The 144,179-nt window shown below is 40.2% G+C and overlaps 2 protein-coding genes and 1 long non-coding RNA gene across 3 annotated transcripts; all 3 read right to left on the minus strand.

The window, feature by feature from the left end:
- Positions 1-19,985: 19,985 nt before the first annotated feature.
- Positions 19,986-111,027, minus strand: LOC121685485 (rab11 family-interacting protein 2). The gene is made up of 5 exons (XM_042066051.1): positions 110,162-111,027; positions 86,511-86,899; positions 58,497-58,845; positions 27,348-27,435; positions 19,986-21,465 (listed from the first exon to the last, which is right to left on the minus strand). The coding sequence occupies exons 1-5, from the start codon at positions 110,509-110,511 to the stop codon at positions 21,238-21,240; spliced, it is 1,404 nt and encodes a 467-aa protein (XP_041921985.1). The 5' UTR covers positions 110,512-111,027; the 3' UTR covers positions 19,986-21,237.
- Positions 111,028-113,492: 2,465 nt separating this feature from the next.
- On the minus strand, positions 113,493-119,604 carry LOC121685522. The gene is made up of 3 exons (XR_006023381.1): positions 119,593-119,604; positions 115,337-115,339; positions 113,493-113,579 (listed from the first exon to the last, which is right to left on the minus strand). It is a non-coding gene; the product is annotated as an uncharacterized LOC121685522 (long non-coding RNA).
- A 6,041-nt stretch (positions 119,605-125,645) lies between these two features.
- LOC121684874 lies at positions 125,646-131,610 on the minus strand. The gene is made up of 6 exons (XM_042064995.1): positions 131,303-131,610; positions 130,880-131,188; positions 130,537-130,676; positions 129,743-129,963; positions 128,849-128,956; positions 125,646-126,996 (listed from the first exon to the last, which is right to left on the minus strand). The coding sequence occupies exons 1-6, from the start codon at positions 131,608-131,610 to the stop codon at positions 126,736-126,738; spliced, it is 1,347 nt and encodes a 448-aa protein (XP_041920929.1). The 3' UTR covers positions 125,646-126,735.
- Between the last annotated feature and the right edge of the window lie 12,569 nt (positions 131,611-144,179).

A 144,179-nucleotide genomic window follows, 5' to 3' on the forward strand; every position in this document is an offset into this window, starting at 1 on the left:
TTACTTTTTACAGTGCATTAAGGCATAGTTTAACAGTGATCCAGACCAATCTTATGACCATATCACAACACAGTTCAGTTTGTTGTACTTTCTTTGGTCTTCACAATGATAATTGTGGGCAGTTAGCTGATTTACAGTTGATTCCATTGTTACTAGGCCTGATTCCTATTTCAACTGTTGTTTGTTATAGTTTCCATTCAAAAGAGCATTGATATGGACTTAATAGCCACCCTACCAGACAATCAGAAAACAGTATTGGTTGTCTGCGGGGGGGGGGGGGCGGGTAGCTAATGTTTCAGGGAACATGTCATAACGTTGAGGTAAAGGGCTTAAGGTATAACATGGCATTAAGAAAGTTTCAGGAAGCTCAGACCAATCTTATGAACATCATTCTTAGAAGGTGTACTTAGCTAACACAGTTTCTAGAAAACATTAAGGTAGAGTTTAAAGGTTCAACTTACAAATGATGAAAAGTTAAGGTTTCAGAAAATGCAGCCCATATATGAGGCATCATTGAACATAATTATGAATAAACTGTAAAAAAAAGAAAGCTATTTACAACATGGACAATCCAACTATACTGACATATTTATTTACAGCATATTTGCTGTTAATTCCTCAAACAAAAGGGTGAAGTTTTTGTTTTTTATTATTTAACTGAATTGACTCTGAGTAGTAGTAAGGAGTTTTCAGTACAGGGTTGGCTGAAACACCTATCATTCATCCACTTACTTTTTTTTAACAGGATCCTTCAGCACTCAAAACTTATCAATGAAGTTTTATTTATTTTTGCATGTAATCAGTTAAGTTTCTAGAAGAGTTATACATATTTAGTTATCCAATCCAGCAACTGAAATAATGAAAACCCACAAGACAAAAAAAAAAAAAAAACAGATCAAGTGGGTTGGAATCCGATAACATAATCTAACCTATCCCTGAGTTAAAATTCAATACAGGTATTGAATTGATAGCAATAAAAAGATGTCAGGGAATACAAAACAACATTTGTTTGCAGATTATTGCCTTGAAAGACAATCTGTTTGGCTCAGTGGTATCAATGGTTTCATGTAATGCCATTTTCTTGAGCAAATGGCTAAAGATTAATTTCAGCTCTTCTCCTATCTCCAGTCTCTCAGACTTTTAATATGTCTTCAGCTCATATCTTTGGGTTGCACTCTGTGCTAAGAAAAGCACTATATAAATACTTTACTACTTTACTTTACATATCACCAAGTGGCAAATAGTAGACAAAACACTCATACAGTCACACTAGAACAACATTAATCCAAATGAACAGAGCCATCATACAAAGTTTTGTAAATATCTATTTTGTCTTTTATGTATAAAGATTCTCCAGTAATCATGTCAGACTGACAATAGAAATGATACTTAATAATATGAAATAGCCAGTATTCATATAGATGAAGTGTCAGAAACATTTCTTGAATCATTCACAAATGAATGCAATATATACAGAATGTCTATAAATATTTGATACATTTTAATCAGGTTTAAAGTCTGCCAGTTAATGCAAATTAAAATAATTAGCATAATCACATTTCACAACATCCACATGAACCAAAGAGAAGATTATGGTAAGTTTTTTTGTGTATTTTGTGGCCTGAGATTTCATATATTTGCATATTGCATAGGTTTTTCCTGTGAAGTAGACATCAATTCCTTTCAAGTTCAGCTCATGCATACATTCACAGGAGGGTAAAGAATCCTCCAGAAGGTTTAACATATGGTCAGACAATGCCAATAGTTAAGAGTCTGTAAACATATCTTTCTTTGTCCATTTCTTATTTGTCCTCCACTGGGATCACTACCAACCTTTGTTGGGTAGTGATAGAAACCTTAGGGCTAACATTTGAAACTGATGAATGTATCTGTTAGTAAATGACCAAGAGAGAACATAATATCCAAACACTTTAAGTGGATATAGGTCCTGTAAAAGCTGTGGTGAGATATCAGCAATGGATAAAAGCATAACAAAGGACCATTATGTGGGGATGACTCCATCCTGCTCTCTCCTTCACTATTGCCCCTCTCTGTGTCTACTTTGAATGTCAGAGGTTCTGTGGGGCCCTGTCCATAGGCTTGACAGGGCCTTGGAATGTGAGAGCAGGACCACTCAAGCCAATCTGACCTGCCAATGCTCCATTACAGCTGTGTAATTTACCTCTACCTGCAAAATGGGCCTCAAGTTTTATCTACACCCGTAACACAACATTAACTACCAAAGAGCTGGAAATGAATTATCTGTCTGCCCCAAAGCCTGGAGAGCCTCCCTCACAAATAAGATCATTATACGAGTAGTAATCCCATTAAATGGATCATTTTGCAAATATCTAAATCCAATTAATAATGTTTGCAGTGGGGGAAGCAAAATTATGCTCCCTTTAGAAGACTGACATGCTCTGACTTAAAAGTCCTTTGTTGTTCCTGATACATTATTATTTAGAAACAAAATCTGCCTTGAGCAGCACATAGAGGAAAAAAGTAAAAACGCCTACAAAGACACTGTATATGGTCACCAGAAGCTTTTAAAATCGATGCACATCGCACAGTGCAGACATCAAGCATTTACAACTATTTGGCTGTACAGTTGCCTCTAGAATTACACAACTTAATCTACCTGTCTCTTTGATGATACATTAAATGGCTGAATGAAATGTGAACCAATGCTAGCCTAACCACTACCCTAACACCAATCAATCATTCAACACATTAATGGGGATCTTTGTTTTTAGAAACAGAAATGTGATTTGACTTTCTTCTTGAGATTGAGTATTGCATTTTTTAAATAGACATTAAATGTCAAACAAAACAGCCTACACACATCATCACCAATCATTTGTTTCAGTTAAATACACACATACCTGAAATTATTACAACTGTTAAAATGTTTCTTTTAATTTTCAAGTGTGAAGTGAATAATCTATGATCTGAGTGAAAATTATACAAGCTCAAGGATCTTACCTATTCACTAATAACTGTTACACTTCAAAAGGAAAATTATATGGATATTTTACAACAACAAAAGATGCTCAAGAATTCCCCTGGGACACACAGATTTTTGTTCTTAGACAGAATTCGGATTATCCATGAAATTTATGTCAGTGTTTGTTTTGATCAACTAATGAGTGTGCCACTTAGATAATTATCGTTACTCATTCCCTATAACTTACCTGCCTCTAGGGTTGATGTTTTTTCCTCTTCATGCATGCCTTGTGAAGGTAACATTTTATATTTAAGGCTTGGTTACAATTCTGCCCCTCTAACCCGCTTCCCATTTAAATTATGAGTGCTCTCATAAAAGCAAAAATGCATGTTTGGATGTAGTGAGTGCACGGGCTGCTCAAGGATTTCGGAGTGGGAGCAGCTCAAATACCTTCTACTCTATAGGTATTTTCCTGGATTTTGTTAAATGTTTACAACCTTCCATTTGTTCTTCATCAAACAGAATCAAAAAACAAAACAGAAACATCCCTGACTTTGTCAAAGCTGTCTTTCAGAACATAATCCTTCCTCTCTTAAGATAGTAAACCCTTGGGCCATAGCCTTTCCTCTCTCCCAAGAATGCCCTGAGGCCATGATTCAATCTCTTGAATGTCTCAGAATCATGGATGCAGTTAAAATGCAAGTCTCCTTGTTTCAAGAAAACAGAGGCAGAGGGAGGGGGTGGGGTATACATTGTAGGTGTGTAGGTTTAAGTTGAGTTACTGTCACTTTAAGATTGTCTTGGTGTGTGTGTTCCAGAAGTCCCACCCCCTTTAATTACTGATGCTATGCCTGTCAAACTTTCGCACCCTGCACGTCTGCAGACTTTTTAATTAAATGTAATTTACAAAGACATCGTACCACACTGAAAGCTAATATTTTGTCAACCTACATCTGTCCTCTGTCAAATACATTTGCATTTTCAACAAAACCGTTCTGAGTTATTTAAGCAGAAGTCGAATGTGCGTGTTGTTTCATTTGTCCCTCCTGGCCAGGACGAATGAAACAGGCATGGGGGACGAAAGTTTAAGCTGTGTACTTCCCCCTTCTTTAATATTTGACAACATATCATGAATGGTACTTCAAATAGGTGTTATTTTAGGATAGATTGCTATCCGTCTTGGTGAATGTCTGTTAACAACTTTTTGCCGTCATCGTGAAGCGCGTATCTCACGGTTGTGGAAATATCATGCAATATGCAATTTTTTATAGTTAGAACAAAACGTGTTCCCAATTATATCATGTTTCTATAGTGCAACATGTTATTTCACTGTTTTTACGTGGGTTAGGGCACCACACATCCAAATAGTGCCCTTAATGACCCACAGGCTGTCAGTCTCCATAGGTTAACATGGCAAAACTCAAAAGCTTGCTAGACCTCTTGTGCCTACAGTAGTTACGGGTTGCTAAGCCACGATTGCCCTGTGGCGGTTTTCGGGCGTGGCTTTGGAAGGGTCAATTGAGTGCCTGTCACGTTCGTGAGGGAGGAACCCTTGCAGTTTTAACACAGTTAAAAGGCTACTGATGTGTGGATGCAAATCATAATGTTTTCTATGTAGTTAGTTAAAATAAAGGTTCACACTTTTGAGTCTTGGAAAACACTTTTCCATTTATATCGGGATTTTGCAAACATTCAGAGTGTCAGAGTCAATAAAATGAATAGAGCCCTGCACGAGTAGCCTAGTCGAAATTGACAAGCAGCTGTAAGTAAGCATGCTAATCTCGACATCTAAACATTATTCTAACATCAGCTTAAGAGATACTGCTTGATTGCATAACTTAACTTAGTTAAGTCTCCTCAATTTGCCATGTTGTGACAAGATCTTAGTAGAGTTAACTTGAATGCAGCAGTTTTGAACAAATTTGTGCAGCATGGACGCTAAGCGGATTTAATAGCAATTTAGCCCGTCATCTTCTATGCCATGCTTCTATGTGTCAACAACAACAATTGTTAATGTTTTGTTAAATGTGCAGGAGTGGCGGCAGGTCCGTTACGAGAGAGAGCGGGCGAGGCAAGGAAAGGCTGCGTGCGTAAAAAGTACAGCTCAATGAAAGGATTTTATCTAATTTAAATAGTACAACTTAGAACATTATTGTGTGGTGGCCAGCCATGATCTTGTGGCGGCCCGCCGCAGATTAGTCAACGTATGGGAAACGTATGGGTTAGATAACCATGCTACTGGAACAAACCATTCAACACCATTTGAAATACATAGTAACCTGTGTTTTGTGGGGTGCTGCTTGGTCATGTAAGTGTATCATGTTGCGATAACACCACAGTTAATTTAATTTATAAACAACTTGCCTGTGTAACCTTATCATGTGAGTAATAAATCAAATTACTAGGGCTGTCAAAATAACTGATTCATTTTTGATTAATTAATTTGAGAAAAAATAACTGATTAAAAAAATAACGCAGATTAATTGATTCTGTATGACCTTGACCCCAAGCCGTTCTAGTCAGTAACCATTAGACTGTAAAATGAAGAAGAGAGAAGAAAATGTGCTGCCTAGATCATTGATTGGAACATTTACTTTTAAAATAAAGTGTTCTGCAATGTCTGCAGCAAGGAATTTGCATATCACCCATATATGCATATATACATATGCAGTTACTGTACACATCAATGCAAAAAAATAGTGTTGACATTGAGGGGAGTGTTAATTTATTTTCATTGTGTCCCCTAGGTTTTATCTGTGGCCTGAAATGCCTTGTATGTGAAAAAAAATTCCTCAGAATATTAGGTCATATCATAGATTCCATTATTTGAACAGTGAAAATAATAATACAAGAGTTTTTGAACTTTAATGTCACTAATGCTGATTATTCAATGACTCATTTGAATTTAAATATTTAAAATACTTTCACAGCAAAAATTATATATGCGATTTAGATTAGATTAATTTAGATTAATTAATCACAGAGTATGTAATTAATTTGATTTTTTTTTTTTTATCGAGGCCTACAAATTACCCTAGCACTAGGTTAATAAGACATTTAACCTACCACTTGCAATTTCATTTTCATGTGTATTCTTAAGGCAAATGACAATCAACTGCAATGACAGAGTCTGTCAGACTTGCTACTATATTAATTCATACTTTCAAATCCTTCTGTAGCAAAGGGATATAAGAACAAGTAATGAAACAGGAATGTTACAGTCTGACAGTTTGACAGCCTTCTCGGAGCTCCACCAGGACGGGGACCTACCATCTAATCAGTAGTAAGTGCTTGTATGCCTAGGAGGCAAGCGAATTCCTGGAAGTGGAAGTTCCCATAGAGGCTGAAACTATCAACCCTTTGCTAACTCCATAGAACGCCCATTCATTTAGGATTTTTTTGAAATCCCATAACTTAACATAATATATATTCTCTGGCTTCTGTAGTTTCTGTATTATCTACATAAACAATACAAGGCAAAACAGGCTCAACTACCTTGTACGTAACGTTGGGTTCCCGTAAGAATAATACTTAGCATGTCCGGTTGTAGAGAAGCTAACTTTAATTATGTCCGTGTCTTTCTGTGGCACTGTAGGGAGATAATTGTATTGTTTAGATTAGAAGCTCAGTCCAGCCTGAAGTCCAGCCAGCACGGAAACTCATGAGCAAAACCAATGGAATAGCTATGTAGCCTACAAGACCATTGTATGTTAAGGTATGGTTATAGTTATGGGATTTGACAGACGCCTTTGTCCAAAGCGACACACAATTACAAAACAATATAATACTTACATTTATCAGGGAACAATTTAAAATGTTGGTCAGACTACATTAAGGAGAATAGCAATAATAAACAACAATATCAATTCAATCAATAGCCTAATGAAATAAACAATGAAAATGAAGGAAAATAGCAATAATAAACAATAATGTCCATTCAATAAATAATATAATAACAATAGCATGGTAAGACTAGTAAAAGAAAAGTGGAAAGAAGATTATAACTTTTTTTGTTTTACCATTGACTGTTGTCAAATTACAAGGTTCAGTTTGATGGCTAATGTCACAAAGTTAAGTTTGAGTCTGCGCAGTACGATGGGAGGACAACTAAATAACTGTTCGAATTTGTGTCGAACATTTCTTTTACTGTCTATGATATATGCACACAGACACACACACACACAAACACTAGTGCGGCAGGTTAAGTCCATATCCCAGGACAATCGTTCACTTTGTGATACAAGCACCAAAATTGGCATGAATAGTCACTAGAACCTACTTTTTGAAGCACATTAGCCACCTGAAAATCCAACATGGCGGCCATTTTTCAAGATGGCCGACACATCAAATGTAAGAAAAACGTTTTTTTGCTGTAGAACTTTAATGGCTGGGCGTATTTACATGATCTAGGAATCAATTTGTATGTATTTTAACATGGCAAAATAAATGGTGCAAAGAAATAAATCTATTTCAAGGCTAGTTTCCAAGATGGCGGCCAGAAATAGTTGGATTGCACTCAAAAATTGTTAATCGAAGCTCACTATCGTTGATCCTCTTTCTCTCTCGAATATCATTTATTCTCTCTCGAATATCGATCAAGGCCATACTTCTTTAAGTTAGGAAGACTGGTGTGAGAAGAGGCAGATGAAGAGTCCACAGTTTCAATTCTGGGAGCTTGTGATGTCAATGCAATTGGTGATGTTCTCTTTGATCAGGTCTTTCAGGGAAGCAAACTTCACTTTGTATTGTCAATCATTGTTTGCACTCATCCACTTCTTCTTTGCAAACAATAATGTAAACTATACTAGACCACCTTAGAGACAGTCTCTTTACAACAAACACATCCTCAGTTGGCCAATGAATTTCAGCAAGGGAACTACAGGGTCTACAACACCCACAAAGAGTTTTCCGGATTGGCTTTTGACCAAGCCCATGAACAGGCTAATGCAATTGTCAAAGGTGATGGTGGTGCCATTGGAATAATTGAAACCCATCAGCCCTAATGCGATGGATGGTATCTAGACCAGAGTTTAGTTATTTGGTTTCTCAGTATTAATTTCTTTGCCATATGCATGATCAATATGAGAAGATTTTTAAAGACGTTTTTGGACGCAGCTTAATGTTTCATGGTTTGGCATAAAACTGCTAATGAGAACTATAGCCCACTTAAGAAAGTGAAAAAAACGTATAGCTTACTTATTTCATAATAAAAACACCAAGACCTACGATAGAATGATTGAAACATTCTTACAGGTGATCTAGTATATTTAGTGTTCTCACCAATCTAATATTGACCATAAAATGTCCAATTGCCCTTGTTTAGGAGAGGAAAAGTACATATTCGTGCCATTGATGTAGTGGTAAAATAAGAGGTGGGTGAACTATGAATTCTGCAATCTCGGTGAGGTGGATTGCGCCATGCGGTATCGGATTTTTAAAAAAGGCATTCGAACATGTTTGATAATGGTGGAGGTTATTGTGCAGTATTGGGAATATAGGATAGTATTGGATAACAGTTTTGAATGTTAAAAGTGAATAAACTCTTTTGAGAGGTGGATAAACTCTAATCCACTCTAATTCTATTTCTGAAATGTCAGAGGTGGATAAACTGTGTTTACTCGCGTTTGGCCTCTACTACATCCTAATTTGCGCTCATAGGCCTATTCCCAGCTTCGTAACAGAAAGGTAATATTTGAATGTAAGCTATACAATGTAGGCTATAGATATTTTATATCATATATAGCCTACACAACCAAGGGACAGATAGATAGATAGATAGATAGATAGATACTTTATTGATCCCCAGGAGAAATTCAAGTGACGGAAGTTATCCTCTGAAAGCAGGGCATCTTCATATTTAGTGTTGCGTCGGAGTTGCGTAAATAGGTGCAGGGCGCGCACCTGTTTGCTTTTTTTGACTGGCAGTGCCCAAGATCAGATGACAATATGTGAGTTGAATAATGTAGGCTAAAATATAAAGCGATAGCAAAGATATGCAGAATGAATGAATAATGCCCGGCGAACTAGGCTACTTTTTCAGCAAAAACATAGCCTATCCTAAAAGAAACGTTAAGCCTACATGACATATCACGCTTATAATTTAATCCTCTGTTTTGTAGGTTAAATCAGCATATTACCCTGGGTCATATTGGAAACGTACAGTAGCCTACTGTACCATAACGTACATGATTATGCTGTAGGCCTAGAGGTCTTTCCTTCATAAGCTAGGCCTACCCATTTTTTTTTCTACAAAGTAGGCCTAAACATACTAAATGTTGATTATTCACATTACTGCAAGCAAAATGAATGAAAGCGAGCAGAGGACAATGAACATGGATGCATACGATCTCTTTTCAGAAAGCTTTGCTGGAAAAAACATAAGTTAAGCTATTCAAATTAATGCATAGGCTAGTTAACATCAGATGGCATAGGCTACAATGTTTTCAATATATCATTTTACATAGGCTACAGCTTTTAGGCCATTGATTTCATTAAAACATGCTAATGATATTGATGAGGGGGTGTTTACAAGGCGGAGACCTAAAACCATCCGGCTGCGCACAAGTTAACGTTCATTCGTGATTTATAATGGGCACATCTGGAAGGGTGGCGTACGCACGTTTTTTTGTGCGTATGTTCGTTTTCTCTGAATCACACATACGATCATTTCAGAAATTATCTAAGATCAAATGAAGGATGGTTTCTACGCAACCCTTTTATAAATGAGGCCCCAGAAGTTGTTTGGTGTGATGAAGGACCTGGGGCCTCATTTGAAGGAGGCAGCTTGCGAGACCGTATGAAATAGTTATTCTTAAACCATGCATTACTAAAACCTAGCATAGCCTTCACGCATTTGCACTCGTCTATTATTTGAACTCATTGGCAAAGTGAAACTAACTTCACCAAGGTGTCAGTCAACGAAGACAGTTATGCAGTTACTTTCACTATTGACTGACAATGGGTTACCATCGAAAACATAGGCTGGAAAAAGCAACACTTACCCTAATATTGCTCAAATGACTGAATAAAACAACATTTATCCTGCAGAGGAGTTGCTTATATCTCGTGACAGTGCGTCTTCAGCTGTGCTCCATACGTGTCTCTCGCCTCTCCCCTAATCACTTTTAACCGTCATTACCAATTTGCAAATGATGGTGAATAACTACTCATCATATGATGTACAGTATTTCGTAATATCTTTATTCTAATTATGTTTCCCATTGTAATCGTGCAATTTGTAATGCTTTGCATGGACGTGTGCTGGTGTGCGTTCATGAATGATAGAAGGATGGTATGTGCACCTGCCAATATGACTGTTGACATGCGCTCTTAAAAAAACGAACTTTACGCCATGCGCTGGTGCCCAAAATACAGCCCTAAGCATCTTTTTCACCGCTGCCGGCGTCCATTTTACATTATAATCCTATGGAATAGACTGTGTTTTCGAAAAAGTCGAATTTTTCGTTTTAATTCATCATATTTTTTGCATTTTCATGCACTGTATTTCCTTCAGGAAATGTTTTTACTAGTTATTATTATTATTATTATTATTATTATTATTATTATAATATGTTATTGTATTTTATATATAAAAGTTGGGTGTACGTCACATAGGTCAACAAAAAATGGCTAACGTTGGGCATACGTTGTATGGGTCAGCCAAAAATAGCCAACTGTATCAACATTGGCCCAACGTTGGGCACACGTTGTATAGGTCAGCCAGACAAATCCAACTCCACCAACGTTGGCCCATCGTTGGGCATACGATGTATAGGTCAGCCAAACACAGCCAACTCCACCAACGTTGGCCCAACGTTGAGCATACGTTGCATAGGTCAGCCAAACACAGCCAACTCCACCAACGTTGGCCCAACATTGGGCATACGTTGCATAGGTCAGCCCAACCTAGCCAACCAAATTTAACGTTGGGCCAACGTCAGAATGCTACCTGGGTCGTTTTAGTGTCTGAGCATAGGGAATTGTTTGACATGACTCCACAACTTTACCATAACATACCAAAAGCAATAGCCAACCCCAATTTTTTCTTCTGCAATATTTTGTATCCACACGTAAAAAAACGCTTCCGTTTTTGGAAGATGAACACTGGCAGATGTCTGTTCAAACTGAAAAAGCGGTCTGCATAACTTCTTTTGTCAGAAAAAGATGCTAAGACCCCGTTTACACGAGCATGTGTATTTTTATAAACAAAGACATTTCCCTACGTTTGAGCCTTTCATTTAGACGCAAACGGAGAATTCGCCCGGTAAAACGGTTATCCCAAAAAAACTCCGGCCAAAGTGATTTTTTTGGAAAACTTCGTTTATGCGTTTGGTTGTAAACTGTGGTAAACGGAGTTTGGGGCAGCCAACGTCACAGTATGCGACAGAAGTACACCAAATGTGCGACCAATGTTTACATTTACATGTTCTCACGTGCGACTTTTCAGGGTTCTGATTGGTTAATGTGAGCTTGAACTTATCGTTAGACTGCCACTGTGGTTTGGCGTGCTCATGACAGCATGTATGTACACGGGTTCGTGTAAACACATTTTAAAAAAAAAAACGGTCTCGTGTAAATGCAGTTTTATTTGCAAACGTAGATGGCCAGATATTCGTTTAGGAAAATACCCTGCTTCGTGTAAACGTAGTCTAAGTCTGAACGTACCCAAATATGGGTTTATGAGTTTTGCAGATTATCACATTCAGATTTTATTTGCATTTTTCACAACATACCAACTTATCTGATTTAGGGTTGCATTTATATAGGCCTATCATAAATAACATATCATGTTAATCTCAAAAACAGGTATAGAGACTGAATATTGCTGATTCACTGGCACCTCAGTATACAAGCATTGCCCATGGAATCATCAGTCCACTGTTGCACATTGTTGCCTTGAATCAATATTGCTATTTTATCTATCTACAAAGTCATTTGAGGGACACATTAAAAATGGCAAAGAATAAAATCAGAACTTATGACAGAAAATATGGCTGCCACAAATGTCAGTTGATGAAAAGAGTTAAAATATAAGCACACTATTGGTTTCCAATTTGAAATGGTGTCTGTTTTTGTGTGTCTGAGAAACAAAAGGGAAAAGGGTATCTTACCCTAAGGTCTAGTAATGCTATGCAATAGAGCGTTAACAACTATGTTGCTTTTGAATTGCATTAAATTCCATATCAATTTATGAGAAAGTGTTGCTGTGAAGTTAAGTGAGCTAGCAAGTTATGATGGCATGTGATTGCAGTATGTATCAATATATATTAATATTAAACTTAATATTTATTTATTAAGTTTATTGGCTCAGTCACTTTCAAATGAGTCAAAATGAGTAGTGTTACCTCAACTCAGAGCACCTTCATTGTGTCAATTAGAGTCTAAAAATGCTCTATACACTGTAAATAAACTTGACTTGACTAACGTAGTAGCAATTACCTTGCTATCATGAGGTATAGCTAACAGGGACGGCTGGTATAAATTGGCTAGGAGTAAGCCTTTATCGTGTATATTAACCAGAGCACATGCTTTCAATAAAGAAAACGTAGGCCTACAAAAGAACAATACTTGACAGTCAGAAACATTTAATTCCAATCTTTGAGGGACTGATTCTTCTTCAGTAGTTGATCCCTTCTCCAATTCTGTCTCAGTTGTGCATGCGTCCATGTGTAGGCTAAACTGGCTTTGGAGCATAATGTAAGCAGATCTTGAAGTGAGTAGTCTTCTACAGTAACTGGGCTTGTGAAATAACATCTGAGCATTTGTTGGACTGACTTAAGTTGCATACCTTCTGTGTTAACATCAGAGGTGTAGTGGTAAAATAAGAGGTGGGTAAACTGAATTCTGTGATCACGGTAAGGTAGATTGTGACGTATTGGATTTTTAAAAATGCATTCAGAACATGTTTGATGATGGTGGAGGTTATTATCCAATGTTTATAACCAATGGTATAAATGATTCCTAGAGTGTTGATGAGTGTACATCGGAGGTGGCTCCTTCAGTGAGGAAAGGGAGGAACACCCTCCCTAAAATTTCAGAGAAAAATAAAAAATATTACTATTTGAACACTTTGAATGAACAAAATCGTTCCCCGAGGTCAAAATGCCAACAGCACCCCCAATCGCAATTGAAAATTACTGTATGGAGGAGCTGGATAGAGTCATTTTCAACTGTGATAGGGGGTGCTGTTTTTAGCAGCAACGGTGAACCAATGAGCAGCTAGCTGCTCTGCAAGAACGTTATCTGCAGTCAAACAGCAAAGAATCTTGTGTTGAACGGAAAGCTTGTTTTATTGCTCGTGAAATAAAGAGTACAATGGAATCAGAGGACAATGTCCATCTTTTATACATTCAAATACAGTGTGAAGGTTATGATCAAAGCAGTAGGATGACCAGTTCCAAAAATTCATATTCCAAAAAAAAGATGGTAAGGCTAGTGCAGGCAACTGAATGCTACATAGTATGACAAATACTCATAGCTAAGTGGTAGCACAGAAAACAATCGGCTATAGCCTACTACTGGCCTGTCACAAAGGTGGACAATTCAGGGATTTGCTGATACAAAATTTTTGAATATTTATGTGCTGTAGTACATACTGCTGCTTTAAATGTGTCTGGGTAGGTGGCCTACATACTCTATTGTTCACATATGCCACCAACACCAATCAAGCGCACCTTTCCTTCCTCCGTTATTTTTATAACTACCAGCCGCCACTGTACATACTGTGAATATGGAAAATACAGTGTGAACGTTAAAAGTTGCAATAGGTGAATAAACTCTTTTGAGAGGTGGATAAACTCTAATAAGCGGTGGATGAACTCTATTTCTGAAATTTCAGAGGTGGATAAACTACGTTTACTTGCGTTTAACCTCCACTACATCCCTGGTTATCATCACAGAACAAGTTAAATTGCTCTGGTCATCCATTCTATCACCCCTTTAAAGTTTGCCACACAAAATTTGGACAAGCCTACAGTATGAAATACTGAGAAAATGAAGTCTGGTCAGACGAGTGCAAAATGTAATTGTTTGGATACTACACACCATGTTTGGAGGAGAAATGGCACTGTACATCACCCTAAAAATACCATAACAGTTAAATTTGGAGGTGGAAGCATCATGGTGTGGGGCTGTTTTTTATCTCATGGTACTGGCAGACTTCATATAGTTACAGGAAGGAAGAATGGAGACATTTTTTTTGGATAATCTTCCATCCACCAGAATGGTGAGGATGAGATGTGGGTGGACCTTCCAGCAGGACAAGGATCCAAAGCATACATCAAAGGAAACTCTCAATTGGTTTCAGAGAAAGGAAATGAAGGCCCTGACTTAAATCTAATTGAAGATTTCTGGGAGGAACTAAAAATCAAGATTCACAAGAGGGACGCCTGGAATCCTCAAGATTTATAGACAATCTGTTTAGAGGAATGGGCCAAAATCACGTCTGAATACTGTGACTGATTAGTTTCGTCATACAGGAAATGTCAATGCAAACAAAGGCTTTTCCACAAAGTGTCAGTAGGCGTGTTCAATACTTTTTTCCTGTGTCATTCCAGTTTATTACACATAACTTTATTAATTGACTTAAATGTTTGGATTGTTTTATATGTGTGGATAACATAGATCATTTTAAACGTAATACTTCATATAGGCCTAATTTACGATGTGCATCTATTGTCCAGTATGCAACACAGCAATTCAAAGTTAATACATTAGGGTACTTTACATTTTGCATACGTTCAGTTGTAGGCTATCTAAACCAACTAAAGCTTGACTGAAATATTGTAAAACCACTACTTCTTTTAAAAATGTATGGAAGAGTGAAATCCCCGATTAGTTTAGATGGGTCCTGTTTTTCTGCTGAAAAACTGCTAGTTTCATCCCGAGTTGCAGATGCGGTTATTTTTTTTCATAAATGTCGCCCACATTCAAAAAACGGAATATGCGATTATATTTCACAACTTTGCTTGCAAAGCACTGTGACTGTGAAAGGCTGGCAAGCAAAGTGTAGGCAGATCAGGGAATTCAATCACTGCCCTGTAAGGTAGGCCTGGGCTAGGACAGAGATATAGCCTACTGTAACCTATGTTAAGATAAAAAAAACGCAGCAACACGCGCTGGAGAGATATAGCCTACTGTAACCTATGTTGAGATGAAACCGCAGCAACACCCGCTGGAGAGATATAGCCTACTGTAACCTATGTTGAGATCAAAACGAGGAACATGCGCTGGAGAGATATAGCCTACTGTAACCTATGTTGAGATCAAACCAAGGAATGAACACAAGTTTACTCGACTGTTGTTCCCGCTGTTGTTCATACTCGTAAAGTTTCTTCTTCCGTTTCTCATGCCCTGAATTAGCCTGGTGAGCCAGAGCCACATTAAAATGTAGGGTCTGGGCACTCACCGTTGACAGTGCTCAGTCCGCGGGGCGGGATAATCAGTTGTCTTTCAAATTCCCTCTGCATGCAATAGGACGCAATAGGATATTTGTTTTCAAGTAGCAGGGAATTCAAGCCAAACCGTTGCAACTCTGCCATCAATCATTACGTTAAGCCCACCAAACGACTCTATACACGATTTCAATGACCTGATTAAGTTTCGATTTCTGGAGCTCACAAGCCAAAGGAGAGTTGCTAGACTAGCCCTGGCAGCAAATGTAATTTGCTGCCGCTAGGGGCGCGTCTAGATTTCTAGGCTAGCCCTGAATGGTAATTCTGTTTCATGTTCATCTTCTTAATGTATGAGACACTGTCGCTATAACTGTATAGGCCTACCTGTCAATCATTAGCTTGACTCAAAGGGAGACAGGGGAGGGGGCCTTCATTAACTTGCGGGGCCCTACGCAACTTGTCTACTGTGCGTATAGAGAGAACTGGACCTGATTGATATTAATGCCTTTGGTGTTGACCTAGCCTACTTAAGAGAGAAGGCATTTTCTGCCTCTGTCTCCAATGCAATCTTGCAACTTTTTCAAAAGTGAAACCAATTTTTCGTCGGATGCAAAGAAGGGGGTCGCGAATCGCTAGACTTGGCCAATGCTTTTTGGGTGGTTGCCAGATAAAAGTTAAAGAACCACTGCTCTATTAGACAGTGACATTGCCATACTGTATCAAAACATGAACAGTTTATGTTATAACTTGCTTGTACATCTGTAAAATGTGTTGCTGCTGCTGCTCCAGTTTCCTCAATCGTGATCATCACAAATTTGAGAATGCTCCCTCCCCTTCCACTATGTAGCCAAGATGTCGTTCGTTGCAAAAAGCATCTGCCATTCTAACTTTTTGACCATTTTTGACCACTTTGTGTTGTCAGAATTTTCTGTGGAACACAGTCATGCACTCAAATTATTTATTGTACTTACAAAAGTACACCATATGAGACGCAGTGCAAGAAAGAGATTATTAAAGTAGGCAAACTCAGGCATTTGAATTTGCTCTGCAGGTCCATCTGGTAATTCTCCCATTCTAGCCGTCTTACGAGTCACCAAATACCCAAGAACCAATCATAACCTTTTATCTGGTATAGAGCAGGCTTTGACAGATGACAGACAGGAGGACAGCCGGGCTGTAGTAGGCTGACTGAAGTCCAGACTCGAGGCGTATTTTAATGGTCTCTGACTTGTATTAGTCTTGGCCATTGATCTTGCCAAATATTCTAGTTGGTCTTGACCGAGTCCAGCAGGCTTTAAAAAAGTGTATATTATTTCTAAAATATAAATCTAAAGCAAAATCATTCATTAAGTGACCATGTTGAAATGTTCAATGTTTAATTTGTTCAAAATCCAAAATCCATATAATGACTGGACATTGACATTGGTGTATTAGCAAATGCCTTCCAAAACTGCTGAGAAAATGCTATAACAGTATGACCTAAGTGTAAAAAAAAGTAGATACACAGTGACACACAGAAAACTTGTACATAGGTAAGTGGTGCAGATAACTTTGTTTCTCTCGACTCGTCTCGTCTCTCTCATTTTGGACTCGGCCTGGACTTGGACTGAAGCAACTTTGGACTTGGTCTTGTCTTGAACTCAAACCTCATTTGATTCGGTCTTGACTTGGTCTTGACAAGTACTTGTCTTGAACTCAACAAAGGTGATTTTGACTACAGCTCTGGAGGATGGTTGACACTACCAGACCAGTTCCAATTGTTTGACCATACAAAGCTCGCTGAGCCACGCGGTCAAAAACAACGTAGGTTACATTGGTTACGTAACCCGGATTGGGAGTAAAGTTTAGGGGGGTGAGTGTAAAGGTAGCCAGCTAGTACGTTGCTGTGCATTATGTATGTTAGGAAAACCTCCTTGCCAACGCTGTCTAAACCTCATTCCCAATCCAGACCATGTAACCAATGTAACCTACGTTGTGTTTGACCGTGTGGCTCAACCCTGCACTCCCCTTGACCCAAGCCCATTATTCGCAGCACCTCGGATAGGGGGTGGAACGTGTTAGGAGTCAAGCTAAACACCCTTGGTGCTAAGTCTCTTACTAGCACGTCTCTTAAGATGTCAGGAGGGAGGTTTACCTAATGTACATATTGCACAGCTACGCACCAGCTGGCTACTGTTACATTAACTATGCTAGATTAAACCATACTATTTTCTAGGGCTGTCAATCGATTAATTACATACTCTGTGATTAATTAATCTAAATTAATCGCATATATATTTTTTGCTGTGAAAGTATTTTAAATATTTAAATTCAAAAGAATCATTGAATAATCAGCATTAGTGACATTAAAGTTCAAAAACTCTTTTATTATTATTTTCACTGTTCAAATAATGAAGTTATTTTCACATACAAGGCATTTCAGGCCACAGATATAACCTACAAGGATACAAGGATACAAGGAAGTTTATTGTCACATGCATATAGTTACTGGAAGTAAGAAATGCAGTGAAATTATGTCTGGTGTCAGCCTATTTGTGCAAAGTGGGGGGGGGGGGGGGGTAAAAAGTGCAGTAGAAGAGGGGTTTAGTAGATTAAGTGGCAAGGGCTGCATAAGAAAGGTGGGGGAGGATTGGAATGGGGGGGGGGGGGGGGGCACCAACAAGGAGCACCCAAGAGCAACAGGGGCAAGGAAAAACTCCCTTACCAAGGAAGAAACCTTGGGCAGATCCACGGCTCAAGGGGCTAACCCAACTTCCAGGGGTCTTGGTGTGTGTGTTGGGGGGATGACAGGGGAGATGGGATAGTGTGCTGTGTATGTGGGGAGAGGGCAGTGTGCAATATGTGAGTTGGAGAAGCTTCCTCATGAGACAATGTGCTGTGTATTGGGGGGGGGGGGGGGACAGTGTGCTGTAAGTATGTTGGGGATGTGTGTTGGAGAAGCTTCCTGATGAAATAATAGAGGTAGATGGAGGAGAAATCAAAAATAATAAATAAAAAGTTCTATGGAGATGTGCAAAAGTTGGAGAAAGTCAGATATGTGTGTGTGTGTGTGTGTGTGTTTTGACGTGTGATGAAATAAGAAAATAAATAAAAGGACTATAGCATAGGGTGAGGGATGTAAAAGTGCTAAAAGTCTTGTGTGTGGGGGGGGGTCATGAGTGCTGAGGAGTGAATGAGTGCAAAGTCAGTATAGTGTGAGTTCAGAGTTGGGAAATGTTTGAGAGTGCTGAAGAGGGAATGTGTGCAAAGTCAGTATAGTGTGAGTTCAGAGTTCAGATGGCCTGGGGATAAAAACTTCTCCTGAGTCTCTCAGTTCTGGCTTTGTGACTACATAGGCGTCTTCTTGATTTCAGCGGTAGGAATAATCCATTGTTAGGATGAGAAGAGTCCTTCAGAATCTTTTGGGCTCTTAGGAGTACTCTTCTGGAATAGATAACTTGTAGAGCAGGGAGTTGAGTTCTTATAGTACGTTCAGCTGAGCGCACTACTCTCTGCAGAGTACTACAATCTCTAACTGTGGAGTTCCCATACCAGGTGATGATGCTACCAGTTAGAACACTCTCAACCGCTGAAGTGTAGAAGGCCTTCATGATGGATGTAGAAACTTTGAATTTCCTTAGCTGACGAAGGAAGTAGAGTCGTTGTCTGGACTTCTTCAGAACATATTGAGTGTTAACAGTCCATGTTAGGTCTTCAGTAATGTGGACACCAAGGTATTTAAAACTTGTGACTCTCTCTACAGGTTGCCCGCTGATCATTAGTGGGGTGTAACTGTAGTTCTGCTGCTGCCTTCTGTAATCCACTACCATTTCCTTGGTTTTATTGATATTCAGTGTCAAGCTGTTAGATTGACACCACTGTGCCACCTCATCAACCTGATCCAAGTAGAGCTGTTCATTGTTGTTACTAATCAGGCCCAAGATCACTGTGTCATCTGCAAACTTGATGATGGAGGTATGACTACTGTTGGCTTTGCAGTCATGTGTGTAGATGTTGTACAGCAGAGACTCAAAACACAGCCTTGGGGAGCACCAGTGCTGATGGTTAATGAGTCAGATGTCAGACCCCCCACTCTAACCACTTTTGAACGGTTGGTGAGGAAGTCAAATATCCAGTGACACAGGGTGGTGTTTAGTCCTAAGGCCTTCATCTTTGTGACCAAGGTGAGAGGTACTATCGTGTTGAATGCTGAACTAAAGTCAATGAACAGCATCCTCACATAATTCCCATTCTAGGGACCTAGGGGACACAATGAAAATAAATTAACACTCCCCTGAATGTCAACACTATTTCTTTGCATTGATGTGCGACTTTAGAGTTGACGAACTCTGGTGATATGCAAATTCCTTGCTGCAGACATTGCAGAGGGCTTTATTTTAAACAACACTTTATTTTTTATCAACATCAGGCCGTTTTTTAAAAGTAAATGTTCCAATCAATGATCTAGGCAGCACATTTTCTTCTCTCTCCTTTATTTTACAGTCTAATGGTTACTGACTAGAATGGCTCGGGTTCAAAGGTCACATGGAATCAATTAGTCTGCGTCATTTTTTTTAATCAGTTATTTTTTCTCAAATTAATTAATCGAAATGAATCAGTTATTTTTGACAGCCCTACTATTTTCACAAATATTAGCATTGCAGACAGAAGAAAATGATTGTAAAAAAGTTGTTGTGAAAGTATTTTTACCTTGAAAATAGCCCAGTTACAGAAACATTAAGAAGGAACATGGATAACTCAGAAATACTGGCCGGCTCAAAAGGCACATTTTAATCGGTTACTGTTGTATTGCTTTTTTATTTTCCAGTACACAAATACATCATACATCATTATTACTTTGGCACCAAAAGTGTACATATTTCAAGTAGAAAGAAATAAGCCATGTGCTCAGTATATTTCACAAGCCATACCTAGACAGATCCTTCAAATAGATTAATGGAGACCTGGAAAGGATGAAATTGAATATTTGAGTTTCGCAGGCCTAGCTTTATCTGTCAAGTAGCAATAGGCCTTCATTTGAGAAGGATAAAGGCCAGTCCAAAAAGGCAAAGATAGACAAGAGACAAGGAGATTGAGAGGCTAACCCAAAGACATAAAATACTCTAAATCCTTGTAAAAGTATTGCAAATGGCCTCACCTACACTGATGGATAATCAGCAAAATTATGTCTAAATTAAGTCTATATTTATAGCTGAATTACACATTAATAACAGTAAGTGATTAGAAGTTATTACAGTTGAGTGGCTAACTATTGTGGAAGAAATTGCTTAACATAGGCCACACAGATGTGTTTTGAGATGAATGCAATATGAAATATATCATATATTCTTTTTTTCAGCCTGTGTACAATTAATTTTTACCGCCCACTGTAGGTTTTCTTTTCCTTTAGCAAATTGACTATATGCCCCAGAAGGCTGTCAGCCAGCACATACAGTATATTTCCGGTGGAACGTCATCTGGGTTGTAAAAGCATCTTTTGTTATATTCTGCTCCTTTTGATGTTTATTCAGACACTGAACAACTTGTTTATGCCCAACAGCCAACTCTTTATTCATCATTGACACGCGCATAAATCCTTCAACATCTTATCATGCTCATTCACTAGGTGCAACACCCAACCGGATCTGTGTAAACAGGTAGGCTACAGTAAAGGTGTTTTTATATAGAGATAGCTATTCAGAAAGGCTGTTCACAGGGAGAAGAGATGTCTTTATGCTTGTCTAAAAGAGTCGATCGATTAAAACAATAGCCACTACAACACAGTTGGCTGAGAGTGATTCAGTGGCATATAGTCTATTGTCTTTGGTACACAGTGTTTGAATGTTTGTTAACATCGTGCATACAATATAGGGCTGACCCTCAATGTAAGTGAAGTACTATTTCTCTCTGAGCTTCTGTGCCTCATTTGTAGATCCTCTCAGCTTTTTTCTTTCGTTCATATGGTGTTCTAAGAATGCTAGGTGTCTCCTCCATGACCCTAACCAGCAAGTCATCAATGTAGTCTTCAAGCTCACGAATATGTGCATCCTTCTTTTTCACAACTTCTTTCTGCTTCAGCAGTTCCTGCACAACTTCATCAAATGACAGGTTGCTGTAAGATGCAGCTGAGGCTGGGCATTGACCCGATTCCTGTGGAAAGAAGTACAATCCTTTCACAAACAATAACAAAGAGACATCTTAGGGTTCCCAAAGGTCCTTTAAATCCTTGAAAGTTTGTGGATTTGAGAAAAATTAACAAAGGCCTTTGAAAGTTTGAAAGTTAAATATATACATAAACAGTTATGGGACATTGAAAGTGCCAGAAACGCAGCGCATAACGTATTATCACAACACAGTTTATTCCTATCTTACACACAAATTTTTCGCCATGCCCCTCTCTTTTATTACACAATGCGCCCAAAGGTGTGGCAATTAACGACATAAGGTGTGGTCTGGCATGTGATCTAGAAATCGCTATCTTACACCATCTAAAAAGCATTACGCCACTGACCAAGAAAAACCTGGTCTATAGCGAAAGGCGCATATGAAGCACAGTTGAAGATGCACTGTCACGAGATGTAAGCAGCAACTCCTCTGCAGGATAAATGTCCTTAGGTTTTTTATTCAGTGAGTTGAACATTATTGGGGTAAGTGTTACTTTTTTGATGGTAACCCATTGTCAGTCAATAGTGAAAGTAATTAACTGTGTACAACTGTTTTGTCATTGACTATGACACCACGGTGAAGGTTGTTTAGAGGAATATCTGTTCCATACGGTCTCGCGTGCAAGTAGATTACTTCGAATGTGCTGGTGACCATCAAAATACTGATGCGCTGTTTGAAGTCGCGCTGCTTGCTGTTAAAGGGAATGATAGATGTCACTCTCATTAGTTTAAAGGATGTTACGCCCAAAACACACCCATGACTGATTAAAAAACATAAGAACTGCCTTTTTGCGCTAGGCACCCGATGTTTCATAACAAAACTACCCCCAATGTGGACTGGACAAACCCCTAAATGTATTTAAGCTATTCGCCAGTGACCATGCGTTTAAGATCGCCAAGATAGGGCCCTAAATTGTCTGCCAGTGTGCAACATCCTTAAGGCACCTTGAGAACATTTCAGTTGTTATTGTTGATATATGTATATAATATTTATTTTCCTCACTGAGATATCAGTCTGGAAATGCACTCAGACACAAGGATGGAGAACTAATCAGCAACCAGAGGTAATGACTTTTGAAGTTTCAAAAGGCAGTGGTAAAGAAAAGGAAAATGCACATCAATCCTAAATAAACTACTGTATTTTCTCAAAAGTATGGCATGATACACTAGTGAAAGAAGGAAATGCTGCCACATTATTCCCAGACCCCATGAACGCATCATAAATTACAATTGGAAACATTCTCCAGTGGGGTGTTCCCAGACCCTCTTCACAAAGTAAATAGTTTGGTAAAACCAGGCTAGCTAAATAACATTGAATTGAACTGAGCAAAGAAGTTTAAGGGCTATGCAAATAATTGCAGAAATAACAAGGAGAAACTAATAGCACTGATTGATGGCTTTTGGCTTTGGTAGGTTCATGCATGTGTGTATCACACTCCAGGGTTCCCACGGTCATGGAAAACCTGGAAAAGTCATGGTCAAAAGTCATGTAAAAAAAAAAGTCATGGTCAAAAGTCATGTAAAATCCCATTTTTCCAGGCCTAGAGAAATTCTTGAATTCAGTAAATTCATTGAAAGTTTTGGAAGTCATGAAATTTAATTTTGTCATACCAGAGACAGAGGTAACATGCATCAAGTCACAGAATTTGATCACTTCGTTCCTAGATATAGAATGGAGGGGGACATGGGTTTTATGTTTTAAGCATATTAAGTGTTTGTGTGTTTAAGTTGGACTATTGAGTCGTCAGAATAATGGGGTGTGGGAACAGCCCCCATTGAGATGACTGCCTCATCTAGGCCCACAAAACACCTGGCTCTTCCCCAAACACATCAGTGTGTGTGATGGCACAGTTTGAGAACCACTGCCTCCAGTCGCTGAAGGCTAATGCCCCCAGCTGAAAATATTGTTAGATACATCTCATTATGAGTGATATGGCCATGTCCCCTTTAGATTAGATTAGATTTAACTTTATTGACAACAAAATGCAGTTAGCATCTAACCGGATGTGCAAAAGAGCAGAAAAGTGCAATGTGAACCGTATAGACAGATAGTACAGTGTAAACAGTATATGACATATAGTGCAGTGTAAACAGTATATGACATATAGTGCGGTGTGGATAGTAGTATACAATTAAGCAAGTGCCATGGTTCATAGTAGGGATATGTGCAGTGTACTAACAATAACATTATATGAGCAGAATAAATAAATATGGATATACAGTATGGACAATATAGACAGATGTACAGAATGTAGAGGTACTGTATGTGCAGTGTATTAACAGTAACCTTATCAGAGTAGTAAAAAAAGTGTATGTGCAGTATTAACAGTATAGACAAATATGTACCGTTGACTATGAATTATAGTTTACAGAATGATGGCATTAACATAAGCAGAGGAATATTGGTATGAATAAGAGTAGTTACAATATGTATATTTTGTAAATAGAATGCTATGGGTGGAATAGAGTAGTGCACCTCATTGTTGTCCATGTGGGGTTGGTTGTCACCAAGGTGCAGAGTTAGTGTTCAGTAGGGTGACAACCACAGGGAAGAAGTATTCTCTGAACCTGCTGGTCTGGGTGCGGCGAGACCTGTAACACCTCCTGGAGGGGACTGCCTTACGCAAGCATCGCTTGCCCAGGATGACCCCGATGGAGGGGAGTGAGGAACCGGTGATGCGTTGGGCAGTTTTCACCACCCTTGGCAGTGCTTTCCAGTCAGAGGCAGAGCAGTTGGAGACAGGTTGACCTTCTTTAGTCTCCTCAGGAAGAAGAGATGCTGATGAGCCTTCTTGATCAGGGTAGAGGTGTTGAGGGTCCACGAGAGGTCCACAAAGATATGAACACCCAGAAACTTGAAGACCCAGAAGCTGGGGACACGCTCCACCTCAGTACCACTGATGAAGATGGGGGTGTGTGTGTGCCAGCTTTTGACTTCCTGAAGTCCACAATGAGCTCTTCGGTCTTCTTGGTGTTGAGAGCCAGGTTGTTGTCGGTGCACTGCATTGTTAGGTGCTGGACCTCCTCCTTGTAGGCCGTCTCATCATTGTTGCTGATGAGACCAATCACCGTTGTGTTGTCTGCAAACTTGACAATGATGTTAGAGCCATCTACAGGTGTGCAGTTGTAGGTGAAGAGGGAGTAGAGGAGAGGGCTCAGCACACATCCCTGTGGTACACCGGTGTTCAGGGAGGTGTGGTCATCTAACCTAACAGACTGCGGTCTGTTGGTTAGGAAGTCAGAATCCAGTTACAGAGGAAGGTATTGATGCCCAGTTCACTGAGTTTTGTGATCAGTTTGGAGGAGATGATGGTGTTGAATGCTGAACTGAAGTTGATGAACAGCATTCTCACATAGACGTTGCTATTGTCAAGGTGGGACAGAGCGGAGTGAAGTGTCGTACAGATGGCATCCTCCGTACTCATGCTCTCCCGGTAAGCAAATTTGAAGGGGTCCAGTGAAGGTAGTAAGCAGGTGAGCCAGGACCAGCCTCGTGAAGCACTTCACGATGATGGGGGTGAGTGCAACTGGACAGAAGTCATTAAGGCTTGTTGCAGTGAAATGTTTTGGCACCAGCACGATGGAGGTGGTTTTAAAGCATGCAGGGACAACTGCTTGGGCTAGTGACAGGTTGAATATACCGGTCCAAACCAGTCAACTGCACAGCACAGGCCCTGAGGATGTGTCCAGGGATGCCATCAGGACCAGCAGCCTTTCATGCATTAGTTCTGCTCAGTGCCGAACACAAGTCGGTGAGGGAGAGTGTGAGGAGCTGATGCTCTGCAGAGACCACAGCCTTGATGGCCACCTTTTTGTTATCCCTGTCAAAGCAGCCATAGAAGTAGTTCAGCATATCAGGCAAGGAGGCGTCGGTGGTGAGGAGGGTTTGTTAGTAGGTTTGTCTGTGATGGCCTGGATGCCTTGCCACCTGTGTCGGGGGTTGGATTTATTCTTAAAGTGATCCTCAATCCTTAGCTTGTGGTTGTTCTTGGCCTCTGTGATGCCCCTCTTCAGGTTAGCCCTGGATGAGCTATTGGCCTGACCATCACCTGATTTGCTTCTGATTAGGGAAAGTGGTGATCAGTTTGAGGGTGGTGACACACTTGATGTTGGAGTTGATATAGTCCGGAATGGAGGAGGTGTATACTGTAAGTCAATGTCTGTGTTTTCAAAACGCTGCTGAAGTGCCAAATCTGCTCCCTCTGGCCACACTTTGACTGTCCTTACTGTGGCTTTCACACCTTTGATGAGTGCTGAGTACTTGGGCAGTACAAACAATGAGAGGTGGTCAGATTGTTCTACGTGGGGGAGGGGAATGGCTTTGTATATTAGCCATGCTAGTATATACATGGGCCAATGTTTTGACTCCTCTTGTGGGGCAAGACACATGTCGATGAAGATGTTAGGATGGCAGGAACCGATGTCAAAAAGTTCCCGTTGGCTGTACGATATGTATGCTAAACTATGTTTAGCGGAAATACTTAAACAGATTACCACTAATTGGCAAAATCCGGAGAGACACAGGGCTTCGCAATGTGTCCGCACCGCCACTTCCATTTTCATGCAGATGGTGGAAAATAGCTAGGGTGATATTCAGGGGTCACACGGTGGATAATGCATGGGTGTTCAAGGCATAGGACATAGGCCCTACTTTGTTTGAAAGTGCACTGAAATTGTGCATTTACTTAACAGTATTTTAACATTTTTCCAATTAAATTAAATTAAGCAATTTTTTTAAGTATTGGTGCTGCGCCTGGTGGGGGGAGAAAGCATGTTTTATTCAATCTTGTTAAGTCACATTTCATAATTAGCCGCTGTGACATAAAGTAAGCATTTATGTAGTTCTAGGCGGTGAAAAGTGATAGAAATTTCATTCAGTTGAATAATCATGGAAATATTTTGAAATCTTGTCAGTGAAACCTAACACCCTGACACTCACACCCAGGTTTACACCAAGTTATGTCATGCTCCATATAAATATAAAGTTATTGCATTGTTATTGTTAAAAAATATCAAGTAAATGTTAGTGATTAAGAACCATTACCTCTTAAGGTACTACCTCTACTAAATACTTAAATAAATTAAATACTAAATTGTTCACATTTCACACAGAGGACAATAAACAATGTGTTGTGTTGGGACTTGTGCTGAAGATCGCCAAAGAGTAGAGATCAGGTAACCGTTCAGTATTCTCCAGCTGTCTCATTAGTTTCTCTAATGAGGGTAATTCTTATGTAGAATATAAGGCTGACCATTTCAAATGTTGACTGAATCCTTACAGGCTTGAATTTCTTTATAATTTGGTCAAATATATTTGTGATTTAAACATTAATACATTCATTATGAGAGAACATTTTTATGTTATTATGATGATTGATTATTACACACTAAAATTTTGGAGGTTGGTGTTCCTGATTCCTGAAGCATTTGTACTCTGACCTCTGACTCCTCGTCTGCATTGCAATTACTGTGGCAGAACAATAATACGGTCCCTTTTCCTAAGCTAATGGAAACTCACTAATAATTTCACACCATCTCAAATTACAGGCAGATCAAAGACAATGAACAACTATTTCTGTGGTTAATTTGGTAAATGGCACACAATCTGACGTTTAAGATGGGAATCTCTGACTGCAACTTCTAATAAAATGCCTACAAAGAGCCAATTAAAAGTTTCTGATGCTTCAAAAACTTAAACTCTAATTTCACTACTTTTAAGGCAACAACAACAAAAAAACCTGTGAAGAGGAATAAAACACAACAAAGAAAGAAATGACAAAAATGATATGGTGCACTGTAATCAAGCTGTGGCTGTGGATTACATGGTTACAACATAAAACATTCAAAACAACACATTGTATTACTTACTTTTTTCTGCTTAATACCTGTCTTTCCTGGCGACGTCCTCTGCTTGGCACTGAGGTCAGTGCCACTGACAGGTATTCTCATATTATCACTGCATAAAGAAACCGTAATTAAACACATAAACAGAGTTGTCTATAATAAAAGCTTACGGTTTAATAAAAATGGTCTTGTTTAATTTAGGTTTTGGGAACAGGTTTAAATCCCTTTAATCTTAGTGACACAAATATTCTCACCACTCCTTACTGCTATACTCTGCAGAATATAAGCAGTGTCAGTGGTTCTTCTTTGTATTTACACAAAGTGTTGTTAATTGTACCTTGTACTACTTTGGATAAAGTGTCTAAATGACTAATGTAAAATAATTCTGTCGTTGCCTGCATTGTTATACTATAAATATATTTATAGTGTAAAAACTAAGAAGACATGACTCATCATATCTCCTTCCTGGGAAGATCTGATAACAACTTGGTTCAACTCCTGTCTCTGTACAAACCTTTCATACATAGGTTGCCAGCTGTAAAGACTATCTCAGCTTCTGTATAAAGAATGTCAAACCCACCAAGACTGTACAGTGTATTTTCAACAACCAGCCGCTTTACTTCTGACATGAGGTCAGGCAAACGTCTCTGGTGCTACAAGACCAGAACAGAGAGACTGAGGAGGAGCTTCTATCCTCAAGCACATGGGCGGATTATGAACTTTCGGGCCCCTGGGCCCAGATGTATTAAGGGCCCCCCACTAATTGTCGTATATGTGGGAGGGGGGGTTTGGGGGTCCTCCCCCAGAATTTTTTAAAATTTGTTTGATATGATTTCCTGTATTCTGGTGCATTTTGGGGATGGCCAATACTAAATTCAATCAGATTCATAGCCTACAGTACATCCTGATTTGTTGATATTGAGGCAATGATTCCATGCAAAGGCTTGGGCTTCAGGGCCCCCTGACCCCTTGGGCCCCTGGGCCTGGGCCCGGTAGGCCCGTGCAGTAATCCATCCCTGCTCAAGCAGTCCGTATCCTGAACACACACAAGACTATATAAACTTTTTTTGTTTTGTTTTCTTACACACTTGCACATGGACTGTACACACACTGCATTTTTTATTCTCTCTTGCTATTTATTAAAATATTTCTTGATCTTTCCTTTCTTCACACTTGCACAGAAAAAGCTGAACACCAAACGAAATTTTACTACATGCTTTACATTGGTATTGCTATGTATGTGACAAATAAATCTCCTTGTATCCTTGTATAAATGCTGGTCTTAAGGAAAAAAAGGCCATTCGATTTCAAAATAGAGAGGAGGTGGAGAATGTGCAGAGAGAGCTGAGGAGGAGGGTCAAGGAGGGAAAACAGATACAGGACTAAGATAAGTTGCAGCCCAACAACAGTGGAATCTGGAGGGGCCTTAAAAACAACTGGTTAAAATGAACTTACACTGGGCCAAAATGCTGTTTTTGTGGATATTAGGACTACTTCCTGGAAAGTTTTACTTTCTAGCAGTTACAGTACATTTTCCTCATCAGATGCTTCTGGTGGCGGATTCTCATATGGACAATATGGGCAACATCCTGTGGGTGGGTGGCATGAGCGCTCGCAAAAAAGTCGGAATATTTGTTGGCTTTCATTTGCGCCAACCGGTTTTTCTATCGCTCATTTGCACGTCAAGTCAATCATATCTTACAGTGTAGGAGGTGGTCTCCCTATATTCTGTGCAGGCTAATGTGCTAGCTGCTGAGAAGGTCTCACACACAGAGGTTGAGAAGGGCAAGGAGGAGGGGGTGGGGATAGGTTCACTTCTGGACCTCAGGTTTCCCTACTGGAGTGGGGGAGTGGGGAATAGCACACAACTAACACAATTAGTAGGCTAAAGTCAATCACACCACAATTATCATAGAGGGGGTGTAGGATGTAGATATTCACTAATATGTCCTATTTTTAAACATATACATATGTTTTAAATATTGATTTTAAATGTTTTCACATCTACGGTGGCGCATTGCATTCACATCACCAAAAAATTATGAGATAGTATCTCATAATTATGACATATTATCTCATAATTACAAGATAATTATCTCGTAATTACGAGATAATTATGATGACACATTTCCCATTCTGCCCCCACTTGTGTGTGGCAATGACATGGTCTAGCTAGCTACATTAGAGAAGATAGACCTAAGCTTCCCAAGAGAAAGTCTGAAGCTGAAGTTCCTTTCAAACCTTTACATAGGATTCACTGTAAAACTAAGCAGACCAACAGAGTACATTTCAGTTATTTCCTTCGATGTTTTGTTTAAGAGCAATCATGTAGACTAGCATTTCAAGTTACAGAATAGAAACTAATGTGATAGCTTATGGCTAATGTATATGAGAAATCCCATAGAGATGCTAACGGTTAGCATAATCGATAAAAGTAGATATTTAGAGCCAACTTCAGTCCATTTACGAAAGGGTTACATAAGAAGAGTTCTTTGTTTACAACTGACTATTTTCTCTCAATATAATTAATACCTGTAGGAAAAAAATGTGACTGTTTAACTCATCAATGCCACTTGAGTAGCCTAGCTGCACAAAATAAACAATAGGCGTGCGTGTGACAACGTGGATAGAGGTATGCGTAGTAGTAGGCCTACCTCCACCTACTGGTTAGGACTGTCAACGTGCAACATTGTATTGCCTTTGGGGTTGTTGGCGATTTGACAGGCTTATTTTTCATGGCACTTTGTTCAGATCCTCAGCACGGATCCTATCCTTAACTCATAATTACGAGATATGTAGCGGCGAAATGACATGCCCTGGTCACTTCCAGGCTAACAAGTTTTGACTAAAAACTGTAAAATCGAACTTTCTCAAAACACATCCGAATGACATGATTTTGATGTCAACTCAACGTATGTACTCCCAATCATCCGTAAATTGATCTAAAGTGCATTTTACTCCGGATAATTCCTTTATGTATATGTCTTGTACTAGGGTTTCATCAACTAGTCGATAATTAAAATCACTAATCAGTGCTGTAGGCAGGAGTCAACTAGTTGTGGACAAAATGGCCAAAGGCTAAACGGGCTAGACATTCCTATCTATGAAAGTTCTTCACCGAAAATGACTCCTGTTCCATGTAAGTTGTGTGCAGTTCTATTAAAGTACAATAAGAACACGTCTGCTATGGATGACACTCATGACAAGACACCTATTGCCAACAGTACTAGCATTAATTTTAAAACCAAACTATACTAGTCTTCTAAAGTAGTTGACAACTATTATGAACTAGTATTTCTTTAAAGTGAGGTGCCTGCAGATGTAACCATGATGCATGCCTAGTTCTCATTTCTCATTTGGATATTGACTTGTGAAATTTGATGAATGAATAAAGCCGATTAAAATGAACACCCTACTCCCGTCACCAATCTGGCTGTATCTTGTATAGACTCAAGTAGACCTATTCTGTCCCGGCTTGAATTAGCCTTTGATGAAGGTATACCTACATTAAAAGAAGATAACTTTCTGAATTATGGTGTTTTACAACCTTTTATGTTGGCATGTAAATATCCAGTCCAAAACTAACATTAGCAGAATGATTAATCCTGGCTTTGAACCAACAATCCTTGGGGTCAAATCTCGCTCCTCTAACCACTGCGCTACCACATTTCTTGTACATAACGAGATTGCAATAAGTTTTAACACTTAAAGCCTCGGTTGCTAGGTGATGATAAACAAACTCAAAGATCGTAATTCTTGATTTCGCTTACAAACTGACGGTTTTATGCGTTCACTAAACAAAGATTATGGAAGTTAAAACACCACTTTTCCATCAAAAAGCTTGTTGTAAATAGCATAACTTGTTAGATTTAAGATCTAGGTTCGTCAGCTCTGTGTGTACCGGTATATCTATGTCTGTGCCTGCCTGTGCGCGCTATGGTGCTCGCTGACCCTCGCCGACGAGAACCCGCATGAGAGATGTGACGCAGGACGTAACCCCGCCCCCCGAGTGAGATGCCCCAAATTTCCCGATTTTGACATATATTCCCATGTTTTATATATTCAGGGTGATATTCTCAGGCTTTGATATATATATATATATATTCAGGGTTTTGATCTATATATTCAGATTTTGATATATATTCTCAGGTTTTGATATATATATATATATTCAGACTTTCATTCCATATATATTTCCTAAACGGCATGCCATAATATATATATATATATATTACATTGCACATATATATTATATTAGGGCTGTCAATCGATTAAAACATTTAATCGAATTAATTACATACTCTGTGATTAATTAATCTAAATTAATCGCTTATAGAATTTTTGCTGTGAAAGTATTTTAAATATTTAAATTCAAATGAATCATTGAATAATCAGCATTAGTGACATTAAAGTTCAAAAACTCTTTTATTATTATTTTCACTGTTCAAATAATGGCATTAACAATCTATGATATGACCTAATATGCTGAGGAAATAAAGTCAAAAGTGCTTCGTGATGAAGGCATACAAGGCATTTCAGGCCACAGATATAACCTAGGGGATTAATTAGGGGATAAATTAACACTCCCCTCAATGTCAACACTATTTCTTTGCATTGATGTGCGACTTTAGAGTTGACGAACTTCGGTGATATGCAAATTCATTGCTGCAGACATTGCAGAGGAATTTATGTTAATCAACACTTTATTTTTATCAACAACATCAGGCCGTTTTTTAAAAGTAAATGTTCCAATCAATGATCTAGGCAGCACATTTTCTTCTCTCTCCTTCATTTTACAGTCTAATGATTACTGACTAGAATGGCTCTGGGTCAAAGGTCATACGGAATCGATTAATCTGCACTATTTCTTTTAATCAGTTATTTTTTCTCAAATTAATTAATCGAAATTAATCAGTTATTTTGACAGCCCTAATATATATATATATATATATATATATATATATATATATATATATATACGGCCACAGCAACGAAGAGGAATGACTGATTATTTTCTATTATTGTGTTACATGTTCTTTTCTATATTTCTGACATGTAGCTGATTGGATCATGAACGGCCACAGCAACGAAGAGGAATGACTGATTCTTTTCTATTATTGCGTTACTTGTTCCAAATGTACAGCACTTTGAGCTGTGTATGAAAGGTGCTATACAAATACAGCTTATTATTGGGGGCCAAGCAGCGAAGCTGCGAAGGCACCCATTGTGATTCTATGATTTCTTATTATTAGGGGTCCGAGCAGCGTAGCTGCAGGACCCCTATTGTTTCTGTACCGTTCATTTTTGGCCAAAATTCTGTAAAAGTCATACTGCTGCCTAAACCGTAACTCCAAAACTCTTCAAATTTTCAGGTATGGTTACCAGTACCCCCCTCTGCCCATAACCCAAAATTTGGGGTACTGCACCCAAAGGTGGCGCTGTTGGAAAAAAAAGTTAATTATGCTAATTTCTCCTTACCAGATTGACCTAGACTCAAAATTCTTTCATAATATTAATCTCTAAACTCAGATGCATCTTTTTGGCCCTGGTCTTATGGTCTAAAAATGTTTATTTTTGACACAATTTCATGGAAAAGCCAAACATTATAAAAAGTTTCACACTCTTCAAAAATAATCAAATCTTCACCAAAATTCTCACAGACAATGTTTAGACCAAGCCTCACAAAAGTTATGGATCAGAATTTTGATATTTTGTTCCATTTCAGAGATATAGGCTAATAAAGTTAGACCACTTAGGCCATTTTTCCTAGATCACCTATATTCCTATAAACCGTAAGTCCTAGAAACTAAACATTTTCAAGTATTGTTACCAGTACCCCCCACTACCCATAACCCAAAATTTGGGGTACTGCACCCAAAGGTGGCGCTCTTGTCAAAAATGCTTATTTCTCCTTACCACATTGACCTAGACTCAAAATTCTTTCATGATATTAATCTCTACATTCAGATGCATCTTTTTCACCCTGGTCTTATGCTCTAAAAATGTTTACTTTTGCCACAATTTCAGAGAAAAGCCAAACATCATAAAAAGTTTCACATACTTCAAAAATTATCAAATCTTCACCAAAATTCTCACAGACAATGTTTAGACAAAGCCTCACAAAAGTTATCAAAATAATTTGGATATGTTTTTCCATTTCAGAGATATAGACCAATAAAGTTCGACCACTCAGCCCATTTCTCCTATATCACCTATATTCCTATATGAGTAATTTTTTTTCCTTGGTGAACAACCATACAACCATCATTATGTGGATACCATTAACAGTGCACATTTTCAGATCTGTACTCTTTTTTATAAAGCCCTTAATTCTATTGTCAAATGTATGCTAGGAATTTTCTTGATGTTGTGTGTTTGCCAACACACCTTTTCACCATGTGAATGTGACTGCCAAATATGTAGGATTGTCAGTGGCTCAGTGGGATAATGCCTAGTGCTGATGTTTGTTAGGTTGAGAGTTCGAATCCCTGGTAGTGCTTTAGGCTCTAGCTCGAATACTATTGGTTATTGAAGATTCACACCATTGAACAGCACCTGAATGAAATCAGGCAATCAACATACACAGTCATTAGTTGCCAAGAATCAGAACGCCGAGACACTCTGACATTTAGGGGAACTTCTTTGTTCATTATTTTTCCTTCATCATTAAGTCTATCATATTTATATTTCATCCATTAGTGTTCTTCTCTACAAATGTCTAATTGCCCCAGAATTTCAAAAAGATTTCAGGTGTACTCTTTTAGGAAAGCCCTTCATTTTATTGTCAAATGTATGCTTGGAGTTTTTCTTGTGTGTTTACCAACACACATTTTCACCATTTGAATGTGACTGCCCAATGTGTATGATTGTTAGTGGCTCAGTGGGATAATGCCTTGTACTGGTGTTTCTTAGGTTGAGTGTTCGAATCCCCATTAGAACTTCAGGATCAAGCTGCACATGCTATTGGTTACTGAAGATTGAACAGCACCTGAATGACATCAGGCAATCAACATACACAGTCATTAGTTGCCAAGAATCAGAACGCAGAGACATTCTGACATTTAGGGGAACTTCTTTGTTCATTATTTTTCCTTCATCATTAAGTCTATCATATTTATATTTCATCCATTAGTGTTCTTCTCTACAAATGTCTAATTGCCCCAGAATTTCAAAAAGATTTCAGGTGTACTCTTTTAGGAAAGCCCTTCATTTTATTGTCAAATGTATGCTTGGAGTTTTTCTTGTGTGTTTACCAACACACATTTTCACCATTTGAATGTGACTGCCCAATGTGTATGATTGTTAGTGGCTCAGTGGGATAATGCCTTATACTGGTGTTTCTTAGGTTGAGTGTTCGAATCCCCATTAGAACTTCAGGATCAAGCTGCACATGCTATTGGTTATTGAAGATTCACACCATTGAACAGCACCTGAATGACATCAGGCAATCAACATACACAGTCATTAGTTGCCAAGAATCAGAACGCCGAGACACTCTGACATTTAGGGCAACTTCTTTGTTCATTATTTTTCCTTCATCGTTAAGTCTATCATATTTATATTTCATCCATTAGTGTTCTTCTCTACAAATGTCTAATTGCCCCAGAATTTCAAAAAGATTTCAGGTGTACTCTTTTAGGAAAGCCCTTCATTTTATTGTCAAATGTATGCTTGGAGTTTTTCTTGTGTGTTTACCAACACACATTTTCACCATTTGAATGTGACTGCCCAATGTGTATGATTGTTAGTGGCTCAGTGGGATAATGCCTTGTACTGGTGTTTCTTAGGTTGAGTGTTCGAATCCCCATTAGAACTTCAGGATCAAGCTGCACATGCTATTGGTTACTGAAGATTGAACAGCACCTGAATGACATCAGGCAATCAACATACACAGTCATTAGTTGCCAAGAATCAGAACGCAGAGACATTCTGACATTTAGGGGAACTTCTTTGTTCATTATTTTTCCTTCATCATTAAGTCTATCATATTTATATTTCATCCATTAGTGTTCTTCTCTACAAATGTCTAATTGCCCCAGAATTTCAAAAAGATTTCAGGTGTACTCTTTTAGGAAAGCCCTTCATTTTATTGTCAAATGTATGCTTGGAGTTTTTCTTGTGTGTTTACCAACACACATTTTCACATGTGAATGTGACTGCCCAATGTGTATGATTGTTAGTGGCTCAGTGGGATAATGCCTTGTACTGGTGTTTCTTAGGTTGAGTGTTCGAATCCCCATTAGAACTTCAGGATCAAGCTGCACATGCTATTGGTTACTGAAGATTCACACCATTGAACAGCACCTGAATGACATCAGGCAATCAACATACACAGTCATTAGTTGCCAAGAATCAGAACGCCGAGACACTCTGACATTTAGGGGAACTTCTTTGTTCATTATTTTTCCTTCATCATTAAGTCTATCATATTTATATTTCATCCATTAGTGTTCTTCTCTACAAATGTCTAATTGCCCCAGAATTTCAAAAAGATTTCAGGTGTACTCTTTTAGGAAAGCCCTTCATTTTATTGTCAAATGTATGCTTGGAGTTTTTCTTGTGTGTTTACCAACACACATTTTCACCATTTGAATGTGACTGCCCAATGTGTATGATTGTTAGTGGCTCAGTGGGATAATGCCTTATACTGGTGTTTCTTAGGTTGAGTGTTCGAATCCCCATTAGAACTTCAGGATCAAGCTGCACATGCTATTGGTTATTGAAGATTCACACCATTGAACAGCACCTGAATGACATCAGGCAATCAACATACACAGTCATTAGTTGCCAAGAATCAGAACGCCGAGACACTCTGACATTTAGGGCAACTTCTTTGTTCATTATTTTTCCTTCATCGTTAAGTCTATCATATTTATATTTCATCCATTAGTGTTCTTCTCTACAAATGTCTAATTGCCCCAGAATTTCAAAAAGGTTTCAGGTGTACTCTTTTAGGAAAGCCCTTCATTTTATTGTCAAATGTATGCTTGGAGTTTTTCTTGTGTGTTTACCAACACACATTTTCACCATTTGAATGTGACTGCCCAATGTGTATGATTGTTAGTGGCTCAGTGGGATAATGCCTTGTACTGGTGTTTCTTAGGTTGAGTGTTCGAATCCCCATTAGAACTTCAGGATCAAGCTGCACATGCTATTGGTTACTGAAGATTGAACAGCACCTGAATGACATCAGGCAATCAACATACACAGTCATTAGTTGCCAAGAATCAGAACGCAGAGACATTCTGACATTTAGGGGAACTTCTTTGTTCATTATTTTTCCTTCATCATTAAGTCTATCATATTTATATTTCATCCATTAGTGTTCTTCTCTACAAATGTCTAATTGCCCCAGAATTTCAAAAAGATTTCAGGTGTACTCTTTTAGGAAAGCCCTTCATTTTATTGTCAAATGTATGCTTGGAGTTTTTCTTGTGTGTTTACCAACACACATTTTCACATGTGAATGTGACTGCCCAATGTGTATGATTGTTAGTGGCTCAGTGGGATAATGCCTTGTACTGGTGTTTCTTAGGTTGAGTGTTCGAATCCCCATTAGAACTTCAGGATCAAGCTGCACATGCTATTGGTTACTGAAGATTCACACCATTGAACAGCACCTGAATGACATCAGTCAATCAACATACACAGTCATTAGTTGCCAAGAATCAGAACGCCGAGACACTCTGACATTTAGGGGAACTTCTTTGTTCATTATTTTTCCTTCATCATTAAGTCTATCATATTTATATTTCATCCATTAGTGTTCTTCTCTACAAATGTCTAATTGCCCCAGAATTTCAAAAAGATTTCAGGTGTACTCTTTTAGGAAAGCCCTTCATTTTATTGTCAAATGTATGCTTGGAGTTTTTCTTGTGTGTTTACCAACACACATTTTCACCATTTGAATGTGACTGCCCAATGTGTATGATTGTTAGTGGCTCAGTGGGATAATGCCTTATACTGGTGTTTCTTAGGTTGAGTGTTCGAATCCCCATTAGAACTTCAGGATCAAGCTGCACATGCTATTGGTTATTGAAGATTCACACCATTGAACAGCACCTGAATGACATCAGCCAATCAACATTCACACTCATCAGTTGTCAAGAATCACAATGCCGAGACACTCTATGACATTCAGGGGAACTTCTTTGTTTACTATTTTTCCTTCATCATAAAGTCTATCATATTTATATTTCATCCATTAGTATTCTTCTCTACAAATGTCTTATTGCCCTAGAATTTCAAAAAGTTTTCAGGTGTACTCTTTTAGGAAAGCCCTTCATTTTATTGTCAAATGTATGCTTAGAGTTTTTCTTGTTGTGTGTTTACCAATACACATTTTCACGATGTGAATGTGACTGGCCGACATGTAGGCTTGACAGTGGCTCAGTGAGATAATGCCTTGTACTGGTGATCCTTAGGTTGAGAGTTCAAATCCCACTTGAAGCATTAGTGTTAGAATACTGTTGGGTTGTGGATGTTAGCATACTACAATAGAATGCTGTTGGGTTGTGGAGGTTAACACACTATTACATTACAGCTACTTGTCAATATGGACTTGTAGTGTAACTGTATAATTATAGGCTGTTTTTCTTATTGACTCCGACACAGCTGTAGCCTATAATTATTTGTTATTCTTATAATATTTGTCATTTCTTATACATATTTAGTCGGCTCTTCCACTTGACAGAACAACTCTGTATCGGTTAAGGATGTCACGCATGAAACAATGCTGCAGAAACACGAAAATACGACTTTGAGTTTAGTAGGCTATCATTTTCAGTTCCTGTTTATCTATTGCACGATGGGTAATAATTTAAAGGAATCGTGTTGCAGTCTTGTAAATAGTGACCCTGCAAGATCCCTAGTCATTGCAAAATCATAGTCTGTGACTTAAAACTCTACTACTTGTCTTTAGATGTGAGAGGGTCTGAGACTGTAGTCTTTCAAAAATCTTTTCCAAATCTTTGCAAATCTTTCCAAAGTCTGTCAGCGTAAGGAGGGCTTGTGGTGAAAGTGCTGTGGAGAAATTGCAGGATCTAACCTAACCACACCCAGTTTACCTGCTGGGAAACCCTGTAGCTCCGGAGCAGGGGCTCAGACCAGGATAAATTGTTTGCTCGCCCTCAGTTCACTCTTTTGTTCATCTCAACCCAGCACTCCAGTGTGTCCTGCTTTGTGTGCGTCTTTGAGTTCACGTAAGTCATCACTTTAATGACCCTCACTATGACTTTTGTGATGTTTATCAGTTTGTAGAGTAGCTCTGCCATCATGTGTAAAGTTAAGGTCTTTGTTTGTGGGTTTGGTGTGTTGGAGTCCCATGTGAGATGATTAGGTGATGTTGGTTGACTTGGGATGTCAAGTATTGTTTAGTTGTACCTTATATAGCCATATGATTTCAGTTTATTGTTCAAATGTCAATTGGTTTGTTTGTGAGTTGGGATCTGTACTGATTTACCCCATTTCACTGATTACTCCATTTTTTGTTTGTTTCCTCTTTGATGCAGCACACATACAAGTAAAGAACAAAAGAACAGATGAATTGAAACTCAAATAAAGTTCACTTGTGTTGCACCGAAACCTGCCATCTCCGTGTCATCACTTCATACCATTGAGCCTTCTGACCGAGGCTCTGCCTGCTCGCCACACACTCACTCTACCTCGACCCACATCGCCCCCTACAGTTCCTTCAGCTGGGTTGTGGAGGTTAGCATACTAGAATAGAATACTGTTAAGAATACTGTTGGGTTGTGGAGGTTAGCACACTATAACGTTACAGCTACTTGACAGGACTTGTCGTGCAAGGCAAGTATAACTGCATAATTATAGGTTGTTCATCTTATTGACTCCAACACAGAACCCACCCCCACCCCCCTTCACCTACCACCACAAATACAATTAAATTCTGTGGGAAACACTGCCTTCCATTAACAGACGCTTCATCTTATCCATGACAAATGCATAGTCCTGTAGAATAGAGTATTGTTAGAATACTATTGAGTTGTGGAGATTAGCGCACTAGAATACTACTGTTAGAATACTGTTGGGTTGTGGAGGTTAGCACACTAGAATAGGGTATTGTTAGAATACTATTAGGTTGTGGAGGTTAGCACACTGTAACGTTACAGCACAGGGTAATCCTAATTTTATGCATCAAATTTATTCCAATCCAACTCAAAAGTTTTGAACAACACAAAGTGAAGGTTTTATCCAGATCAAAACCAAGAATAGATTATGTGATCTAATCCAATTTCAGGATCCTTGTTTCCCTTTGAACAAGCCATTTTCAAGATTTGATCCAATCCGATAGCCGAAATCCGATAACCGAAATCCGATCACGTTTCTTTTGAACAATTGGGCCCAAACAATCAAAGCATATGTAAAACTAAAAAGCTATGCTACCTCATGTTCGTTTTGCTCGGACCCCGTAAATCACCGCTTGCGGTTATATTTATACTTTCTTCCGCCATGGGAGTCTATGGCAGCCCATAGAACCGTCTGGTAAAAAGTTGTGAAATTTGGCACATAGATTGGGGACAGGCCAAAAATTAATTGCACCAAGTTTCATGCCGGCACCTCCAGCGCTCTAGCGCCACCAACAGGCCAAAGTTGGACGTGCGTTCACGCACGTAACTTTTGACCTGTTGATCCGATTTTGAAAAATGAGGTAGCGTTGGAATCCTTGGACCAAGCCGAGTTCAACGCACTCTATGACGTCATTTTCCGCCATGATGGATTTTCCGCCATTTTGGATTTTATCGAAAGTGAAACTAAAGTTTCACGCCTCACATAGTTTGTCCGATTTTAACGAAACTTAATACATATGATCTTCAGACCAATCCGCACAAAAGTTATCGATTTTTGTCTTCGGAACTAAAACCGTTCGCCCGTAACAACCAATCAAAATATGCGGCGAAGCCGCCAAACAGGAAGTGAGCTCATATCTCAGCAACCCTTTCATCTGTCATAACCAAACTTAGTACTTGGACTTATATCCCCATCTGTAGAGCACTCAAAAAATCTGGTGACCTTTGACCTCTAGGGGGCGCTGTAATTAGCGAAAATGCATTTTGGCCTGTAGCTGTTGATGTGTTTGGAATTAAAACATACTAGTGGTGTCTGGTAGTACTTTTGGATATCCTTAGGCTGACCCAGGACAACTTGTGATGTCAACATAATTGATTCGGCCGCCATATTGAATTTAATCAAAAACACTAAAAAGTTTTCACTGGTCACAAACTTCATCTGACTTTAACCAAAATTTGTTCAGACCATCTTCAGACCATGCCTTATCAGTGTTTAATTTTCTGGAACGATTGACAAAAGCGTTCGCCCGTAACAGCCAATCGAAATTGGTGGCGAAGCCGCCAAACAGGAAGTGATTTCATATCTCAGCAACGCTTTCATGTATCAAAACCAAATTTAGTACATGTACCTCAGACCCCATCGGGAGGACGCTCAAGAAATTTGGTGACATTTGACCTCTAGGGGGCACCGTAATTGACAAAAATGCATTTTAGCCAGTAGTTGCTGATGCGCATTATTTTGCAATGGAAGTCAATGGCAGCCCATAGAACCGTCTGGTAAAAAGTTATAACATTTTGCACACTAATTGGGGACAGTCCAATAATTCATTTCACCAAGTTTCATGCCGGCACCTCAAGCGCTCTAGCGCCACCAACAGGCCAAAGTTGGACTTGTATTCACGGACGTAAATTTTGACCTGTTGACCCGAATGGCAAAATGAGGTATCATTGGAATCCTTGGGCCAAGCCGAGTTCAACACACCCTATGACGTCAATTGTTGACTTCTATGTTTAAATCACAGCAAGTGTGATCATATCTCAGTCAATCTTTTATTTTTGATGTGAAACTGATGACAGCGAGTTCCATCCAGTTAATTCTAATGCGTGCGTGCAAGGGTGGGGCGGGGTGGGACGGGCAGGGGCGGTTGCGGCGGTGGGCTGGCTGGGTGAGGGGGCGGCGACACTCAGCCCTGGTTCAGCCACACAAAATCAGTTATGTTTTGATGTGAAACTTGACCTTGTAACTCAGCCAATCTTGGGTTGTTTGACATGAAACTTGTTGTGACTGCTTAATGCTATATGCCTGATGCCACGGCATTGAGTTGCATGGCAAATCTGGACTTCTGGACTGCTGAACTGCCTGCTTGGCCCCCTCATTGCTGCTTGCAGCTATATTTATTATTATTATTATTATTATTAGTGCTGTCAAACGATTACAATTTTTAATCACGATTAATTGCTGAATTCCTATAGTTAATCACGATTAATCACATATTTTATCATTAAAATTCTATTATTTTGCATTTCTGAACTTTCCAGGAGTCCATATTAACAATAAAGCAATTATTGTTTATCTTGATTGGGATTCAAATGAAAGCAAAGCAAGTTACTTTATTAACTGAACTTTAAGACATAGGTCTATTTGATTATTTCAAATCAAATTTCAAAAGATGTGCAGCAGACCTGAGGCAAAACAATATATTCTTCAGAAATATAGCTGATATAAACTGAAATAAATGCTACTGTAGAAGTGCATGCACAAAATGTAGGCCTACACACATTATAAAGGGCATAACAAACAGAAAATATTATATTCATACTATATTTGAGTTCAGTTGAAAATAAGGAACTTTTCAACATGAGTGCATTGCCATTTTATAGGCCTACAGTCTATGGTGCACTGTCACTTGCCACACTCATCAACGCCGAAGTTTTTAACAGGCAAACACTGGATGAACAATGGATTTTATGGAGCAGCGACCAAATATAACTGAATTTACACGGCTGCAAAGTGCGATGCTGGTGTGCGGAGTTGTATGGAAAATAATGGAATCTAATGTAAATGAATGTCGAAAGCAGAGTGCATCGCAAATAGTAGCAGCCAAAGAGGAATGTTGATAACAGAACAAGTCACGGTGAAAAAATCTTTGGCGGCACACAACTAATGCGTCAGCCTAGGCTACTACTCTTTGGCCGGCTCGTTAGCCCAACCAAGTGTGTGCAGCATGCCTTTACGTAGCCTACTAACGGCGCATCATCATAAAGATACATTTGATCTGCATCATGCCCCATTTTAGCGGAAAACATGTTAACATTATATCATTGAAAGACAGCTAGTAATCACACGTTGACGTTACATCTAGTTATTAATTCACAGGACATTCAATCATTTTACTAACACGGCAGTTATGAAGAATTGTGTTTATGTAACTTACTCATGTCGAAACGATGTACATTACCAACCTTATTCGTTTGCAATACCCCATGTATTATACAAATTTAGCATGTACACTTACCATAATATCCCATGCAAAATGGTTAGCTTGCTAGCTAGCTAACTGTGGAACTTCAGTATAACATAGCCAATTATCTCACCTAGTTGTAGGAAATAGGCTACGTTCATATTACAAGTGATATAATGAATGTGTGACTTATGTTTAGTTGATGTTATGACATGTAAAGTTAAGCTTGCTGAACTTAATTAGTCAGCCACGGGCAGTTTAACTGTGCCTATCGATACATTCGTGACACTCCTGTTAGTAAACTGGAGAGAGCAAAACATAGGAACATGGTCACATTAATCCCATAAACACACAGATAACTCTTACACCAACCTTATTTTGTGCCTTTTATTCATGTTTGTTTCAAGATTTAGTAAGTTTACTATAAGCACGTTTCGCTCTCCACTTTGATGCAGCATAGATTTCCATTATATCAGTCATCTTCCCCCTAAAAGGGGGCGTGTATGCAGCACATACAACATTCTGTTCCATTCCATTCGTCAGTGCGTATTGTTTAGTTTCCGGTCTGGCTAGATCGGTGTGGTGTTGTAGTTGTTCTAACGTTACTAGTTGTTGCAACAGCATGTGAAAAAACTACAAAGTTTGTTACACCAAAATGAACGTTAATCTCGCGATAAAAAAATTGACGCCGTTAAAATAGGTTTCCGTTAACGCCGTTAATAACGCGTTTAACTGACAGCACTAATTATTATTATTATTATTATTATTATTATTATAATGAATAAATCAGTTGGTCGATCCATAATATATCTTTATTGTATTTAGACATGCTAACTTATACAGATTTTCCCTAAATCTTTTAGACTCTCCCCAATTTCACTTGCTTACGGACATAAACAAAGAACAAAAACAGTTTCTGGATGTCAGCCATCACAAGTAGCATATCTGCAATTGCAATTTGCAATTCATTGTTAGCTCGCCTACCTGCTTGTGTAGTGAAACTATTACAGATTATTCAGAATGCAGCAGCATGTCTGGTCTTTAAACAGCCAAAGCCTAAACTATATAACTATAACATATAGCCATAGCTCCTCTGTTAGTTACTCTTCACTGGCTTGCTAGCAGCCAGAATTTAATTCAAATCCCTCATTCTGGCCTATAGGACACTTACTGGATCTGCACCTTGCTATTGATCCAGCTCTACTTCCCCTCTCGTCCACTGTGGTACTCAGCGTCTGCTATTTCAACCATCACAGTACTGTACAGTCAAGACTATTTTCCTTAGTGATTCCTCCTTGGTTGAATGAGAAGGACATGCACACAATATTAACTGGAATGCCCACTATTTGTGTATGGCATTTGTACATATTAAATACGTTATAGCCTATTTGTAAATCAGTGTTACACGATGCACCGATACTAGAAAGTTATCACGATCCCCTGAAATTTAACATTTTAAAACACCCTATTTTATTAGTACCGACTTAAAGAATGCACCATTTCTCCTAAAGTGCAATACCTTATTTTGCAGCTAACCTTGAAATACTGGCCTTCATTTATCAATAAAACATACAAACCAGCGCTGATCTAAGTGCAGGAATCATCTTATGAGAGGGCTCATGTGTAATTTATGAAACGTTCGTATCACTCCAATTCCAGTGTAAGAATGAGCGGGTGTTGGTAAATGTGGCAGCTGAAAACAAGCGTAATTTGTATATCCCACTTCTATATATTCTAATGTTAGAGGCCTCACCCCTAGAATTTATGACATGGAGGTGCATATGTCCAAAACAGGAAAATGTCTGACCTCGATACAGCCATGTTGACGTTCAGTCCAACTGAACCAGGTAATTTTGGAAGTTATTAGTTAGTAGTTAGTTAGTAAGTGACATCAAAGGAAATCAGGAATGTATAACCATCTAAAGCAGCACTAAAGAAGGTTTGCTCTCGGGGTCCTCCTACAGTTGAGAAGCGCAATAATAAACAACTAAATATGCGTCTTTTGCAACAAAGTATAAACATAAATCCAATATAACAGGGAATGCACTGACAGCAGTCTGTAGAAAGGGGGGGAGGGGGAGCAGTGTTCCTACCCAAACGTCATGTTATGTGGAAACGTTATGTTAAAGCTACATTGTGTATTTTTTTGGGTTAACTCTTAGCAAAAACCCATTGTGCTCATTCATGTGTAATTACTTCCAGGAAATCTTCACAAAGGAAAAAAGTGGAACCTTGAGAACATCAAAGGAGGAATTGGAGGAGCACCTGGGAAAGGCCTACCACGACAATAACAGGCATGAGCAGATAGTCATTCCACCTGACATCCCACCAGTTCAACTGCCTGATGTCCTCCTCGACACTAGTCCTCCAAAATGAGCACATGGTCCGGCGAGCAAGAACAGCATCGGCACCGGGGCCCAAAGGAGTACCCTATAAGCTTTACAAGAACACACCGGATGTGCTACGCTTCCTGTGGAGGCTCATGAGGATAGTGTGGCAGAAGCAAAGAATACCCAAGGCCTGGCGTATGGCTGGCGGAGTGCTTATACCAAAAAAGAAGGACGCATCGGACATCAACCAATTCCGACCAATCTGCCTTCTTAACGTCGAAGGTAAAATCTTTTTCAGCATTGTGGCACAAAGGCTGTGTACTTACTTGGAGAAGAACAAGTATGTTGATACATCCATACAGAAAGCAGGAATTCCAGGATTCTCAAGGTGTCTAGAGCACACCAGTATGATATGGCATCAGATCCAAGCAGCCAAGAAGGATAAAAGAGACTTACATGTCATCTTCCTTGACCTGGCTAACGCGTTTGGGTCAGTTCCCCATGAGCTCCTCTGGGAATCCTTCAAATTTTTCCATGTACCAGAACTCATCACCACACTAGTCAAGACCTATTTCCAGGACCTGCAACTGTGTTTCACAACAGCCAACTTCAGTACAACATGCCAGCGATTGGATGTAGGCATCATGGCGGGCTGCACAGGCTCACCCTTGGCTTTCACAATGGCCATGGAAGTAATCATCAGGGCCTCCAAATGGGTGGTGGGCGGTGAGCGAAGCAGGGATGGGCTCCGTATTCCACCTATTAGGGCGTACATGGATGATATAACAACCCTGACCACCACTGCAGCATGTACCAAGCGACTGCTGGGAAAGCTGGAGGAAAACATCGGCTGGGCCCGAATGAAAGTAAAGTCAAGCAAATCTCGCAGCATCTCCATTGTCAAGGGGGTGCTGAGAGACACAAGGTTCTACATCAGGGAGGACCCAATACCAACGATTAGTGAGCAGCCTGTCAAAAGCTTGGGCAGGTGGTACAGTGCAAGCCTCAACGACAAAGAGCAGGTGCAACAACTAAGGCAAGAAGTCATCAGTGGCCTTGAAACCATCGACAAGACTCTATTGCCTGGGAAACTGAAGCTGTGGTGCCTACAGTTTGGTTTCCTCCCTCGGTCAATGTGGCCACTCACTGTCCACTATGGCCTCTGGTGAGTGGCCACTATGAGGTCCCATTGTCTGCTGTGGAGAAGATGGAGCGAACCATCACTTCCTATGCAAAGAAATGGCTGGGTGTCTCACGGTGTCTTAGTAACATCAGATGCAAAGGCATTCTGAAACTACCTCTCACCAGCCTAACAGAGGAATACAAATGTTCCAAAGTAAGACTCCAGATGACGTTGAGGGACTTCAGAGATGAGATCATCAGGACGACTGCAGTGCCCCTAGCAACTGGGCGGAAGTGGACACCATCCAACGCAGTGCAGCAGGCTACATCAGCTCTGAGGCACAAAGACATTGTGGGACAAGTCCAGCATGGAAGAGAAGGTTTTGGCCTCAAAGCAAGCAACCCATCTTGGCAAAAGGCTACAACGTCAGAACGGAGGGCACTGGTGGTCGAAGAGGTACGCCGACAGGAGGAGGCTGTGAGAGGTGCAAAGGCAGTCTCTCTTGCCAAGCAGGGTCAATGGATGCAGTGGGAAGGTGTGCAGAGGAGAAAGATCAGTTGGAGGGATATCTGGGGAATCCTACAGTAATATCAAGTCTCAAGTTAGTGCTCACCACCTAATTGCACAATGGACAGTGATAACATCTCGTCCTGTGTTTGCGAATACACTAACAAATCAAAGCATTCTCGTAAACATAGAATCTGCCATTCAGTATACATACACAATAACTGGCCCCAGCCGTGGCGCAACTGGCTGGGGCACCTGCACCGTACGCCGGCGACCCGGGTTCGATTCCCGCCCCGTGGTCCTTTCCGGATCCCACCCCGACTCTCTCTCCCACTCGCTTCCTGTCATTCTCCACTGTCCTGTCACATAAAAAAAAAACAAAGACCCCCCCCCCCCCCCCCCCAAAAAAAAAAGAATACATAAAACCGAGTCACTCGTATGGCGGAAGCCATTTTTCGGCCTCTGTCTTTAAAATACATTAGCCAAGGAGGGACATACCTGAAATTCTAGCTCTGCCTTTCGCGTTTGTCAGTCAGTTACCAAAAGACAGAGTTGTGCTTGCGGCTGCCGGGAAAACCCTAACCATGGTTCGAATTACGGGGGGTATTGGGGGGGTCCGTACCCCCTAAATCAAACTTGGACCCTCCCAAAAGGGATGAAAATAATAGTTTGGGGGGTACTGAAAAAAATTAATACAATTTCCAAGTTGCATGTAATTAAATGCAGTATTACAATCACATACCAACAATTCAGGATATAATCTAATGAAATACGATTTTCAAACCCTCACCCCCATCGGGCTGTACCATTTCTCTGGTACGTTCAGACTGTGTTATTTGCTATGATATAATACTGACGAATGAAAACAAATGGACAGTGTTGGCTGCAAACGCCTGATATGGGTTAACAAGCGGTGGCCAACTGACCATACATTTGTCTAATATTTCACTGCCTTTGTAACATAGTGATAGCCAACCTTAGAAAAATATTGAGTAGCAAGATCGCTATGGTTTAACTGGAGGTCTCCCTTCCACTCATCTGGAATATTCAGGGATTGCATGTAGATGGTTCTCAACCTTTTTTAAGCAAATGCCCATAATTGCAACTTCACCTGCAGTTTGTTTAAAACGCTACGTGAACATATAAGTCTTAATAATCAATTGGGCCTGAAATGTCTTTCCTCGTTGTCATTATTAAAGATCAGCCTTTCTTAAAAGCGTATTGCTGCACAAACGTTTTGTGATATAACACCAGGCGCACAATGCACTAGGCTACATTACATGAAATGCCTAGGCTAAACAACGTGAAGATATTTTCTTTCCAACCGTGAACAAGTCATTTTTTATTTGCTTGATGTTTGGTAAGCTTAGGCTATGCAAGAAAAACTAATCAAATGAACCAAAGGCAGGCATTGTATTAGGCTGGGTGAACTTGGCCATTAAACAGGAGACTTTCTGTGGCCCATCTGTAAACAATTCTGGTTCTTAAATTTAAGTAGTATGTTTGCCATTTCCGTGCTATTGGTCTGCATTTCCAGGTTTGCATTGCACTGCTATACCAAAAAATATTTTTTGACTGTGGCAAGCAATTTTACGCACGGGGCGCACCTTGAAACAGTATTTACCCAAATTCAACCCTTTCCATAACGTGTAAGGTATATTGTGCTTGCCAGTATGATTACAGTAGTTTCTTTTAACTTGTCGGCCAGACAGCCACGGTCATATGACCTATATTTCGAAGGAAAATTGACTGTGAACCACAAGTGTGAAATCATGTGTGTAAGCCTATATAAAATGGAGAGTGACGTCACCAGTCGAAATAGCTGTACCCCCCGAAGCTCACGGTATAATTCGAACACTGCCCCTAACGTTGAATCACCTGATGATCTATTACTCTTCGTACAGAGATAAAAGACCTCAGTAGCGTTATCTTAAACTACATATCTTGTACAGTATAGCCTATTATCGAATAATGGATGGGAGAATTTCCCCCAAGAATTAACCCATGAAATTTCACAATGTTAGCCTGGAGATTCCAGATCCTGGTAATCTAGAAAGATTAAGGGCTCTATCTTAAAGGAGAATTCCGGTGTGATATTGACCTAAAGTGTATTGAAACATGATACCGAGTGTGAACGTATGTCTCATAGCCCATCTCGACTTGTCCCCTGCACTCCAAAATCTGGCGCTAGTTAGCCGATGCTACCAACAACTTTTTCAGTAGTGGTGCTTCGGCATCGGGCTAGCCATGCAAATAAATCACTGTTTTACACCCATTTACGAGGCTCAATGTATCTCCACACTTCATTGGTAGACTTCCTAGGGCCCTGACATTTAAAACGAGACATTGAGAACTTTGAAAAAGCACTGGTAGTTTACTTACAAGACGATTTATACAGACAGTATCTTCACGAAGTTTAACGTTTGCAGCCATCTTGAATTTAGTCACGATAAGTCGAGCAACGAGTAAGAATGAACAGGTATAATAAGGGATCAGATTCCAAAAATAATTCAGTGGAAATGCATGGATTCCAGTTTCTTCCAGTAGCAGCAACTGGAATCCATGCATTTCCACTGAATTATTTTTGGAATCTGATCCCTTATCATAGCTGTTCATTCTTACTCGTTGCTCGACTTATCGTGACTAAATTCAAGATGGCTGCAAACGCTAAACTTCGTGAAGATACTGTCTGTATAAATCGTCTTGTAAGTAAACTACCAGTGCTTTTTCAAAGTTCTCAATGTCTCGTTTTAAATGTCAGGGCCCTCGGAAGTCTACCAATGAAGTGTGGAGATACATTGAGCCTCGTAAATGGGTGTAAAACAGTGATTTATTTGCATGGCTAGCCCGATGCCGAAGCACCACTATTGAAAAAGATGTTGGTAGCATCGGCTAACTAGCGCCAGATTTTGGAGTGCAGGGGACAAGCCGAGATGGGCTATGAGACATACGTTCACACTCGGTATCATGTTTCGATACACTTTAGGTCAATATCACACCGGAATTCTCCTTTAACAATCTAAAATGGAATTATGAAAACGCAAAGCGCAAGTAGCTTTGTGGGCAGATCTTGAGCGCTGTTGATTTTACCGGCGGGATAAATGACTGTTGCGCCCGACGCAAATCTAAAATGTGGTGGTCTGAAGTAGATACATTACTCATGGGTGTGGTTTGGGCGTAACATGCAATAAACCATTTAGAGCGTCATCTCACAATCCCTTTAACAACAGGCGTGCTTGTTCCATAGCATGGGGATTTGCAAGTGCAGCTTGTTCCATAGCATGGGGATTTGCAAGCGCTTTAAGCACTGTTCAGTTGGGAACAGTTTGCTATTGATTTTTCCTCTTGACAAAATGTAATACAGAAATGTGACAAAGACATACTTTCCGATGTTTTGGGACCACTCTCACTGAATCACGAGGTTATGAATGCATGGTGATATTTTTGCAATGTAATCTAACATTACCTCACTATATACAATGCAGATCTTGTGTCAGATAAGCTCTTCTCTCCCGTGCTGCTTCTGGGGCATTTGGGTTAAATGGCATCGGCATGCAGTTCAACATTACGTCTCCTTAAGTCCTCTAATATTTCCTAATTTATGTCATCAACACATCCGTGATTCGTGGAAATGTGTACACTAGATTTATACCTATCTTAATGGACACCACACTGATTTCCCTCGTGTGGTAATATTTTTCCTTGTAATTATGTATGATTTGCAGAAATGGAAACTGCGTCGTATAGATGAGAGGACCGAAGTGTGCGTTAGGCAGCACAGGTGGCCAAGCGCTCCTGCAGGTGCAAGCTACGGCTGTACCTTACCATCAGGCAACTCAACAACGAGAAACAGTTTCTAAGTTGACCTAACTTTCCAACTCTGCACAGTATCCCATTACAGTAACTGCATGACAGTAGGCTATTTACAATATTTTCTGCAAAGTAGAGTTTGTAAACACGTCATCATCAACTTAATGTTTTTTTACTTTTGTTTGAGCAGGAGAGAGAATAACAATGAATGGACGCAACAACTACAGAAATTGTAGCCAAGGCTACTTGCTGCTTTCTTTTACTATCTATGGTTGCTGGTTAACAGCACATAATAAGCTGATTTAAGCTAATTCACTTACTCAAGACTTCAAGGCCATCATGGATATAAAACATTTTTTTGAAAACAACGAAAGGATGGAAGGAACATAGAAAAGCTTGGAGTTATTTCAGATGGGCTACAACAAGGTAGGCAAAATTGTGGTGCTTGTCAAAACCTTAGCGCAGCTGGAATAATGCTTAGGCTGATGAAGCGCACACAATGTTTAAAGCCATACACAGCGGTAAATTGGAACAAAACTAAAGGTAACTTTAGCCTTTATAGGGCTGTATAAAGTTGTCCAAATTAATAGGTTGTAATTAGGCGTTGTTGATGTAAAGATATTGCATGTAGATGTTAGGATACTAAATTTTCAGGTGACCAATGCACGAACAAAACCGGGAAACGGACAAACATTATCAAGGCTTTGGGTGTTTCCGTCTGTGCACGGGGGTGTCTGTAGATCGGTGTGCATAGCATTCATTCCTGCAGGCCTGTGGCTATGCATGCACTCTTAAAATAGCATCTGAATTTGCGCCACTGACTTTAGACCAGGAGGTTCCTGGTCTGTGGCAGAATTGTTTTCTGAAACTGCAAAATATCAACAGGGAACGTTTGCGCCGGAACACGCCCCCTCTTTTCGCTGAACCGCCCCCGTGGTGGTACACCTACACTATTGAGAATGAGGAGATACGTCATGGTAGCTTGCTGTCACGTGATGATTTGGGAGGTTTCAGAGCCCGTCCACCATGTTGGGATTAAGTTGACTTGACTTTTTCCCCCATAGATATTGAGGAGTTAACTTTACGATTTTCGAAAATCTGCTTAGGTGATTGTTGCTGTTGTAAGGATCAGGCTATACTAGTAATCTTAACGGTTTCCTCACGGATTAACTCAGCCGGACACGGATAGACAATGCTGTTCTTCGTTTATTACAAAGTAGGATACTATAGACTCACACAGGGATGACAGGTTCGGCATTGTCAGTAAGTAAACTGAATATCACACACATATAAAACAGCGGTGGCATAACGTCACACACACGCTGCATTGTGCATGAGCAAGAGCCAGTCTTTGTTACCAAGTGACGTGACAGAGCAACAAGAGCCAGATCAGATGAGACTGACTGAGGTAGCCTAACGTGCAAGTATGGAAGGCTCTACATTTATACAAATACAAATAAATAAAGTATGGGTACACAGATGATTTATCTGACAATGCAGAAAATACATGAACAGCAGTCTGCACGGTCTGCAGTGCGCATATCAGCGACAACCACCACCATGTCGATTCATCTGTCAGAAGTTAGTTGTGATAACATTAGTGACCTAAGTAACGTCAAGTTTGAGGCGTGTTAAGAGTTGCTTTGAATCGATTATGCTTTTTGAAATATTTTCGTTAACGCTTTAGAATAACATGTGCTTATTAGGTATTAACAGTGCATAATAAGCAGTTAACAAGTAGTTAACTGTTGTTATCCTTTAATAACATTATCTAACTGTTAACATGCAGCCTTTTAAGTTACTTACAAGCATATTTGTTAACAGTTGTAAGTGTTAACAAGCAGCTTGTTAATGCTTGTTAATGGTGTATAAGACAAAGAGGTGGATAACTAATTTGCCCTTTCTTACCTATTTGTAGTAAATTTTGCAGCCCCCCAATCTAAAGCGAGGACCATGTAGCCTATAGCTCCACAAGCCCAACCTTCTATCTCTATATCTACTGTATCTATCTATCTAGCTTGGTTAACTGTGAGAAATGCACCTTCAAAATTACTGCAGTTAAAAGGAATCGAACCCAGGTCTCCTGCGTCAGAGAGTGCCCCGCTACTGATTGAGCTACGTTCGTCTATTATGGCAATGAAAACATTCATCTTGATTCTGTATACCGATAGGCTAATGTTCTATATCATACCAGCTATGCTTTTTACAAATATGTCTCTGATGGAAAAGTGGTGTTTAATTTCCATAATCTTTGTTCAGTGAACGCATAAAACAGTTTGTCAGCAGTCTAAAGATATTATGCCAGCTTTGTATATATAGGAACGTCACATATTACCAGCCACTTAATAGTCATTTCTGAGTCTGGAGAAAAACTGCAAAAATGTTACATTTTGACCCTTTCTTAAAGGGGACCTGGCAACTATTTCAACTTAATAAACCCGTTTAGAAATCATTTGGATGGTTAAAGGACCTATTCCGGTGAAAATGGTGACTTTTCCCACTCCCCCTAGCGTCCCCAGGGTGAAAACCAACCATACAACATTGGGACTACCGTCCCTGTAAGAGAAGTGAGAAACAAGAAACTCGTTTTAAATCGCGTTTCTTATCTTGTAACGTCCACATTGTTCTGCCGAACTTATGCTAACCGTTTCGCTAGCTTGTAAACAAATCCATGTGCTTTATGGTTACTTTTTTCCACAGTTTGAAATAGCATAGTGCACAACTTCTCCAGCAGAGGGGGAAATATAGCAAATTCATAGTCTCTTAAAATGTTTTAAATCTCCCATGACTCCAGTTAGTGCAGAGATTCCCTCCCTCATTATAGCACGATATGGAATGGGTCACAAAGCATCTCTTTATTACTAAATGCTGCTACAGAAATATGGCACCATGTCTTCATTAAAGAGAGTTTGGGACAGAGACCTTGAAATTACGTTAACAGATGAAGAATGGACCGATATAATTTGCAACTTAAAGAAAATGGCACGTGATCTTTGCACTAGACTTATTCAGTTCAATATACTCCATAGAATGTACTAGACTCCCTCTAAACTGTACAAGCTTAAGCTCACTGCTAACGTGGGGTGCTGGAAGTGCTAACCCATATGTTGTGGCTCTGCCCAAACGTGCAAGTCTTCTGGTCATCAGTTCATGAGAACATTCAGAAAGTCGTGGGCCTAGGGGTTCCCTTTTGCAGTCATTTATAACTATTAGGAGACCCATCAACACTGAAAGATGGTATTGCTTCAGTCGATGCAGAATGTGTCCAGACAGCCATGGGCTGACTTCCACTGTTGGTCCGACAACAGTGGATGTCAGCCCATGCCCCATAATTCACAGATTGGTACAATGCCCTGACTACAGTTGCTGCATATGAACGAGTATCTTTCACCCTGCTGGATAGGTTAGATTGGTACTACTTTAAATGGCAAAACTTTATTCAATATATAAATGACCTTCAGTGATGAACTACAGGCTCAGCCCCCTCTTCCTACACAATACAAGAACTCTCTGGTTCACATTTCTAGCGCAGCTTCCTTCATATTTTTTTGTATTCTATTTTAAATATAGTGGATCCACTATATTGAAATCTCCTGGCTTCTTCTTCTTCTTATAACCTTTTCTTTTTACCTTTTCAAAAATGGATGCGTCTCTAACCGTTGTGTAGGCCTGGAATTGGACAAGAGAGTTATCCTTTCAGATTTTTTTAAATGTTTATACTTTTTGAGAAATAGGGGATTAAAAATGTTAAAAAGCGTATTTTTCTCTCTATGACATCACAGAGGGGGCTCATTTAAAAGGGTCGTAAAGTAATCAGGTGCGGGTCCACCTGCATACAATCTGGCACTCCCTAAACTAGTCCTACACATCCTGTACTGTAATTAATCGCTTTTGAATCATACTGCTCAATTCTCTTCAAGAAAATTTACGTTCTTGGTGTCTGCTTCGTCCAACAAACTACGACTTAAACAGACGTTTTCCTACCACACCCAATGTAAGTTACAATTAATTTGTGTTTTTTTATTCGAATAGAGTATGTGAAGTCTGTTTTTAACAACTCGGCTAGACAAGCAAGCAAGCAAGCTAGCGTTGCCTGTCATTGATTAGCAACAAACTCGTAGCTGCTACGTATAGAGAGGACGTTAAGTTTAACTCTAGCTAGTTTGATAATATTGGTATTACATTGAGTAAGTTCATAACTTGATTAAGCGATAACCGAGGATTCAGTAGGTAAGTTATATTACGTTAGCTAGACCTTGGGAATGTTTCTAGGTTCGCTGTTGTGTGCGGTGGTGCCAAGTGTTAGCAGCTAAGTAATAATTAGCTTCACACTCAATTGTCAGCCTTTCCTAGCGATAGCTGGCCTGCAGGGGGAAACAGCCTTCTATGGCAAACAGTCTCTGGTTGAAATTTAGCCTTCGTTTTGAACTATGTTTGTATGAGTGGTAGGTTGCCCTTCTATTTCTGGTTGGTGCCGCTTCACTCTGCTACTGAACGGTGGAGGATCAGGCTGACTGCAACTGCTATGGATGCTATACTGAATGGATGGCTGGAAAGCACAGCACATGTGAATTTCTAGATGAAGAAATGCACTTGCTTTTCAAACTGATAAGTTGTCAATGGTTATTTATGCAAGCTTGTGTAGCCTAAACCAGACATACCTAGGCCTAGCCAAATTGGGATGTAGAATCAATGTTGCAATGCGACCGATTCAATGATTTAACGTTGACAAAGTAATGTTGATTTTACATAGATTCAATGACTAATTGTTATCTGGGTGCAGAATGAGCAGTCATCAACACCAACTGAAAGCCCTGTTTTGCAGGTAGCCTATTGCATTGCATACAATTAGGCTTTCTCTGAACTACATTTTCCAAAGGCCAGCTTTCGTGCTTGTGTCGCAACTTCAAATCGGCTTGAAATTTGGTGTGAACATTTTTATGGACTCAATGATGAAGTCAAATGTCAAGGTCAAACCCACCTTGAGTGTAATATATCTCAAGAACGCCAGACACACAAGGTTTTTTGGTAAGAGGGTTTGTATCAGTGTTGCCAGATTACAAATGGCAAAAAAAGTATCGTACCAAAACCTCAAAATTATTGTTTTTTGAGAAAAATTATCGTACACGAATAGGGATGTAACGGTATGAAAATTTAACCTCACAGTTATAGTGACCAAAATGATCACGGTTTTCGGTATTATCACGGTATTTCTAAAAGTGTGTTCAATATGTTCAGAAAGCACTGATAGGCCTACACAAGCTGAAATAGTTTCAAAAAGTGTCCCGTTCACTTTTTCTTCATGTTTAATTGGTTAGGTGCTTAACTTTTTTTTTGCTAAAGTGCAAAAGATCGACAGACCACATTTTAAACTAGACCATAATTAAACAGACCTCTGCCTTCCTCTTCGCCCCTCCACTGTCCTCACCTTCACTTTCTGAACTCATTTTTTTAGCACTTTACTGCTTCGTTTTGTTAAACTGATCTAAGCTGAACTGTCTTCTTTGGCAAAACTGTAGTGTAGTATTGACGTGCGGGCGACACCGTGTGGTGCCTGTGTGTGTGTGTGTGTGTAGGCCTATACGTGCTTGCGTGCAGGCAGGTGAGCCTGCGAAATGATTCGGGGTCAGAGACAGAAGCGGTAGCGGTATGTGTGTTTGGACAAACGACTGAAAACTCTGAAATTAGCGTACTTTATGAGATTTTTTTTCATTATTGATCGTACATCGTACAAATTATCGTACAAATATGATAATTATCGTACACCTTGAATTTCCCCTGGGGATCAATAAAGTATCTATCTATCTATCTATCTGGCAACACTGGTTTGTATGAACTCAAAGATTAAGTGATTCATTGTTTTTTTCCAGGAATCTCCCCACCAACATTAAGCCAGCAGCTTTCCATCCATTATTGTAATTCCTCTGTCATTACATTTCTAGTTTGCTATTACTGTTGCTTTTGTTTATAGTGCAACCGGAAAGTATTCAGACCCTTTCAAGTTTTCCACATTTTATACTCATTTTGAAATGGTTTCAATTTGATGTTTTTTTCTCATCAATCTACACACAATATTCCAACACTCCCCAAAAAATCAGGTGTTAGGAGTGTTTTGTAAATTGGTCCTTGAGATGCTTCTACAACTTGATTAGAGTCCATCTGTGCCTAAATTAATTCATTGGCCATTATAAGGACAGGCAGACATCTCTTTATATACAGTCTCACAGCCTTAGCCACCAAATGTATTTCATAAGAGGCAACTACGGAGAGTAGGCTACAAATTTGGAGGGAAAGTCTTTGTTCCAGCACTATATTCCATATAAATATAACTCTCCAGTTTTCCAATCCTCAGCAGATTTATGCTGCACCATCATGCTGATTAGAAAACTTGCATACACGGTTCTTTGGAGGCTCACCCTACCGGTCCTGGTTGGTTTTGGCCAGCCGGGTCGGGCTCGCTACCAGCAGCTACCTGGTTGATCCTGCCAGTAACATATGCTTGTCTCAAAGATTAAGCTATGCAGGTCTAAGTGCACACGGTCAGTACAGTGGAACTGTGAATGGCTCATTAAATCAATTATGGTTCCTTTAATCGCTCCCACCCGTACTTGGATAACTGTTGCAATTCCAGAGCTAATATATGTAAACGAGCGCTGACTGGCCCCCTTCACGGGGGCTGTGGACAGAGGCAGACATCCCGGTTCCAGAAAGTAAAAGTCCTGCCATATATTCTTTCTACCTGTGCACTTAATACAGGTGATATCACTAATTATCTGATCTACCTGGCTGCTAATTAGGAAGAGCTGGTTTACTTAATGGTTGGATCAAATACTTGCCAGGACTTTTACTTTCTGAACCCGAGATGTCCACCTCTGGATGCGTGTATTTATCAGATCCAAAAACCCATCGGGGGCCTCGTGCCCCCAGTTCGCTTTGGTGACTATAGACAGAGACTTTCTAATGAGGAGACAAAGCACTCAAAAAATCCTCCATCGAAATGCATGGGGTTAGTTTGTAACGCCAATATGGCCGTTGTCTACACATATCCCACCCCTTCCTCGCCAAAACGTTGACATGTGCATACATTGAGCCAATCATGTGGTGTGATGTGACTACATTGAGCCAATTATGTGCTGTGTTGTGCAGACATCGTGCCAATCATGTGTTGTGAACTCACCGGAGCACGGTTGGTGTCGTGAAGCCTTGCGCACACGCATTTCTGCCGAATAGGATGCCCGATGAGTAAAAGCGTTGCAATATGGCCGCCGAGTGGAGGGACTTGCCTAAAAGGACTTTGCTATAGATCACCTTGGGCCGATTGTGCGCCCTCAGTGGCGGCGTCGTGTCTTTCGAATATGTTCCTTATCAACTTTCAATGGTACTTTCACCGCTTACCATGGTGACCAGAGGTAATGGGGAATCAGGGTGTGATTCCAGAGAGGGAGCCTGAGAAACGGCTACCACATCGAAGGAAGGCAGCAGGCGCGCAAATTACCCATTACCGACACGGTGAGGCTACGCATATTCAAGTCTTGGACCACTGACTGCAAAAAGATAACCTATCAAGATTTATGGATCTGCCTTGAGTCTATGCGGTCTTATAACCTCACGTGAATGGTTCTGTTGCATCTATGCAGAGCTAACCTACGCAAGTGGCACACAATTTACAGTGTGAGGAGGAGCAGCTTTATTTATTGACCAACTATACAGAGGTGAGGTCTGCTTCACTACCTCTGCTTCAGTAAGCATCTTCCCTTTTCCAGCTTCTAGCTATTCATCAAGTTATTATTAACGTTGCTCATCATTTTTATAACAAGACACTATGCTATAATGTTATTTTGTTGACTTTCAGATTAGTTGCTGCTGCACCAGGGAGGAAAGGTCTATTATGAGTGTTGTACATCACTGCTGGCAGGCATAGGTAAAATGAATGAAACATTGAGATATCTTAATATAACTTCCTATGTATTGCCATACCAAAGTCACATTTTGTGAGAAACTACACATAAAAACATTAAATTCCATCTTGCAAAAATAATCAAATATTTTCTCCAGATAACATTGTGATACCCATAGGTGGCCTGGTTCTTGGAGTATAAAAAGAAAATGCATACAAATTATATTGTACATACTTGTCTTTGTAGCATGACTTGAAAGGGTTGTGGTCCCCAAGTGATTCTGTGCTGAAAGGATTAGCCAATTGCAAGTTTCCAGAGCTGCCTGAGTGCCCATAATCATCCATGTTCTTCCCCACCTTCTTCCGTGCCTTTCGCTTCAGGACTTCAACATTTTCTTTCCACTCACTCTCCTTCCTGGTCTCCCAAAACCCTTTCTCTTCTACTTCAAATGGGTTATGATTTCGTGGAAGTGTCGCATACTTCTGAGGCATACAGTCCCTATTACTGTAGACAGAATCACTCCTCAATGTTTCTGAAGACCCTTCTGCTTGATTTTGAAAGTGCCACTGAGATGAGACATTTCCTGTTGACAAAAGCCAGACCAAAGAGTGTTTGCATGAAACAGGGTAGTTTAACAGCAGAAGAGTTTGCCATATGCATCTACCTATCAGCAAGTTTAAACGCAGGAACTTCTCAGCAACTGAATTATGCTGTGCACATACTAAATACAAGGCCATTTGAGCAGTTGCTTGAGTAGCCAAAAAATAATCATAATAAACTCCTTAAAACAAGTAAAGTAAACAAACCAAGAACAAAGAATTATGTAGGTAGTTTCACAACAGGGCTTTTTTCAAAATAATTTCTGTTTTTCTTAAGGATACAAACTTGTATCATGGCACCTGGTCATTGATCAGTCTGCATTCTTCCAATACTATAGGTCATTTAGGATATCTTCTTCTATATCTACAGTATATTTGCACCATCAGTATAAGGTTAAATATTTGGATAAAATTCTCTTTGCATCACCTCTTCTTTTAACAGTCTGACATCCTGTGTTCTCCTTCAGAGAATCAAGGTTATATATTCGAAACCATACATTCTCTTTCAGTCAAGTTCACTCAACGTTAATCAGTGGGAACACATATACTACAGCAACTCATTGGCAAGGATTGGCATTCACACATGCGACTTGCCACCAGGTTGCAGCTCACATATTATTATTATATAATAATAATAATAATAATAATAATAATAATAATAATAATAATACAGACAATCCCTAAAACAATTTACAAAACACAAAAATAATAAATCATGGGCATTGGTTCTGTCCTGGCATTAAATTATTTAGGCTAAATAGCAACATGGTGTTGTTGAACTGTCCAATCATTGTAACATGGGGTCAGGTGCTCTTGAACGTCCAGCCAGGCCTGCAGGCCTTAGAGCTCCGGAGGCATGGCTCAACTGTTGTTCAATCAGCAGTTTGGTGAACCTTCAAAAGCATGAGACCCTTCATCGCTAATGTGAAATGTTTTACATCACCATCCAAACCGGTCAGACACTTGTGAAGGCAGCTAGCATGAAAGCTCAGCAACAGCTTGCTAGACATTAGGAACAAGTTCCCACAAAGGCAAAACACCAGTGTCTTCAAGTCCCAAGAGATCTCTCTGACCAGACGCTGGATGGTCAGTCCTGAATCAGCAATTGTCACTGCAGCAATTGTCACTGCAATCTGTTATATTTTACACCTGCAAATTGTTGTTATTTGTATGTCACTTTGGATAAAAGTGTCTGCCAAATCCTATAGCCATAACTACATACTGTATATCTAACAAATCCTATAGCCATAACTATATACTGTATATCTAACAAATCCTATAGCCATAACTACATACTGTATATCTAACAAATCCTATAGAAGCCATAACTATATACTGTATATCTAACAAATCCTATAGCCATAACTATATACTGTATATCTAACAAATCCTATAGAAGCCATAACTACATACTGTATATCTAACAAATCCTATAGCCATAACTACATACTGTATATCTAACAAATCCTATAGAAGCCATAACTACATACTGTATATCTAACAAATCCTATAGAAGCCATAACTACATACTGTATATCTAACACATCCTATAGAAGCCATAACTACATACTGTATATCCAACACATCCTATAGAAGCCATAACTACATACTGTATATCTAACAAATCCTATAGAAGCCATAACTACATACTGTATATCTAACACATCCTATAGAAGCCATAACTACTGTATATCTAACAACACTGCTGTGTCCCTACCAAAGCTGACACCAAAGCTACACCGTTGGGTTACTGTCTTTCTCCATATATAAAACAAGAAACATTTGAAAGCAATAAGGCTAAAAACAGACTTTAAAAGGCAACAGTAGTATCAGGTTGTGTTGCTCACTGCACATTCATAAGAAGTGCGGTCTATATCCAGGGTAACGGGGAATATAAACTGGTGAATCAGTCCTGGCTTTTATGACATGATTGCTCGTTAATAATACAGGGCAGTTTTGTTAGTTTTTGTCTTCCTCATAGATGCCCCATTAATTTCTCCAATAGTGGTAATATTTTTGCAGCAGCCAAAGTGCACGTCCATTAGCATTAAACTAAACCTATTTAGGTTCTAATGTTATCCTTCATCATACAATATTCTGTGTGATATTTCAGTAGCAGTATACTGCTGTTAAATAGGAGACTGGTTGACTCCATGTTAATTATGTTATGACAGATTGCAGCACTAGTGCATTTCAAAAGTGTTCATCCTCCCTGACAGTTATCATGATTTTCTAAATTGCAGAACATGCAAATATTTTACTTACACATGGATGGATGGGTGGATACATAGACAGATCCTTTAGTCATCCCCAAAGGGAAATGACCGTGTTTTAGCAGCAATTTAGATCACAACAGTTTTACACAACCACACAAGGTAACTATAAGAACACTGTGCAAACAAATATATAAACAACTGTCCTACTACATACAAATAAATAACATTAAAATAAAATTAAGATTAAGATGTACCTCTCTGTCTGCAAATTAATATGAGCAATAAGCAGTGTGTCTGGCCATGCAGAAGACAAGTCTTTTTGTGTAGTATTACTGCAGTGGGCAGGAATTACTTCCTGTAGCGGCCCTTGTTACAGCAGAGTTGACTGAGTCTCCAACTGAACACACTCTGCTATCTAACCAGTAGGTTGTGTGAGGAGGTGTGATGTGTTGTCCATTATGTTTAGCTATTTGTGCAACATCCCTCTCCAAGCAACTCCAGGGGTTCTAAAGCAGTCCCTTCTTAATTAGCTACCTCATTGATGCTGCAACCCCAACAGATAGTTGCAAATAATATTTAACTTGCAATAACAGACTAGTAGAACATACACATCATCGCTGCATACATTAAAGGACCTCAGCTTCCTCAAGAAGTAGAGTCTGCTCTGTCCATACCCGTAGTCAGTCTCTGAGTTACACTTCCAGTCCAGTCTGTGAATATTTTCCTACAACCCCAAAACAGAAAAAGTTGGGACATTGTGCAAAATGCAAATAAAAACTAAATGTGATTATATACAAGTCTCGTAAACCCATATTTAGCAGCAAAAAGGACACAGACAACATATCTAATGTTGAAAATGAAAATTTGGACTATTTCATGGAAAATACATGTTTACAAATAATGAATACATAGCATGTTTACCACTGTACTGCTTCACCTCTTCATTTAACAAAATTCTGTAAATATTTAGGAACTGAAGAGAGTATTTACTGAAGTTTTGAGAATGAAATGTTGTCCCATTACTGTCCAATATAATCAGTTGCTCAACAGTATGGTGTATTCTTAGTAGGGGTGTAACGGTACACAGAAGTCACGATTCGGTTCATACCTCGGTTCGGACATAACGGTTCGGTACGAGTTCGGTACAATGGAGGGAAAAGCAAAACAAACTTTTTTTTTATTGTGCATGTCTCAGGCTGTACCACCTAGTGTCATAAAGTCTTTTCCCTGAGCTATCTGCAACAGCCTGAAGTGTGTAAGATGTAGGCTAAACAGTACAATAAGTACCCAGACTCGTGTAACTTGTAAACAAAATAAGACAATCAGCTATAAAACTGAAAATAGGCCTACAGCATCTGTTATTTCTGAAAGTGTAAATTAGATAGAATAGAATAATAATTTTTAAAAATCCACTTAAGCAAGACCTTCAACATCTGTGTTTAGTTGTATATGGAAGGGTCTACAATTTGCCTCAATATATTTCAGTGTGTGTACAGTAATAATCTAGCCTACTAACTGTGAAAATATCACACTATTTTGCCTTCTTTTAAAAAACGAAATTGCTCCTTTCATTTCATAAACAGACAAATAGAAGTCACGTGACTTTGCCCTTCGACGTTAACTCACCGTAGCATGGTTTGTTTATTAGCCTGGTTATAGCGTTGACACTTTCTGTTACTGTCCATGCACTTAACACTACCAGCTCCTCATGTGAGAAGTTACAAGTTACCCCAACATAAAGGTAATTACCAAGCGATTTACTATTTTGTATGTGTATCCAAAGGCTTGTGAAGCACAGGGGAAGTTTTTTTTTTTCTCGTTTCAGTGATTAGTATCATCTGGGTGTTGGCTTTGAATATGTGTAGCATGTTATATTTCCACTCACATACCCAACAACTGCTGAACAACGCCGACACACAGTTTCATCTTATCCACCACTCTCTCGCTCGCCTGTAACTGTAACTGAAGTTCTCAAACTTGCGATCTTAAAGAGACCAGCGGATCCTCTAACTCTTGTGGGTCGCACCTTAGTGCTGCTCAAAGATTCTAGAACAGAGCTCTGTTCTAGAATCTTTGGTGCTGCTATCTCTGACTGACTGACTCAACTGACTACCTGACAAAAAAAAAAACATAGGCGCCAATCAGAGCTAAGGAGGCTACAGATTAGCGTTAAGTGTCGCTAAAGAACTCCCGTAACTCTCGTACGGTAGGCTACTTAACAGTAATTGCGCATGACATGAATTAATCCGCACACGAGTTTTATGTATTTTTATACCGTGTATTATCCGTGTAAATTCATGCACCGAACCGTGACGCCCGTACCGTTTCGGTTCAATACGAATACATGAACCGTTACACCCCTAATTCTTAGTAATGTTTTTCGTTCCATTATGCACCTAATTGGACAAATCTGGACTGCAGACAGGCCATTTTAGCACATGGACTCTTCCTCTATGGATAAATACTATTTAAATATGTGCAGAATTCATTTTGCCATTGTTTTCCTAAAATATTCAAGGTCTTCCCTGGAATAGATATTGCTGGATGGCAGTATATGTTGCTCAAAACCTGTATACATCTTTCAGAATTGATTGTGATTTGCCAAATGTGCAAGATGCCCATGCTGTAGGCACTAATGCTCCTCCACACCGTCATATATGTTGGGTTTCGAACTGAGCATTAAAACAAGTTGGATAGGTTGGATACATGGATAGGCCCGCTCCTCTTTAGCCCAGATGAGTCCATGATTTCCAAAAATAATGGTACATTTTGATTGGTCTACCCACTGGACCTTTTTCCATGTTACCTCAGTCCATTTTAAACAACCTCAGGCCCAGATAAGAGGGTGGTATTTTCTGTATCGTGTCTCAATACAAGTTTGGTTGTTAAAATTTTGGCTGCAGTTTTTGAGTATCAAACTGTGCACATAGACAATGGTTATCAGAGGTTGTCCTGAGCCCATACAATAACAGGTCTGGAAACAGGTCTGGTGTTGATGCAGTGCCATCTGAGGTCCAGAAGACCACGACTATCCAATGTGTTTTTCAGCTCCTTCCTTTGTTCGCAAAGATTTCTCTGGATTCTCTGAATGTTTTAATATCATGTCCTGTAGATAATGAACCCCCCAAATACTTCACAATTTCATCTTAAGAAGCATTAAAATGACATTGTCTCATCATTTGTGTACACAGGTTTACACAGAGTGATGAATACCCCTACATCTTTACTTCTAAGAGACCCTGCCTCTCTGGGATACTCTTTTTCATACCCAATCATGTTGCCAGTTACCCTAATTAGTTGTGAAACATTCCGCCTTTTGTTTTCTTTATCATTACACACCTTTTCCACCATTTTTTTTTATCCCTGTCCCAACTTTTTTTGAAACATGTTGCTGGTATCAAATTCAAAATTAACATATATTTTCCATGAAATAGTCAAATTTGTCATTTTCAACATTTGATATGCTGTCTGTGTCCTTTTTGCAAGTAAATTTGCAGATTATTACATATTCTGTTTTTATTCACATTTTACACAGCGTCCCAACTTTTTCTGTTTTGGGGTTGTAATTAGATGTTTTTTTTTATTGCAACCATTTATGCCCTACCATATTTTAAGGCTAAGGAAGAGCTCACTTGCAAAATACACTGGCTTATTTAAATACATTTTCATAAATCATAATTTTATTCAGGTAATTTGAGGTAACAAAATGCCTAGAAACAGATAGCATATGTCGATTTTCAGACACGCCTTAAATGAATATGCACATATTTTGTGCTTAGACAGTTAAAATAAAGCCCCTTACCTTGACTTGACTTAATCACTTAATAAACAAGAGTTTTAAGACGTCTCACCAAGACAAATTTGCTTAAGGCACTGGCAGCCAAATTTGCTTGTGTTCAGCTTGTTTAGTTCTTTTGGTGTCGTTTGCTCTGATGCTGCAAATAAAATTGCACTAGAAACAGCAGACTGGTAAACATATTCAACATTCTGCTGCACACATGAAAAGACCTACGCTTCCTCAATGAGTATACTGTAGTCTGCGCTTTCCCTTCCTGTAGACAGCCTCAGTATTGCACTTCCAGTCCAGGTTGTCGAGGTGTACACCCAGGTATTCGTAGTTTTCCACTACCATCACTTCTTTCCCCATGATTGAAACTGTTTTCACCTGTTCAACTGTGTCTTGGTCCTCCTAAAGTCGTAGTAGTCCTAGTCATCTCCTTTGTCTAGGCCACATTTAAGAGGAGGTGGTTGTTTCCACACAACAAAAAGCTGTCCATCAGTTCTCTATTCTCTCCTCCATCCCACACCCCACAACTGCAGTCATAAGAGTATCTGCAGATGATCTGCAGAGGTGCTCCTGTGCTGCTGACCACCATCAGACACACAAACTGTTGTGATGTACAATGCTTCTTTTTTTGATTCCATGTTTCTACCACATTGTCTTGCAACCTTTTGGCATGTAGCAGTGTCATTTTCAGTTAGAACAAAACATATTGGTCAAGAGAAAATCAACATTAAATCAATATTTGCCAGGGGTATGAATCATTTTGTTCTCAACTGTATATAGATTTCATTGAAAATCTGTTATATTTTACACCTGCATAAATGATAAAATTGCAATTACCATTTATTTTGCACAAACAAGTCTCTACTCAAATTGCTTGTTAAGAACAAGACAACATTTGTGAATGCCAGAATCTTAGTGGAAACCACGTAAGTGGGTTTTAAGAACACATTTCTTCGTAAGAACTGTTGGGTGAATGATGTCCATTGTGCCTGTATGTGAGTGTGTGTGTATGTGTGTACAAACTGCACTGCCAATGTATCTGTATCTACATGTGTATGTGTATGAACATGCAGGGTTTCCCGCAGCACTTTGCAGTCAAGGCGGCCGCCTTGGCAAAACACGCCTGCCGCCTTAACTACATCGTCAAAAAAAAAGTAGTCCACCATGTTACTCTGTCCTGTTTTCTCCCTTTCATTCCAAACCGTGACCAACGCCAGTCTCCCTTCTCCACAGAACGCATTAAGAAAATAACAAATGTGTCATGAGTCGAAAAATGATCAGTTATTATAATCTACATATGTGATATGGCTCTGAATCAGAGCTAGTGAGTGGAGCTGAGCGGTGCAAATACTGTATCCCGCTCCTCGCTCAGGTGGCTGTTTATGGGCCGCTCCTCCGCTCAAATTCGCAACAGGTCGCTCAGCTCAATTTCGCTCCCTGCTCCACTGATAAATCATCCTGCTCCAGTGAAATCACTCCATGCTCGCTCCAGTTTTAAAAGAGGGAGAAATAATCTACAGGCCAAATTGTCACCTTAAACAGAAAACTTAAATACCAAAGAACTAAGAGCAACGGCAATATATTTCACTCAGAACATTTATTTTAAAAGATGCAACACCGATAGTGCAACAACAAACAAGCTTGGCAACGTTAATACTCATAAATCTAAAACTAAAGGAATCAGTGGGATTAATTGCCTAAAGAATACAGGCTTAGCATCCAAGTTTTACTTTAACCTTCTACTTGACATGAAGCTTATTCAAATTGCTCACGTTTTTCTTTGCTTTCCGTAGCACACTCTCATGTTTCCGCGAAATGTGTCCTCTTAGATTCTAAAATGAATCTTTACTCATTGAAACTGTATCACCACATGGTTATTCTCACTCTACATTGTTAGTATCTAGTTGTTTTGTAGGAATAGTACACGTGTATGACTTATCAGTTTCCTTTCTAACAGTAGCGTAGCCAGAAATGTTCAAATTGGTGGGCACAGAAAAAAACGGGTGAGCAAAGCGAATTTGATTGAACATAAGAGAAAGGCCTAGATGAGATACACCCATACCTGTCAACATTTAGCTTTCCAAAAACGGGAGATTTTTTTTCGGGGTTGGGGGTCAGTGTTTATACCGGATCTGTGTTTGCATATTTAATACGTTTCATACACATGTTTCAACACTGCATTTCGGTCGTTGCTTTTACCTTACGCATGCCAGTTATGTATCCACCAGCTGCCTGCCTGCAGCCTACTTCCAAAACTCCAAAGCTGATTGCTGTCAGATTTGGTTCCGAGGGCACAAGTTCAGTGTATCAACAACACTCAAAAACAGTTTATGTGATGTGTTAATCAATTAAATTCCCAACAATTTCATCACTGCTCGTTCTGGAGTAGGCAATTCAGCCCGCTTGCTTACGACGAGACTTAGGCTGCGCAGTCGGCACCCGCTTCCTTATTTGGTTTTTGGGTTGCCAGGTTTTAGCCTATGACAAAACGGTTGAAATTGAAACTAAGTGATCGTGTATGTGTAGGGTGTATTTCATACACAATCTGGCAACCTGAATGGATCAATGATTTTAAAATGAAGTTTGATGGCCATGCAAATAGAGCATCACAGTCCCGCCCCTCCTCTGAGAGAGCTTAGTTTCCGGAAGTAAATTTCCCATTTATTTCTCCCATTGACGTTTTGGAAAAATCCGTATCTAAAGAGTTTTAAAGCATGTCTTAGTATAATCAGCTACGGCGTAACTCATAAGCATACGACATATCATTGCGAGTGAAAAAACTAAGAGAAAGTCCAAAAAAAGTCAAAGGTACACCCCCCCCCCCCCCCCCCCCCCCCCGTCGGACGACCTATCACCTTGACTAACACATTTCCTGCGGGAAACCCTGACATGTGTGCCAATGTCTGCATATATGTGTCTTTGTGTATACCTGTGTGCAGGGGCGGACTGGGACCAAAAATCAGCCTGGGCATATTTGGCCCAAGCGGCCCTCAAATCGGCCGGGCACACCTAATTAAATACAAAATCTTTGCATTACCCTTAAATATGCATATATTTGAAACTGTCATGGAACACTGAAAGTGATGTAGGCCTCATTGGCTATCACTCTGACTGATCAGAGGTAGCCATTGAAGAATGCTATTAAAATTGTCTCCTTAATTCCAAATGGAGACACCTCTGACAGAGTAGATTCCAGTGTAGTTAAGAGCAGGTAAAAACTTGAGGCTGGCTTGCGAAAGAATAGTTCTTTATTCTGGATATAACAAACAGAGTTCTGGTAGCCCTGTGGTACGCACAGCAGAGCATAGTGTTGCAAAGTGAAGCCAAGGTAATCAACTAAGCGGAGATCTATACAATGCTCAATTTACAGCAGCACCAAAAAATGACTGAAGCCTACAGTGGGCAGTGCTTCGACTTGGCCAGCTTCACTCGCGGTCCACGCGCGGGATCACGCATTATCACGCAACTTTAATTTGTATTTTTCCAGTGACGCTGCAACGACACTGCAACAACCCAAACAACCGGTAGATGTCTCAAGTGAGCAGGGTGTCTCGTAAAAAGAAATGGAGCCTGGAAAACCCTACACAGACTTCACTACAGACTTTAGCAGACTGGTTTAGAAATAATTTAATAGCCAGAAACAGGGTAGGAATTTCACGGCGGCCACGGCCGTCGTAGCCCCTTGCGTTGGCCGTGACGCCCCTTTGAAAATCAGAGGTTTACAGGCCACGGTGGCCTTGGTGCCCCCTTCTTTCAATATTCTGCTTTGCGTCCTACTAATAGCGATATATATTTAGCCTATGGCCTGTCAAAACAATCTTAGCATTCACAGCGCAAATTACGCAGTGGAGAAAGTTAGCGCAAGAAAGAAAGTGCGTCCAAATTCACCCATTCTTCTCAGTTGAACTAAGTAGCCTACTCATCACACAGACATCACAAGTAAAGAGCTTTTTCTCAGCTTTTAAACGATGTCAGCCGCTAATTGCTGTGGTGAACGGTTCGCGAGAAAAGTAAATAATATCATTTAATTTAATCATAAATTCTACTGAAGGTTTTGCGTCCATCTCCCTACCCATTCATCTTGGCGGAATACTTCACGAACCCCTCATTTAACACATGACAAACCACATATCATAATAAACAGCAGACCTTACCGAAGACAAAGGTGTAAAGCAGTCCCCTGTACAGTTAGCTGTTCCAGAGTAATCCCGTTTTGAATTTGCAGTAAATTTCAACATACATGGATGTCTCCAAATTTGGGCTTTACGTTTTACACTGTGTTTGTTTGTTCCACATTATTTTATAACGGGCCAAATACAAAATAAATATTACAAATGTCGCCTAGATATCGGTAAATCAGAGGACAGCTGACTAAGAGTTTGTGAAAGTAACCTTAATGATCACAAAATGCTAAGCATGCATCTAGGCTATTTGACTTTCTTAAAGCTGAGCTGTGCTTAAATTGGTCAATACATGATTTCATAACAAGCCAAATATCAAATAAATGTTAAATATAGCCTAGATATCTGCAAATATTAGATGATCAGATGATTTACAGTTATATGTAATGCGTCATGTTTCTGTAATGTTTCTGTAATGTTTCATACAGTGATGCAGGTCTACTACAGTGAATAGGCTAAATACAACTTTGATCATTTTTATAGCCTACTACTGTATAGTTAACATAGATAGATAGATAGATAGATAGATACTTTATTGATCCCCAGGGGAAATTCAAGACAGCCTTCAACATTGGCCTTAGTGCCCTGACATGTGGCCTTTGTGCCCTCCACCAAATATGCCCAACTGAAGGCCAAGTGGCCTTGCCCCCAGAATGTTGAAATTCCAAGCCTGGCCAGAAATATGCCTGCCCTAATAAAGAAATATTTGGTTAACTGCGAGTGAATCCCGTTTGCAGCCGTACAAGAAACGCAGGACAAATGAAACATTCTGGTTTTCTCCGAGTGCAACGATGATAGACAGACATCGTTTGGACAAAATATAGAGCATATTAACCTCCATTGCTCAGCCAAATGCCTTCCTGTTACGTCCTGTTATCACGGAGTTACAGGCGATAAACGATTTTTGATGGTCACAAGTTTACTTCATTAGCGATTTATTTTTTTAATTATTAAAGAGTGTTTTTCATTTAAAGGTTTGACTTTGTGCTTATTCAGTAGAGCATTCAGTGCTCTTCCCAATCCCAAATTGCATGTTTGTTTGTAATGGATGCAACCGCGAGATAGGCTACGCGTTTGACAGCAATGAGTTGTTAACAGACATGAACCAAGACATATAGCCCAGCAGCAATCTAGGGACTGTTCGTTATTTATTGAAGGGGCCACCGGAGGAATTTTGAGTGCTTCAGTCAAAAGTTGCATCATTGCTAGGTTACGGGGATGCTGGCGAGACACGCCGCCCTGTCTGGCATCATGTTTTTGTTTGTTTTTATGTAATGTTCGTAATTTTATGTAATGTCATGTTTATTTTTTGGATTGGTTTGTCTAGTTAAATGTTTTCCCTATTTATTTACGCTATTTTTGATAGTTTTCGTGTTATTCTTAGTCCTTTTTACTCCTAAGTCAGCTGATGTCGTTGACATTTGTCCATTGGGAGCTTGCTATGGCTAGCTTTTGCCCTAGCTGGGCATCGGACATCCTTCCATCTATCCGTGAGCGGTGCAGCACTTCACTGTCTGGTCGAGGGGATCTCTCGGAACAGCTGGACCGAGGCTACTCTGCGAAAGATCTGCCGTGGCCGCCGAGCTGTTACTGACCTGCGAGCTGCCATGCCAACTGCAGACTAACTGGGCCTCTGACATCCTTCCATCCATCCATCAGTGAACAGTGCACTTCACTGTCTGGTCGAGGGGATCTCTCGGGACAGCCGGACCTAGGCTCTACTCTGCGAGAGATCTACCGTGGCCACCGAGCTATTGCTGACCTGCGGGCTGCCTTGCCAACTGCAGACTGGCGTTAACGGTGAGGAGCTGCATTCTCACGGAGCGGCAGACGGTCGCTGTTGGGTCCACCGAGTTGCGGATCTGTACGATCGCTCAGTACTTTGGACTGTGCTTCCATCATCTCCAGACTGCAGTCTAGCAGGCCTAGCTTCTGACGTTGGCGTTGTCTCCGGACTGCCAGTGAGTTCACCGGGTTGGTCAGTTACTGAAGAACTTTGTTGGCATTGCATCGGTTGTGAAGACACAGCTCTGTGTCCTTGGACATTTTCGGCTGGTTTGGAGATTGGACTAATTTTAACATCACTTTTTCCCCTTTTAAAATATATTTCCTTTTTTTTTATTTGTTTATTTGTTTTGTTGTCTGTCTTGTATGTCTTGGTGTCACGGGTACGCTGGCGACTACGCCGCTCCGTCCGGCATTTTTTTGTATTTGTTATTTTTTAAATGTATTTGTCTTGTCTTGATGTCATGGGTACGCTGGCAACTACACCGCTCCATCCGGCATCTTTTGTCTTGTTGTTATGTGTCTTGTTTGTGGAGCGCTTTGGATTGCACTATGTGCATGTTAAATGCGCTTTAAAAATAAATCTGACTTGACTTGACTTGACCCTCCCCTGCCAATTGTCACTGTCTTCCACCCACGCTGCTTTGCGCCACAGCCACACACTGTGATAACGTTCTTAAATCAATCTTTCCCGTGAGCTTGCATGCTACCAGTCCTTCCTTTTCAAATGTGTTGCGCCTGTTTGCACAATTTCACAAATAATCATATGTGATTAATAATATGACAAATAATCCCTGTGCACGGGGACCGAAACAATGCATGCCAACTTTTTCTGTGTTTATCACGTATTTTAACTTTCCCCCGTCTTGCCGTTTTAACGTTTTCCCGTAGAATATCCCATATTTTAATACTCTCATAACAGCCCTGCCATCGGGCCTGTCTCTGTGTTGCCCTGTTGCTACCCCTTGCCCTTCCAACGAAACAGATGTCTTCAAATCATCGTTTTCCTTGCTTGAAGGCGAACTTAGAGTGATGTTAACCTATTTAAGTTTAACGGCGTGATTGTCGTGAGAGCACGATTCATTGGCGCTTGCATGTTCGGCCTTATGTTTATGTGCGCACCTGAAGCTACTTAGCTACTAGAGAAAGAATTTCCCCTGTTTGTATGTTCACTCCCAGTTTGCCTACCATAACTTACCAACTCTGCACTGTAAACCCTAACTGGCTATTTATATTTTTCTGTGAAATAAGCAAATGTATTTGTTCAACTTTATGAAGCAGAATTACGCACTAGGCTACTTGGAACATAACACATTTGACAAAGGACAGATGTATGTTATAGTGACAAAATATTAACTTTCAGTGTTTTACGATGTCTGTCATGGGGAAGTTTTTTTCCCATGCATTTATTCTAGGCTACCGTCAGTGACTGCCGTGAGAGAAGTAGGTTCTGTGTTTCGTTCATGTCAGTGACTGATGCGAGAGAAGCGGGGTCTGTGTTGTGTTGCGTTAATTTATTTTCAATTGGGCATGCCGTGCCATGTCGTCCACAGCTCTTCAGTTCTGACAAAGCCGAAATTACTACTTTTGAAACAATGAGTGCGCGCGTTTGTATGGTTATATTGCTTGACAGGGGGGGATCCCAAGCAGCTTTCAGCCATAAGGCTACTTTGAGAACATATACTTAATTCACCCGACACTAATATTCAAAATGTTGAAAACTATTTCGGCATAGCCTATAAGCAGTTTAATTAAATGTAATGTTAGTTGTAAAGAAATGGGCTACTTGGTGAGGCTTGGCCTCACAGATGCGCTCGTGCCTTAGATGGCAAGAAAAATCTTCACGATATAGGCCTATTAACTGACCACCCGATTCACGTTGACTGGGGGGCAGGGGGGGCCATCAGACATTTGATCCCAGTTAATCCAGCCCTGCCCCCAACAAATCACACCTTCCCACTAGCTGTGACAGCTTAAAAGAAGTCGAGAGGACTCCTAACTCACAGACCTATTCACAAACCGGTTTTGTGGCATTTCGCCTGTTTTGAAATCCTATGCGGCTACAGGAGCTTCCAATCGTGAGGAAGCAATTTTGCATTGTAGGCATAATTAACATGCAATAACGCCACCAACAACAACCAAAACTAGGCTACTCATTGTCAACATGTAAATGAAATGTAACATTATTGTGAATCAAATTAAAATGTTCTCTTTTGCAAACGTAGGCATAGGCATAGTAACAGATTAATTTAATAATGTTACAAAGATACTACATCAATCCGTATGTTTCATTAGGCTACTAGGCCAGGGGCGGAGCCAGAGGGGCGGGGGCCCCAGGTGCCACCCCGAAATCCTAGTCTACGATTGGCCATTATGACGGTCTAAGGCGGGACCTTTCTTGACGAATTTGCAGCGCTAGTTTGAAGTGTCAGACAGACTTGACTTATTGTTTTTAGCATGTGAGTTTAGGCCTACAGGCTACTGCTTGTGCTAACACGCAAAGATATCTATTTACCTATCGCATCCGCCAGTGCCTATTTATCTAGGCCTAATCACACACACAAGTAGCGTTTGTTGAATCACGTCATCCTAGACTAATTTTCCTACCTGCTTATTGTACCTAGCCTGCCCAGCCAACATTTGCTAGGTCATTAAGTGTTAACTGTGGGCCTACTTTTGTAAAAGCGTTTAATGATAATACTGTCCTAATCAAGGTTTGAAAATCGGAGGTGCATCCGACTAATAGCGATTTTCATTTAACCTATGGCCTGTCAAAATAATCTTAGCATTCATAGTGCAAATTAATTTAGTCTTTTACGCAGTGGAGAAAGTGACAGCGCACGGCAAGAAAGAGCATCCAAATTCACCCATTCTTCTCAGTTGAACTACTCGCGAAGTAGCTCAGCACACAGACATTACATGTATCACATCACATGAAAGAGCTTTTTCTTAGCTTTTAAACGATGTTAGCCACTAGCTGCTGTGATAAATGGTTCGCGAGAAAAGTAACTTTAATTTAATCATATTATTATACAGTTCTGCGCCCATCTCCCTACCCATTCATCTCGGTGGAATGCTTTGCGAACTCTTCCCATTTACAAACAATACATACAATCATATCAGAATAAACAGACCTTACCGAACACAAAGGTGTAAAGCATCCCCCTGTACAGATAGCAATTCCAGAGTAATCCGGTTTTGAATTTGCAGCAAATTTCTACATGCAGGTCTCCAACTTTGGGCTTTAAATTTCATAGCAGGCCCAATAAAACATAAATGTTAAATACAGCCTAGATATCTGTAAATATTAAAATCAGATGATTTACAGTTCTATGTACAGTAATATGCCATGTTTCATGTTTTTGTCATGTTTCATACAGTGATGCAGGTCTACTGCTGTGAATAGGCTAAATACAACTTTGATCATTTTTATGTATAGTTAACTTTGGCCTTGGTGCCCTGACGTGTGGCCTTTGTGCCCCCTGCCAAACATGCCCAACTGAAGGTCAAGTGGCCTTGCCCCTAAAATTATGAAATTCCAAGCCTGGTCCTAATGTAATGTTAAGACAACTTTTCATTTATGGTTCATCAAGCTCACTCATAAACACTCGTCGCATCTAGGCTAGGCTACAGGTAGCGATATGAATTCTGGTGACCATTCAACCAGTCAAGGATTTGTTGTGAAATATTTAAATTTTGGGAAGTTTACGTAGCTTAGGCTAAACTGTATGTTTATTTCGTCGACCATGCCTGTTTTATTCGTCCCGGCCAGGAGGAATAAATGAAACATTGTGCACGTTCCACTTTTGCTTAAAGAATTCCTGAACGGTTTTGTTCAGAGCTGAAAGTGCAACTGTATTTGACAAAAGGCAGATGTAAGTTATTGCTAGTGACAAAATATTAACTTTCGGTGTGGTCTCTTTGAAGATTATGTGTAATTAAAACGTGTTTTGATCCCAGTTGTCCCCTATAGGCTAGTGCATGGTGTCCTATATCCAAGGGGAATATTCTCACCCATATGTCTTGCCACTCTGTTTCGAGGGACAAGGGGTAGGCTAGGGGAAGGGGAAGAATAACAAATGGGATTGAGCCTTAGGGTCTGTAGCATTATGAATGTAACATTATGATTAGATTAAGGTTAGTCTTTAATTGGTGTTTCATTCCTGTTTCATACAAAAGTATTTTAAGCATTTAGTTGAGTTAGCTACAAAAATAGATGGCCATAGATAGCCATATAGTATAATAAAATATATTTTAATGTCCCCATGATGGAATTTGTTTTAGCTCAGCATAACCCATTGATAGACAACTTAGATTTAATATGTTTGTTTATTTGCATTTTATTCAAATACAAAGACATTTTACAGTATGTCTTTGTCCTTCAATTGATGAGTATGGTGTTTGGTGCATGGTTTTCCTAATGTATTTGTGCTAATTTAACATCATGAGCCTGTTTCTATTTATCTGGATGTTTTGCCTCATGCCACCCTTGAATTAATCAGTGCCCCACTAGGGCCACCCTTGTTAAAAATGTCTAGAATCGCCACTGTACTAGGCTATTTGTTTTGCCTTACTCTTGATTCATTTAGGCTAGGCCTTTTTATTCAGTTATTTATCATCTTCCGTCCTTGTGTGGCGCACGCATTCTCAGACCTGTCACCTGCCACTCATCGTAAGGGAGGTGTTTGGAATCATTCCCGCGTTACAATCATCAGCCAATCAAGGTGGTCACTTCAGTCAAGCTCGTGCATGAGTAATAACGTCATCCATAGCAACGAAGACTCACTCACTCTTAGTCAAAGATTCTAGAGCGCTCAGCTCCAGAATCTGTTCAGGAGTTGTCATTTTCCCTTACTAAGAGTAGGGCTAAGTCTGAAAGGCTTTGTGAATAACTTAATAAGAGAAACTCCTAGCTAAAATCTTTTATTGCTATTTAGGAGTAGCCTACTCCTAGTGGTAAGATAAAAGGCTTTGTGAATATGGCCCCTGGTGTCAAACCCAATGTATAGCCCATTTACACAAAATAATGGTCGAATATTAGGCTACTGATGATCATTGTTATTTAAGAACATGCAGCGCGTAGGGCACCAAAAACATCTTGCTCGTAAAAAATCATTATATCGCACATTGTGGCGGGTCTGTTATTTAACCTACTTACTGTAGGCTGCGCAAACCACAGGCCTTTATTTTGGGCAAGCCTGCATTCGAGGCAGGCCTTCTGTTGAAGAATTGTATATAAAGCCTGCGCTAACAGTAATCCTCCTGCCCCCGATACCACAGCTGTGGATAGTGTGGAATGTTCAAGTAATAACACAATCCAATGTGTGTCTCAATTGTCCCCCGCTGACCACCTCACACATTTCTCTAGATTTTGCAACGACCTTACATGACACAATGGCATAAAATGCCAGTTTTTAGGACACAGAATAATGTTTGTAATGATACCAGTTAGGCCTACGTTCAACAGTAACATAAGTGTAATGAGCTATTCATTGTCGAAGGTGCATGGTGAAGTGAAATTCTTACTTTGGAAAACAAACATTTGCCGATAACATTGGATAGGGGATAGGCCTACTTGTTTATTTTTTACGTAGCCTACAATGGCCAGTTCAGACAAAGCCGAAATTACTCATTTTGAAACATTTGTATGGTTATATTGCTTGACTTAAATCCCAGAGAGTAGGCTACCGCACCCCACAGTGATGGGCCTAGCATTCTTACGCCTTCAGTGTGGGGTATAAACAAGCTGAGAATTTAGCGGTGTCACGTCTGCCTGTCAGAGACGTGGGGTGCTGAAGCTTGGGATACAGTTACTAGAGTAACAGTATTTTATTTCTTCTTATGGAATAATTTTCACTTTTATAAAGGTTTTGTTTGAATGCTGTTGGAACAAATAGTAGTTGATTATAAAGGCAACTTTCTGTGTGTTCTGGACTGCAGGTAACTTGTTAAGCCAGTGGTTCTCAAACTTTTTCTTTCATTCCCCACTTTGATCAAGGGGGCATTGACTGATGATAGTGGAGATAACGTGTTATCCCGAGGCCTTTGCAAGTCAGCATCTCCGACGTCTAACCTATTAAAAATATACGTTTTCGATGTCCCAAACGAAGAGCCATACTTTATTGTTTTAACAATCTCTATGCTACTCACCAAAATGTAGGCATGGGAACATGATGAAGTATCCAACCGTCGTGTGTTAAATTATTGTGATTACGAGCCAGTGGTTTTCAAACATTATGCGTGACTTGGACATCTAACAAAATGCAACAGACTCATATCGTCCTCGCATTCGCAAAATGAGGACATACAGACTGCTCAGATAACAGGTGTACCTCCAGTTATGCACGGTTTTAGTCAAGTCATTTAAATGTGCTGGTGAAACAGTTGTGTACTCTATTGTTATTTATCCCTATTCACCCACGCTGTCAATTCTGTGGCGCAGTGCGTTAAGGTCGGCTGATGACAGCCGCCGTTACGCAGCAGTTATCAGTCCCCTGTCCAAGAGTTCGAATCTGGGTTAAGCCCATATTTTGAGAAATGCTGAATAGACCACAACCAATTTCAATTCTTCAACACGGTCACCGTTAGACTAGAGGGGAGAAAGAATGGGAAAAGTTCTGGGCACAGTTCTTCCAGAGCTTCGTGCCAAGTAATAAGCGTTGAGTCGAGATGTTTGTGTGAATGAAACGAAGCATATAGGCCATAGTGTGACATGCGTAAACCAATGGTGTAGAGATGACGCCACAGGGTTTTATTTAAGAGAGCCTACGTTTGTATGTAGGCAATTTATATTCACAATACTTAGGCCTACTAAAATAAATAGTATTTTATTTGTATTGGTTGTTTAGAGTAAAAAAAAATAGGTCGGTCTTAACGCAAATTTACAACCGGCAAGTCGGTCAGACTAAAAGGGGAAAAAAATAAATATTTGGGTAGGTTCTAAATTGACAGGGTCGGTCGGGTTACAGCAAACAAAAATATTTTTAAGGATGGCCTGGCAGTGTTTTTTTGCGCGTCAGCAAAAGCAGAAGTCAGCCAAATATGAATGTAATTCTGCGGCATAAACCAGATGTATTTGTTTATTGTACAGAAACATAAAAATGACATGTCAAGCAGTCAATTGACTACATTGCAGTCAAGAAGTAGGGCAAATTAATTTACGAAACCAAAACGTGGGTCATAGTTGTCTAAGCCTCTATTGCGTAGCCTGTTAAAAACGTCGCCAGATAGTATTAAATCGGCAACAACATTGTTTTCTGCAGAAGCCTACCCAAGGCTACAGATTAATTCTGAAGTTATTTATCTACTGGCTCAATTATCACACAAGACACTGTTTTGATTTGCGTAGTTGCGTTACCCCCAACACTGTCAATAATGTAGACAGCAAATTTCGATTTTCGTTACCACCGTGTAGTCAAGCCATACCCAAGTAGCCTAAATCGAGGTAATGTTTAATTATGCATGATTTATTTTGTTATTGAGTTCGTAGGCTGGGATTACTCTCGGCAACAATTATGTTTAATGGTAGCCTCCTTATTTTTCAGAAGGGGCGGCAGGCAGAGCGATGTACAGTGGCAGAGCGACGCACAGTGGCTGAAAGTGGTACTAAAGCTTCACGCCTCGTAATGCGCGACTGAAGTGGTCATTTGAAAGCGATGCCCACTGTATGTGTACATTACATTAATGTGCTTTATACCAGTTATCACTGTAGGACAACTGAAACAACACGAAATAAACAGGGCTGTTGCTGGAAATATTTTATTCCTGTAGGCTATACTACCTACCTACATTGCTGGTACATTTTGGAACAGTATAGCTACATGAACGAATTATCTTTAATGTCGCATGTTATATATAGCTTAGTTGGCTTGTGCATGAATATGACTTCTGTCAGTCTACAGTCTTTTAGCCCATCTTTACCATGATAACCCTTCCAAGATAGAACCCTTTCGACGCTCTACTTTGAGAGACCAACCACCACTCATGCCATTGATGTTGAATTTTGGGCGTCTGACGGAAACTGATCAATCTGACCAACAATTAACGTCGATTTGACACTATTTGCTGTCCGGGTTTGCAAATCATTCATGAAAATGTAAGTTGTGCATTTTGTTATTATAATCACAGCATGGCCTTACTATGTTATCATTACATTATCGCAATGAATAAGTCATCATAATCATCATCGTCAGCATGGCATGTCACACATACCTACCCGCTCCACCACTGAATTCTTATCATGTACTAGGCTCAACTAGGCTCTACACTCCACCACCTGCACACTGTCCCTCTGCTCTGTATGCTTGCTTACTGTACATCTCCTCGTTCAAACTCAACAAACTTCAACATGTTGCTGACATATGCTAGCCTACTATTTTATTTTTGCAGAATTGTCACTACAGGTACCCGCCGCAATTTTGTGTCGGCTACTTCGATTAGATGCGCTCACAGAATCCTGGCTCTGAGCCAAATTGGGAGGGGTGGGGCCTGACGTGAGCTGTTATTGGATCAGTGCAATGGGCCGCTGATTGTCCTTCCTTTGGGCCGATCGTTGGCCAAAATAATTAAATTATATATATAGCCTATTCTGTTGGCCCAAAAGGTACATCGGCCCACCGGGAAAATGCCCAGTATGCCAGATGGCCCCGCCTGTCTCCCTGTGTGTGCATGAGCATCTGTATTCATGTGTGTACGTAAGTGTGTATGTGGGTTTATGTGTGTGTGCATGTGTAAATGAAAAAGGTCTGCATAATAGAAACTGATTCAGTGAGCATAGTATCCAACCTGATATTAAAATGTGTCAGCTGCAGCACATCAAATTTGGCAAACTTTGAACATGTGCATCACAAGTTATTGCCACATTGCATGACATTCTGAAAATATTTGAGTATGTCTATGTCAGGCTAGAGCATCTGAAGACTGTGATATAGCATGTCAAATGTCATTTACTTTGAACATTACAAGATATTGGCAAAACATTGTTTTTGGCTCCTCAATTTTGATTGGCCACTGGTGGCCATTTTGTTGAGTGATCAAATGAGCAAATGTGATCCCCAGGGACCAAAAGTTTCAATTCCTCATCAATCTCATGTCAACATAGTTTCTAGCTAGCGTTAGCGGCTGTCGTATTAAATACAGTGATATTAGTAGATTATTCCATTATTAGTTCCAGTTAATACATTTTAAAGGATTAAAAAAACAATACGTAATATTATTACATTATTGGCAAAAAGTTATAACATTACTGGTTCAGAAACTGTATTACATTTTCAGCTTTATTACCTAAAAATGGCCACAATTATTAAGTTATTTTAAGTCATTTATTACATTTTTGGTTGGTATACCACTGCTTGGTTGAATTTTCTATTATGATGCAGTGTTTAGAACGTCAATTATTTTATGTTAACTGCACAGTTATGAAGTACCTCCAGTTTTTTGGGCCGTATCACACTTGTATATTAATTCGCCAAACTCGTGAAGTTTACATGTTAGATTGGAATTAGGAAAAACAGCTTTTGAATTTTATGCTGCCAAAAAATGGAATGATTTACATGCGCTGAAACTGGAAACTTTGGTTTCCTTGGAATGTTTTAGAAACCTTATTACCGGTGTTGTGCAGACTGTTTGTATGTGTGCACTATGATTGTTGGTTTAAATTGTTGTTGTATATTGTGTATGTAATCAGGGCGTCATTGGAAAAGAGAGCTTGCTCTCAAATGACCCCCCTGAATAAATAAGGGTGAAGAAGTTTTATGAGATTGTATGACAGTGAAAGATGGTACATCCCCTCTTCATTCAATAACTTCATCCACTTTGTAGTTTTGGTTGATATCCTTATGACAGAAATGCATGAAAGCTAACATTATCAGTTAACTTAAAATCATTGAGCACACAAGCTAATGCCACAAGTTTGCGAATGCCAAGTTTAGTCAAATTAAAGTCAAATTATCCCAAGTTTAACAATAAATGTATCATCTTTTAACTTTGTCTCACTTGCTGCCCCTGTTTACACCCTGTTTGCCATCATGACACAGACATATCTATAACGATAGCTGACATTACCACCGTCATAGTAAGCTTGTTTACAGATGATGTCAGTGGCATGGCAATTTATAGGCAGTTTTCTAATGTTAACTAATAGCATTTCAAACCACATTTGGATTTGGAATCTGATTTCTTTTGGGTCTTGCTTGTTAAGACTTGCTACATATGGTCAGATTTCAATAAATTATGCACATTAAAGAGGCCCTATGCAACAATTTTAGCAAAAATTAAATTACCTTAATTATGCAGGTTGAGAGTCGTTCTGATGGTTCTACAACACTTTTTGGGTCGTTTGGTGGGTGCTTCGTCTCCCCCTAGTGCTTCTCCGCGGAAAAACCGAATATGCAACTTTGTGGTCCCGGACCGAAGAAATCTGGATGTGACTCGGCGGAAGGCCTCGAAAATGTAGTAAGATTGTAGTTTCTAAGAAGACTGCAAAACGGACTCCGACTTGGCTTTGCTGCTACTGAAATTGTAAGTAGCCTACTAGGGCTGTAACGATACACCAACCTCACGATTCGGTTTGTATCACGATTTTTAACCCACGGTTCGATACGAATCTCGATTTTTCTTTTTTTTTTTTGGGAGGGGGGGGCTAGACATTTTATTAAATAACATTTTTTTTTATTACAACTCTACATGTTTAATTCAGTTGTCTGGTTGAAGCCTGGAAATATAGTAAACAAAGTAGCATATAGCTTAGCCTATCATAGTCTACTGATTGGACTGTTCAGTTTCCCCATGTGTGTTTAAGTTTCAAGTCAAGTCAAGTTTATTTATATAGCACATTTCATACACAGAGGTCATTCAATGTGCTTTACATAAACAAAACCAAACAATAACAACAAATAAAAGCATAGAAGGGCAATATAGTCAAAGAATAGTTAAAAGGGAAAGATCATAATAAAAAGAAAACATAAAACACAAGGTAAAATCATTTAAAAATAAAGACTAATTAGTAAGCAAAAACAAAGGCAAAAGTAGTAAAAAAAAGTAATAAAAGACAAAGTAGAATAATTATGAAGGCAGATTCAGAATTTGTAACTCGGCACAGTTAGCAGAAAGCATCTGAGAACAGTTTGGTCTTAAGTCTAGATTTAAAACTGGCTACAGTTGGGGCCTTTTTAATGTCATCCGAAAGTTGGTTCCACAGCTGAGCCGCATAGCAGCTAAAAGCTGCTTCACCATGTTTAGTTCTAACTGTAGGTTTTACTAGCAGGTTTTTCACCTGGGACCTGAGAGGACGAGAAGGTGTGTACTGCTGAAGCATGTCTGACAAGTATTTAGGTCCTGCTCCATTTACTGATTTATAAACAAGCAATAGTGCTTTAAAGTCAATTCTGTGACTTACTGGAAGCCAGTGCAAGGACTTAAGAATTGGAGTAATGTGATCAGTTCTTTTAGTTTTTGTTAGAGTCCTAGCTGCTGCATTTTGTATCACCTGAAGCTGTTTAATAGTCTTTTTAGGAAGGCCTGTGAACAGTCCATTGCAGTAATCAACCCTGCTGGAGATAAATACATAGATGACACTGACACATAGATTCAAGAGGACCATAGTCGTTTGGTGATAGAGCTAAGTAAATTTGTGTGTCATCTGCATAGCTATGATATGAAATCAAATTATTTTGAATGATTTGTCCAAGTGGGAGCATATAAAGGTTGAATAATAGTGGCCCCAAGATCGACCCCTGGGAAACACCACAGGTCAAGGACGTTGGTGTTGAGGTACAGTTTCTGATGGCAACAAAGAAGCTCCTTTCTTGTAGATATGATTTTAGCCAGCTGATAACTATGCCTGTAAATCCAACCCAGTGTTCTAGTCTGTGTAGTAAAATATTGTGATCAACAGTGTCAAATGCTGCACTAAGGTCCAGTAGCACTAGGACTGATGTTTTACCTGAATCTGTGTTGAGGCGTATGTCATTGGAAACTTTAATGAGAGCTGTTTCAGTGCTGTGATTTGCCCGAAAACCAGACTGAAAGTAATCAAAATACCCATTTGATGTTAGGAAGGTGGTTAATTGATTAAAGACTACTTTTTCAATAGTTTTGCCAAAATATTGGATATGGGCCTGTAATTGTTTAGCATGGAGGCATCCAGGTTATTCTTCTTGAGAAGTGGCTTTACAACAGCTGTTTTCAGTGACTTAGGAAAAGTGCCAGACAGCAGTGATACATTTACAATTTGAAGGACATCCGCCGCTATGAGGTGAAAAACAGTTTTGAAGAAATTGGTAGGCAGAGTGTCTAAGACACATGTGGAAGAAGAGCTGAGATTCTGTACCGTTTTTTCAAGTGTTTCGTAGTCTATCAAGCTGAACTCTGACATCAAGTTTAGTTTCCCTCTGTTTGTTGCTGGAAGTTCAGGTTGTTGAATTTGTAATTGAGCAGATATGTTGAGTCTGATTTTGTCAATTTTACCTTTAAAAAAAGATGAAAACTCATTGCATTTATTAGTTGAGAGAAGTTCAGGCGCTAATTGTGAGGGGGGATTTGTTAACTTATCAACAGTTGAAAATAGAATACGAGTGTTATTTGAACTTCTATTGATAATGTTAGAAAAGAAAGACTGTCTTGCTTTGCATATTTCAGAGTTATATGTGCGGAGCATCAGAATCTCTTTATGGATTTCATAGTGGATCTGAAGTTTGTATTTACGCCATTTTCTTTCAGTCTTCCTACACTCTCTTTTTAGAAGTTTAACTGCTGGATTTTGCCTCCATGGTGCTTTCTGTTTGTCCTTAACTTTCTTGAATTGTAATGTCATCCATAATGTTTGCCATTTTTGCATTAAAGTGATCAAATAAGTCTTCAGAGTCTGACAGTTGACTTGACTTTAGTGAAAGTACTTTCTCAAAGAGAGCACTTGTCTGATCATTTATGATTCTCCTTTTTACCATCATAGCTGTGTTTTGAGTGTGTGGGGACATAGACACATCAAAGAACACGCAGAAATGATCAGATAAGGCCAGGTCTTTAACAGCTGTAGAGACATCGAGACCCTTTGTGATAACAAGGTCGAGGGTATGGCCGAGAGAGTGTGTTGGCCCCTGTACATGCTGTGTTAGGGAGAAAGTATCGATTAGTGCAATGAATTCCTTGGCATAATTGTTTTCAGGATTATCCACATGCAAGTTTAGATCCCCTGATATAATAAGACAGTCAAACTCTATGCAAACAACTGATAGCAGTTCACCTAGCTCTTCAAGAAAAACTTTAGCTGAATGTTTTGGAGGCCTGTAAATTGTCAGTAATAAAATCTGAGGAGAAGACTTAATGCATGCACACAGATATTCAAATGAAATTAAGTCACCGAATGACGACTGATTGCACTGAAAAGACGTCTTGAAAATTGCCCCCCACCTCTTTTATTTGCTCTGGTAGCACTCAAGAAACTGAAGTTTGGGGGAGCTGATTCGATGAGAGTAGCAGCACTGTTTGCTTGATCTAACCATGTCTCAGTTAAAAGTAAAAAATCAAGGTTGTGTGTGCAAATTAGATCATAAATTAAGAATGATTTGTTTGAAAGAGATCTGATATTTAGGAGTGCTAACTTTGCTGTAAGTGTTGGGGAAATATGATCCATGGGGGAAATCTGAGGTTGATGTGGTACGGGTAGGAGATTGGACTGGTTTACCCTATAAGCTATTTCAAGGTAATACTTGTTCTCCTTGGGATAGGCCCTTTTGGGAAACGTTGGTATTGAGATGATCAGTCAACTTCAATGCAAGAGTTTTAAACAGATATGTGCAGCATGCTAATGATGCTAAGCGGATTTAATAGTAATTTAGCTAGTCGTCTATGCGTCCTTGCTTTCACGATTGTGAATGTTTTATTTAAGTCGCGCGTGTTCATTGAGCAGGAGAGGGAGGGAGAGTGAGAGGGAGGGAGCGCGAGAGAGAGCGGGGCAAGGAGAGGGGGTTTACTTCTATACTGTTTGGTAAAGTTGCACACCTAGTCTACAATGAAAGCAAGAAGAGGTATGAAATTATTATTTATTTATTTATTTGTTTTTGGACAACGTAGGCTACCGATAAGTAAAGCGGGAGTTGTGGGTTGCTTTTGCGGCCGCATAAGCTGCAAAGCACTGTGTGAAACACTAGAAAGCAGGGCTCTACAGTATTTAGGCGCACTGGTGCGAATGACTTCTAACCATGTCAATGTTTGTCTGCAAAATACACCGCAACATCGAGAAACATTACTGGTGCAAACCATAGAATCACGTCGCGAATGCAGCATAAAAACTACACCTCCCATCAACGTTAGCAGTTTCGCTAGTAGTCGCTTCTATCAAATCCAAGAGCGCGCAGAAAAAGCGGAAAGTTAGACTAGCCAGCCAAGATGCAAAGATTGAAGAAATTAGTTCTTCTATCCACCGAATTAATCGGATATCGGAGGAACAGGATGAGATTCTGAGAATGCAGTGAGAGAAGGAAAGGTAACCTAACATGCCTTTCAGCCCAGTTGATGTATTGGCTGCAATAAGCAAAATATAGCTGTAGCGAACCGGCACAAAAGTAACCTCTCCAGGTAACAACTCCAGGCTTCCATGCATGCTTGTTTGTTTACACCGAATACAAGCTGAAGTGCAAAACGAAAGTAGGCCTAACGTTTGCCTACTGCCCCTATCAATGCAGATATTTCAAATAAAAACTAAAAGTATAAAACATATATCCTTGATTAGCCTATGTTGGGTTTTGTGGAAGAGAAAATGGACTGTTTTAGTAGTAGTATTAGGCAGTATGCAGTCAGATAGGTCACCATGGGCATATTTGGTTTAGCTATAGATGGATTCACAAATAAATAAATTAGCCTACATTTGGCAGGATACTTGATGTACAGGCTAAATGCAAATATGGCAATGTATTATATTATTTTACATTAACAAAATGTAGGAAAATGAAACAGACTGAAAATAAAGTAGGCACTGATCTTTACAATCCTGTTTCCTGTAGCCTAAATGTTGTCAGTCATCCTTAATGTGACTTAACTGACTGTGCGCCCACATTTTTGTCTGTGCTCCTAAATTTTTTAACTTGGGAGCACAAGTGCTCCTGAAAAAAAATGTTAGTGTAGAGCCCTGAGAAAGGGTGTGTCGCGATTCTGCCTTTTCACACCGCGACACAGTATCGTGGATATGAATGTCGCGAAGTTTTTAATAAACTGCCTGTACACTTACAAAGTTCTCAATGCTTCGGTTTACATGTAGAAACCCTCATTATGCTACTGTGTAAGTGTGGTGCTATTTTGAGCCTTTTTAGTGGTATAGAAATAGCGATTTCTTTCTACTGTACGTGTGCCCCGAAGGCTAGCGTTAAACGCTAATTAGCGGTTTGCAATAAAACTGGTCACATTCGACTAGCATGAAAACAAAATCCCAGCGAACGGTCGAATTCGGTACACATGTGTTATTAACCCCTAGGTTCATTTTGTGCCGGAATTGTCCTTTAATGAGTCAAGTCATAACAAAAGGCCAACAGCAGACTGGTCCATACAGCAGGAATATGAGGGCCAATAAGGACATCACATCTTCACCATTTCTGGCAAGTAACTTACCTGGGTACCTGGATTATAAATATTTACAGTGCAAACATGTATTACTTGAATTTGAAAAAGACAGTCATAATGCACCTTACCACTCTCAGAATCCATTTTAGAGCAGAAGTTGGAGCCAATGAGATCTGACAAGGATTGGGCAGCCGAAAGTTTGTGTTTACTGACTAATGACTGTACATGCTTAGGTTCAGACTGGAGTTGAATAGGACACTCTGAGACTTGCTGTGGCTTGGCTTTTGAACTACTAGGTCCAGAAGATGGTAAAACAATTGATGATGAGTTGGAGAAGTTTCCACTATGCTGTTTGCAGCCTTTCATTTTATCCTTGAGCTTGAAGAAGGGTGAGCGAGGCTTGACAGAGAGTTCAAACATACTGCTGGTCTTGTTGTTGCGCGTGAACTGGATGCTCACCTGGATCCTGCCTCTTTCTTTACACTTCTTCCCAGGTTTAGACTCCAGTGTATACCAGCTGAAAGACATTCAGACATTACTGTTAAAAAATATGTTTTTTATTGTACTTTTGCACAGCTGTTTATCACTTCTTGTTAATTGGTGGGCCTTGTGACATTTATGACATCCCTAATATTCATTTTCAGATTTTTACCAAATATTTACCACAGTTGATCTGTTTTGTGCTGTGTACAGTATCTACAGAAATCAATTACTCAATTACTGTTCCTTAATAAGTTGCACCATTTTGTGAGAGATTCTGCATGTGTGCAGAATAGCAGATGCTGACTGTTAACCTGTATACCACAGCAACAAATTGGTATTTATTGGTAGAGAACTCATCATGAGTGTGGAGGGGGAAGGGTCTGGGATGCCAAACACCACATGAGCCTTTTGAAGGAGTCATGGGCCTAATTCACCAAAACACTGATGAAGGAAGGTGTCTGCTTAATAACCCTAGTGAAATGCGCATGTAACCCACATGGATAGCCAACTTGCCCATTGTGATGTACCAATAATTCTTTGGTGACCTAGAGGGCGCACGAGACAGGTTCAAACAAACAAATAATAATAAACAACTGCTACTACAAATTAGAGACAGACGTCGGAACGGATAACTAACGATACAGAAAGAAAGAATAAGAATATTAATCAAAACAAGAATAATATTGACCAAACAGAAATCAAACACATTTCTTTTGACCGAAAAGCTTCAATCCTGGTGAGTCGCTAACCCCAAATAATTATTTATTATGTAGGTTGCCAAGTCACTTAACAAAGACAACGTTATTATCCTGATAACTGTTACAGATAAACCACTTCCTGAACAAAGACCTTGTTGGACCATCGTAACAGATGAAAATGTATTAATCACTTGAATCCTGGTGAGCTAGTATTTTAAAGGCTGCTCTGTTTTCTCCACAAAAGTTGCTTTGTTGATGTTTTTGGTAGTAAATCCATACATAGGACAAGGAATTTTATACTTCTCCTGTGTATATCTGAAATATATACATTTTATACTCAATATTCCTATTTTCATTCAATGCCTTCGCAACTACCTTGCAAAAAACAATGCAATCACATTAACTGTGAGTGGGAAGCTACTGGCAGTTTTAAAAACCTATGAGTGACAGATGCAAATGAAGAAAAATAGATTTGTGGTTGAAGCATAGTAGTTCCACAGAAAACTGCACGTCAGGGCCCATATTCACAAAGCATTTTACAGTATCTTACCACTAGGAGTACTCCTAAATCGCACTAAGAACTTTTACCTAGGAGTTTTCTCTTAAAAGTTATTCACAAAACCTCTCAGACCTACTCTTAGTAAGGAGAAGTGACAACTCCTAAGATAAATGAAGAGCTCCGTTGCTATGGTTGACGACGCCATTACTCATGCACAAGCTTGACTGAAGTAACCACCTTGATTGGCTGATGATTATAACCCAGGAATGATTCCAAAAACCTCCCCTACGATGATGAGTGACAGGTCTGAGAATATGTGCGCTACACAAGTAGTGCGAAGGACGGAAGATGATGAATAAATAGCCTAAATAAATAAAGAGTAAGACAAAACAAAAAGCCTAGTAGCCTAATGAAAAATACTACGGATAATGCAGTATCTTTGCAACATTTTTTAAATGAATCTGTATGAAGACATGTGTGCAAAGAGGAGAAACAATTTAATTTAGGCCTACAATAAAAAAAAAATACATTTAGTTTAGCCTACATGTTGACAACTGGTTTTGGTTGTTGTAGGCAAATATAGGAGAAATTCCTAAAAATAATTGGCGTGTTACTCGTAACTTTAGGACTCCTACATTTTTTGACTAAGAGTAATTCACGAAGCATTTTGGACCTAAAAGTAGCACCTAAGTCTGTCTGGGACAGCTTAGAAGTCGAAAGGACTCCTAACTCACTAAGACCTATTCACAATCAATTTTAAGCCGCTTTTTGTGGTATTTCACGTCGCAATGTTATGAAATGAACATGCGGTTACAGGAACTCTCAATCGCGAGGGAATAATTGTGCATTGTAGGCCTAACTAAGGGATGCAATAACGCCACCAACAACATGTAAACGAAATGTATACATGTAAACTAAATGTAACGTTTCATTGTAAATCAAATTCAATTGTTTCTCCTCTTTGCGAATGTAGCCTACGTGTCTTCATTCAGATTAATTTAAAACATGTTGCAAAGATAGACCTACTATATTAAACCTCATCTATCTAGCAAATAGTTTAACCTTTTAAACTATCCACCTATTTAACTGTTCAGTCATTACAACTATATTAAACCTCATCTACCTAGCAAATAATTTAACCTTTTAAACTATCCAGCTATTTAACTGTTCAGTCATTCCAACTATATTAAACCTCATCTACCTAGCAAATAATTTAACCATTTAAACTATCCACCTATTTAACTGTTCAGTCATTACAACTATATTAAACCTCATCTACCTAGCAAATAATTTAACCTTTTAAACTATCCAGCTATTTAACTGTTCAGTCATTCCAACTATATTAAACCTCATCTACCTAGAAAATCATTTAACCTTTTAATCTGTCACCCTATTTAACTGTCCAGTCATTCCAACTATATTAAACCTCATCTACCGAGTTCAGTCATTCCAACTATATTAAACCTCATCATGTTGGTTGCCAATTAGCACATCATCTGTTTTAACAATATATTTTGCATTTTCATGCACTGGTAATTCCCTGGAATTGCGTTTTCTAGTTAGAGTGCATGGAAAATGCACTCTATTGTTATCCGATTTCTTCTTATTACAGTGCATGAAAATGCACTGTACTGTTCTTCCTAGGCTTCTTATTAGAGTGCATGAAAAATGCACTCTATTGTTATCCGATTTCTTCTTATTACAGTGCATGAAAATGCACTGTACTGTTCTTCCCAGGCTTCTTATTAGATCCTGTTCAACTGCTTCCTGTTTCAAAATAAAAGTCCCTTTAAACTATCCAACTTTTTAACTGTTCAACTGTTACTGTAGCTGTTTATCAACTATGACTCCCATCAACTGTTTCCTCTGCCTTCAACTGTTTCAAAATAAAATTCCTCACTAGCTAGTTAGCTAGTTAGCATTGTTATCATTTTAACAGAACTGCTAAAATTGATTAGCTAAGTTAGCTTAGTCACATGGTTAGCATAGTTAGCATATTAACATTGTTAGCATTTTTAGTAAAAACTGCTACAAATGATTAGCTAAGTAACATGGTTAGCAAAGTTAACATGTTAGCATAGTTAGCATTCCTGCTAAAAATGATTAGCTAAGTTAGCTAAATCACATGGTTAGCATTGATAGCATAGTTAGCATTTTTTCCAAAACTGCTAGAAAACATGAGCTAAGTTAGCTAAGTAACTTGGTCAGAATAATTAGCCTTGTTAGCATAACTGCTAGCAAACATTAGAGCCATTCCAACTGTCAGTTATCGTCAACTTTCTACCTATATAGAGCCTTTAAACTATTTGTCTATCAACACGCATTAAACTATCAGTCTGTCAACTACTTTTAAACTATTTACCTTCAACTTTTAAACGGTCTACTTTTAAACTATCTATTAAACTAGCTGTCTATCAACAACTTTTAAACTATCTACTGTCTATCAACTCATTTTTGAGAAGTTTATACTTTATGTGTGGTTTCATGTGCGAGTTTGTTTGGCATTTTATGTTATATACAGTATGTTTATATTTTCATGCACTGGTAATTTCCTCGAAATTACATTTTCTAGTTTATGTATCAAATCTAGAAATCAGTTCATACGTTATAGCGTTATCATTTACAGCAATCGATGTTGTAGCCTACAGATGTCATTATCATATAATGTTAGCATACTGGTCTTTGTTGTGTTTGAGGGGAAGACGGCAAGATAGTTGGTCGATGGTAGTGAACTCTGTGAGTAGCCTTAGTCAGGATATATACTTTTAGAAGTGGAAGACACACTAAAGAAAGTGAACGGCATAGGCTATCATATTCCATCTATTCAATAAACCTAATTCTGTTAGCACAAATCTTAAACCAGGCAGACGAGGCATGAAAGGAAATTAGCTGTTTTGAATGAACCCAATGCACACAATATGAGAATTTTACTTTCTGAACCTAAGGGTTTCAATATCTGATAAAGGATGTTTCAATTTAAAATTTTGGAAACAAGGTAAAAGACAAAAATGAATGTCTAAAACGGTCAGATTAATTCAAGAACTTTGAAGCCATTTATTGGAAGGCCCATGAGGTAAACACGTATGCCTTATGTAGGCATGAACACACAGACACACGCACACACACACACACACACAGGAACAAAAAGTTGTCATTTGTCTTTAAAACTAATAGATTATTGAAATATTAACTACTGTTTGTATGTTTTTTATCTTTTCCTGACATGACTGGACACTCAGAAATGCTTGAGGGTGTGGTATTCCTCAAAGCAGGGAGTCACACACAGTGGTACATCACAGGGGACACACATGTGCTTGGTGGCCTTCCGCAGCTGTTGACGCCTGGTTGTTGTCTGGCAGACCCTGCAACGCCTCCTTGTGCGAATACCCTGCTGAGATGTCTGTGTCACCAGTGATGGGAAGTGGCGAGCAGTGAGACGGACTGGGTTGTCAAGTGTTGGACGGCCACCACTTGAAGGCCTCCTCGCAGTGTGGAATTCCTCCAGCAACTGACGTCTCCTGTCTGGTCAATTCATGGTGGAGCACATAGCTATTGAAAACAGCCACATCCAGCACATAAAAAAAATAGCTTCTTGTACCACTTGAAGGACTTTCGAGCAGTCAACAAAGGTGTTTCGTTTATCTAAATTATCCACAGATCCCATTTTCTTGTTATTCCACCACACAGACTGGCTTCACCACTCCTTGACCTGTGGCATAGTCCACTTTGCCCGTTGGTACCATGTCTCCGGAGTGCACAGTGGACAAAACATGCACATCACGCCTATCATGCCATTTCACAGCCAGCATTTGTCCATTATTGAAAAATGCAGCATCACCATAGACATTTTTTTAGGGAAATGTGGCATTTTTTAGGGAAATGTGGCATGCCTTTCCTGTTGGCTCTAACAGTACCACAGGCACCAGTTGTATGCTGCAAAAGATTAAAAAGGGCAGGGCTAGTGTACCAATTATCCACATATAGAATGTGACCTTTATCCAGAAAAGGCTCCAGCAATGTGAGAACAACTGACCCAGAAATCCCCACACCCTCAGACATGGTAATATCTGTCGATTTCCCTGTGTAAATTATCATGTTCTGAACATATCCTGTCTTTACGTCACACAACACAAACAGTTTGATGCCAAATCGATGTCGTTTTGATGGAATGTACTGTTTGAAGGATAGTCGCCCTTTCCACTTCATCATCGACTCGTCAATACATAGGTCTTGGTGGGGATAAAAAATCTGGCTGAAAGATGAGATAATTGGGGTCAAAACAGATCGAATTTTTTGGAAGGGGTCAGTTGAGGTCATGCCGGTGAAATGCAGAGCTCTAAGTAGCAAGAGGTAGCAGTCCTGAGAGAACACAGTGGCAAAGAATGGTGTGGATAGCAGGGGATTTGTGGTCCAGTAATCTCTGATGTTGTTCTTTTTAACTAGACCCATGAGAACTAAGACGGCCAAAAAGAGATACAATTCAGCTATTGAGGTGTCCACCCACCTTGCCAGCTTTCCAACACAGTTTAACTTCTCCCTCAGTGTCTGGGCATAGCTGTTGGTCTCTGCCACAATAGTAGCCACAGTGGAGGGAGTGATAAACATTTTAAAACACTCCACCTCCGTCGGATTGTCAGGTTGCTTCCTAACCCCTGACAAAGACCTGGAAAAGTTGACACTTTTCGGACAAAAGTTTCCTTCCCTCCAGTTGACATCCCCGGTCTCCTCCGACGCCTCTTCCTCCAGAGCTGCCAAATTGTCCGGCAACTCCTCGTCAGAGGAGAGTTTCCAACGGTGCAGGTTCAGGTTCAATGTCAGAGTCATCATTAGATGTAAAAATAACCCTGATCTCTTCATCAGTATGCTGACGCCTTTTCAAATGTGCCATACCTAATCTAATATTATCTATGATATTGTATAGCGTAAATACTACGATTGTTTTGTGAATGAATATACTTTGAGATGCCGGTCGCTGTAATGTTTTGCATTGACGGACTTGATGGATGCACTGCTATTGCGCAAATAAAGCTGTGATTATAATGGGACAAGATAAAGATGTATGCGCATTTCTTGTGCGAGTTTTAATGAATGTAGCAAACTGTTTCCTGAGCCGTGCGTTACTCAAAGCTACATTAGGCTTGTGAATGAACGATGTTTGTTTCCAGCATTCCGTACATTTCGCAGTCATTTTGATTTTCATCTTATCAGTGGCCATGATATTTGACTAAACACTGAATAACATCATCATTTAATTTAAAAAAAATCACTAATTTTGCTTGTTTTATTGTGCTTGGTGTAATGACTGACATTCAGAAATTTGGCAATAAATGGCAGTGAAGCTACCCACACTAGCAACATTTGTAGCCTCCTGTAAGTAAACGTCTTCCCAATACTTGCCACTTCCGTGGATTGTCATGTATAGCCCGACCACACAATCATAATATAAACTAGATCTGCAAAATGTGGACATAACAAAATGGTAGTGGCAAAGTGATTTGCGAGAGACCATCTTTGACTTTGAGAATGTACAATGTCAGCCCATGTTAGCCAACAAGTGGTAGCCCATTGTTAAGCAGCAATTAGAATACTTATGTAGCAACATTCCAAACACAAAAGTGTGACGGTACGCTTTTACAGATAGTTAACGTTGTTAAGGGTTAACGTAGCCTACCTGCAGTAAAAACCAAGCATGTCCGATAAACATTCTCAGATTTATTTCGACTTCAAAAATAAATGTGAATTACACGTCATGCAGAAATCATCCTACCCTTATTAGACGTTCTCTGCGGTAAACTACAGTCTAGTAGGAAGCGTATTGTCTTTCCAACCCACTTTAGATTAACTTCCAACAAAATTACATCTCACTGCAATGATGCGCCATCTGGTGGACAAACGACTACGTAACGCCAATACTGGAAATCCAGCCAAATTATAATGAATATTTGTTTTTCCTTTAATCCTACTGAATTTGTAATTACGTATCGGCCGTTGTAATTGCCGATACTGATGGTATGTGCGTGCTTGTGTGTGTGTGTGCGTGTGTATATGTGTGCACCACCACATAACTTAATTTTTTTAGACCCCCCCATGTATGAAATTCTACGAAACTTGACATACCCCCAGAGAATGCCAGGTCAATCATACACATACAATTTGGTGCAGTTCTGAACATCTTAACTGAAGATAGGGGCGATTAAAGCAGAATAATATTGCATTTTCATTTTTTACCGGGGGGAGGGGGGGGGGGGGGTGCAGATCACAAATGAGTGATTATGGGCCAGGTTGATGTGGGCCCTTGAGAACCAACATACCATAAAAGATTCTTCATCCTCAGTGTCACGGTTCAGGTAGTTATTTAGGAAAAACTGCTTTTTTTGCGGTTCGGGGGGCCCAAGTGGCCCCCTTAGTGGCCCCCGGGGACGTAAGTCTAGTGGGGCTACATACCCACCAAATTTCATGTGCCCCGGTGGTTCGGTGTCTGCTTCGCTAGCGGCGGTCATAATAATGTTGCTGTTGGCGAACAGTGTGACACGAGTTATGGCGGCCTTACATTGTACGATTTTGGTCTGTTTTCACAGTCGGCGACTACATTTCCAAACTCGGACAGAAATCATGGGAGTTGTACTGGAATCGCGGCGCGCTCCCGTCAACTAGATCGTTAAGTGTAAGGTGCCAATCTTAGCGGTTTTAAGTCAGTCGGAGTCAGTCCTTTTCTAGTTTTGCCTTTACGACAATATCAAACATGTTTGATATTATCGCAAGTCTTTCTAGTCGTGGCTCATGCAAATAGTGACGTGAACTATAAAAAACAATAGTGACCTCTCTCCAACACCAAACAGGAAGGGGCAAAGTAGGCGACAGCTGTAGCCTATATAATTATTTGTTATTCTTATAATATTTGTCATTTCTTATACATACACATTTAATCTGCTCTTCCACGTGACAGAACAAATCTATATCGGTTAGGGATGTCACGCATGAAACAATGCTGCAGAAACACGAAAATACGACTTTGAGTTTAGTATGCTATCATTTCAGTTCCTGTTTATCTATTGCACGATGGGTAATAATTTAAAGGAATCTAGTTGCAGTCTTGTAAATAGTGACCCTGCAAGATCCCTATTCATTGCAAAATCATAGTCTGTGACTTAAAACTCTACTACTTGTCTTTAGATGTGAGAGGGTCTGAGACTGTAGTCTTTCAAAAATCATTTCCAAATCTTTGCAAATCTTTCCAAAGTCTGTCAGTGTAAGGAGGGCTTTAAGCTTTTATTAAGTTGGCAAAAGTTTGAACTAGCCAACTAGCTCCGCTGGTGGTAAACGCATGGGACTAGCGCTGTCCTATTGCGTGCAGAGGGAATTTGAAAGACAACCGATTATCCCGCCCCTCGGACTGAGTACTGCAAACGGTGAGTGCCCAGACCCTACATTTTAATGTGGGTCTGGCTCGTCAGGCTAGTATATCGCCAATCAGCCCCAAAATATTGGGATATCAGTTTTGGTCCATATCGCCCAGCCCTAGATGGGGACGAATAAAACATAAATTTTCTCACGAATTTTGTTTGGCAGATTTGACAATAGTCAGCTTACATTTCGAATAATAGCCTACTTCTCTTTGTTGCCATGGTGGTATTGAAAGAAACACATTTAGAAAACATGTTCATGAACCCTTTTCAGAATCAGAATCAGTTTTTATTGGCCAAGTATACTTACATATACAAGGAATTTGACTTCAGTAGGGGTTAAACTCTCTGTACATTCAAGAAATAGACATGTAGTAGTACCGTATTTTCCAGACTATAAATCGCTCCAGAGTCGAGGAAAAACACATATATAAGTCACACCGGTCGCATATTTAGAAATGTATTTCACAAAATCCAAAACCAAAAAAAGAGACTATGTAACTGGACTATTGAGGCCAAAAAGATTAATATTAATGAAGACGAAGTGAAAGGAAGCCAAGAGGAGGGCCAAAAGGTAATTGTAAACAAAAGATTCACTGAAAGATGCCATGTGGTAGGCTACACCAAAATTTAGCTAAAATGTGGAGAATGCAATGCATTCAAGCATTTTGGGCAATGGAGTCACAAGCTGGCAGCAGATTCAATGCTCACGAGAGAGAGAAAAAGATGCTGTTTTAAAAGGACGTGACCGAAGCTGAGGCAAGCCAGGCGATAGGCCTATAGGCCGGACGGTAATTGTAAAGCAATTTACAAAAGATTCACTGAACACAAATGCTGATATGGTACATGAAAATGTATCTAAAAACGTGGAGAATGCAATGCAATCAAGCATTTTGGGCGATGTGGAGTCACAAACTGGCAGCAGATTAAATGCTCACGAGACAGAAAAAGATTTAAACGTTTTTAAAAGAATGTGCAGACCGAAGCTGCAGCAAGCAGGTGATATTTAGAAATTTATTTCACAAAATCAAGCCAAGACCAAGAACAGACAGACTATGTAACTGGACAAATAGAGGCCAAAAATATTGAGAAACCTACCGGTAATGTTAATGAAGAAGGAGTGAATAGTGGACTGGACGGACCAACTCTAACTTCAATTGAACGTAGCCCCATGCAGAGACACACGCGCGCAGGACCATTTTGCAGGTGCCTCTCTCTCTCAGCAGGATTTGTCACCACTGAAGTCAAATTATAGCCTAGGTGCTTCTACATCAACCACTATCGACAGGAAAGGAAAACAAAAGTTTAGCACTCAGGAACCGTCAGGAATTTTGCAAACACAGAAGCATGACAGCGAGAGAACATGGATGTGTTTTCCATTTGAGGAACGTTATAATCGATTGCGGACGTGAACAGACAGCTACAGACACGGAGTGCATTGTAGGCCTACTTTCACTTTCTAGTGTGTGCATTCATTACGTGAAAGATAATTTGTAGCAAAACAGCGAACAAATAATACATGGCAGTGAGTAGGGCTGGGCGATAACACGATAGCGATGTATCGCAATAGACATGTAATCGATATCAATAAAAAATATGTTCGATAGAACATTCGATAATTAAAAGCAACACACACCTCCCGCCTTACGTTGTCCATAAATAAATAGGCTAAATATATCTTGCATTGTAGCTAGTATGTGCAACTCTACCAGAGTAGGCGATAGAAGTAGGCCTACCTCAACACAGACTCTCAATGAGTCCTTGCCCCGTGTACTCTCTCTCTCTCCCTCCCTCTCAACAGGCGCATCCCTCCTCAGCATGCACATGTAATCCAAACATTTACAATCGTGCAAGACGACTGGCTAAATACTATTAAATCCGGTTACCATCATTAGCACGCTGCACGAATTTGTTCAAAACTGTTGCATTCAAATTTTCTAATCATCTCGATCCCGATGCAAATGGAAAAGTATTTTCCAAGACTCAAACGGGCCTGTCCCAAAGAAGAAAAAGTATTCATTTGAAACTTAAACACATGTGGGAAAACTAAACAGTCTAACCAGTAGACTATGATGAAATAGCAAATTAAGCTACTTTGTTTACAATATTTCCAGGCACATTTATTTATTTGAGTGTTTGTCATGATTGTTGCTATTTCTTTTCCCTGTTTGCTTTGATTGATAACTGAGGTGATTCAAATCAGAGGAAGGTTAAGTTTAAAATAAAAGTGTTTAAATTGAACTTTTTTCCCTTCGTCCTTATCTGAAATAGATTTTTTTTTCCAAAATCAATTATTATCGATATAGACTGATATGAAATACTTATATCGTGATACAATTTTCAGCCATATCGCCCAGCCCTAGCAGTGAGTTTTGTTTTCAAGACTATCATAAATCCTCAAATTATGGCTTGGGTCCTTTATTTAGGCTGCGCAAAGCTCAGCACCTTTGGGGCAGGCTTGTATTCGAGGCAGCTAGGTCTTTATTTCTTACGTGGTGCGTATTATTGTGAGACACAGGCCTAGCCTACTTTTGGTTAGGAGAGGCATACCGGTAGGCTATCAAAAGCAGAAGATGTTTAATTTGGGATTTAATTTACATTTGGACTGTTTGATTATATTGCTAAATATTGGGACTGATGACCACTGAAATCTGTGGGGTATTTAATGGTTCACTATTAAGTTTCATGTAGTTGAAAGAGTGTCGGGATCCGTTTATTGCAAGATAAGGCATCCGCTTTCATTCATTCATGGAACGTGAAGAGAAGGGAACAGAACACCTCGAAGGCCGTATCCTGCTCATCACCCAGTTGCCACTATAGGGTCATTCCACGCCAACTCAGTCACCCATGTACATGACACCTCTCTGATTTTGCTGAAAAGCAGTGAAAATATGCCTTATGTTACCAAACAAAGGAATCTGAAGTTTCAGGTCAATATGTCCATTTGAATTTCAAGTGCCACACCCCTTTTTGACACATTGGAATTTCGCATTTCATTTTTTGGCATTTTTGCAGAATCAATTATTTTTGGTAATTGGTATAAAGCAATGATGCGATCATGTTCCACTGATCGTTTTGGCCGAGGCGTAACGTCTCTCCAATTCGTACGTTTCCTTGTGTTTTTAATATCTTCTACCAATTTCCAAAAATAAGATACGGATGAAAAGAATATCACAGGATACAATACTCACAGATGTCGATCCAAGACAACAATCGGATTCAGAACACTCGCAGTCAGATCAGCCACAAAAATCTATTTTCCCGCCAGGAAAATACATTGCCTGTATTATGACTGGTTCATTGGAAACATTGTTGAACGTTCAGGTGAACATGGTGTTGTTTTTGTGAAATTCATGCAGTGTGTCAACAACATCCTCAAATGGCCATCGGATCAAAGACAGATCCCCTGTTGGGTGCCATTCCAACATATAATTTGTTGCGTCAGTGTGCCAGACATCTATGGACGCAGTGCTCGCCAATACAAACTTGACCAAAAGGACCATGACAAAATTATGTTACTGCTTCCACAATTTCTTGGATAATAGTTAAAGACACTATTCAATTTAATTTTCAATTCAATTTTATTTGGAGAGTGACAGGGGCAAGGAAAAACTCCCTTCTATTTGTAGTGTTCTTACACTATGTAACATTCTTGTTATTTAGTTCATTCCAACATATCATTTGTTGTGTCAGTGTGCCAGACATCTATGGACGCAGTGCTCGCCAATACAAACTTGACCAAAAGGACCATGACAAAATTATGTCACTGCTTCCACAATTTCTTGGATAATAGTTAGACACTATTCAATTTAATTTTCAATTAAATTTTATTTGGAGAGTGACAGGGGCAAGGAAAAACTCCCTTCTATTTGTAGTGTTCTTACACTATGTAACATTCTTGTTATTTAGTTCTTTAAAAGTTTGATGGCGGGTCTCTTTCATGGGGGATAAGGGGTTAATCCGTGAAAGTCTCAGGGCCAGATGTACTAACGCGTTTGCGCCCACTTCAGGTGTATTTGTTTCGCAACGTGCGTGTAAAATCATTGCGAGGTATGTATAAACAGGCCGCAATGATGTAAAAGCGCAAACTGCCTGTTGCGGGAGCTGAACATGGCTATGGTCATGCATATGCATTCATGGGAGGATACAGGGGAAAGTGGGAGTTTAGCGTAAAAAAATGGGAGGGGAAGCGTAAAGAGCGCTTAATTATGTATTCCGCGTTATGTACAAAGACTGCTCCTGACAGCGCACGTCTATTCTGTGCCTAAATACTTCCGCCTTGTAAAAGCAGGTGTTAATCCAAATTGCAGTTCAATGCGTCAATAAGAGAACCTTTCAAAGACAACAGAATCGCTATTTATAGCACCAGTTTTGTAAGTATTTGTACTATCAAAAGCAACCTTAACTTTCGTTGGCCTTTTGAATGTCTTACTTTCACTTTCACGTCATTCACTTAAAGTTGCCCTGCACACATATTTCATTACTTTGTGGTAATGTCTGAAGTTCTACCATGGACTCTGTTTTTTGTGGAAAACACACTGCAAAAACTGTTTATCTAACAAAATCTAACCAAGTGTTATTAATCTTATATCAAGATAAAAAAAACTAGTTGGTATTGTTTTCAGTATAAAGAGACTTACCTAGCGCTTTCTTGTGAAATCATTTGACTTAATTTAAAAAAAAAAAAGACTTATTTTAAGACATCTCATCTTGAAAACAAGCAAATTTGTTTGCCAGTGCGTTGAGCAAATTTGTCTTGATAAGACTCCTTAAAATAAGTTAAAGTCTTCTTAAATTAAGTCAAAATGATCTTTTGAGAGGGCGCTAGGTAAGTCCTTTCATACTAAAAACAATACCAAATAGATTTTTTAATCTTAATATAAGATCAATAACACTTGGTTAGAATTCATTTTTTGCAGTGCATGCCTTGGTTACCTTGTTTCAAGCCATTCTAGTGTGGTATTAAAAGCCTGCATGAAGACTCAGCTCGATTTGCACCAGTTCTCATTAATATTCAACGAGCTAAGCTGCTTGACTCATGATTGGCTAACAGCTAGTAGGTTTCGTCCATAACATGACAGCCATTATCAACTAATTTTAGCTTCATGGCATGAACTTAGCTTGGCTAGCGAGTGCTAGCATTGTCCAAATGTGCATAAATAAAACCTGCTAGGCTAGCGAGTTCATTAAACCTATATAACATAGCACTTCCTTGAGTTGACAATTACGTTTTACTTACAGGTACTGGTTGTAGACTGCGATGGTAGCCTGCTCCAGGCTTCAACAGCAACTTTTTTGCAAAGTCTTTGGCATTGTTCCAAAAAATAAACTGAAGCCATTTGATCTTCAAGTCTGTGTTCTTGCGCAAAATGCATTTTTGAAGTTCTATTTGTGCATAGTGCACAAGTCCGAATTCCACGTCAATCTGAAGAGCTTTTGCAATTGGCCTAATTTCTCCGCTTATTTCTTTTCAGTGGCTAGAGCTGACAGAGGAGTTAGCTGTTCATTTTCACATTCACGACAAAGCACAAACACATTTGGACCCAACATGTTTAAAAAAATAAGTAAAAACAACTTATCATGTATGGTATAATTTCATGATTGCTAAACATTTGATTCTTTTTAATGTTGTCATCAGTTAACTTCATTCAACTGCGCTTGTATAGGCTCTGCCATTCAGTTGTGGATGTTCGTAAATTGCGTTTATGGGCAGAGAAAGGCAGAGAAAGGCGCAGTTTACACTAGTTTGATAAATACGACAGAAACTTGGGTCTGACAGCGTTCGCAATCTGCGGTTTGTCCATGACGCTGATAACGCTACGTTCGCAAATGTACGTACATCTGGCCCTCTGTATTTATTTGTTTGCCATCACTGAGCATAATACTAAGTTATTTCCACTATTTTCACGCTTTATCATCACTAAATTTTCCCTGATCTAAATTCAAGACTTCTGGAGAAAAAAAATGTCCAAAATGGTGCATTATCAAGAATAAAATATTATACCTAATATTATGGAGCTTCATAGTCAAAAGTTTTATTTCATTAAAGGAAAGAACAAATATGTATCTTTATCTGGTATAAATCCCATTAGGATCATCAAGTGCCCACATGGTCATTTGGGGGTCCAAATATGGGGTTCCAAAAAAGTCATCTCTGCCGGAGAGGGTTTTTGGACCCCCATAAAACCCCAACCAGTGGTACTATACCCTTCCAATTTATTTTGGCAAGAGCAAGGTTTCCACATAACAAATAATCCTGTTTAGAATAAATATGATCATTAATTGTGGTGCTAGGGCCTCCCAAAAAGTGAAAAATCACACATGCCGTCAACATTTTTTAGGACTTTGGTGACCCACCTCTCACCCAAACAGTAAGGAATGTTGATTCTGCCTGCAGAATTCTGTAGTACAAATGAACTAACACACCATTTGTCAGCCTTCTATCGCTATTATAAGAGAAGTTATGGGCCTCCAAAAATGACATGCGAAATTCCAATGTGTCAAAAAGGGGTGTGGCACTTGAAATTCAAATGAACACCACGGGCAAACCTTTTGAGATATTGACCTGAAACTGCAGATTCCTTTGTTTGGTAACATAAGGCATATTTTCACCGCTTTTCAGCAAAATCTGAGAGGTGTCATGTACATGGGTGGCTGAGTTGGCATGGAATGACCCTTTCTAGAGCTAGGGCCAATCTCAATTCTCTATTTTACCCCTCCCCTTCCCCTTAGTTTTGCGCGTGCACGTGAGATGAAGGGCTATCTCAATTCTCATTTCGATCGAGGGGTAGGGATAAGGGCAAGGGGTAGATACCCCTTAAAACCAAGCAAGATCGGGAGCTTACTTGAAACCGAGGGGTAAGAGAAATACCCAACATAGACCGCTCACACTGGAAAAACAAGCACACTGAGAGGTTCATTGACATGAAATGTTGGCATTAATAAGGATTATAAAATTAAAATGGTAATTGTTTTATGTTGCATTCAATCTTGTGACCATATATTGAAGGTCCTGTTTTGAAGTTTTCAAAAATCACTGTTTTGTGAATGTTAACAGTACATCATTATTTGCGCGAATGTCTCGCATTTGACATATTTCCATGTCTGATATAGGCTACCCCGCGAATTGGCAGCATACCATGTCAGAAATGTAAGTCCAACAGCAGCTAAATTCGCTGAACTTTTTTACCGCTCATCTGATATGAATGCTGCATAGACCTACTGCTGCCGACTCCTCGCATAGGCTATAACAGGTAGCGGTTGCTTCTGGTGTCAAGTAACGACCATTTGGATATTATTATAAAATATCGAAGGAGTTATGGGATGTTTACATAGCAAACTGCATGTTTATTTTGTCCCCGTTTCCTTCACCCGGACCAGGAGGTAGGCTGCGAACGAACATAGGCACAATTCCTGAACGGTTTTATTCCGAGCTGAAAATGCAATGATAGCCTATTTGACAGAAGACAGGTTGCTGGTGACAAAATATTAGTGTGGTACAATCTCTGTAAATTACGTTAATTCAAGTTTTGCAATCATCCCACTCTCCCTTATGGTTGGCTAGTGGTATCTCATTTCCAAGGGAAATATTTTCACCCCTGTCTTGCCACTCGGTTTCGAGGGACAAGGGCTAGGGGTAAGATGAAGGGATAGGGGAAGGGGAAGGGGTAAAACAGATAATTGAGATTGGCCCCTAGTTTTACTCTTAGTGTTGAGGTAATATGAACCACAGGGGAGTTTTGTGGTACAGGTAGGGCTGTGCGATACATCGAATATACTCGATATATCTCCGAAATAGATTTGTGAGATATATAAAATTAGTATATCGTATGTATCGAGTATTTTATTGTCATACATTTTTCAAGCGGCAGCCGAGACTTGCCCTGGTTTCATGTTTAAGACAATCTCCGGTAGCTTTCTCCCTCTCCCTCAGGCAGTAACGTGAGTGTGTGACGCGAGTGGGTTTTTTTTACCCCTCAGTCTCAGTCACTCACAAACCAATCCCGGGCGACCTGTAGTTCTGAAAGGGAGGGAACTTCATCTTCTAGTTTCTTTCGATTTGCAGCGCGAACACCGGCGTAGACAGTGCAACCTAAAGCTAACTACGAGTTTAAAATGGACGAACAGCTTCTTCCTAAGAGCCTGTTAGCAATAGGGTGGCCATACGTTCGAATTTAGGCCGGCCCGGACATATAGATTTTAAAAGCCTTGTCCGGCGTCCGGCGCAGCCTCAAGCTCCTTTTGGAGTTGCGCTGGGCATCTAGAATCTTTGCTCGGACGCAACATTGTTTCACAAACTATGGACGGAAAGACTGCTGGTCAAATTATGCGCAGTGCTTCTGTCACTCGTCTGATAATGTAACGTATAACGTTAATAACATATAATAACGTAAATCAGGAGGAAATACATGTTAAGTTGATCTGTTTGCATCTTTCCAGCGTGTGTTGCTGGCCTAGCCTATAGGGAAGAAAATATCTAGGTTATAATACCTGTCAGTGTTTCCGCTAGATTTTTTTTAACAGTGGCGGCAGCGCCCCCCCCAAAGAAAAAAAAGGTTAGTATAACAAACGGTCGGGTGTCACTCGCAGGATGTTTTTTTTTTATTCTAGTTGCTAATCACACCATTTAGCCTAACGTGACATGAGAGGGACAGGATTCAGGAACTAAGACAGGCCCATCTTCTGTCTGACTCACTTCAGGTTAACCCATGCATTAAACCACATTGTCACTTGAACGCTTGAACATACCGGTAGTTCAGGTTGACAATGGGAGAAACGCTTAGCTTACTTCGTTTATGACAGAAATTAAGTTTTGTGCCAACGTTGTAAAAACACAACCCACAACACTGCCTTTATTTGGTGCAAATCTCCTTTACTTAGTCCGCGATTCACATTAGGCCTATTAGGCCATCACTGCGAGTGCATACAAAATGTTTTGAAATTTACCTTTGTTACTACCAGCAGTCGTTGCTTTTTTACTGCATCGATTCACGATTGAGTGCGCATCTAATGTAACAGCGGTGTCTTCGCGGAGACATCCTCTCAGTTTCATTTTTGCTGTTGTTGCGAGCGAGCTTAGGCCTATAGACTATGATATGGGAAATTATGGGAAAAAACGTTATACGATCAGCTTCAGAAATTAATGGGTTTCCCTTGGCCTGTGCTACACCTTTCCACCAAGTTGTGTGAAAATTTTAGTTTTTGCGATGTTGACAAACATGCGTAGCACATGGAAGCTCTTGATAGCGCATGCCACTAACGTCTATAAAAACAATATATTTATGGAATAAAACTAGACAGGTACCTCGGATTAGCATTGCTGTTTATTCATAAACTGCAATTTTCAGCAGCCAGCGGAGGGCGTTTAGCCTACTATGCTTCCGGACAATATTTTGCGTCTCCCCTAATTCTGAAGCAGTGGCACCGCTAAATGAAGAGGAAACACTGAGAAGAAAGTTAATGCTTTAAATAGGCTACATCAATACAATATATAATATGTGAACTGAAACTGGACGGGCCATAATAACCTCTGACTAGTTTAGGCTACTTAGGCTATTGTTAAATTGCAATGTGAGCGGCAGCCAGCAGGGGAGGATACCAGGCGCGTCGTTAGACCTGGGCATTCGGGGCTATAGCCCCGGATTCTCTGGGGATAGCCCCGGATCTATGGGCCGTCAACAATAACAACAAAAACTCTAATTGTGAATGAAATAAATAGCCCCGTAGAAGAGACTTTTTTGTGTCCATTGTGTGCATCAACAGCAGCGCAAGAAAATCTGACGTGATCTGGGCAGGTTTAGAATCATTTGTTGCAAAATGTTACAATTTCAAGTACCTTCTCCTCTACGCTATTACGCATTGCTGTTTCGTGCTTCTACTAACTAGCCTTAGCGAAATAAGTGTACAGAAGGACAAATGGATATTAGAAGTTTCTTTAGAAAAAAAGGGCAGAGCAGGGACAAGAAGTGGAAACTCACAGTGTGTCATCATCTCCCGCAACCCAGGAGGACATTTCGATCAGCTCAGGTTCGTGAAACGCAGCCCTCAAAGACAACGTTGATCAATGCTGGTCTGATGTTACTAGCTAGCAGGCTACCACTGCACCTCACTAACTTGAAAGACACTTTGTTTGAATAACTAGAAAGAGACACTAACTTATGTTTGGTTCTGTAGAATGGAATCACATTCTTCACCACCAACAAAAACTTGTTTTCCATGACAGTATAGTAGTTGCGCCAGTCTTTTTTACCACAGGTTAGCAGTGCAGACTTATTCATTCACTGACGTTGGTATGATTCCAAGAAACGGTCGAATGTGACCTTCAGCAGCGAGCAAGTTGAGCGGAGCAAGCGGCAAAAGTTGAGCAGAGTTGAATGAATGAGGAGCGAGCGGTTTTCACAGACGGACTTTGGCTATAATACCTAACATCAAGCTATTCCCCTTCGCCAATCCAGTAATTGTGTCCAATATTATACTTTCAGTGATCATTTGAAATACATCGCGGTAATAAACAAGACTGCAGTTTCAATATATCGTGATTTACTATTGAATCATGGTCACATGTGCAGTAAATATGGTAAACCTGACCTCGTTTGAGGGGGCTTCCAAGCAATGCATGCTGGGCTTGATTTTGACAGAATGGAACTTTTTCTTTGGGCAAAAGTTTGTGATACACAACCCAAATGCATTGCTTTCAAGGCACCCATAGCCCATTAATTGAAGGTGAATGGTCCAAATGTTTATCCCGAGACGAACGCTCACACCTGTGCACTTGACAGAGGTGCATGACGATGTTTATTCTACAGGCTATTTTAATGTCATATTTTGGGTGTTGTATGTGGTGCACTTTGGCAGAAGAGACGTTCTCCTTACACTAAACATCAAAATATTCGGAATGCCGTGACGTGAGTCATTACGATTGGCCTTCCTTTTCATTCTCAAAGTAGGTTAAAATTTCATGTTCATCAGCCCGATTTTCAAAATCTCGCGGGGGAGAAACCCCCGAACCCCCGGTAAAAAAGGACTCCAACTTCTGGGCTATAGCCCCGAATGTTTTCAATAGCTAGCGACGCCCCTGGAGGATACGTCGCAGGATTATTTAAAAAGCAAATGTGCGTCTGCCCTGATTCTGATACCGTGGCGGTATTAATTAAACCGTGGGGGGCCGCCATGCTGAAATAAACGTAGTGGAAACACTGCCTATCTAAACATATCTGTCAGCAGCTTGCTTGCCAGACACAGGTGAAGAACAGTCAGCCTCAGCCAGTAAGCACAACCAAATATGTACAGCCAGATGTCTTGAAAAGGTCTTAAGTCTTTAAATTTGCTCTTGGAAAATGTGCAGATACCCTGTAAGAACATCATGTACACCTGCCAAAACCCCTCCACCAGCAGCCTGTCAAATGACCTTAGCGGCATCGTTTTCAAAACGATGAAAACGTTTGCACTTTATTGCACTTTAGTTTATTGCACTTTGAAACTTTTGTTTCTGCTTTGTTTGAATAAAAAAATAGTCTTATTTCAACTCAATTGTGGTTAATCACTATGAAAATATAAAATGTTTTGGATGGATACTAGCCTACCTGTGAAGTTAACCAAGAATGGTATATAATCTGCAGGGATTGTAGTGAAAACAGTAAAGGGTAAAAGTGTGATTTCATGGGGTCCTTTAAATGAGATTTCAAAATATCGAGATATGTATCGTATATCGTGAAATTGAGAAAATGTATCAGGATATTCATTTTTTCCCATATCGCACAACCAGGGTTTCCCGCAGCACTTTGCAGTCAAGGCGGCCGCCTTGGCAAAACATGCCTGCCGCCTTAACTACATCGTCAAAAAAAAAAAAAAGAAGTCCACCATACTCTGTCCTGTTTTCTCCCTTTCATTCCAAACCATGACCAACGCCAGTCTCCCTTCTCCACAGAACGCATTAAGAAAATAATAAGAAACCTGCCATAAATCGAAAAATAATCTTTACATAAGTGATATGCCTCCGAATCAGAGCTAGTGAGCGGAGCTGAGCCGAGCAAATATCCCGCTCCTTGCTCTCAAGAATCAGTTAAATCGCGAACAGCCACAGCTCCATTTAATTGTCAGGTGTGATGAAATGCGTTCATATTCCACTTTTTATGTCATAAACGTTGCAGGCCTATAGAAAGGTTTTGTGGTAGGATTGTCCAAGGGTCAATTTGTTGCTTCAATGTATTTTAAAATGCACCGCACCAATGCTGGGTTCATCAGTTTTGCGTACGTTTAAAATGTTTAGCCGACGGCGTAATTTGTCATTTTCGTTCTATAAGTTTCACTTTTCATGTCATGAATGTAACATGCCTATGATAAGGCTTTGCAGTTGTCCAATATGGTCAATCTATTGTCTCAATTGTGTTTCATGTGACGCGCAGAAGCTACATTCATTGTTTTGCTCCAGTTGATAATGTTTTTTGCGTAATTTGTCAGCTGTGATAATGCGTTCAATAAATTCCTCTTTTATGTCAGAAATATAACATGCCCATGATTGATGCTTGTATGGTGTATCTAATCTAGGCCTCTCTTATGTTCAATCAGATTCGCTTTGCCCTCCCGTTTTTTCTGTGCCCACCCATTTGGACATTTCTGGCTACACTACTGTTAGAAAAGAAAGTGATAAGTCAGCGTACTATTCCTACAAACAACTAGATACTAACAATGTAGAGCAAGAATAACCATGTGGTGACAGTTTCAGTGAGTAAAGATTAATTTTGGAATCTAAGAGGACACATTTCGCGGAAACATGAGAGTGTGCGATGGAGAGCAAAGAAAAACGTGAGCAATTTGAATATGCTTCATATCAAGTAGAAGGTTAAAGTAAAACTTGGATGCTAAGCCTGTATTCTTTAGGCAATTAATCCCAATGATCCCTTTAGTTTTAGGCTTATGTGTATTAACGTTGTCAAGCGTGTTTGTTGTTGCACTATCGGTGTTGCATCTTTTAAAATAAATGTTCTGAGTGAAATATATTGCCGTTGCTCCTAGTTCTTTGGGATTTAAGTTTTCTGTTTAAGGTGACAATTCCATCCATATTACACAAAACTATAAAATAATCTAAACTTCATTCACTCTCGGTGTATAGATCAGGACATACTTGCGGAACAGGCTGCAGGGCAACAGTGTGACAGCCTGCATGAAGATAGGTATTAATGGTCAAATAGTAAAACAGTATAAGTATATACTGTTCTCTTGTATTCTCAGTGCAATTACCAAAGGGCCCTTGAAATGTTTTTTTTAAGCCAAAGAGGATGGCTTGTAGCGATGCTAGTTGTCAGCTCTGCCATAAGTAGTGACAGATCACATTTGCACAATTTGTTGTTTTGCACTTTTTTTTGCACTTGTTCTATAGTTTGTAATAGTCTTTGTTGACTAGAAGTTAACTGTTATTTTGAGAAGCTGGTTATTTATTTAATATGCCCCCCCACCGGTCGGACCGACACCATAACCCCCCCACCCCGGTCGGACAGCAACCGATACCAGAACCCCAATCTCAAAACCACTGTCAGTACCATTTCAATTGCAAGGACCTTGAAAATATTAAACAACCATATTGCAATCAGAGTTAGTGAGTTGATTATTGCTGTTGTTGTCAGTATTGCCCCCTGCACAATCTGTTATGGCTGAGACTATGACTGCTGAAAAGAATGGGGAGGGAGAGGGGGTGGCTTTTTTGGTACTGTAAAGGTTGGGAACAGTTGAAGGTCTTGGGCTGATATAACACAGCCTGTCAGTTTGCAGGGGATCTTCTGATGGTATTGGGGTGTTGATGTCAAAATGTTGGTGTCCCCAATCATTCACAACATGTTGAGAGAGAGAGTGCATCTCATCTTTGCTGTAACATCTAGTTGAGAGCGGTATTTTCCCCAAATGTCCAAATTGTTTCTTTGAGTAACTTGCCTGGTTGTTTTGCTACTTTGTTTGGAACGTTGATCAATGATTAATACCCATGATGATTTCATGTGGGATGTCTACGTTTATTTTACATAACTAGATTGTAATGAAGGATCTGATTAGTGAATAGACTGAACAGACAACATAATTACCTGTGCTTGCCCTACATTTTCATTTCAAAATGGCTGCTGTGAAAATCAGGGATTCCTAACGTTACTTCCTATTTCACCTAACCTTTACAAACTGATAATAAACCTCATCAGCAGTCAGGAAGCAATGTATTTAGTTTTGCTGTATACATTTACACATTCTGCTGACTGCAAATTTTTGATGTCTGCAGGCTTGCTACTATACTGTTAAAAACGAATGGAAATGATGGAGATACTATGGGCCAGCCAGGCTATATTGACTTGACAGTCACGTAATGTCTTCTACAACTTGGGACCTCTTTCAGGGGCTGCTTTTCACAGCGAAGACATACACTGTACACTTCAAATCACTGCTCTATTAAATTACAATTTAATAGGCTACCCCTCATGAAAATTCTTGGATAGAGCCCACCACACATACAGTAGCCTACACACACCACACACACAGTGTAGGCCTATAACATTTTCAGAAGCACATCGTATACAAACAAGTTGTCAATGTGCCTGCTACCTCTTGTGATGTTAAAACCACCACCACCACTGATTATAAACCACAATAACATCAAATTGTATATAATTCCTTTAAAATGTATATGGTGTTATAAATGTTAATATAACAACACTTACACAGTTTTGCTTTTCTCCTTGTTATCACAAAACTCGCTGAGGTTGATGGTCTTCTGTCCCAAAAATTTATCCAAGCCAACCAGAGACCTGTGCATAACCAGCAAGCATAGTTGAAACTCTGTAGTGTCCTCAATAAGTAGTCCTGGTAGCTCAAATGAAGCCTCCTCTCTCCAAACAGGGTGTAAAGTTTTTTCTGCCACGGAAGTTGAGTATTTCTCTTTTCCTAGCTGGATGATGGTGTAAACGTCGTTTGTCCTATTTTTGCCTTTTGGTTGCAAATCTGCTGCTCTAACGACTGTGACTTGCACTTGGGTTGGAAACCAAATCTCAGATTGATGTCCCAGTGACATCGTTGCCAATTCACACAACACGAGAACGTCGTGCAAGTCTGTTATTCTAAAATAGGGGATCTAGATCAGCTGTTTTACAGATTTACTACGGACATAACACGTAGAAAACCTACAAACGGCATAATTTCGCATTTGAGTCTGATTGAATTAACGTCAACCTATGCTACAATGACAAGCACCTTCATTTGATTAAAACTCACGGATTAAACAAACACAGATTGCAATAGGCTATTATACGAGGTGCAGTTGATGAGCAGCGTTGAGCAGCGTTACACCATGTTATGATAGCGGTTCATATAGCCTATAGGTTCGAGTTTAGACGATAGGCTAAGGCATTAGGCTCTACTGTGGCCTGATATGGCCATTTTAGACAATATCGAAGAACAATTTTGATTGGGTTTATGTTTACAATAGCCTACAGTGTGTCATCGCTGCCACACTGTATTAAGATCCAAACCACCTCCAGAACAGTGGTCCAAACTGTGATAAGGAACACTTCCTAGTTGTTCCTGTAAACGTAACGCTCCTCTGACACGGCCAGTTAACTCTGTCGCTGCCGTGCTGAGCAGAAAGAAAGAGGAGACACGAGTTGAGAAAAAAAAATGTGCTCTCCTGGTTCGCCTACAAAAAGGACCCAAAGCTGCCTTCTTTGCCCGTATAAGGAAATCCGGTGTAGCCTACGTGACGGGAATTTTAGGAAATGAACGTTCTAAAGAATATCTGGGTTCATTGCAATATACTGTAGAATTTTAGAACCTTCAATGTTGCGGAAGTTAGAATGTTCAAAAACCTACACCATTAAGGGTTAAAACTACCTATGGCAAGTTGCACTGCAAGTTAGCTCTGGGGTAGCAAAAATTTGCTGCTGTTGGCCATTTGGGTGCCCAAAACAGAACTGATAAAAGAAAGGAAAAAAAAAACACTGTTTTATATTATTCAAATGATATTAATGACAAAGTAATTTTGTTTTAAAATATTAATTTCTTAAGAAATAGTATCGATTTGATGCTGTTTAACTTTGGTGCACTGTCCCTTTGAGATCATTGTCTACACCAGTGTTTTTCAACCACTGTGCCGGGGCACACTAGTGTGCCGTGTGCGACGGAGTATTAGGGCCACACATGAAGAAAAAAAAATATTTTTGCCATGGCGAGATTAAACTCGACATGTTGACTTTAAAGTCGACATGTCGACATTAAACTCAACATTTCGAGAATAAAGTTGAAATGTAATGTCGACTTTAATCTCGACGTGTCGACTTTAAAGTTGCCACGTCGACATTAAACTCGACATTTCGAGAATAAAGTTGAAATATCATATCTACTTTAATCTCGACATATCTGACATTAAACTCGCAATAGGCCCTACTGTTTAAACATAGCCTACACAGTTTAAGCTATGTAGCCTACACTAATATACAATATGTTACATAAAAAAGGGCTTCAAATAGGTGTTATTTCAGATAGATTGCTAGATTGCAGATATTCAGATAGATTGTGTCTTGTCTGTTAACTACTCATTGCCGTCATCGTGAAGTGCTGTCTCGCGGTTATGGAAATACCATGCACTATGCCGTTTAGGCTAAATAGCTAGAAAAATATATGCATCCAATGATATAATGTTTCTATACAAACTGTTATTTCACTCTTGTTTTACGTGGTTAAGGCCACTGCACATCCAAATAACTGCATGCCCTTCATGACCCACAGGCCGTCACTCTCCATAGGATAACATGGCAACACTAATTTTTCTAAAACTGCTTTTCCATGTCTCACCTGCAATACGTATAGGAGGCTAGAAACACATAGCCTAAGCATATATACTATTTTGATCCCGTGAGAGAATACTGTATGTGTGCATGCACTTTATTCATGCACTTTGTGTGCATATGTGTGCATGTAGGCTACTAGCCTACATGGGGTGGTCGGGAGGATAGCTTAATTCATTGGTCCCTCCATAGACATTCAGCAATAGGCTGTTTTGCATCTATTACAAACAAGCAACGTGAAAGTCTAGGATTGGGGAGAGCGCCTAGTAGGCCTATGTCTCTAGTGCATAAGCATGAAGTTGAACCTTTAGAGGAAAAACAACACTTTAGTAATAGGCCTACAATAAATAAACCGCTATGACGTTTAGGCTACTTTTGACCATCGCATTTATCGCCTGTAACTCCGTGATAAGGACCTAACAGCAAAGTATTTGGCTGAGCAACGTAGGCTAGGTTAATATGTTCTGTTTTGTCCACATGATATAGGCCTATGTCTAATCATTGTTGCACTCGAACACTCTGAATCATTGTTGCACTTGTTGCATTGTTTCATTCGTCCTCCCTTTCAATCGTCCCGAGCGGTCGTTCTCACTCCAAACTAACTTTATTCTCAAAATGTTGAGTTTAAAGTCGATACGTCGAGATTAAAGTCGATATTACATTTCAACTTTATTCTCGAAATGTCGAGTTTAATGTTGACATGGTGACTTTAAAGTCGACATGTCGAGTTTAATCTCGTCATGGCAAAAATATTTTTTCCTTCATGTGTGGCCCTAATACTCCGTCGTAGCCGTGAGAGATTGTCAGGTGTGCCGCAGAAAATTACCCACTGGCACTGGTAGGCCTACCGAAGATCACAGTAGCCTACCAGAGGCAGAGGACAAAAGTGTGTGAAGCAAAATGTCTGCATTCCAGACTTATTCGTCCCCGCGAGAGTTCAACAGGTGCGATAATTCAAAATCCCCCATGTTATTTTCCCATAGAAAAAAATCGCAAGATATTGTATCTCCTATAATATGGGCAAAGATTACAGTTTTTTTGTAGGTGAACTTCAGAGGTCAATGGCTGCATCCCAAAGCTCTATTTGCATACAACCTTTCTCCTCTGTCCTTCAGCTTGTGCCCCGGAAATCGTTAAAAGCTCTACGTCGAGGATGCCTAATTTATAATTGCAACCAGAGGAGGTGAGAACCATTGATATTAGAAAGCTAGATACCGCATTGGGCTCCAAACCGTACGTAAATAGCGCCGCCATATTTGTGGGGGCAACAATCACTGGAGGCCAATGGAGAAACATGTGACTCCACATGTGTTACCCAAAGACAGTAAGGTGTTTGCCCCCAGCAAATATGGCAGCCGTGTTCACATATGCCACCAATGTGAACTTGGGAATTTGCGTTTAAATTTATTAGCAGACGCTTTTGTGCAAAACGTACATTATATTTTAAGCAAGGACTAAATGAAACACGCCAGAGGTAGCTCACCCCTACCTTCATTATTCCCAGAGAAATTTCACGCAGGGTTTCGTTTTTGTTTAGGGGACACGCTGCTCCCACTTTGTTTCCAGTTTTAGGAGCCTGGGCTGCCTATAGAGACCAGTTTTTTTTTTACAGTATACTCATGGAATCGGCTGCTAGTGGTCGTGAGGTGATGATTGCTGAAATTATGGGCTTAGAATCGTGTAAAATCCCTGACTGCACCTTTAATAAGACATTGTTGACCATATGAAGCAGGGACTTAAAACAGATTTTCATTTCGGTTTGTTCTGAGCAAACATTATTTTTCTGTTCCTCCAGTGTTCCAAAGCCTCTCCTCTAAATGGTAACCAGTGAGAATGTTAAGAGAAGAACGGTTAATAACGTTCCTTTAAAAATGACATTGGGCCTAATTCACCAATATCTTCCTAAGAATTTTCTTAACTGTGTTCTTAAGAAGGTCCTACGAAAACTCTTAGGCAGATTCACAAAGGTGTTATTAAATCTCAGAATCATTCACAGTTTTGTTCTTATCATGCTGAATCCCATTTCTTCTTAAGTCGACAGGCCGTGCCAATTGTTCTTAATTAGCATAGGTAAACGCCCTGTCAATCACCATAAAAGGGCATGATACTGCAGGGACGTGTGCACTCAAATTGAGGCTGAGGCACCAGCTTTCATTTGTACCATATACACAGTATTATAAACTACATGAGCAAGACAATTTTGATTACCGTATATGACACATGCTTTGAAGTGAAAGCACTGCTGCAGGAATTGAAAAGTAAATGAGTAGTTATATTTAATGGATAGTATAAAAAGTGAAAAAAGTGTTAAGTTTGTTAAATTTGCTAATTATCTATTCTAAAATACATTAATGCTTAGTAAAATAGTGGGATTTATTTTATTAATAAAATAATATAATTCAAAAATATCCTAAATGATAAAATATATAGTTGTCATTTTAATTCTATTATAATATTTTACACCTGCAGATATGATGAAAATGCAATAACCATTGATTTTGTACAAACAAGTCAGTTCTCAAATGTGCGTAAGAGTGCTCTTGAGTGTTCGTAGATTCTGTTCTTACCTAAGAACAAGACAACATTGGTGAATACCATAATCTTCGTAAAAACTGCGTAAGTGGGTTTTAAGAACAAATTTCTTCGTAAGAACGGTTGGTGAATGAGGCCCATTGTCTTTACAAATTGATTTATTGTTGGTGGCACAATACTATAGGCTTTTTGTGCCCAACAGCCTTAAAGCTTAAAGGTGACCTGCCACACGTATTTCTGTATGTCTGAAGTTCTACCATGGACTCTAAGATTTTTTGTGGAAAAAATGCCTTGGTTACCGTGTTTCAAACCATTCTATCGTGGTATAGGAAGCCTGCAGGAAGATTCAACTTGATTTGCACCAGTTCTCATTAATATTCAACGAGCTAAGCTGCTTGACTCTGATTGGCTAACAGCTAGTTGGTTTCGTCCATAACATGACAGCTGTTATCAACTAATTTTAGTTTCATGGCATGAACTTAGCTTGGCTAGCAAGTGCTAGCATTGTCCAAATGGGCATACAACCTGCTAGGCTAGCGAGTGTATTAAACCTGTATAACATTTCACTTCCTTAAGTTGACCATAAGAATCCTTGCATACGAAAGCTGTCACTGAGCTAGGCGAATTCTGTGGGCGCGGTCTCAACTAGACAAGCTCATGAATAGTAATGAGCTCATTCAATTCCACGTCAGACTGAGCAGCTTTTGTATTTGGCCTGATTTCTCCACTTATTCCTTTTCAGTGGCTAAAACTGACAGAGGAGGTAGCAGTTCATTTAAACAAATGTTTGATAGCCTAACTTCAGGCACAAAAAAATGGCCTTGCTTTATAGGTGCTCTAAGCGATGCTGGGCAACGTCACTTCTGTTGACTTTCAAACAAAACAGAGAGCTAGCTCGCTATCCTCCCCCTCCCTCCCATGCTGCTCCCGTGCAATTGAAACTCAATGCGCATCTCGTCTGTGATTGGCTGGAACAGTTTGTTATGTTTTCATGGGCTAGGTTTGCCTAGGTTGTTTTTGTTGCCGTTCTTGGAGCCTGGGCTGTCCACAGAGATGGCGTTTTTTTACAGTGTATTCAGGACACAGACAGCTAGCGGTTGGTTAGGTGATGTTTGCAGTAAGTGACATAAAATGTTTTAGCCTAAAAAATGTGTGGCATCGCTTAGAGCACCTTTAAGCCCTGTAATAATAGCCTAACATATGTGTGGTGCTACAAACTGCATGACTGGCCTATATACATGTATGTTCCTAGTGTCTCTAGGAACATATCTAGTTATTTCACAAAATGTTTCAGTAATTTAGGCTACGTACTTGGAAAAGGCGGTTAAAGTGTTGGATATCCTTTTTATCAACTAGTAGTTTTAGCCTATTATACAGGGGAGATACTGATTCATAAAATCTGACTAAATTCATCCAATGGGGAACACTGTGTGGGCAGGTGACTTTCCAAGCCTATGGACTTTTGAATAATATTCAAACAAAGGTTAATTGGAACGATATATACCAGAATCAGAAATATCAGAAATTGGTTTTGTTCCCATTTTCAGTTATGGTCATCCAAAAACTGTGTTCGCTTTCAGATTGCCAATTAGAAAACGATCGATGGTTTTGTTTTCAAATAATTTTGTTTCAAAACCCGCTAAATACCATTCTGTTTCTTGTCTGAAATATTGATTCGTAGGCAAAAACTTATAGGAGCCTGATTATAAAATGCTCGTTTGATAGAAAAGTGGTCAGACAAATTTAGAAGGTTTTGCATATCAACTCTTCATGTAAAGCCTAACGTTAACATTATTCATTTATTTATTTATTTTTAAGTATATTTTTGGGCATTTTTCACCTTTATCGTGATAGGACAGTAAGAGATTGACAGGAAGTGACTGGGAGAGAGAGATGGGGTGGGTCCCCTGTGGGCACTTGGACCCAAATGTAGTATGGGCACTATAGCTAGTTGTGCCACAGTGCCCCCCATATTTATTGATTTCTAAACGCAAACTGTAACTCAGTGCTGCTTCCAAGGACAATACGAAATAGATCCCCACTTGCACATTTTTTATTTTCTAAGTTGATCTTTGCTTATGTAATGGGTATACAAGGTGTACTACATCTCCCAATATTCCTGCCTCTGCACCGCCTTCACCTGGCTGCGAGGTGAATTTGGAAGAGGGTTTGGGCTGGTAGTGTGCATCACATCAGTAAAAGCCTACGGCCCAGCTGCCTTGTACCAAAGTCCTGATAGACAAGTCCCCTACTCGGTGGCCATCTTGATAACGCACTTTGGGCAGTTTTGGGAAGCTATTTTCCTATTCAATTGAACTGGGAGGCATACGTAAAGGAGGTCATATTGACATACAATATTACAGGAAGGGGTGGGATATGTGTAGACAATTGCAATATTGGCATTATGAACTTACCCCATACTGTACATTTATATGGAGGATTCCTTGAGTGCTGTGTCTCCTCATTAGAAAGTAGGCGTAACGCTGTCAATTTGTTTACTTTGTTACTTTGTTGTTTTGAAGTTTGCATGTTCTGCCTCCTCTGTAGCAAGGTTATTTTGTAGCACTACAGTCTTAGTCTGGAAAACCAAACTTATTCACGAAATTAAGAGTCTAGTCACTCAAGATTGGAAAACTTTTCCAATATTCACATTGCGACAGGCATAGACTTTTGATTTTGAAACTATTGCATCATCCACGGTCGTCGCTGATTGGCCAGGTAAACTGCCAATGGAGACGAACTGTAGTGTTCCAGACTAGTTTCTCGCTGAAAAGTTGGCGTGGCCTGGCTAGCAATATCTGCCCTGCTCCCTGTGTTTTGGGCTTAGTTGTCCTCCCATGGCATCCAGACCTGTATCCAATTTTGGTAAATCAGCCGGCACCCTGAACAGTTTTTTGACCTGATGGCACATAACTTCATAACAACAAACAGCACTTCTGCCATTGTCTGAGCGGCCCTCTGTTACCGACTTAGCAACTTTCTAGTTTCGGTAGGAAACTGCCCCCCCCCCCCCAATCCCCCCCTCATTGAAACAGGAAAGAGCTGCTATGCTACAGGAATTCGGAAATCTTTTTCTACAGACTGCTGTCAGTTCATTCCCTCTATATGTTCATGTTGCATATTTAGTTTGTTTATTATTGCGCTTCTCAACTGTAGGGGGACCCAAAGGGAGAGCAAATCCAACCTCATGACGTCATCTTCTATTCTGTCATGGTCTGAGAGTCGTTCAGGTGCTTTTTAGGAAAGAAGGACAAACATCAGTGCATCACTCCACCAATCAGGCCTTTATGGTAGAGTGGACAAATGGAAGCCATTTTTTCCTGGGAGTTTACCAAAAAGCACCTGAACGACTCTCAGACCATGAGAAGTAAAATCATCTGGTCTGATGAAACGAAGACTGAACTATTTGGCCACAATTCCCAACGGTGTGTGTGGAAGAAACCAGGCACTGAGTTGCACTTCCTTATGCTTCTCTCATCCTCTCAAAAGAACTCTGGATATCATTCATAGTGACCATTGGGTCCTTGGTCATCTGTCTGACCAAGGCCCTTCGTCCTGGATTATTCAGTTTGGCTGAGTGGCCAGATCTAGGAGGACTGTTGGTTGTTCCAAACTTTTCCATTTGAGAATGATGGAGGCTATTGTGCTTTTTGGCACTTTCAATGCTGCAGAAATTTTCTTCTATCCTTCCCCAGATCTATATCTTCACACAACCCTGTCTCACAGGTCTACGGACAATTCTCTCGACCTCGTAGCTTGGTTTTCAGACATACACCATCAACTGTAAGACCTTATATAAAGAGATGTGTGCCTCTCCTAATAATGTCCAGTGGCACAGGTGCTCCAATCAAGTTGTAGAAGCATCTCAAGGACCATTAATAGAAGTAGGATGCACCAGAGCTCAATTACAAGTGTCATAACAAAGGGTCTGAATACTTAGGTAAATGGAATATTTCAATCTTTTATTTTTATAAATATACAAAACACCTTTTTTATGGAGTGTTGGAGTATTGTGTGTAGACACATCCTGGTGACAGCATGGTTTATAATGACTAAAATGTGTGGACAGTAACTTTTAATGTTAATATCAGTGCTGATACCGGTCCAGCGGTAGATTCTATCAGTGCATCTATAATAAATATATCAGGTTAAGACTGCATGGAAAATAACGCTATGAATACAATTGTAATGTCATTATAGCACTGTTGCATACTTACTGTCCCTAGAAAGTTGCTTGGTAAAATCATCAGCATCACTGTCAATCACATGCAGCATGGTGGAATTACCTCTCTTATTTGGTGTGTCAAAAGTAAAAGTAGTGGAATATGAGGCAATAAAAAGTTGTTAGGGAAAGGTAGTCCAAATACACCACAGACTGGTAAGTCTCCATAGTTGAAATCTTCAGATGCTATCACATGAAGCACTGTGTTGAAGAACAGTGTGTGTGTTCTACAATTGGTCTGAATAACAAATCTGCCAACAGGATAACGTTTCTTTGCACCACTAATGATGCACTTTTCACCTTTTACAGTTTTCAGAGTAGAATGTTCTCTTGTAAAGCAACACTAGCAAAGTCATGACATAATTGATATGCTAATCCTTCACTGGGATTCTTGGGATAAAACATGAAAGACTATATTCCTGCATCACATGGATCTTTTTATTGTTTTCATATGTTAAAATATATAGAAATATTTGAGCCATAAATTAGTGTCCAGTAACATATGGTCTCAGTTCATTTTGTAGAAGAACAATGTTTTACACCATAAACTCCAAAATACACTGGAAATCTGCTGCATAGGCAAAGTTCATATGGTGGATAGCACTAAACTGATCCTTTCCTGCTGTACATTTTAAGATTCCTGCAATGCTCTGACATATGTTCCTACTTTAGGATCCTTTCTTCAATGCAATATAGGTTGTATTACATTTATTAAACACTTTCAAGAATGTTGGGTGGCAAAAGTCTCCATATGTTGGTGTGGGGAAAAATTCCTATGATGTCAGTGTTGCTCATAATAGAGTTCAGATTTGAGAGAGGTGCAAATGATTGATTTAAAGCTCAATTTTACCCTGAAAATATGTTTTTGACATGACATTTTAATTTTAAAAGGCTGAAAGGTATATAAATCATCATGACCTTGCTTTGTGGAATGTGGAGTGTAATGTGTGTGTGTGTGTTTGTGTGTGTGTAAATAAGAACTCATCCTGATGGGTCCTAAAACAGGTCTCTCCTCAAAAACACTAAATATGGAGAGAAAGCGTCCAATGTTTTTTGCATAATATGTAATATATAATAATGTGCATACACATACACAGACAGCACAAACAAAGACATGTTGATTTATATCTTGTGCAATCATCTTGCAAAATTTGAAATTAGTATATGGCAGACAGGTTACTTTTAGAAACCGAAGTAGTGTTGAGTTATGTTGTCCCACTACAGATCCAAATGACCACTTAGGGATAACATCCTGGAGACACCACTGTAATGACTAAAATGTGTGCTCAGTACCTAATCCATTTTATGTCAACATTAGTGCTGATACCAATCCAGTGGTAGATTGTTGATAAATATAAGTCAGTTAAGATTCCATTTAATGGAAAACAACGATGGAAAACACTGTTCAATACGTACTGACGTGAATGACTATAATCCCTCTCACAATTTGCTTGTCTGATCCCATTCAGTTTTTTGTCATACAGAAATATGGACATGAAGGCCCATATCGTGCACCCGGTGCAAGGTGACGCAAAGCGCGACACAAGGCTTATTAGGGCCTGAGCACCGCCGGTGCAGGGCCGGTATTGTTTTTGTAAGTATTCTTCTTCTTCTTATTCACTATTTTTGGGATTTGACTTTACCTTTTTTGAGGTGGTTCTCATGGTCGAAAAACACAGGAAATTTGGCACACACGTCAGTCGTGGCACCCGCAACCACAGACTCCATAGCGTCCCCTTATGTCATTGAGGTTCGTGGTCGATATATAGTTTCAGCTACACACACCACATTTGGTTCCAAAGCTCCCAAAGACAAACACGGGATTGTATGTACATTGCATTAGCCATGTCCACCAGGAAGTGAGGTAATTGGGATTTTGTCCGTTTGAACACATGGTCAATTTTAACATACTCCTCCTAGACGGTTTGTCAGATTCATGTGATATTTGGCAAACATGATGCCAAGATGTTGCTGATGTTAAATTGTGAAGGGATTTTTGATATGTTGTTCTATGTTGAAATAGCAAAATAATGAATTTTTATGATTTTAATATCTCGCCACATAAACAGGACATGTGTCAAAGTCACAGTGCATTGAATGAATGGTCTGAAACTTCTCAGGTTAATAGATATTATGATTATGATGATATCCAGGCACCCAATGGGCCTGCCTGGCATAGCGCCACCACCTGGCTAAGCAGGAAATGTGCCAGAAATTGGCAATGCCTTAAGTGATTGATCTGAAACTTTATAAAATATCAGCTATCATTATTGTGATGATATTCACATTCGTAATTCACAGGCCTAGCATAGCGCCACCATCTGGCCAAGCAGGAAATGTGCCAGAAATTCTCTATGCTTTGAATAAATGGTCTGAAACTTCTCATGTTAATAGATATTATAATTATGATGATATCCAGACACCCAATGGGCCTACCTGGCATAGCGCCACCACCTGGTCAAGCAGGAAATGTGCCAGAAAATGGACAATGCCTTAAGTGATTGATCTGAAAGTTTACAAAAAATTTGGATATCATTATTGTGATGATATTCACATGTGTAATTTCCATGCCTAACATAGCGCCACCATCTGGCCAACCAAAAAGTGTATCAGAAATGTTCTTTGCTTAAAATGAATGGTCTGAAATTTCTCAGGTTAAATAAGTGTGCTTGCAAGCACACTTATTGTTCTTCTTAAGTTTTATTATTATCGTTATTAAATGTGCTTGCAAGCACACTTATTGTTCTTCTTAAGTTTTATTATTATCATTATTATTATTCCCGTCTCCCTAATTTTTTGTCAGCTCTAGCGCCTAGGCCCTTTGAGACAGAGACACCGTTCCAACTTTAAAACGTCCGGTCAGTACCGGTGTAAGTTGGTCGCGAAGATGTCGTCAGGTGGGCGTGTCGTTCGTCCGCCATATTGGATTGAACAGAAAGCGAAACTAAATTTTCACAGGTCACAAATTTGGTCCGAGCGCCACAAAACTTGACGTACATTATCCTTGGACCAAGCCTCACAAAAGTTACCGGAAGGATTTTTGATTTTCGAAAACGTTTGCCCGTCACAGCCAAACGAAATCGGCGGTAAAGCTCCGAAACAGAAAGTCGTCCATATCTCAGGAACACTGTCACATATCGATACCAAATTTTGTATATGAACTGGGGACTCCAATGTGAGGGTGCATAAGCTAAAAAAAAGAAATATTCCAAAAGTTTCAATAATTTTGCATACCACTCACAAATATTTTGTAACTCCCACCACTCACCTTTGCACCTTCTATCACAATGCCTTCCAAGTACGCTCATTGCCTCTAGGCAGCCACAATGTCTCCAGGCAACCTCAGGAATCGTGAAATCCTTGCTCTGCCATGGGATAGTATGGTCTTACGAACTGAAATAGCAAGGAGAACAGTAGCTATATATAGCTTACATAATATAGTTGTTTTCACATTGACGGTATTCAAATTAAATTTTTCATTATTGTTAAATATCATGATGGGAGAGTATTATTAAAAATGTTACAAGTATGCAAATTCATATGTTTACGGGAAATTAGGTTTTACTGGGTTGTTTTGTTGTAAAGACATGCAAGGCATTCTGGGCCGTAATGAACAGTGGTCGGCAGCACTCCATAGGCTACGTATTAATATGAATAGGTGTTTCTGTAAACCTAGGGACAATAAACAGCTATCTCTGTTACCAGCTCGTTTTTGTAATCGCTCATTGAAGAGGGAACTATGATAAAAAGATTGTTTTCCTAAAAGCATGGTGTTGACAAAAGAATAAGCAGGAAATGCCACGTTAATCTTAAATAGCCTACATCTGAACGCTAGGTGGCAACGTTGTATTACATTTCACTAAATGTGGTGGAATTAGTGTGAGCTTCACAAGGAAGGAAGGTGCAAATATTATGTAATTTATCATGGGAAATTATTGGAAATGTTATTTCTTGTTTATTGCATTGCATGTAAATGCAATGGACTATTATCGCTGTTCTTATTATTATTCTTCTTCTTCCGACCAACTTTGACGTTCAAAGGCTCTAAAACCACTGAACCGTTTTACGTAACGGAGATTTGTCCAATGTATTTTTAACATTTGTGAACTTTATACTTTTTGAGATATTTACGATTAAAGAGCAATAAATTCCCATTGACTTAACATTGACCGCCGTGGCGGCAACTTTTAGCATTATGACGTGACCTCCAGCTGAAAGCAATCAACAGTTGAACGTGAGCTACCGCTGGCCCTGGAGCTGTGAATCTTCTGAACGTCTTCGCCTGCTGTGCCTTGGTCACTTTATTTGCTCTTATTTGCTTATAAAACTCTTCTTCAGAGGCACATTTCTCTAATTACAGACAAGGTAAGTGTTCCATTTTTTGGTATTTGAGTTTTGGTATTTATGTCGTCAAACATTATGTAATGTAAGCGTGTATGAAATGATGGGTAACAAATAACTAAACTAACGTTATAACGTTAGGTAACGTTAACGTTAGTGAAATAGTTGACGTTAGCACCTTGCTACGTTGATATGTATTATGTAAGGAAACCCACTGTTAATCAACGTTAATATGTCGTCAACTTTACAGTGACCGATTAGCTGTAGGTTTCGATAGGTAACAAAAAAGTAATGCACTAACGTTACATTTGTTCATTAGGCCTACCTACCAGGAGCGTTTTAACTAGAACGTTAACGTAAACCAGAGAAGTAGGCCTACAGATACTAGGCTCTGGTTCTATTCAACATCAGGTCACTTTCCCTAGAATAGATTATGAATGCAGACTTCGTGGTGCTTGATTATAGCCTAGGACGGCTATGTGAAGGGACCTGATGAAACCCATCATGGGTTTCATTCATGGCATGAATAACGTTAGCTAACGTTACTTGTTGATGGTCATAAATATAGCTTCTACCGTTCACATTTTAGTTAAAGTTAACAAATACATGCTCCTGTTTTTATTTTAACAAATGTTTAACGTTGTACACCGCTTGTTTGTGTATCAAATAGGCCAGGCTCGTTTCATTCTACACTCCTGATTCTTACGTAGCCTACAATAAGTAAACACTATCACGGTATACTATAGTTCGTCTATTGATAGGTTTCATCAGGTCCCTTTCAACAGACAATCAAGCACCTAGATTATGAATGCATTTGTGCTTTATTAATACTCCTGTGGAAAGGGACCGTATGAAAGCCATGAATAGGCTACTGCTAGGAAATGGACAATACGACTAAAGTCTTGTTAAAACACACAACAGAAGTTGAGCTATAATGTTTGTGTTGTCAAAATAGGCTACAATGTTTACTTGGCCTACTCATTTCTGCATTGTGCTGGTCTATAAATTAAAGTGTAGCCTGGCACGTGAATCAAACTTTCCAGTTGTAGTACATTGTAATCTGTAGGAAAAAATGTGGCTGACAGACCTAGCAAGCTGTTTAAGTTATAGCAGTTGGTTATCAAGATACTTAGTATCAGAATGATCCATCCTTACTCATATGATTATCAACAGCAACAACAGACCCTTTGCCTGCAAAGTTTTCTAAGCTGTTTACTAGGGGTGTAACGGTACACAGAAGTCACGGTTCGGTTCATACCTCGGTTCGGACATCACGGTTCGGTACGAGTTCGGTACAATGGAGAGAAAAGCAAAACAAAAATGCAGAAAGCATTTTCTTTTGTACATGTCTCAGGCTGTACCACCTAGTGTCATACAGTCTCTTCCCTGAGCTATCTGCAACAGCCTGAAGTGTGTAAGGTGTAGGCTAAACAGTACAATAAGTACCCAGACTCCATCTGTAACTTGTAAACAAAATAAGTTTCAGTGATTGGTAGCCTACATCATCTGGGTGATGGCTTCGCATATGTGTAGCATTTTTTTCCACTCACATACCCAACAACTGCTGAACAACGCCGACACACAGTTTCATCTTATCCACCACTCTTTCGCCTGTACTAACGTTACTGTAACTGAAGTTCTCAAACTTGCGATCTTAAAGAGACCAGCGGATCCTCTAACTCTTGTGGGTCTAACCTTAGTGCTGCTAATGACTGAAGGACTTGACCGACGACCTGACAAAAAAAAACATAGGCGCCAATCAGAGCTTCAGAGCTAAGGCGAGGCTACAGATTAGCGTTAGGTGTCGCTAAAGAACTCCAGTAACTCTTGCTACTTAACAGTAATTGCGCATGACATTAATTAATCCGCACACGAGTTTTATGTATTTTTATACCGTGTATTCTCCGTGTAAATTCATGCACCGAACCGTGACGCTCCTACAGTTTCGTTTCAATACGAATACATGAACCGTTACACCCCTACTGTTTACGTTTTATATTTAAAAAAATATGATTAGCTATCACCTATACTAAAACTGAAAATAATAAAACACAGAATTCCACTTTGTTTTGGTATAACTGTTAAACTTGTTTGCTTTTGCCTTTTAGGTTCCAGACCAGACCAGTGGTGATGACCGTGTATGACATTACGTGTGTGCCTGTCTGTGTGCACACCTGTCAACCATACATCTCTGACAATGTTGCTAGCAACATACCTACTAACATACTGTCACACAAACGGTGAGGTTCGTGCTACCAGCATAAAAAGAGATTCCACTGTTGGAGAATGGAAAGACCGTTTAACACTTTATTAAACGTACACAACACACACCCCATAAAATATGCACATTATATCACAAAAGAGTCCATAAAACATTCAGTCCAATAGCACAGGGCTAAAGATAAAACTCCCAGAGTTCAATAGGGAAATTAGGCATATGGTGTCAAGTCCATTTAGTTCGGCAGGCAGGTTATTGCAGGCAGGCTCCAGTCATTCCGAAACAGTCAATAGCGAACGTAGGGTGAAACTCCACATATGACAGCCGGCGCCACGTCGTCTTACTTTTACAAGCAGGCCCCAGTCACTCTGACACTCTAAGGACAACAAAAAGAGGCTCTCAGTCTCCGTCGCACCCCAGTAGACAATTATTATGTACACACACGCACGCAGGTAAACCAACTTTCCTTTACTTAGCTTTTAGTGAGTGTTGAACCAAACTCATCCGGCCGTTGGTGTCACGTTGTCTTGCGGTTGCAGGCAGGCTCACTGCGCAGGTTACAGCCACACACTAGAAGAGAGGGAGAGCTCCTAAGTCGCAAGCAGATAACTCATATCCCACTCTCACTTCGCTATCGGCAGACGGACTTTCCTTTACTTAGCTTTAAAATGCGTGGAATCAGGCCTCAGGTCCCGTTCTCCAAACGCGGCACCCCACTCCAGCTCTCTTCTTCCTGTCGCGTGCTGCCTGTGTGTTTCCTTTTTCTCCTCCTGCCTCCGTGTCTCTGATCAAACTCTCATGTCACGTCCCCACCTGGTCATCAATTAGCAGTCAAACAAGTCTCACGTGCAGTAAGCGCTACGCAGAGGGGGTAGTCAGCTGGCTGTAATAATCAGCTGATCGCTATGCAATCACGGACCCATAGTTCAAGCACACAGTGTCACAACAATCCACAGCAAATAGTATTGACATAAACACAGCAAACTTCACTGCACACAGTATACACCCAAACCCAATGAATCACTAAATATACACCGCACACAAAATAAACAGCAAACCATTTGGATCAATGAGTCATAACAACACAGCAAGTGTTCTACTTTTGACATTCCCCCCCTCTTTAATGGAGGTCGTCCCGACCACCTACTCAGCACGGTACCTAACTGGTGGTACTCCCTGATTAGCTCGCTGGGAGCGACGTACACTGGGCTGATTCAACTCACCAAGCAAGGACTCAGGTCCCACTGGAGGGTCAGGTGGATGAGCCGGGGCTGGCCCCCCTACATTCATAAGTGGCTGTTGATCGGCACCTACCAACAATCTCGGTAGCCACCAGGTTGGAGGGGGTAAGGCATTTGTTTGGACAATCGTCGCCGGTCTCGGTTCATCTGGCACCTGGTCATTCTGTAACACATTCAAGGGGCAAGGTCGAAGGTTATTACGATGTACTGTGCGAGTTGGTTCTTCTTTACCTTCTGGCCGTAGTATATAGACTGGATGGCCCTCTCGCAGCGGCCTCACCACCACAAATGGCTCTGGTGCCCACTTCAAATTCAACTTGCCTCTGGCCCTTCGGCGAAAGTTACGAACTAGCACCCGCTCGCCTGGGAGCAGAGGTGCCAACTTGGCCCGCCTGTTGTACCTTGCCTGGTCCAGTTCGTGTCTATGCTGGGTTCTTGTATGCACCATCTGATAAGCATGACTAAGGGCCTCCTGGTGTCTCTTCACCCATCCAGACAAGGTATGAGACCCTGCCACGGGCTTCAAGTCAGTTGCCCAGTCAACAGGCAACCGGGCGTGTCTCCCGAAGACCACATAATGGGGAGTCATCCCAGTGGTGCTATGGCTGGTGTTATTGTATGCCTGGATCAGAGCAGGAAGCCGATTCGGCCACTGAGCTTGTTCGGTCTCGGTCAGGGAGTTCAGCAACCCCAACAGGGTCTGGTTGAACCTCTCGCACACACCGTTCCCCTGCGGATGGTAGGCTGTAGTGCGACTCTTCTGACATCCGTACAGTTGGCAAAGCTCCTTCATCAGAGAGGACTCAAATGCTGCTCCCCGGTCAGTCAAGATCCGTTCGGGGCAGCCAAAGGTCTGAATCAGGTGACTATACAGTGCTTGGGCAGTAGTGTTGGCAGATTGATCTCTGGTGGGTACTGCAAGGGCATATTTTGAAAATAAGTCTGTCATTACTAAAATATAGGGATATCTATCCGCAGGCCGGCCCAAAGAAAGATAATCGACCCCAACCACCTCAAATGGGTAAGTAGTGGAAATAGGTACAAGTGGTGCCTTTACCTCTGGCCCAGTCTTCGCAAGGACGCATTGAGGGCAGGTCGCTGTCCACTCCTTCACATCTTGCACCATCCTGGGCCAGTAGCAGCGCTGGCGCAGGGTTGCCAGGGTCCGTTCCCCACTGGGATGTCCCATGCTCTGATGGTAAGTCTCCCACACCTCTTTAGTAGTCTGCTCAGGAATGATGACTTGGAAGATCTCCAGCCCGGACCCCGTCTCTCTATATAGCCTCCCCAAAACACCGTCTTGCAACACAATTTGGTCCCATTCACGGCGCAGCTGCTTCACATATGGGGGTAAAGGATCACTCACCTCAGCTGGTGGTACTTGCTGTTCCTTCCATTGCCGCATTTGTCTCAGCTCAGGATCTTGGGCCTGCCGTTCCACCCAGGTCTCATTCTCTACCACCACATGGTCAGCCTGAGTCAGCACCAGTTCCTGTGGATCGGGCAGCCTAGACAAGGCATCTGCATTCCTATTCTGGGTCCCTGGCCTGTACTTGACTGTGTATTTGAAGTTCGCCAGCTGCGCCACCCAGCGCTGTTCCACCGCGCCCAGACGAGCCGTGTCCAAGTGCACCAATGGATTATTATCTGTAAACACAGTGAACTCAGCACCATACAGGTAATCTTTAAATTTTTCAGTCACGGCCCATTTCAGGGCTAATAACTCTAATTTAAAGGAACTATAATTTTGGTCATTTCGCTCTGTGGGCTGCAAACTTCGACTGGCATATGCAATTACCCTTTCTTGCATCCCTTGTACTTGGGCCAACACTGCCCCTAAACCTTCCAAACTGGCATCGGTATACAGTCTAAACGGTTGGGAGAAGTCTGCATAGGCAAGGATCGGCGCACTAAGCAAGGAGTCCTTTAAATGTTCAAAAGCCTGCTGGCACTCGGGTGACCAGTCGATGGGGGCAGCTTTTGTATGGGTGGCAGTCCCACGAGCAGGATTTTACCTGCTTTACAGTGTGGGGGATTGGCCAATCTTTCACTGCTGCAGTCTTAGCTGGATCGGTGGCTACACCCTGTTCACTGATGACATGTCCAAGGTAGGTCACTTGACGCTGCAACAAACAACATTTTTTAGGCTGCAGTTTCAAGCCATGATAATGAAGACGTTGGAATACTTCTTCCAGGTGACACAAGTGGCTGCTGAAATCAGGAGAAAACACTATCACATCGTCAAGATAAATAAGTAAAGAATCATTTACGAGGTTTCCTAGGCAACGCTGCATTAATCTTTGGAAAGTAGCTGGCGCATTACATAATCCAAATGGCATGCGGTTGAACTCGTATAGGCCACAGGGGGTTGTGAAAGCAGTCTTTTCCTTATCTAGAGGGTGCATCTCTACTTGCCAGTAGCCACTCGCTAAGTCTAGGGTGGAGTACCATTTGGCAGCTTTAAGTCCAGTCAACGACTCCTCAATACGTGGCAATGGATAGGCATCTTTATGCGTGAGGGCATTTAACTTCCTATAGTCTACACAGAAACGCCAACTCCCATCTTTTTTCTTAACTAAGACAATTGGAGCAGCCCAAGGGCTTGCGCTCTCGCTCACCACCCCGCGGTCCAGCATGTTCTGTAATAGGGATCTCAAGTCAGTGTAGAGGCTCGGTGGCACTGGTCGATACCGCTCACGGCTCGGGGGCGCTGACCCAGTCGGTATTTGATGCTTCACAACGCCAGTACAGCCAAAATCTTCATCATGACTGGAAAACACATGCACCCATTTCTGTAACAGGTTGGTCATCTTCCCCTGTTGGGCAGGAGTCAGCCCATCTCCCTGCAAAGACAATACAGGATGTGGAGCAGTTGCATCGTTTTCTCCTAGAGCCCCCACTGGCCTCACCTCAACTTCAACGACATCGGTTGCCACGCTGTGGATGACGAGCTCTCGTTCACCTTGGATGTCAGTTGGGGTCACTTCCGTCACTGCGGCCAGGGGCTGACGCTGAGGAACCTCCACAGGATAAGGGTTGGGGTTGCATAGACGACAGGGCACTCGTCCGCCTTGCAGCGTGGTCACAATGCGAGCCACACACCATTCTTGGCCGCTGTCAGGCAGGGATTCTACAATCACATTGCAATACTGGTTAGAAATGTTGTCAGATACCTGGGTCCACACAATCATCTCTGACTGAGGTGGGATGACGACCGGTGACTGTCGCGGCAGCTTTGCGACGCCCTGAAAGAGGGGAAGTGGGAGTTTAGTAGTGATTCTGTGACACTCTGTGAATGCTCGGGCCCATGCTTGACCCTCCAGTAGTGGCATGGTGGTCTTGAAAGCCGTTAGACCTGGGTGATTCCCCTGAGCAAGAGCTTACCAGACAGGTTCAATAATGTTCATACCAAGTATGCCCTTGTTGGGTCCTAAACAGTCGTCATTGACAATAATCACACCCTTATCAAGAACTTGTACACTTCCTACCATACAGTTGACCAACACGTAGCCCACATAAGGAATCTTCAAACCATTGGCTGCACGCAGGGTCAGCCAGGGGGCCTCATCCATGTTGGTCAAGCAGGTGGCTTCCAGGTACTCCTTAAACATGCGCTGGCTCAGCAACGTGACCTGTGAACCAGTATCAAGCACAAAAGGTATTGATTTTCCATTCATAGTTATACTAACGACCGGGCACTCACCTATCAAGGCAGACTGGTGTGGTCGTATGGGCTCTTCATGCTGTGTGACTGCCCCCACTACTTGGCCCGCAGCTGTAGGGGGACTTAAAAATCCCGCCGCCCAGATGGTCTTTGAGGACAACGGCGTTGTACATGCCCAGCTTCACCGCAATTTCGACAGATGGGACGGCCTTGCGCATCCCATTGGTAAGTGGGTGCTGCAGTGTGTCGTCTCATCTGGGCCGCTGATGCTGGAGCCCCATGATGGCCTAGAGGCTGTACATAAGGCACTGGTGGCAATTGTCTGTTGGCAAGATGCGCTTTTACTTCCTCCATTAGGCTAGTTGAAAGGACTTTCATTTGCTCCTTCACTTCTCCCATCAGTCCCTGTTGTAATTCTGCCCGTATTTGAGTCTTTAGCAGCTCCAGGTCAGCTGTAGTGTCTTGAGTCGGGGCTGTAATCCTCTGGGAGAGGATGGCATCGTCTCCTTCCTGTAGCTCATGCTCCAAGGCCCGTGCTTCTTTACAGGCCGCCGCAAACGTCATACGTGCATCCCGCCGCATCTGTCTGCTCAACTCTTGTTTAACAGGCCCAGCGCACAAGCCTACCATCAGCTGGTCAAGTAGGAGGTCATCACCCTCTTCGGTGCCACCAGCGTCTCGTTCCCGCCATCTAGAAAAGAGTTCTCGTAGCCTTAATATAAAAGCATTTACATTTTCTTCTGTCCGTTGTCTACAATTAAAAAAATGTGCCCTTAGCTGTGCCTTAGTAACTGGTTTAGAATACAGTTTTTGCAATATGTCTAATACTTTCTCTCCAGTGTTCTTATTTCCAGGTTCCACAAGCTGTAACTCCCGCTTGGCCTCTCCCTCTAAAGCCCCCGAAAGGAAGTCTGCCTGCTGTAGTGGGTTTAGTCCTTGGGCCCTCAGCATGGCCTCCACCTGACCCCTCCATTCTTCAAACTTTGTTTTATCCCCATTAAATTTTGGGATCCAAGCTGCCCCCATAAACCATGGCATAATAAACTGAGCTGTAACAGCTGGGTTACTACTGCCCTGTGTTTGTTGGTTTGCACTAGTCTGTGCTGCCTCCATTTTCCAACAGTGGAGCTGGTATCCTGCCCGACTACGCCACTTTTCTAATGTCACACAAACGGTGAGGTTCGTGCTACCAGCATAAAAAGAGATTCCGCTGTTGGAGAATGGAAAGACCGTTTAACACTTTATTAAACGTACACAACACACACCCCATAAAATATGCACATTATATCACAAAAGAGTCCATAAAACATTCAGTCCAATAGCACAGGGCTAAAGATAAAACTCCCAGAGTTCAATAGGGAAATTAGGCATATGGTGTCAAGTCCATTTAGTTCGGCAGGCAGGTTATTGCAGGCAGGCTCCAGTCATTCCGAAACAGTCAATAGCGAACGTAGGGTGAAACTCCACATATGACAGCCGGCGCCACGTCGTCTTACTTTTACAAGCAGGCCCCAGTCACTCTGACACTCTAAGGACAACAAAAAGAGGCTCTCAGTCTCCGTCGCACCCCAGTAGACAATTATTATGTACACACACGCACGCAGGTAAACCAACTTTCCTTTACTTAGCTTTTAGTGAGTGTTGAACCAAACTCATCCGGCCGTCGGTGTCACGTTGTCTTGCGGTTGCAGGCAGGCTCACTGCGCAGGTTACAGCCACACACTAGAAGAGAGGGAGAGCTCCTAAGTCGCAAGCAGATAACTCATATCCCACTCTCACTTCGCTATCGGCAGACGGACTTTCCTTTACTTAGCTTTAAAATGCGTGGAATCAGGCCTCAGGTCCCGTTCTCCAAACGCGGCACCCCACTCCAGCTCTCTTCTTCCTGTCGCGTGCTGCCTGTGTGTTTCCTTTTTCTCCTCCTGCCTCCGTGTCTCTGATCAAACTCTCATGTCACGTCCCCACCTGGTCATCAATTAGCAGTCAAACAAGTCTCACGTGCAGTAAGCGCTACGCAGAGGGGGTAGTCAGCTGGCTGTAATAATCAGCTGATCGCTATGCAATCACGGACCCATAGTTCAAGCACACAGTGTCACAACAATCCACAGCAAATAGTATTGACATAAACACAGCAAACTTCACTGCACACAGTATACACCCAAACCCAATGAATCACTAAATATACACCGCACACAAAATAAACAGCAAACCATTTGGATCAATGAGTCATAACAACACAGCAAGTGTTCTACTTTTGACATTACATTCTTACAAACATGTGACCATATCTCAACATATCTGCACATACCATTTAACCATACTGAGACATCTGAAATCTACACTGAGACATTCTGAGAAATATATTGTTGTGTGAGGACTATACTCACTAACTATATAGAACATGTACAGCTATGTGCAGTGTGGAAACAATGTCATTGTAGTGCAGAAACAACACTATAAGAGTAGTAAGAATAAGTCTATGTGCAGGATGAATAGTATAAAGATCAGTAGAATAACTATGTATAAATGTTATTACAGTAGGCCTATGTACATTTGTAAATAAATAGAAAACTATGGGTGAGAGGGATACATTTATTTTATTTAATCGTAAAAGTAAATTGCATTCAATGAAATTGCAATTAAATATATTTCCAGTAGTCTTTAATGTCACGCAAAAAGTACAACCAAAGCTGAGCTTGATCACCTAGAACGTCTAAAGAACCAGAACTTGAGTGTAGTTTTTTGCTGGGTCCCAGGCCATGTTGGTCTGAGGGGAAATGAGAAAGCGGACAGTGCTGCTAAGCAAGCCCTCAATGAAGAAGTCACAGAATGTCAAATCCCTGCCCCAGATCTTAAACCTATACTGAACTCTTACATCTCAAGAACAGGAACCAGGATCAGATAACAAACCTTTTAACTGCCTCTTTGTGCCTTTCTCAGTTCTGTCACAATTGACACCTGTCATCCTGGGGCAGCCCGAACCCTGGCTCTGATCAGAGTGATTTTGGTGGCCACCAATGAAGGGTGGTGTTCAGACTTTTGTGGCAGCCTGTGATGTCTGTGCCAGGAACAAGACAGGTAACAGGCCTCCTGCAGGTCTATTAAAGCCTGTCCCTGTCCCTAATTGCCCCTGGCCACACATAGTCATGTATTTGGAAAAAATCTTATTCTATACCTTATTCGGCAACACTTCCTGGTTGTGGCAGATCACTTCTCTAAAACAAGGATACAAGGAAGTTTATTGTCACCTGCATATAGTTACTGGAAGTAAGAAATGCAGTGAAATTATGTCTGGTGTCAGCCTATTTGTGCAGTGTGTGTGTGGGTAGGTGGGGGCAGTGTGCTGTAAGTATGTAGAGGATGTGTGTTGGAGAAGATCCTGAAGACAATGTGCTGTGTATGTAGGGAGGGAGGGGGTGGGCAGTGTGCAGCAAGTATGTAGAGGAGGCTTACTGTAGCAAGCAGTGTGCTGTATGTATGAGTGGTGATGACAGTGATGATGTAAGTGTGTGTGTTTTTTTTTGTGTGTGTGTTGGGGATGGGGGTGGAGGGGGCAGAAAGTCTAGGCAATCAAGGACATGGGTAGATAGATGGAGGAGAAATCAAAAATAACTAGAAAATGTAATTTCGAGGAAATTACCAGTGCATGAAAATATAAACATACTGTATATTAACATAAAATGCAAAACAAACTTTTATTTGGAAACAGTTGGCAGGAGTCATAGTTGATAACAACTGACAGTTGAAATGTCTAAATAGTTGAGTAGTTTAAAAAGTTAAATCATTTAATAGTGAATTATTGTAGTGAGGACATTTATTTTGAAACAGTTGTGGGCAGAGGAAATAGGAACAGAATCTGTAGTCTTAAGAGAGCCAGATTGTATGCTTAAAGCCTGAGACAGAGTATATAGTTTAAAAGTTGAATTTAGATAGTGTAATGGATGTTGATAGACAGAAAGTTGAATGGATGTTGATAGGCAGATTGCTTAATGGATGTTGGTGGATAGTTGATGAGTGAATGGTTTGAAGAGGATGAATGGATAGAAAGTTGGATGGAATGTGCCTTATATCCTTGTAGAATGGAGAGACAGAGAGAGTTGGCCTAGTTAAGCAGAAAGCAGTTGATACAGGTGCAATCAGTTTAACTGACCCTTTGATGGGTCCTAGTAGTGAGCAGCTGGAAGTTGATACAGGTGCAAATCAAGTTAATTAGCCCATTGTGATGCCATCAGCCCATGTTAAGTCTATGGGGAAAAATAAGCTTGTTTTTTATTAATAGTTTACAAAAGTGAAAAATACATTCCCCACGTGTCCTTTTCAAGACCTACGTTACAAAGTTTGAACGAAGTTTCTATGTTAAACGGTTAAAGCTGAATTAGATGCAGAAATTTGGTGGGAAGAATAAGAAGAACTAGAAAACGCAATTCCAGGGAATTACCAGAATTACTAGTGCATGAAAATGCAAAACATATGGTGTGAAATATATTGTTAAAACAGATGATGTGCTAATTGGCAACCAACATGATGAGGTTTAATATAGTTCAAATGACTGAACTAGGTAGATGAGGTTTAATATAGTTGGAATGACTGAACTAGGTAGATGAGGTTTAATATAGTTGGAATGACTGAACAGTTAAATAGGTGGATAGTTTAAAAGGTTAAATTATTTGCTAGGTAGACAAAGTTTAATATAGTTGGAATGACTGGACAGTTAAATAGGTGGATAGTTTAAATGGTTCAATTATTTGCTAGGTAGATGAGGTTTAATATAGTTGGAATGACTGAACGGTTAAATAGGTGGATAGTGTAAAAGGTTAAATTATTTGCTAGGTAGATGAGGTTTAATATAGTTGGAATGACTGAACAGTCAAATAGGTGGATAGTTTAAAAGGTTAGCCTGAGAAACTGATAGGGTGCAGGTGGCCTGGCCACCTGGCCTAGGATTCTAATTGCTTAACGGCAGTCTTAATAGAGCTATATTGAATGCTTAAAGCCTGAGACAGAGTATATAGTTTAAAAGTTAAATGTAGCTAGTGTAATGGATGTTAATAGACAGAAAGTTGAATGGATGTTGATAGGCAGATTGTTTAATGGATGTTGATGGATAGTTTAATGGGTGGATGAGTGAATGGAAGATGATACAGGTGCAAATCAAGTTAATTAGTCCATTGTGATGTCATCAGCCCATGTTAAGTCTATGGGGAAATTTTGAGTAGTTTTTAATTAATAGTTTAAAAAGTATAAAAGTTACAAAGCTGAAAAATACAAAGCCCACATGTCCTAAGTAAGACCTACGCAACATAGTTTGAATGAAGTTTCTACGTTAAACGGTTGAAGCTGCATTAACTGCATTAGAAGAAGACGAATAATAACTAGAAAAGCATTTTCTGAAGGAAATACAGTGCATGAAAATGCAAAAATATGATGGGTTTTTTTGGTTAAATTATTTGCTTGGTAGATAAGGTTTAATATAGTTGGAATGACTGAACAGTTAAATAGGTTGATCATTTAAATGGTTAAATTATTTGGGCAAATAGTTGACGATAACTAACAGTTGGAATGGCTCCAATGTTTGCTAGCAGTTATGCTAACTATGTTAACAAAGATAATAATGCTAACCAAGTTACTATGCTAACTAGCATGCTAACAATGTTAAAATGTTAACTATGCTAACCATATGACTTAGCTAACCTAGCTAATCATTTTTATTAGTTATGCTAACTAACATGCTAATTATGCTAACCATGTGACTTAGCTAACTTTGCTAATCATTTTTAACAGTTATGCTAACTAGCATGCTAACTATGCTCACCATGTGACTTCGCTAACTTCGCTAATCATTTTTAGCAGTTATGCTAACTATGCTAACTAACATGCTATTAGCATGCTAACTATACGAACCATGTGACTTAGCTAACTTAGCTAATCATTTTTAGCAGTTATGCTAACTAGCATGTTAACTATGCTAACCATGTTACTTAGCTAATCATTTTTAGCAGTTTTGCTAAAAATGCTAACTAGCATGCTAACAATGCTAACATGCTATCTAGCTACAGTGGGTAGGAGTCATAGTCGATGACAAGTAACAGTTACAATGGCTGAACAGTTAAAAAGTTCAGTAGTTTAAAGGGTTAACTTGTTTAATAGTGAAATATTGTAATAAAAGGTCTGTAGCATAGGGAGAGGGATGTAAAAGTGCTAAAAGTCATGTAGGTTTGTGTGTGTGTGTGTGGGGGGGGGGGGGGGTCATGAGTACTGAGGAGTGAATGAGTGCAAAGTCAGTATAGTGTGAGTTCAGAGTTGGGAAATGTTTGAGAGTGCTGAGGAGTGAATGTGTGCAAAGTCAATATAGTGTGAGTTCAGAGTTCGGATGGCCTGGGGATAAAAACTTGCTGAATCTCTCAGTTCTGGCTTTGTGACTACATAGGCGTCTTCTTGATTTCAGCGGTAGGAATAATCCATTGTTAGGATGAGAAGAGTCCTTCAGGATCTTTTGGGCTCTTAGGAGTACTCTTCTGGAATAGATATCTTGTACATCAGGGAGTTGAGTTCTTATAGTATGTTCAGCTGAGCGCACTACTCCCTGCAGAGTACTACAATCTCTGACTGTGGAGTTCCCATACCAGGTGATGATGCTACCAGTTAGAACACTCTCAACCGCTGAAGTGTAGAAGGCTTCACGATGGATGTAGAAACTTTGAATTTCCTTAGCTGACGAAGGAAGTAGAGTCGTTGTCTGGACTTCTTCAGAACATATTGAGTGTTAACAGTCCATGTTAAGTCTTCAGTAATGTGGACACCAAGGTATTTAAAACTTGTGACTCTCTACAGGTTGCCCGCTGATCATTAGTGGGGTGTAACTGTAGTTCTGTAGCCTGGCGGGCCATCCTATATCATTGAAATGTATAGTCTGGAATCGAACCATTCACCTCGCTTAATCCAAGGGGCGGGCAGAGAATTGTCTTTCAAACTGCCTAGGCATGCAATAGGCCAGCGCTACGACCATATCCGTTTCCGGTCGGCAAAACAGCAAATACATCCTTCTTCAAAAGGAATGACTTAAGCGCATTGTGTTGCTCAACTTTCAAAGAAAAGTCCAACCCCTCCAAAGTTGACACCAACGCCGATTCAAACAACCGCTCTTCGTTCGCCATAGCCACCTTCCTTGTTGTTCACCGTCGCAGGACTGTTGTTATCCTGTTAAGCCCGCCTTAAGACTCTCTAACAAAATAGAGCGCTGTGATTGGATGACGTCCACGGCGTCAGCCAATAGAAATCCCTATGGTTTGATACTAGACGTACAGGCTGAGCAAATTAATTTGCCGCTGCTAGGGTGCGTCTAGATTTCTAGGCTAGGCCAAAACATGATTCCCGTCTCTTTGACAGAGTGGGCGAGTCCAAAAAGTCGCAACCCTACCTGAATCTCCCACAACCCCCCTCGTAAGCTTGCAGGTTTTTAAACATGGCGTCTAGTGAAGCAACGAGGCGCAAACGTGGTGGCTTTCTGCAAAGACGAAGTCTATAAAAAACGGATTTATTTTGTCTAATATGATGTATGAGCGCCCTCTACTGGTGCTACTGCAGACATTACGAGCATTTTCTAGTAGCCTGTATATGTTTTACTTTGGCAACTATCCGAGCTGTGAAACATACAAATTCTGTTATCTGAATTAACTGCTTGGTGCCAAAAGGAGTGATAACTGCATGAGTTGATTGCACAAAGCAAGAGGGTACACAACCGCTACGTAGGCTAGACTGTGTATGGCTGAGATGACTTGAATCGACTTGACTTGACTTAAAACCCATTCGAATCCTAGCAGTCTACACAAAACCATGGCTTTTTGGGAGAAGTTACTTTAATAGATATAAAAAGTTCTGTACCTGATGGAACGAATTGGCAGACGTAGAAGGATTATCTTGCGCTGTTGACCCGCTAGCTGATCTGGCGTGGCTGACCGGGGCACAGCCACAGTATGTGCAGGTAGCTTTCCCACCATCTTCAGCCTCAAATTCCTCATACTGTCCACAGGAGAAGCATGCACCCCAAAACACGCCGCGTTTGTCTCTCATGCTCTTGTCGACAGTGACTATATCCTGTGTTGATGAGGGACGCACTGAATTTCGCGGTAAGGTCAGAGGTTACGCTTGTTTCACTTTATTGGTGAATCGTAGCCCTTGAAGTCACATGAGCTGCAATAAAGTTTGGGAACGTAGTAAACAAATTGGCAGCATCTTTGTGGATATTCGGTCATGAAAAATTAGCATTTATATCTTAATATGAGACTGTATGTTCATTTGTACTTAGCCTAGGCAGAACTTTTGCAAGATGATCACACAAGTCACCAGGCATATCAGTATGTGAGTTCAAGCAATCTTTATTATTTTTATGTAGCAAAAACTGGCAGAAAAAGGCCCACTCTGATATTATTCTTAACCACACATAAAACGGCATGTTTTCCCCTTGTTGTTCTGTATGATTCCGAAGCATCTATATAGCCTACGAGAGGCGTAGTATTGTAGAGATCAGTGCTGCGTGTGTACCCGTGTGTGTGTGTGTATGTGTGCTTATTTGCTGGCCGTTTTAACCTTGTAAATGTCATTTTTCGACCAGTTTTATTTGATTCACGTAGGGGGGAGGGCCTAGTAGAATTTTTTTGATCCGGCGGAAGGGCCAGGCAGAACATTTTTAACCCGATCATCTGGCGAGTTTTAGATTAAAAAGTTGTGTTTTATTTTCATAATCTTGGTTCAGTGAACATATACAACTGTCAGTTTGTTAGTTAACAGAAATTTCATGAAATGACGTTCAGGCCTATAAACTATAAGTTTATCTGCAAACACCATTTGCTTGTGGAAGAAGATAGTGCAGTGGTCACAGACATGGGCTAGCATGTGGGAGACCAGGGTTTGATTCCTGTGTGATGCATTTTGGCAGAGTGAGTGTACCAACATCTCTGGAGAGAAGGCGCACAATTTGAACAAGAAATCGGTTCTCAAACGGAAGTTTTGATTGCAACAATTAGCTAGTTCATGCACCAGGGTGTAAATAGCATACAGTACTATATACACCAGGGTACGAATAGCATCCACTTCTAACTATACATTGATGCAAACAGCATGAGACCTTATTCAGAGTGTCTATTACACAGCTGAGCAATTCACACCCTGTTACGTAACAACAAAAAAACATGTTGCTTTGTTTTTTTTAATTATTATTACATTGTGTGATCAATATGCCAGAATAAATGCACAGGGGTGCAAATAGCATACACTGATATTTGTACCAGACAGGGTATTAATAGAACACATTGCTGTATGCACCGGGGTACGAATAGCATACATTGATATTTGTACTGGACGGGGTACTAATAGGACATATTGCTGTGTGCACCGGGGTACAAATAGCATACTTTGATATTTGTACCAGACGGGGTACTAATAGGACACATTGCTGTGTACACCGGGGTACGAATAGAATTCACTTCTAATTGCACCAGGGTACGAATAGCATACACTGCTAATTGTACCAGGGGTGCAAATAGCCTTACCCTATAAAAAATCCAGCGGAGTCGAGCTTTCTTCACTACAGCCAGCGAGCAAGAAAGAGATACAGAGAGCAGTTTATAGGCTAAAGAAAACTCAGAATTGTAGACAAGGTGGGAAAGGTTCAGACAATTACTACTTGCGTGAGTGGTTGTAGTTACCCCTACCTGTTTTTTTCAATGGGCATTTTTTAATTTCTGGATTGGTCAGGGAAGTCGTGGAATTTTACATTTGACTTAGAGTTGGAACCCTGGTTAAGATACACTAAGTCTTTTTACAAGAGTCACTATTACCCATTCCAGTTGGAAAAAAGGTTTATTGTGAATGTGTAATATGTTTTAGTTTATTTCAAGTTCATTGGTGTGGAATAGAAGCAATATGAAAAATGCATTTGAGTATAGAAAATATTACATTAATGCATGTTGGGGCAGCCGTGGCCTACTGGTTAGCGCTTCGGACTTGTAACCGGAGGGAACCCCGACCAGTAGGCATGGCTGAAGTGCCCTTGAGCAAGGCACCTAACCCCTCACTACTCCCCGAGCGCCGCTGTTGTTGCAGGCAGCTCACTGCGCTGGGATTGGTGTGTGCTTCACCTCACTGTGTGTTCACTGTGTGCTGAGTGTGTTTCACTAATTCACAGATTGGGATAAATGCAGAGACCAAATTTCACTCATGGGATCAAAAGAGTATATATACTTATACTTACTTGTTGGTTTAATTAACCGTGCAGATATAAGCTACTGTATATATTTTTAATACTCCTGATTCCTGATATCCCAGTGGTGGACATGTGCGATCACATCTGGCCCTCTGACAGTGACAAGAAAATGTTGTGGCCCTCTCTATCATTAAAGTTGCCCATCCCTGGCCTAAACAAAGCAACACTTTCAGGCCTATGTTTTACCTCTCTGTAGGAAAGGCAGGGCTAGCTCACTGCAAATAACCCCTTATAATATGTAAATGAGGCTATATTCTTGTTTCTTCATTTAATATTCATTTAATTATATTTTGTTTAAGAATGAAGAGGACTTCTGCCTTTATGGGGACTTTTGAAAAGGAGCTATTGTGAAACTGTACTGTATGTAGTGTATGTAGGCCTACTGTATACCAATGCTTGATAGCAGAATCCAGAAAGGCTATAGCTCTCGTAAAGAAAGTTCGTATGTGCAATGTTTATTTACTTTAATCAGCTAAGGACCTTGTGGTTAAGCAGCTTAGTTTTGCCAATGTTTTATGAATACGTAGCGTACCACTTTGTTGAATTGAAGAAAATAAACGGTAATGCCTAGATGTGCACCACGCTAGCTCCTTTTAAACACATTTTTCATATTCTAGCATGTGTAAAACTGGATAAGGGGTAAGGTTTAAGTCACACCAAACGCAAGATAGGCTACGATAAATTATTCGAGGGGTATGGCAAGTTCTTCCATAAAGACTGACTCTACTAACTGACATTCATCACCTGTTCTGCACGCATGGAATTCAATTGTAGTGTGTTTTAGAAGAGCAAGGCTATGAGTAAGACTGAAAGGGGCGAAATATAAGGGCTGCATCATCTTGCCTATCCTGTATCATTGAAAATGCGATGTTGCAAATGTTTACTTTTTTGGATGACAATGACAATTGGTAGCGTAGACATACTGATAGATTTGATTTAGTCAGTGATGTATATTTATGTGGAGAGCTAGACCGTAGCCCTACTTGGCTAATGAGGCACTGAGCCATGCAATCAACGGCCGTCAAATGGACGGCCGTTCTGGACTTTTCCAGAATGCACAGATTGCCAGTCCAGTCCATGATGCTACCTCTTGGAGCAAGACTTCTCCCTGGATAGAGCATGCTTACAACTCCTTACCCACCTCCTCCACTGTTTCTCTCCTCCTTTCATTTCATCAGAGGAGGAGGGGTACTGTCACCTTCCGGCCTGCTACCTCCACCTTTTAGTCTCTGTCTTGTCATGCCTGTGCTGTCTGGTCTCTATCTGGGGCAGCCGTGGCCTACTGGTTAGCGATTCGGACTTGTAACCGGAGGGTTGCCGGTTCGAACCCCGACCAGTAGGCACAGCTGAAGTAACCTTGAGCAAGGCACCTAACCCCTCAATGCTCCCCGAGCACCGCTGGTGCAGGCAGCTCACTGCGCCGGGATTAGTGAGTGCTTCACTTCACTGTGTGCTGAGTGTGTTTCACTAATTCACGGATTGGGATAAATGCAGAGACCAAATTTCCCTCACGGGATCAAAAGAGTATATATACTTATACTTACTTATACTCTATCCATGTTTTCCAGGCCAGTTTTCCCTCTGTCCTGTCTCCTGGGTGACTGACTGGGTGAAAGATAGATTGCAATTGTTGAGGAGAATCCAGCAGAGTGCTTCTGACCATAGATATATACATACATGTTGCCTTGTCCGCTAAAGCCTATGAGGTATAATATACTTTTTGATTATTCACTACACTAACTAGCTACTTGGTAATAGGTAGGTAGCTAAGGTGCCAGAAATAGATAGATAGATAGATAGATAGATAGATACTTTATTGATCCCCAAGGGGAAATTCAAAAGTCTCAGTAGCATGCAGACATCACACATAACATGCACTTACAGCAGAAATTGTAAATATAAGTATAAGTATAAACATAAAACCAAACTCCACTGTACAATAGAGACAGTAGAAGATAAGAAAAACGAACAAAACTAAATACTAAATATACTATTATACTAATATAAATTAAATTAAAAAAAAAAACAGTGTGCTTGAGGGTGATCAAGCATTAGACGCTTGCAGTGACAGGGCCGGGACAGCAATATTGCATTGCTGCACACCAAAACCTAACCTTTGACACCTTTGCACACTGCTGCTTATATTTATTAAAGTATATGTGAATTACTTTTTGTAAACTCTGACTGACTATTTTGAATATGATACTTTCACTGGCATTTAATATTGTGAGACTGTATCATGATAGACACCTAATGTGTGTGTGAGTGTGAATGGGACACAGTAGTGTGTCTTTTTAGAAGAAAGTCCAGGGTCTTTCTTTAGTACCAGTCTGTCCCTGTGCTCACACACACACACACACTATTAGAGTAAGGGCAAGTGAAACAAAGGCAGAATTCAGTAATGGCAATTGAAATCAAGGCAGTAAGGGCAGATACTGCACTCTGCCTTGGTTTCACTCTACTTTTCTATACAAACTGCAAACTAAAAATGTAAATTTAGCTAAGAAATTTATTAGGTAGCCATATGAAATTTTAACAGATTGAAGAGCAGATCATGTACTTCTTATTTGTGCAAAGAAAATGTTATTGAAAAAGTGCAGATACTGCTCTTAGCCTTTGTAGGGCAGCGTGAGTGTCATGGTGAAGGTGCAAAAAGTAGTGCAACAGTGCAAGAATAAGGTATAGAGACCAGCATAAATAATATGGATACATACAGTAGGAGAGTAGAGTATAATGTAGACAAGGTAATATAAAAAAACTATGTCAGTGCAAGAACAGGTTGAGGTAATAGGGTTACAGCCATTCAGTATTGTAGCAGAAGCCATTGGTCATGTGTGCTAATATAGCATGAAAAACAGTGTAGCAGTAGTAAAAACATTAGGCTGTTTTCTGTTATTGTAATAATAAAACATGACAAAATACTTTCATGACCCTTGCACTCAGCTCAGTTGAAAATACTTCTCACGGCTTGAGCCCTTCCCCCTGAACACATGTGCATGTACATGCTCTGGAGTGGCTCTCTACTTAGCATATTAAATGAGTGTGATTGACGGATGAGAGAGGATGGAGTATAGTGCTCATACATGTGGTCTTCATTTCACATCAATTGGGATGTACAAAGTACAGCTGCATGGAATACTGCAAGTCTTTGTACGTGAGACCCCTGGTGCTTGAACTTAATTATTAGCAAAAAAGAACAGTTACACTATACTGGACTAGTCTTAAACAGGACTTAAGGAGGAACTCAATCAACAATCCCAGCAAACTCAATCAACAAGCCCAGCAAAATGGTCAGGCCCATGGAGCACCGGGTCATTTCCATCTGGCCATGCCTTCCGTTAACACATAACTTACTCGCATCAGTGATAGTATAACATAAAGGAATAAGTGGACAAACTTCACAGAACCCACACATCTCCAC

This window comes from Alosa sapidissima, chromosome 16 (genome assembly GCF_018492685.1).
Source record: "Alosa sapidissima isolate fAloSap1 chromosome 16, fAloSap1.pri, whole genome shotgun sequence".
Taxonomy (NCBI): Eukaryota; Metazoa; Chordata; class Actinopteri; order Clupeiformes; family Clupeidae; genus Alosa; species Alosa sapidissima.

Excerpts from the sequence above, each read along its gene's own strand:
- LOC121684874 (XM_042064995.1), bottom strand. The coding sequence starts at position 131,610 with ATGGAGGCAGCACAGACTAGTGCAAACCAACAAACACAGGGCAGTAGT. Across the intron at positions 131,189-131,302 it reads TTAGACATATTGCAAAAACT|ATGGCGGGAACGAGACGCTG; the intron begins GTATTCTAAACC and ends ACTCTTTTCTAG. Across the intron at positions 130,677-130,879 it reads CTGATGGGAGAAGTGAAGGA|CTGGGCATGTACAACGCCGT; the intron begins GCAAATGAAAGT and ends ATTGCGGTGAAG.
- LOC121685485 (XM_042066051.1), bottom strand. The coding sequence starts at position 110,511 with ATGTCACTGGGACATCAATCTGAGATTTGGTTTCCAACCCAAGTGCAA. Across the intron at positions 86,900-110,161 it reads AAGGAGAAAAGCAAAACTGT|CTGGTATACACTGGAGTCTA; the intron begins GTAAGTGTTGTT and ends AATGTCTTTCAG. Across the intron at positions 27,436-58,496 it reads AAGTCATGCTACAAAGACAA|TGATAATATGAGAATACCTG; the intron begins GTATGTACAATA and ends TTCTTTATGCAG.